Here is a 144,179-nt window from a genome sequence, read left to right on the forward strand (position 1 = left end):
CCAAATTTGTCTCAGATGACAAAATTGTGGCTGAAATCTCACAGTGTGAGCAGGGCTGTACCCAACACCGAATAAAGCTCAAAGATTTTATTGGTTTTATTGTTTTTTTATTGGAAATCATTGCACTCTCATACTTTTTTTAATTATAGCAAAGAAAATTGTTGTTAGCAGGTCTCAACCCAACTATAAGCAATCCTCTAAAAAAATTAACATACCATGCATGTTTTCTTATGCTGTGCCAAAACATGAAAGTAGGCATTTCAAACTCTCATCTGGCAACAAAATATAAAATGTAACACATTTCTGGCCTTGTGAAAAGCATAATGGGAAGTGGAAATGTTGTTGATTATGTTATTTTTTTTAAATATTCAGAGTAAAGTCAATGTTACCTGAAGCAATGCTTGAATAAGAAACCTAATACAATTTACGTGTAAAATAAAAGAGTATACTAATACAAGTGTGTGTGCGTGTGTGTGTGTGTGTGTTTGTGTGTGTGTGTGTGTTGTAATAAGAAAAATTAAAGGACAATTATATGATGATGAGAAAAATATGAGATGAAGTATCGATGAATGGAAAATGAAAGGGAAAATACTACTAAATAGAGGAACTTACAACTAAATTGCTAACTTTCTAATGCTGTGTTCACACCCTACGAGGCACGAGCGAGTACATTCCCTTTCCGTAAGAATCTGTCATTGTAAATTTATTCAGGACTGGTAAAAGTGTTTTGCCTATATAATTGTGTCTTATGATAGGTAAAAATTTTTCCAAAATGTAAATTTGTCTCGAGCTTCGTTGTTTTGCACTTCCCAGCCACTGTAGTAGAGTTATCTTTAAAATTGAACAATTAAAAAACAGAGACAATGTAGTTTGCTACCACTGAGTGAATTATTTGTAACTTTGTAAACCAAAAAGTAAATGTAATCCAAGTTTTTAACTTCTTTTAATGTATTGTAATCTAATTCCACATGCATTTTAGAATCTGATTATTTAATCTAAATAGCATGTAAATTATTTTCTGCCCAGCATTAGTTCGTTATCAAAAATAATGCTACAGTGAAACTTTGGACTGTGGCCAACTAACATGTTGGTAATATTTTAAAGTACTGTGCTACACTTAAAAATGCCAACTCTTGCTTAATGGTGCAGATCATTTTAGGCTTCCTTGTTTACTTGACACCACCTTTAACCCCAATAAACTAATGTTGTCCTGGTAAGCGAAAAACTTTCTCTGCGTGGAGAAATTGGGATATAGCAGCCAATCTGTTAAGCTTGGCATCTTGCTGTTGTGGGGTGAGCTTTTGTAATCTGTTGAGTGAAGCTTAATAAAATGCGTGAGTGGAGAGGGCTGCTAAAGCCGGGCCTGTTGTTGATGGTTTTGTATATCCCTCTAAAGCCACTCAAGCAGGGCTGAGGGTGGGCTCACTTTCAATATTTATGAAATTGGCTCTGTGTGAAATTGGTTTTGCCTAATGGATCCCTGCATGACTGCGCTCCTTAAAAGACACTGGAGTCACAAGAAAGGAGAGATGAAGACAGTTGAAGAGAGGGATAACGCAAGAAGAGTTGAGAAACAGTCAAACCCTCAACCCGGGCCTACTTTAATATTAATACATTACAAGAAAAAATGGGCAAGGAGTCATTCAATGACACTTCACATGAACCCACAACTTTCTATGTTTGCAGATTTGTCAGCTTTTGAAATTTCCCCTCAATGGCAAGTCGTGTGATGAAGTCACCCAGAACAGCGAACGCCATTTACACTGGGTTTTAAAGAGGAAGCCATTTTTACACAGAGCTCTTTACGCTGGTTTTATCATCCGGGACTCAACCAGCCGGCTAATGAGGATGACCGTGAGCTTGCCCACTGTAACAGTAATATGGATGCTGGGGAAACTGAAAATGTAAAGCTGCCCGGACAGAATGGCGCGTGCTATAATACTGTGGTACATTAAGCAATAATTGGAAGGACCTCCTGATTATAAAGTCGGCCCATTTGGCTGGAGTGCCACATCTCCTCTCTTTCACAGATGGTTAGCTTAGATTAAGTGGAGGAAAAGAATCAAATGTATGGTCTCTATCTCATCAGGGCAGAGCTGGAGCATCTTACTCAGCGGCCTTGGTAAATTATGAGGAGGACGGGGCTCCGTGGATGCCTCCGTTCCACCGTATGTCTGTCTGTGACATTTACCAGACTATCTGGATTAATTAGTTTTCATGCCCCATACGCACAGGGCATGTTCGCCGAGAATTCCCACAGCCATTTCAGATTCCAATTGAACCGAAGCATCAACCTGTCCCTTGGGTCTTTTATAGCCATTTATATATGAAGTGTGACCCGAGGAGGCCTGAAGAGGAAAGCTATACTCATTCATCTTAATGGTAGTTGAGGAAAATAGATTTGAAAAATTAATCTTTTACTACTTTGCATCATAGATATGAATACATAGATGTATGTTTGAACATTTTAGACATAAACCCATTTTCCATGTACTGTAATATGTTAATGTGTCATCACTTACAGTAATAATTGATTCATTTTCCAAGATGCCACAACAACGTGTAATTTTTGGTTGTAATTAGCTGATTCCAGCAGGAACTAATGTGTTAGTTTGTGCTGTTATTTATTTATAAAAGATCTGTGTATATTTGTATTATTTAAGCTTTATAAAAAGAGAATGGTACAGATAATGAGTAAACATTTCACTCAAGAAAATATATGTCTGATAACAGTTAAAAAGTTAAAACTAAATAGTTAAAAAAAAAAAAACAGTGAAGTACTAAACAGAACGATGATAAATCTGCCCAATATAAAAAGCAACGACAGTAAAAACTTTGCACAGTACAACACAAAATCCCTAAAAGAGATAAGCCACAGGTATTTTACACCATTTTAGGTTGAGGGCTGGGTCTGAAAAAATAATGTACCCTTGTGCAGGCCAAATTAACCTTAGTATGCTCACCATTACCTTGTTATTAACCATTATAACAAAACACTGAACATTGGAGGACTAAGCTTGTTCAGGTTTAGGGAGAAGCTGGAGACATTCTGATAATGAAAAGTGGTAACACTTTACATTAAGGTTGTATTAGTTAATGTACTTATTAACATGAACAAACAATCAATAATGCATTTATAACAGTATTTGTTAATGCATTTTAAAGAAAATGCAGTTGTTTATTGTTAATAAATGTTAATTCACAGTGCATGAACTAATGCCAACAAGCATGAATTTGGATTTTAATGATGGATTGATAAACGTTAACCTATATCATCTATAAATGCTGTACAAGTGTTATTCATTATTAGTTGATGCTATTAAGGATATTAACTAACATTAACTAATGAAAACTTATTATAAAGTGTGACCTGAAAAACAGATAATTAATGTATTTTTTGTGATGGCTTTTCTGGTTTAAAATGACATTAAACCTGCCTGACTCATTTGTTCAAACAATTTGTTCAAAACAATTGATTCTTTTCAAAATGAAGCAAGGGATTTAAGAATTTAAGATCTTTAAAATTAGATTATTGAATCATTGACTCACATGTTTAATGCCAAAACAGTGCAAAAACATAGAAGTGCTTTAAGTATCTCCTAAAATAAATTGTAAAAAAAAGTTGATAGTCAATAAATGTGCAAATAAAGGGCTCTATTTTAACAATCTAGGCACAAAGTCTAAAGTGCATGGCGTAAATGCATTAAGGGGTGTCCGCTTAATCAACTTTTGCTATTTTAAGAATGGAACAATACACTGCACCCTGGTGCATGGTCTAACAGGGTTGTGCTTATTGTCTTAATGAGTTTTAGGTGTTTTTGAGCATAACCTGCATTAAACCAATCAGAGTCTTATCTCCCATTCCCTTTAAGAGTCAGTTACGTCATGCCACGGGGCACTTTCTATTTACATGGCAAATTTTTCTATTTGAAATACTAAACGTTTCAACTAGCGAGAAAATAGACAAACAGATCATCTGCAGCGTGAGGATAAAGAATGAGCCTTCTCCATTCAACCTCTTTACTTTACTTTTACTCTGTACTCCATTACTTTTGTGGATAAAATAACAGTTTGTACCGACTCTACTGAATACATCCATTAGCCTACATATTTAATTTTATTTGTTGAACAAAGATTTGTTTCAAAACTATTTCTAAATTCAGTGCTAATTTCTAGCAAATGAATAAATGAACAAAAACAATGAAGTGTGGTCAAAAACTGAGTTATATCCAAACACACGTCCCATTCTTATGCCCCATATGGTGATACGTACATCTCAAAAACCCGACAGATGGACAAATTTAAACTTGTTTTTATTAAAACAAATATTAATATGCATATTATAAATAATACTGCTAATAATACCATCATACAAATGCAAATTGTCTTGAAAACAACTGAAAAAAGCAATCAGACAAGAAGGCATGGAGGCAGTGGTTTTTATATTTATGTAGCAAATAATATTTTTTTGTTTAATTGTTTTCATACACAAATATATGAGTGCATTGATGTACATCCTGTGGTATTAAGCAATGTGTGAGCGTTTTAGACTTGGACTAAGCTGGTCAAGGGCAGTATATTTCAGTTCCTCAAAATTGCAACATGCAACAATGTGCCTAAACACACCTCCTATTTAGACCAGCACACACGTGAGTCTACAAAGTGGCACAAATGGGTTTGCTATTTAAACAACGTGGTGCAAAACGTGAAAATTACTGCTGCTCTGGACTGAAAATAGCAATAAATTGCGTCAAATAAGCCTTGCGCCTTATTGGGCAGGGTGTATGATAGGGCCCCATTTTTCGGTTACATTTTTACCCAGCATCCAATTAGATTTGGGTGTACAAAGAGGCATGCAAGACTAGAATGTGCCATAGCACAGAAACATTTGCAGTGAAAGCACCATTCATCAGTGTTTCACCTTGCTTTTTCCAGTCTAGATCAGTGTAAAAAAGGCCTAGTGACAAATTAATTATAATGACATAATTGTGATTTTGAGATGAACTACAGTATTTGGGATGAACGGTTTAAGAGCAAGAGATTCTCCAATGCTCCCTCCATCTGACACAGAAAAAAATATACTTTAGTGCCCCGACAAACCAAAACCACTGCTTGAGTTAATGCTGACATGTTCACTTCAAACTGAGTAATGTGTTGATAGCACCACAGAAACACAGCGATTTGGAGGAATTACCCTTCTTCTTTACAGTCACCTGGCTGCCGATGAAATACAGTGTCCCAGTATGTGGTCCGTTGGAAAGCAGGAGTCTCTGGCCCACAGTACCTGCTCCAGTGCACTGTGTTAAACGGGAGGAACCGCAGGAGGAAGCTCTTCATTATACAAACGCTTAAAGGAGTGAAACGCCTCCAGAGAATGAAGGAGGAGAGCTGACAGACTCATCCCTCTCTGTCTCTCTCCTTCCATCCCGTGTGCCCATGACAGCTGTCAGCCAAGCAGAACGCCCACTGCCAGTCAGCTAATTCATATTCCCAACCTGCAGCCTGCCGGAGAGAGGGATGACTGGAAGACAGGATACTGGATGGAGGAAACTCAGGGATTTAAAAGGTGATGATACTTTAGTTTAAAGGTAAGGGGAGAAGTTTGAAGGAAGAATTGTGAAGAGGAAAGGCATGTAGTGTAACAAAAAAAAAAAAAAAAAAAAAACATAAGCATGGTCCAAATACAAACCACTGGTATAATATTTCTCTTCATTAAAAGGTCAATCCAATTCCATTCCCCTGAGACACATCTTCAGAACACAAATGAAGATATTTTATATGAAATCTGAGACCTCTTCCTCTGACCCTCTATTGACAGCAAGGGTCATAAGAAGTTCAAAGTCCAAAAAAGGAATCAAAAACACTGTCATAATACTCCATGTCACTTGAGCGGTTCATTCCTTCTGATGCTCCAGTTTACCCCACAGTCCTAAGACATGGATATACACTCACCAGCCACTTTATTAGGTACACCTATCCAACTGTTCATTAAGGTAAATTTCTATTCAGCCAAAAACACGGTCAAGATGATCTGCTGCAGTTCAAACCGAGCATCAGAAAGGGGAAGAAAGGTGATTTTGAACGTGGCATGGTTGTTAGTGCCAGATGGGATGGAGTATTTCAGATACTGCTGATCTACAGGGATTTGGAAAGAATTTGGATCAGGAAAAGAAGAAACTGTCCAGTGAGCGGCAGCTTTGAGGGCGCAAATGCCTTGTTGACGCCACAGGTCAAATTAACAAAATTGTAAACAAATTGGCTGTGGTGCATGATCATGTATAAATGCGAGTGTGAGTAACTGCAGTGGTTCAACTGTAATCATACTAAGCTCCGAAAAAAATTTAGTGCTCTAAAGAAAAACAACTTTTTCCAGCAATGTTTTCTTTTTCTTGTCAGATCATCAGGGTGCATGTTTAATGCAGGCAATATGATTTTTGGAATTTGCTATTATAAATAACAGTGCAACTATTGTATTGCCTGTAGTAAACATACAAACCTGATGCTAACCTGGGGCCTGTTTCAGAAAGGAGGTTAATTGAAAACTCAAAGTATTTTAACCCTGAAATGAGAGAAACTCTGGGTTTTCCGTTTCAAAAAGGCAGATTTGTTAAACTGGAGAAAGCAGGGTAAGTCAAGCCTATTTCTGAAAGAGAGGTAACTATGAGGTAACTTAGTCTGTGAACCTAACCTGGTCAGGAGCAGGTTTTATTCTCTAAACTCAGAGTTTCTGTCGGTCTCCTCCCCTTTTTTAAAGACGAAGCAGTATTTCTTGCCTTAGCCTTATGTTTCCACCCACCTATTTTAATGCTCATTTTAGATATGTGCATAAAAGCGATTAATGGAAGCGTCATGATGCACATAACTTTTAAAAATATGCATAAAAACACACACATAACTGAGTAGGATAAACTTTTACTCGATAGAAAATATGCACATAAACTACGATAGAAACACTTTTAATGAACAAATTACAGTATGTACGTTAAAAGGTCATCATATGATGATGAAAATGTATGTGAATGGACAAACCAGCAGGCGGAGCACACTGTAAGACGTCTTAAATGTTGTTTTAGTCATACCAAAATGCCTTAACTGTTTTTGTATTAGGAAATCAGGAAGTGACGATTTTGATCTCTTTGACTCGGATGGAAACCCTGCTTTATTCGCATCTTTAATGCAATATTCCAGTTTTGCACAAATTTATGTAATATATTTAGATGGAAACATAGATATTGCCATTGTACGAGAATGGCTTGTCCTTTTTAAATAAATAATTAGCTTAAATTCACTGACCTTCGACATGTACTGTTACTAGATTAATGAGATTATTTCTCTTTCTAAAAATTATTTTTAGTACTGCTTACATTTTAAATGTTATATCAACCTCTACCACTTAATCAATAAAAAACACACAAGTGCACTGTTAAATCTAACTGATAAACGTGTATAAAAGTTTACAAAAATTGTATGAACGTCACACATTACATTACTTATTTTATTATATATAAATATTTAAATAAAAAATGATGCATTAACTTGAGCAGCTGTTTTCCCAGGCTAACTGTCTCTGTTTCACTGATGGTGGCTTCTTTTTAAATATATACTCTCATAATTGCTATAACTTTGCATGATCACATCAAGTTCAGCTGGAGAAAGAAATGGTGATCTCTTTTTTTCAGATGTTTCCATAGTCACTTGTATTATCTGCGCTCCATTGATAATGCCTTTTTATAGTCACGGTGTGCGCGCTTAACTCTGAGTTAGTCTACTCAAAGCTAATTGACCCACATTAGATCAGCTATTCTGAAACCGAAAATTCAGAGTTTTTAATCTCTCAATAAATCAACTCAGAGTTCAAGTTTAAACTCTGAATTGTTTGAACCTCCTTACTGAAACAGGCCCTGGTGCTGTTAAATCAATCTGCAGCAGCTGAGGCTATTGCTGTGCTGATAATCTAATGTAAACACACCAAACCTATGAAAAAAAAAAATATATATATATATATATAATTTAATGGCTTAGGGCTTTTCATGTGCATGTTGTTGTTTTTTACCATTAAAAACTACTATTTTTATCTTCTGTGGGTTGTGGTAAAATATGGTAATTCTAAAATAGTTTGATTAAATAGGTTGAACATTTATTTGCCTTTTTTTTATCACCATGCGACCACCTGTTATTGTCCCGTGATCCCCAGGGAGTCCCGACTCCCACTTTGGGAACCACTAGATTAAATGTAATTATTTTTTTTTTTGTATGGATTGAACCTTTTTATGGATTAAACTGATCAAAAGTGCTGAAACAATAATATAGTCACGGAAGACTGACTCAGACTGAATTAGAGTTTTTGACTCCAGAACGAGTGACATATTTTGATCCAAAACAATGAGGAATAATTCAAGTTTATTATTTATTAAATGTTGTTTCAAGATTTTCTGAAAGGTTGCAAAATAATACAAAATATTATAATAATAATATGTAGTGAAGCAAAAATAAACAAATAAATGAAGTAATTAAATTGCTAAAAGTGACAATTCTCCCCCCAAAAATTAACACATTCCAGCATTCTTTGTTTGTGCTCCATTGGCTCCTTCGCATGTTTGGTGATTAAAGCTGAACATTTTTAGTTTTGTGTGAACTTTCTCTTCAATACATTGTGTTTACTGTCAATACTGAAAAATCAGTAAAGGTTTAATGTAATTTCCCTGGATATCCAGAGTGATTAGTCACAGTGCATAAGATTGGCTTAAAGCGACATGGCAGCAGAATGGAGTGCCCATGAGCAAAGATGACAGATTCTGCATAGAATCAATATTCATGACAGCAGTTTTCTCCAGGCATTATAACCTTCACTTGGAAAGTGCAGCAGGTCACCAGTACTAGAGGTACCAGTTTGACTGTCTGATTTGTCCTTTGAGGTTTAGGACAAATCCATAAACAACAAGCAGAGGAAAAAAAGCCCCCATGAGATCTAGTGAAAGAGAACGGCCTGCTCTGTCTTGCGTGACCAATAGTTGATACAATTGTACGTAATTCTCTGTAATGGGAAGGCAGGCTCAAGGCTGTTAGCAGTAATGAGAACACGGTACGTGCTCTAGGGCCACACTCTCTGATGTCCCCTTCCTTTCCCCAGACAAACTCCACTTTAAAACAAGCCTGAAAAATGGCTCTTACAGACACAAGTGCAGACTGCACCTGCCGTATCATTTATGTCACTCTGACAAAACCCAATTGCAAGAGCAATACTGCTCTTTATATTAAACGGGTGATTCATAAGCTACATTGTAGAATATGTCTGCAGCTTGAAAAACGTAGTTTTGTTGTATAAAGAAACAAAACAGAAGCATTCTCTCACTCAAGGCGAGCTAAAGCAGACCATTACAAATGGTGTCCTTTATTTGTCAAAGATTTAGCAGTTTTTTAGAGCAAGATGTGCAAGGTTGTGTTCATCATCAGAATGAATTGCTGAAAAGCAGGCCATCAGTGTTTTTTGTTTTGAATTTTTTTTTTGAACGTTTTAGGTTTATTCCCAATAGGAACATTCAATGCAGTTGAAATAAATTATTTTGTGGATCAAACTACATCAGCCAAGCTGTATGTTTGTGTGATGATCACCAGCGATCTCTGACCACCAGAGGTCGCTGGAAAACATTCACACTCGTTCAAACTACAAATCCGCAAGTTCATGAACATGCACTCTGTTCACACACGTTCCAGATCCTGACTGATTGCATACACACAGCTGAGGCTGCTCAAGTACTGATTACACACACATATTTACAGCTCACTTTAAAACCCTCATTGCTGAGTCTTGTTATCTGTTTTAAGTGACACTACAACGCGGTTTCCTTTATCTGTCTTTGCTGTGTTTTGATCCTTTGTCTCAATTATTTGTTTTCTCCTGTTTCTGCCTGCCCTGTGACCAACTGCCTGTTATTTTGACTTCGACTCTGGATTGCCCTCATACATCTGTTTGCCCCTGTATTGACCACTGCTTGCCTGACGATTCTAATTAACCTGCACGTGGATCCGCACCCCTGTTGTCTGTATCATACCCCTGGTTACAGATTGAATCACTAAAAAGAATCAACTAGTAAAGTTGATTTCAGATATCAAACTACAATGGTCACTGATACATTTGATTTACTAAGAACCAACTTATAAGAGCCATGATTGACTAAAAAGAACCAAATATGAGAAAAGTTGTAGAAATCCTGAAAAGAATATTGAAATTGTTTGATTCATGAAATTTTTCATATTTTAAGCATCGGAAGTAAAAACTCCACTCATTTACTCCATGTGAAAATAGATTTATATAGATTTATCAGTAACAAATAAAAGATAAGAGAACAGGTTTATAATTGATTGTTTTTAGGCTTCTCTGTCTGCACAAATTGAATGTGTCTTTAATACAATAATGTTTTATGGTCTTTTGGCGGCAAAAAAAAAAAAAAAAAAAGATTTACCCATGATGTTGTATACAAATCAGCCAATCTAAATCAAACTATTTGCACCAAAAATCTTTAGCATCACCAACTTTTTAACATGAATATTGCAATCTCTCTATGCTCAAAAACAATTGAATATTTGTATAAATGCATATTTGCAATAAACCTGGAATCCATTGTTTCTATTCAGACAACCTACAACTTTCAAGTTTTACATTTCACTGTTGTTTTTAGCTTTGCGCTGCTACATGAGATTTTAGTTGTTTCTTTCACTAAAGCTGTGTGGTCCTGAGGCTTGAACTTTTGTCATGTAGTCTGATGCATCATGCTTTGCTTCACATCAAATTTAGTAATGTTATGATGTGATTCGCCATGTAGAAGGTGGTTCATGGAGTCCACAGATTTTAAAAAAACGTAAAAAAAACAAACGGGTAAACTACTTCTATGATCAGAGCTAAAAGTGCGCATGCTGATGCAGGTAGAAAGCATCTTTTGCTAAACTTTTAAAGATATTATTCCACTGCAATGTCTTGCACATGTTTAAACACAAAACAGGTTCTCTATCTTGTCTGGTAATCAATTTAAATTGCTGCATACAGTAAAAAATATCCGTAAATTAGCATTTTCCATATTTTATGATTCATGTTTTTTATTTTTCCCCATTTATCATGCTTTTGAATTGCATTATGGGACATTAATCTTTCTTTCAACAACTTTTAACCTTGAAAAGTTTGAAAAAGTGATTTGTATTAAAATTTTTAGTAATTTAAAGTGGCATTGTCTGGGTTGGTGTTGTATGTTACGGTACAGAAAATTATGGTAGTAATAAACTGCCAGTACAATTTCAGTTGTTTTACAGACTTATTTCTTACTATGTTATTTCTTACACATTAAATTACTTCAAACTACTAAAATGTTAATAAAATCCACTTTGTTAAGCTGTAGAGTTAAATTTTTAACATCTAAAGTTGACAAGGCAGAGATCAACATCCCATAATGCAATTCACAACTGTAAATAAACAGAGCCAATGTAAATACACACACAGAGAGAGAAAGAGAGACTAGTCTGCTTTTAAGAAATATTCAAATGAAGACTTAACATTTATATTTTTACCTATTCCTAACAGCTCTCATCTTTGTCCTCCAGAGCTGCACCTTGTTCAAAGAAAGACAGGTTGGCATTGTCTGTGCTGCCTGCCATCCTCTGCCTGGCACATGTTCCTGGCACAGGTATGTGCAGTGAAGACCCCCTCCGGGCCGTCACATGTCACAAGCATGTTGCCAGTGCTGGGCTTCCGCACCCCTGCTGGGCACCGCGAGTGTGATCACATCACCCTTCTGCTTGAGTCGCACTAGTTCCTCACATACACCTGCAGTAGCGTCAATCTGTGAGAAGGACAGCCACCAAAACAAACACAATCACACACATTAGTCTAGCATGCATTCAGAAAAGCAAGAGCAACTGATATATGTGGTTTCCTCACAGCTTGGTTTAGCAATGATTACTTTTAAAGTTAGTTTTTGTAGTTTGTTGTGCTTGAATTGCTACATGGGAACAATACACTGTATTCTTTCCAAGTAGAGGATTGATGGATAATTTGATGGAATTACCAGGCACAACGGTTACAACAGCCGCATAGAAAGAGACTTTACGACAGCCAGATGCTTTATTGTTCTCTGGAAAATCACAGAACAGAATTTGCTCGGGGAGGTAGAGAAGGCTGATCCAGAAATTCCAGGCCAAACACTGACAGAATCTAGATTCTCCAAACTCCACCAAGAGGCACTTTACCTGCTTTCACAATTCAAATCATTTTTATTTCCATAGAGCTATTACAATACAAATTGTGTCAAAGCAGCTTAACATTTTAGTATGGAATTTCTTATATGGATGTCATTGTTTACTATTCAGCAAACAAAATTTGAATCTACTAAATAAAATCAACATTTTCAATTCAGTTAATCTTTATTTCTATAGCGCTTTTACAATGTAGATTGTGTCAAAACAGCTTAACATAGAAGTTCTAATAAATTTAAATCGTCATTCTAGTTTTCAGAGTTGAAGTTCAGTTCATTCATTCATTCATTCATTCATTCATTCATTCATTCATTCATTCATTCATTCATTTTCTTGTCGGCTTAGACCCTTTATTAATCCGGGGTCGCCACAGCGGAATGAACCACCAACTTATCCAGCATGTTTTTATGCAGCGGATGACCTTCCAGTTGCAACATCCAACCACACATTCACACACACACACTCATACTTTATGGACAATTTACCCTACCCAATTCACCTGTACCACATGTCTTTGGACTGTGGGGGAAACCGGAGCACCCGGAGGAAACCCACGTAAACGTGGAGAACATACAAACTCCACACAGAAACGCCAGCTGAGCCGAGGCTCGAATCAGCGACCTTCAGGAGACAGCACTATCTACTGCGCCACTGCGTCACCCAAGTTCAGTTCAGTGTTGATTAACTTTCACTGCTGAAATTCCAAACACTGAAAAGCAAATCCATTGATGCAGAGCTCCACAAGTCCCAAACCATGCAAGGCAGTGGCGGCAATGGCAAGGAACAAATTTCACCAATTGACAAAAGTAAAAGAAAAAAAAATAGACAGGTAAATTTGGTAAATGCTGTCAAAGTCATTTTTGTTTGGGGAACAGAGCTGCTTCTTTTCAATCTACCAAACATGTACGACGGCGCTGGTTTGATTAACCAAAAAGAAAGGACTCATAGAAGTAATTTGTTGCTAAAAGCTTTTTTGAATATTATATTCCATGCAGTGTGCAATGTTGCCGTTTGTAAAGGTAACATTAAAGTGCTCAACAAATAAAGAAGGAACAGATTATAAGGTGCTGTAATAAGTTCATCAACAATTCAATTTCATTTCCATAATTGATCAAAGTATAAAGTATATCTGCCTGACCTCCAATTGGGAGAAACTTGGATTAAGGATTGAAAGGTAACTGCTTCGGTTATTGACCAAGAGCTAATTAACATAGCATATTTTGTGCTGCCCAATCATTGATGTTATTTACCATTTTATTAATCATTTTTTACATTATCTTTTAGGGTTGATGCAGAACATGGAACACACATTAATTAACATACTACTATATTAATACCCATTAGGCTATTGTACTAGGGTTAATGTAGTAAAAATGTGTCACGTATGAGGCATTTATTAAATAAATGAAAAGCTCCAGAATATTTGTACAGTCCACTTGCACTCCCACCTCGAAGCATAAAAAAATTGTTATAATGTCACCCCTTAATAAAAGAAAAAATGTTATTCATCTGAAAGCTTCAATTGCAAATCATAACTTTAAACTAGATTGTGTATCTCTACAATGCATGCAAACTACCTGGATGTCAAAATGCATCAAATTGACATCTAAAATTGCCTTAAAAAACATGTAAAAACCATCGATTACACGACTGTCTTGTAATTGTTTTTCATGTCAGTGTTTTAGTGGATGTCAATTTGATGTTGCTTTGACATCAAGGTAGTAATTTGATTAGCATTTTGACATGTTTTGTGATGTCATTTTGATATCAAGGTGCACGCTGAGAGCATACCTTGGATAGCCATGTAACACTTGGTTTGTGTTGTCGATATACAGTAAGAATACAATTTCATAGAACTCCTGCCGTTTTTACTGAAGTTGCAAAATGACTCCTACACTATATCATATTCAGCCTTTGTTTACAAATTAAAGTTCACAAGAGCATAAAACTCACTGCACAATGCATTCAACAAGCATTTTCAGCAGTGACTAATCTAAACACATCCAATTGATCATTACAACTTTTTCATCATCGTGCAACGTTTAAAGATTAAGCAAACTCAGAAAGGCTTCTGGTTTTCGACTCATCCTGTAAGCTGTAGACCAGGTATCACCAAACTTGTTCCTGGAGGTCCGTTGTTCTGCAGATTTTAGCTCCAACCCTAATCAAACACACCTGAACAAGCTAATCTTACTAGGTGTACTTGAAACACCCAGGCAGGGCACCAGACCTCCAGGAATGAGATTGGTGACCCCTGCTGTAGACCAATCACAACTAAATCATCAGAACAATCAGAGCTCCAATTAGACCAAGTCATTTCCCTTAGAAAACAGAGATTTAGAAAAGAATCTTCAAACAAAACTAATTAATTCAGAACCTTACATATTTACTCTGAATCAAATTAACCTTATGACCCAATTGCAAATGTTAATCTGACTTAATTTTAAGTTATGCAAGTTGTTTTAAGTCAGATTAACAGAATTAACAGAAAATAATGAACTTAAGTTACAATGAACTAAAACATATGCTGTCATTACTAATTGTTCATATATATATATATATATATATATATATATATATATATATATATATATATATATATATATATATATATATATATATATATATATATATATATATATATATATATATAAAACATTATGAACGTATTACTTTCATATGATTTTCCCAATATACTGTACAACACCTTCTGTGTAGTCTTCAATTTGATGACTTCAAATACCAAAGCTCCAACATGCCACTCATTAAAGATTTCCTATGCCAGTAGCCTTTTTTTTCCTTTAAACTGTTACTATAATGCTTTTAAACAATTACTATCTTAAAAAAACACTGCATACATAAAACAAATCTATTCAATTGTGCTGAGTGTGCCAAATAAATTAATCAATAACTTATTTGTTTACTCTTGCAGGCTCTCAGTGGGGCTGTTTCTCCAGCAGAGAGCACTATTGCTGCTTCTAGGTCTGAAGGATTGTTTCTGACATCCCTGTCAACTTTCCTCAATCACCTATTTAAAAACATCCAGATGATATCATGTGAAAGTCACATAGGGTGCTTTAGTCATGCATCCTTTTGGCTCTCTTAAAACATTAAAGTGCAGCGGATAAAAACATAGCAAAATCTGAAAGCTTTACTGCGCAGACTTCAAGGCTTTGAACAGTTAATAAGAAATTTATGTCAACAAGGATTTAAAGCAAAACGATCTCTAGTTTATCTAGTTTTTTCCCCCCTTAAGAGCACTTGCATAAGCGCATGTATAAGTCTGTTGTCATGCCTGTTAACTAGTGGCAATCTGTGCCAAATGACACATTACTGTATGTGTAACAGTAAAGGGAATAGACAAAGCAGTTTTCTACTGCTATTAGATGATGTTGTATTGTGCACAAATGCTTTTCCTGCACATGATGCAAATATTATAATTCACATATATAATTGATTGCACTCGGAGACATAAACAGGTTTTCTAGAACAATGGTGACGAACCTCTTTTGCTTTAAAATGCCTTTGTGTATTAAACTGACAGTTCATGCAGAATGTTAATGGTGACTTCAGTTGTAAAAGCAGGAAAAGGTAAGGTTTCTATTAAATAAATAAAGACCTAAAATTACAAACAAGAAAATTTAAGCACATTTCATGAGGTAAATCTATTCTGAAGCACAGTATTAAAAACTATATTTGATATCTGAAAGACAGAACTGATCAAAATAACTCTCAGATCAGATTCTTCACAGTAATTACAGTAAATTTGCACCTGGTGGTAATTTCCTTAATTATCTGACAAATCCTATTTAACTGGCAGCTTGAAATTTCAGCTTTCACAAAATGGTGAGACATTCAATGATGTCAGAAACCTTCAAACAGAAAGTTGTTGAGAGAACCCAAGGGGCCATTTCAGCCATAGCCAAAGAAGTTGATTGTTCTAAATCAACAACATCACTAACTCATTTAAGTCCACCAGAAAGACTGGTCGTCCATAAAAGACAACTGCACAAGAGTACCGGATAACATGGAGATGAAGAATCTCAATGCACAATGGGTTTAACACTGAAGTTGAAATTGACCACTAAATCATCGTTGAACAGAGTAAAGATGTGTTTCACAGAATCAAAAAGAAATTAAAGCCCAGAGTGACCAAACATTCCTCTGCAGAAAGAATTTAAAGACAAAAGAAACTTTGCTAAGGAACATATAGTGTGGATTCAAACTTTGGTAACACTTTATTTTGATGGCCCATTTAAGTATTAGTAGACTGTCTGCTTAATATTTGTTGACACTGTTAACTGACTGTAAGAAACTTTGCAAGTACATGTCAACTTACAGTACACTAACCCCAACCCTAATCCCAACCTAACAGTCTACTAATAATCTAATGTAAATTAGTAGTATGTAGATGTAGATGCAATGTAACTTAAATTCAACAAACGGACCATTAAAATAAAGTGTGACCAATACTTTTACATTTACTTGATGTGGTTCTGAAAAACATCATCATCAAAATGTGGGAAAGACTGCACTCAAAGTGTGCAAAGCCAGTGAAATCTGTAGGAGGACTTGTCATGGATTGAGAGTTGCTTTGCAGCAGCAAGATTTGGGCCTCTACGTGGATTGAATGCAAATGATTATTCGAAGCTTGATTGTCAACATTCATCACCCAATCAGCCAACAATTTCAATGCAGGACAATTATCTCCTTCACATAAAGTTGAAATAATAAAATGGCCAGACCAGTCTCCTGATGTAAACTTGATTATTAACTCTGAAAAATCCTTGGTGTCAAAGTTATGCCTAAAAAAACTCACTACAGACAGTGAACTGTGGAAGAAACTTGACAAAGAGTGGTGCAAGATCACAGCAGAAAGAAATAGAACTGGCTTTTACACTGGTTTATAGGAAGTACAAAGTCATCTACAACTTAAATTTTTTAGAAAATTTTCCTCTTTCCTTTAAGTTGCAATGTTCACATGCATGTCTTTTTTTTTCACAGAAGAAAGTAACTCACCGTAAATCACCAGATCAATAGTATATATATATATATATATATATATATATATATATATATATATATATATATATATATATATATATATATATATATATATATATATATATATATATATATTTGTGTGTGTGTGTGTGTCATAATTTCTGCATGTATTTTCCTTTTATATAAACATGAATGCTAAAGCTCATTTGGAGAGGCGAAATGGAAATGGCATCTTTAGTACAGCAGCCATTGAGATTTTTCTCTCTTTCTTGCAGCTCATGGAGCCTGGTCTTTGAAATACTTCAAGGACTTCCTTGCCATTAGTGTACATATCATCATTTCATCTAAAACCTATACTGCACTCCGTCCAAATTAGGTGTATTATTAGCTCAGATACATTCATTATTGATCTACGACAGGAGGAGGTATGGCCAATTAGAGGCTCTTGGATCTGTGCTGAGGTGTTGGGAACATGCCAGTGTGTGTATAATAACAGATTTGTTCAGATGTGTTCATAATTACAGCACACATCATTCTCTTTGTGAATACTGAAGCCCTCATGTTTGGGTTTAATGGGCTAAAAACATGCTTGTTTGAGAAGTGAAAAAAAGATACAGTTACCTCAAGAACGCAATTAAAATGCACACCTGTCATTTCTCAATTATCATAGTTTAATATAATCGTAAATGTAGTTTATCCTTGAGATGTAAACTACCTTTCCAGCAACCATTATTATAGATTTCAGCGTGCAATTATATTTTCAGTAATATCTCATATATTCTGCTCAAGAAAGATTTTTTATTTTTTTTTTACATTTATTATTAGTGTGAGACTTGTGTTGATAAATATATTTTTAGGAAATCCTTAGATTTTTTCTGTATGCAAAGATGAATAAAACATTCAAAAGAGCAATGTTTATTTCAAAGCGCCTAATTATTTTTTTCAGTAATCATTTCGATTTTCTCTCAAGAAACATTTTTTTTTTTGCATTTATTATTAGTGTGACACACTTGTGCTAATTAATATATATATATATATTTTTAGGAAATCTTTAGCTTTTTCAGTATGTACAGATGAATCAAACATTCAACAGCACAGTATTTCTTTGAAAGCGCCCAACTGTTTTTTTTTTTTTTTTCAGAAATCATTCCGATTTTTTCTCAAGAAACATTTTTTTTTACATTTATTACTAGTGTGACTGAAAATTGTGTTGATTTAATATTTTTTGAGAAATCCTTTGCCTTTTTCAGTATGTACGGATGAATAAAACATTCAAAAGAGCAGTATTTATTTCAAAGCGCCCAATTAGTTTTTTCAGAAATCATTCAGATTTTCTCTCAAGAAACTTTTTATTTTAATTTTTTTTTTTTGCATTTATTATTAGTGTGACACACTTGTTCTAATGAATATATTTTTAGGAACTCTTTAGTTTTTCAGTATGTACAGATGAATCAAACATTCAACAGAACAGTATTTATTTGAAAGCGCCCAATTATTTTTCAGAAATCATTTACATTTTTTCTCAAGAAACATTTTTTACATTTATTACTAGTGTGACTGAAACTTTTTTGGGAAATCCTTTGAATAATAATGAATAATGCATAACAGTATTTATTTTTGATGGTTTTTGAATTCATTTAAGACTATAAAGCATTGTTTTATCAATTTAGTGCATTTTGTATAATTAGAATAATCATTTTAAATTGATAATATTAATATTTGGGGCGACACAGTGGCTCAGTGATTAGCACTGTCGCCTTAGAATAAGAAGGATCTAAATCTTATTTAGTGTGTGTGTGTGCGTGTGTGTGTCTGGGTGTTTCCAAATACTGGGTTGTGGCTGAAAGGGCGCCTGCTGTGTAAAACATATATAGTTGGTAGTTAGTTGGCAGTTCATTCCGCTGTGGTGACCTCTGAAATAGAAACTAGGCCGAAGGAAAATGAATATTTTTTTTTAATAGTTCCATACAAAGTTATTACTTTTCAAGAGTTATCTGTTATCATACTGGCCAAAATATCTGCTGTACCCCAACTTTATCTCCTACCAGTCGCGTGGCCTCATTTATAAAAGTAGGCACACTGCGTTCACAAACTTATGAATGTATACAATGCTGAAAATATCATAAGCTAGCAAAAAAAAGGACATTTATAAAACCATGTATACATACATCTGCATAATTTTTTTTTTATAAGTTACAGTCAACCTGAAAGTTTGCTTACACCTGCATATTTCGGATAAATGTGAAAGGCGTTGTGTATTGCATAGAGTTAATACAGGATAGCTCACCTGACTCGTGGTGGCAGCAGAAAAAAAAAAATCAAGGCTTACACAGGTAGCATCCCACATCTTGTGCTTTATTCTTCTGTCACGATATTTTACAGAAAATAACTTAATCCGAGTATCAGAGAAAAAGAAAAAAAAAAACTCCCGTGCATATGCGCTTGTTACAGAAAGTTCACACATTCACTCACACACACACATAGACGCAGACAACATTCACACACACACACACATAGACGCACACACAATGGCAAACACTCTTAAAGGAGCCGCACCCCATTTTCACTTGTTTTAGACACTTGTCAGATTTTATTTTAGAGAACAGGCAGGAGGTTAACTGATTGTTTGCACAGCAGAAAAGCGCATGCTTTTACGGGCGTGACATGGAGCCGATCCGCGAATAGCAGCACATTATGACGATGACCAATCAGAGTCACTTAAGGGCGGGCCTTTCTGAGGAACTAGGAAATTTGACAGTCGTTTTCATGTTAGCTGAGTAGCTGTGTTTAATCAAAGTGAGATTTATGAAAAAATTCACATGATTTCCTTCAAGTGAAACATTAGCACACACAGCTTTGCATCTTATAAACACAACCAAGAATTAAAATTACATTATGGACCACCCTTTTAAATGAGCCACAAATGAAATATCAAATGATTCTTCATGCTTAATGTAATTTATCAGAAACCAAAATCTAGGTTCTTGTGTTAAGAGGAAAAAAACTGTGTTTTGTGGCCACAGAAGTGGCATTTAAAACGAAAAGAAAATAAAGCATATGGGGAGTGGCAATATTTCATGCTGCAGTTAGTTTGGCTGACAGGGAAATAAAAAAGTGGTCCAATATCAATATAAAATACCTCATACATCTACAACTAAATCATATAATAGCCTAGACTTATTAAAAAATAAAGGAATGTGTGAGAACAGTCTAAAATATTGGTATAAAAAATGTATGCAATATGTATTTTAAAAGGTTATATATTTTACTGTCATGTTAATATAATAAATGTATTAGTCTACTTCATTTTTAAACTGGATCAGAAAACAATATTTCATTAGACCTCTGCATGTACATGCATTAGTTTTCATTTTTGTTACGTGTATGTTAAAACGCTAATGTTATTCATGTTAGCAGAATATTAATAAGTACATGACAAGTAACGATATCACTGTCCAAATGCTAGAAAGTAGCCTTAGGGCATACTCACACTATGCTCAGTTGCCTTGAACCGGGCCAAAGCACGCTTGTCCCTTCTCCCATCTCCCCCGCGGCACGCACTCACAATACAAACTTATGTCATCGATGCTGCGCTGTTCAGTTAGGGCTCCTGCTCAGCACAGTGGAAATTTCTCTAGTTATATCGCCTTAGGGATGCGGTGACATACAGTCAAATATTTTGCCGAACAGATCAGCCACTTTTGACGCTCATAAACAATCATAAAGTCCTCGTGCTGCAGGAATTACGTCTCGCTGATGCTGAGTTCAGACTGCACACAAGTAAACTTAAAGGGTCACGAAACACCAAAACACATTTTTTGAGCTGTTGACAGTCGTATTATATGTGTCCCACACTGCTAAAAACACTATTAGGACACCTATATTTCACTAAAAAGTGTAAATTGGTTGTTTTTGCGTTATTTCAAGCAAATTCGTACTTCCGGTTTGAAACGAATTTTTGAAGCTGCGTCACGGTCATGACATAATAGCGTGTATTCCAGCGTGCAGACTGGGCGTCTGTGCCAGAGTGTCTTATTACGTCTTACAGTGTGCTGCATTACTGCATGAGTAAGGCTTGGGTCAAACCAATCAGCGCGCTCTATTGTGCAACTTCATTAATATTCATTAATGTCACAGTGTTTAGACGGCAGAGACGCCACATTGTATTGGCAAAACAAGCGTGAAGTGTTGCTTCTATAGTTTGCTGCAGTTAAGTTTCGTTTTTATTTTCTCTCTGTGAGAGCTCAGAGTCACGTGTGGATTACAGTGTACGCGACGCTCGACAACAATAACCTACGTGTCTAAGGAGGAACATTATTTACCTGAGAGCTGTTCTCATCTGCAAACGCTAAGATCCGGATTCGCTTGTAGTCTTCTCTTCATAAAGACGCAGCTCTAGTTGCTGTTGATTGTCCTGTCTCTACAGATTTGGTAAGTGAGCGACCAGTGCTCTTTGTTTATTCAGTTTGTTCGTATCTAACAAACTATTGCACCGAGAGTAAACATGTTAGCACCACAACCAAACTTTAACCTAGTGTAGGGTTTTTACCGCATTTAGTGACTGGAATAACACACACGGCTTTCTGACGCTACCTGCCGTGTGCATCTAAGTTTCCAGGAAATGCTGAGTTTTTTTTTTCTCTCATTCGATGTGCGGTATCAAACATTGCATGAAAAATACACGCTTAGAGCAGTTCCTCGAATCAAATATCTCGTTTGTCGCGAGGGGCATGAATGAATTCCCTGAATGAAAGAGCCAAACTGTAGTTAAAGTCCACCATTTAATAATTTGGCAAATAATTCTACTACAGATGTCCATGTAGGTTAAACACCATCACTTTCTCCTGTGTGTGTGAATTTTGACTCTGAAACTCGCGCGTGCCCAAATAGACACTCCCACACCATCCCACTTTTCTTCCTCCGACTCCCCCCCCTAAACAGAGCTGGCCACGCCCACTTTTCTGACTTTTTCCAAAGTACAGGTGTGAAAACACCTTGCTGAAACGAGGGGGTTTCATGGCCCTTTAAAAGTCACGTCTCGCTTTCAGTGTTGGGCTGTGAACCGGATTCAGCGCACTCACACTTCTCAAACGATCCGGAAAACGGTCCTGGGCAAGGTACGGATAGCATAGTGTGCAGCATAGTGTGATTAAGCCCTTAAATGTAGAGTATAGCTCCCTATACGTTGAGTTTTTGATAAGATTTTGCCATCTGTTGTGAACATAAATGTTTCATTCTGCCACATTCATACATGCATGACCAAGCAGTTACATTGCTACTGAACAATATTACATGTGATGAAACTAGTTTTAACAATAAAAAAATAGACTCCTTATAAAATTAAAGGTTTTACTCATTGGTTTAACATTCCCTATTAATTTAGTTGTGACTGTTTGGTGTTTGTTAAAGGGATGGTTGACCCAAAACAAAAAAATTCTGTCATCATTTACCCACTCGTCCAAACTGTACTGTTGTAATTTATTTCTTCTCTCGAATACAAAAAAAAACTCTCTCTCTCTCTCTCTCTCTCTCTCTCTCTCTCTCTCTCTCTCTCTCTCTCTCTCTCTCTCTCTCTCTCTATCTATCTATCTATCTATCTATCTGTAGAAAGCTGGAAACAGGTAACTATTGGTATCCACAGTATTTGTTTTTCCTATATGAGAGTCAGTGGTCACAAGTTTTCAGCTTTCTAACAAATAATAAATATATATTCTTACCACTTGAGGTTGAGTACATTTTAATTTTTGGAGGAACTGTCCTTTAAAGAATAGATGACTATAGGTTGCAAAATTTCAGCTTATGCCATAATTAAGATAATTGCAGCACACATAATTAAGAAGATACACAAGAAGCAAGTCATTGCACATGGCATGTTAAACAAAAAAAAAAAATACATGTAAAGTATTTCCACGCATGTATTTTTATTTGATCCTTTATTGTTGCTGATGTGAGTTTAAACATGCTCCATGCAATCATTGCTTTGTAAACAATCCAAAATAATGAGTGCTCATGATAAAATAGTGGTTCGTATATGGTTAGGGGATCTACAAGCAGTTAAATGTTTGTAATTTATCTTCAAAATGTCTGTATCTATCAGAGTTGCCATAATTATTATTTTTTTTAATCTCCCAGCAAATTCAATCGTTTGTGTAAGAAGTGGTGCACACCTTTTTCAGAGCCTATATTGTGTGTACACAACATTAGGCCCCTTATCTCCAATACAGACAGCTACTACTCTCTGCATTGTTTTATTGTATACATCTGCATTCATATAAATTGCACAAACCTATTTAGCATTATTACTGCAGATCAAAAGATCAGACAAATCCATATTCCATAATCCATAAAAATAATAATAAAAAAATGCAGGAATGTGTGTACTTCATTGATCTGATTAACCAAAATACATCTTAACACCAGATGTAAACAGGGCCTGAAAAAAGCTCACTGCAGTGGCTTCCAGGATAGCCTTCTCTAATGCATGAATAGCTTTGGGATTTGCATCTTAGAAGGCAGCATGATGTTGATACCTACTTTTCGGGACAGTATTTAGGTATATAATGTCTTAAAACACTAGGCAATGGGTTCCAAACACACTCTACACTACCTGACAGAAGTCTTGTCGCCAAACCTTTATAAACAACAAATAATAACTTGATTACTGCATCCATACATCTCTGCAATGACTCAAAAAACTTATTAATTAGGGCTGTGCAATTACTCGAAATCCAATCGCAATCGCGATTTGAAACATTGCGATTAGCTAAATGCAAGAGGCTGCAATATGAATATAAAGTTGAATTTCTTTTTCTTTTTTAAATATTTCCCAAATAAGGTTTAACAGGGCAAGAACATTTTCACAGTACGTTTTATAATATTTTTCTTCAAGAGAAAATATTATTTGTTTAAATTTGGCTAGAATAAAAGCGATTATTAATTTTTTAAACATCATTTTAAGGACAAAATTATTAGCCAATTTAAGCAATTTTGTTTCCCGATAGTCTACAGAACAAACCATGGTTATACAATAACTTGCCTAATTACCCTAACCTGCCTAGTTATCCTAATTAACCTAGTTAAGAGTTTAAATGTCACTTTAAGCTGTATAGAAGTGTCTTAAAAAATATCTAGTAAAATATTATTTACTGTCATCATGGCAAAGATAAAATAAATCAGTTATTAGAGATGACTTATTAAAACTATTAGGTTTAGGAATGTGTTGAAAAAATCTTCTCTCCATTAAATGGAAATTAGAAAAAATATAAACAAACACAGGGTCTAATAATTCACAGGGGCTAATACTCCAGGGGGGGGCTAATAATTCTGACTTCAATTGTATAGTATTTCATTTCCCCCACCCAGAGCAAATGCATGACTGCCATCTATGTGAGACAGTCTTACTAGCCAATTGAGTAAGAATACTTTCGTTCTGCCCAATCAGAATATTGCAACAGAACTATGCGAAACTCACAAAATAAAAAAACAAACAAACAGGAAAGCGCTGACAAGTGACATAATGACGTCTGCTGCTTCAAAAGCATGAATAGAAGAATCACATCAGTAATATTTTGGTTTAAAATTCATAGACACCGAACAACAGGTCATGAGGAAACACAACAACCAGCACCTTCAAAAAAAAAAAACAAAACAAAAAAAAAAAACACCACACGTGGCTATTTGAGGAGTGTGATTGAGCTGAACCTTAACTAAAAAATGTAATCACAAATCAAATCGAAATTGCAATATCTGTCAAAAAATAAGTACATAAATAAATATATTCGCAATTAGATATTTTCCCCAAATCACACAGCTCCAATATTAATAAAGTCAACTGTAAAAGCAAAGAAAGCGTTCTTGCAGGACTGCCAGAGTCCATCAAGGTTATTTGGGTTGATCTTCAATGCCTTTTTCTCCATCTTACCCCAAACATGCTCAATAATCTGGTGACTGGGCTGGCCAATCCTGGAGCACCTTGACCTTCTTTGCTTTTAGGAATTTTGATGTGGAGGCTGAAGTATGAGAAGGAGCGCTATCCTGCTAAAGAATTTGCCCTCTCCTGTGGTTTGTAATGTAATGGGCAGCACAAAGTCCTTGATACCTTAGGCTGTTGATGTTGTCATCCACTGTGTAGATCTGTTGCGTACCCCAATACTGAATGTAACCCCAAACCATGACTTTTCCTTCACCAAACTTGACTGATTTCTGTGAAAATCTTGAGTTTATGCTGGTCCTAATAGCAGTAATTGTGATGATTGGGATGCAGTTCAACTGATGATTCATAAGAAAAATCTACCTTCTGCCACTTATCCAAATGATCAACAAGAAGTCAAGTTATTATTTGTTGCTCTTACAACTAGGATCAACGAAAAGGCTTTTGTCAGGCAGTGCAGATTTAGCAAAACCTTTTTTTTTTTTTGACAGAGGCATCTGAGGTGTTTAGAATATGTGGACAGAATTGCATATCTCTAACCAAGCCTGAATAAATCAAGTCATGCCAATGAAGAATAAAACAAAACAATAAAACATACAAACAAAAATGATATGTAGTTTTTAGAAATCAACACACATCCCATAATACTTATTTATCTAAAGTAACTGCAATACTTGCTGTTCTCCTCTATTTTTTTTCCCTAATAGCATGAACACATTGCTTGACAGAAACACCTGAGAGCTCTTTTTATCAGGTTACACTAAATGAGCAAACACAAGCACCGTGAGCTCAAATGAGGTTACACCGAAAGACGCCTGCCGCTGTCGTCTTCCTCCAATTAAGACTATTTATTCTGCAAGCAGCCTTTTTGGGAAATGATAAGGCACAGCACGTTCCTGGCTCTTGCTGTTCCTTCAAGCATTTCCGATTTATCCGTGTAGGAGCAAGGAGACAAGCGGCACGCATTCATAATTACAGACTGATTCAATCATCATTGTTGTCATTACCGTGACTGATACATGCTGGTGACGATAGCACAGCAACACAAAAGTGTGACACTCAAAAGACAATGCGTTCCTCATCTAGCGTACCTGTGCGTGTGGAAGAGAGGACGAGAGATCAGAGTGAAAGAGCCGTATTTAATAAAAGCCATTGTTCTGATTTATGAAGTGTGACCCTGGATGATTCGTCTGATCAGACGGTGGCATGTGAGGGACAGGCATGTCACAGGACTCGCCATCTGTGCCAACTTGGACTTGCAAGGTAATATAAAATTGAAAGTCATGTCATCCTAATGTCAACCTTCGTGTCATTACAAACCTGCATCAGTTTCTGTATGACAATAGACCATATGGCTTTTTTCCTGTTGTGGATCTCATCTAACCTTATAAGTGGGCATGTAGTAATGGGGTTTGAATATTATCATATGTATAGCTTATTTTATTTACTTGCAAAACAAATTAATAGATTATAGCAGGTATTTTAACTGATTAAACAATAAGTAATCATCACATTATCAAAATAATAGTATCAACAAGTGCTATATACACATACAGTGCTCAGCATAATTGAGTACACCCCATTTTGAAGATGAAAAATTGTCCATTGAAAAAAGTGTCCATTTCTCAGTGAATATAGGCAATGTATTTTGGTGCATTTGAACAAAACAGATTTATTAAATATTTATGAAAATAATATTTTAGTCAACAAATACCTTTAGAAATAGAAAGATAGATTTAAATTCATGCAATATATGTGGGGGGGTCTATTTCTATGGTTCTTTTCATAATGTAAATTGAATAAAAGCAGGTTGACATCTATGAAGAAAACAGAGTAAAAGTCATAATATGAAAGTAAAAGCCATACTAAACATGTTGTAACAATAAAATATTATTTATTAAATATTAACAATAAATATTATTAATAAATAAAACAATAATACTTATTAACAGCCAAAAGTAAATGTCAAAATCAATTCAACAGCCATTGGTCACACTTTACAATAAGGTTCATTAGTTAATGTTAATTAATGCATTTACTAACATGAGCAAACAATGAACAATACATTTACTACTGTATTTGTTTATGTTAGTTAACATTACTTAATGAAAATACAGTAGTTCATTGTTAGTTCATGTTGACTCATGGTGCATTAACTAATGTTAACAAATATGGACTTGGATGTTAATAAAGCATTAGTAAATGTTCAATTATGATTAATAAATGCTGTACATGTGTTGTTCATGATTAGTTCATGTTAGTAAATGCATCAACTAATGAACCTTATTGTAAAGTGTTACCCAGCCATTTTAATGGATTTCATGCCTTTATCCATTCCAAAGATGTCAGAAAGTGCATCCTGTTTGTTTTCTTTACAGTACAATGGCACAATGCTTAATTCTAATTGGATATAAAAGCAATTGTGAGTCCAGCAAGAAAAACTATGCACATGGAGAGGTAAAATATGAATATTCAGTTTAGATTGAATCACATAAAAAAGTCCTTATTTAGTCATTCAAATTCTCCAAATTTGTATTACTCCATCTTTTTAGGTCTTCATTTTTGTTTTTGGACATTAAAACTCTCATTAACAATATTTAATTGTGTATGGAAGATTAAAAGGTTAGTTTACCCAAAAATCAAAAGATACAGAATTATTACTTTTGTAATTTTTAACCCCTGAAACCTTTGTTCGGAGTTCAAATTAATACATTTATGTGAATTCTCATCCTCCATAAACAGCAAATTTCCAGACTGATTCAAGGTCCAGAAAGATAACCAAAAAGATAATAATAATAATCAAAACAGACCACATTTTCTTCAATAAAGCTATATGTATAAATCTGTATAAACAAAGAACAAAAAAAATATATAATTTTTTTCAACAGTTTCTTCCTCTCAGTGTCTGTACATTGTCCATATTCATAATGTTTAATTGTATGACAGAATGTCCATATATTCTTTCATTTTCTTGTCGGCTTAGTCCCTTAATTAATCCGGGGTCGCCACAGCAGAATGAACCGCCAACTCATCAAGCTAGTTTTTACGCAGCTGATGCCCTTCCAGCTCTGGGAAACATCCACACACACTTTCACACACACACCCGGAGGAAACCCACGCGAACGCAGGGAGAACAAGCAAACTCCACACAGAAACGCCAACTGAGCCGAGGCTCGAATCAGTGACCCAGCGATATTCTGGCTAGGAGGCGAAAGCACTACCTACTTGCGCCACTGCTTCGCCGACAGAATGTCCAACTTTGGGTAATTTTTTTTAAGCAAGTCAATAATTGCTAAAGTTTAATTCTAAGGGGCAATCCCAATTCTACCCCTTAGCCCTTCCTCTTACCCAAATGAAGGGCTGTCCCAATTCTCTTTAGCTTGAAGGCGTAGGGCTAAGAGGAAGGACTAGATGCAAATTGAAACTGAGATTTTTCAGGACCACTCTTGAAACCAAGGGTTAAGAAAATTTCCCAGAATACACCATCTACACCGACAATATAGCTGCACACGGAAGCAAGAAACAAATTTTTACAACAAACAAGCACATGTTTTGAGGAATTCATAACCACATTCATGTTATACTGTCATGACTTTAAATAAAAAAATAATGCTAAAATATATACCGCAAAATTTCGCTATCTATAATCTAAAACAATAACTCCTGTGTAGCAGTCCCACAACATTCTGTAACTCGATGACACTCTATGAATACCCTGTTAGAAAAAGTCTAGTGGCTCAGAATGACCCATTTACAGTGTCTTTTTTTCTTTTTTACAGTGGGTATAATGTATAGTTATTTTGTGTGTTTACATAGATTAATTCGGCCAGGGTGTAAATGCACAGTACAGTAACAAGCCACAATATATCATTATGATAACAATGTATGACTTCAGTAATTTCATAAGAGAAAAATACCAAAAAATAACGCAACTGTAATATCTACAGCAGTCATGATCGTCAATCTCATATGAAGCAAGAGATTGCAATGACGTATGATGAGGTGTGCAGGTGTTGTAGTGCTGTCCCATTTCTTAGCCTTCCTCTACACACTCAAGGGCCAAGGGGAAGGGGTAGGAGTACAAAAATAGAATAGGGATTGGGCCTTAAGGTTAGAAATTATAAAATCCCAGATCAGAATACTGGAGGAATACCAACACAATGCTGCCTTTAATCAGTTATTTGAGAGAGATTATAAAGTTTACCAATGCTACGGCCTCTTGCAGATTCATATTTAGCTTTGTTTCTTTTTAACATTCAATTACTTTTCAGATCAAACTCGCTTGTCTTTCTGGACACGTAGCGCAGGAGCAACATCTCACTCTGTTGCCTGGAGCGACACATTAAAAGCGCGCCACTCACAATAGATATTTACCCGCAGACAGCCAAAATGACTTTTATTCACCACAGTAGTTGCTGGCCGTGACTGCTCCAGAGGGGATTTAAGCTCGAGGAGTTGTGGTAAGCATGAAATCAGAGTGAAGCCATCTGTTGCTCTAACATCTGCAAGTAGAAAGGAAGAGGATTGTAAACTACAGCGACACGGAGCCCCACAAAACAACAAGAGTGCTCCATAACAACAATCATTTTGGTCCCTAGTCCGCATGACAGCAACAGAAATGCTCTATTTGAACCAAAGTTTTAGGGCTAAAATACCTGTCTAACAGCTGAACCGGATTCTTTGAAATTCCATTTGGTCAATGCATACACTCACCGGCCACTTTATTAGGTACAACTGTCCAACTGCTTGTTAAGTCAAATTTCTAATCAGCCAATCGCATGGCAGAAACTCAATGCATTTAGGCATGTAGACATGGTCAAGACAGTCTGCTACAGTTCTAACTGGTCATCAGAATGGGGAAGAAAGGTGATTTGCATGACTTTGAACGTGGCATGGTTGTTGGTGCCAGATTAGCTAGTCTGAGTATTTCAAGACCACAGAGGATCAGCTATGCCACACCGGATCCACAACATGAAAGCACGGATCCTTCCTGCTTTGTATCAACAATTCAGGCTGGTGGTGGTGGTATATTGGTCTGCATGGGGGATATTTTCTTGGCACAGCACAGCCTACCTGAGTAATGTTGTTGACCATGTCCATCCCTTTATGATCACAGTTTACCCATCTTATGATGGCTAAATCAAGCAGGATAACACGCCATGTCATAAAGTGCAAATCTCAAATTATTTTCTTGAATATGACAATGAGTTTACAGTACTTAAATGGCCTCCACAGTCACCAAATCTCAATCCGATAGAGCACATTTGGGATGTGTTGAAACAGGAGATTCACATCATGGATGTGCAGCTGACAAATCTGCAACAACTGCGTAATGCTATTATGTCAATAAGGATCAAAATCTCTGAGAAATATTTCCAGTATCTTGTTGAATATATCCCACAAAGAATTAAAGCAATTTTGAAAGCTAAAGGGGGTCAAACCTCTATTACTAAGACGGCTGGTGAGTGCACATTGGTGCTTTAAAGTAAAAGTTCAGCCTTTTTGACACATGACAGATTATAAGTAATAGTTTAGGCAGACTATAGGACTGAATATTAGTAAATCTAAGAAGTGCAATTAATTATTAGTAGGAATTACATAATTTACCCTTTCACAGACAAAATATGAAGACTTCATGTTAGCCTCTCACTCTTTTTTTTTGTGTTAGTTCACTCAAAAATGGAATTTCTGTTTTTGATTAATCACCCTTGTGTTGTTCCAAACCCCTGAGGCCTTTGTTTGTCTTTGGAACATTTCTTAGTGAACTAACACATCAACTGTACAGCTTTACTTTTAATTTTCTCATCTAAAATTTGGCAAGTTCTGAGATTTTTTGAGATATTCTGATAATTATGATTTGATAAACTACATTTTTGACTTGTGTCCGTTATTACATATTTAGACATTATTTTTTTTTGTGAAAATGTCTCTTAAAACGGCTACAAAATATTCCATTATATGCAATATAACCCTTAACTTGTTTAGTATTGACCTTATTCTGCAATGTGGAAGTGTGCTTGTTTTTGCAAATTAGAACTTCAGATTAAGTTGCCAATGGGAGAAATGACTAGGAATAAAATATACAGCAGAAAACTACTTGCTCTACAAACAGTTGTGTTCAAGATTATACATAAAAAGTAGATAAATATAATAAGAAAATATTAGTTTGCAACATCAAGCATCTTAAGCTGTTTTTAATGTCTAAAAATCAAAGGATGTGAATCTGGAAGTCTCAAGCCAAAAAGATTCCAATGGTTGCACCCGCTAGTACGTGAAGAATAACATCAATTGCATGAATATAAGCAAATTATTCTCCCCCCACACTCAATTACCAGATTTTTTTAATGTAAATGTTTGTAATATGAATGTGAACATTTTCAGTGATGGTCAATCTGATTCCCAGATGAGCCTGCATTATGTAGCAGTTGTTATCTTGAAATAACATACCTCGGACCAACAAACATCGCAAGTGTTACTGCTGGATTAGTTCAGCAACATATGTTAACTTTAAATCAGAAAGAGGCAATAAGAAGGATAACAAAATATGCAGGGTTGTTTATTAGTATATGTACCAGAATAATAACAATTTAAGTATTCCTCTCCACAACATAAAACTTAATAGCCTGACTTCACTATCAAACAGCTAATAAAATGTTGCTTATGTTACAAAATGTTCCTGTTCACCATCTCAGAAGATTGCTTTTTAAAAATCTGCATGTTTAAGTAGAAATGTTTTGAACATCCTAGAAAGTCAAACGAGATACTGATATGAAAAGCAACACCCTGGAAGGCTTTTTGAGACAACTGATACTTTTTGATCCCAGATTATACATCAAGGTCACAGAAAGGCCTAACCAGCCAAACGTTCAATTCCATTCAATCTTTGACTTTGGGCAACCAAAAGCACAGCAACTAAAACCTTCAATAATGTTAGCGAGGAGCCCCTTAAGCATGTTAATTGCAGCAAAGTAGGTTCTTAAAACACGTTTTTTTGCATTTTCATAACTTCAAAAGTCTTGGCCAATAATCTTTAATATTTAACTGTGCGAATGCTTTGAAGGAATTAGGAAAGGAAGTTCAAAGAAGCCATTTTTTTACAGGCACATTCATAGCACGTTCTCAGTCCAGTCTTTTCAATTTTGAACGAAAAAAAAAAAAATCCAACACATTCACATTCTCCCTCCATTTTGCTATAGGGTGATAAGAAACCTATATTTTCAGGTGTGATAACAGTAGAAGTGTGGATAACACATTCAAAAGTGTTTATAGACGTAACCAAAAACAGTAAAAAAAATAATGCACGACAGTCCAACTTTGTGACAATCTACAACAATGCCAGATAATCTCTTTAAAAAAAGTGTTATCTGGAACTTTGCAGCAATCATACCAAAAAAAAAAAAAAAAGACAAACTGTTTAGCCAACACCTGCTTGTGTCAAAGTTTTTCTGCCTCCTTCACCGTCCGTTAATATTCCATGGCTGCGCTTGTCTCTGAAGATTTGTAACCTGGTTTGAGCACATTAAAGCCACTCACATCTGAACAGCAGGCAGACGCCAGCGCTTTCATCTCCAATGCAAAACCGCTCATTTTTTACAGGAGAGGTTCAATGAGTTACACGGGTGACATCAGATGGTATATCTCAGAGATGGATATAGCAGGTTAGAGGAGGCTCCAAAAGCAAGTAAATACTATAATTTCTAGGGGAGTCAACAGGGAAGGAGAGGAATGAGCATTAGAGAAGTGCTTGATTTAGAATCTGCAGCTTTACTTCTCCAAGTGGAAGTTTAAAGGAACACTACACTTTTTTGGGGAAAAAAGGCTCATTTTACAAGTCCCCTATAGGAGTTTTACAATTTTTTAAACCATTCAGCCGATCTCCATGTCTGACAGGAGCACTTTTAGCTTAGCTTAGCGTAAATCTTTGAATAAAATTTGAATCGGATTAGCATCCTGCTCAAAATTCCCAAAATAATTAAGATAGTTTTCTTATTTAAGGCTTGACTATTCTGTGGTATGGCAAGGCAAGTTTATTTATTTAGCTAATTTCATACACAATGGTAATTCAACGTGCTTCACGGTAACAAGAACAAAAGAAACAAGGAAATAAAAATAACAAAGAATAAAAAATGATAAAAAACAGATTAAAATGTGTTAAAGCAAGTTTTAAAGGAGTTATAAAGGAAAGAAAGACACAATAGTGTGATCTGCCGGACGTAGCACAGTGCTCATTCAGTAAAGGCACAGCTAAACAGATGTGTTTTAAGTCTTGATTTGAATGTGCCTAATGTTGGAGCACATCTGATCATTTCTGAAAGGTGATTCCAGCAGCGAAGAGCATAGCAGCTGAAGGCAGATTCATTCTTCTTTGACTGGAATTTCTAATTGATTTGATCCTAAAGATCTAAGAGATCTGTTAGGTTTGTACTCAGTGAGCATATCTGTAATGTATTGAGGTCCTAGGTCATTTAAAGGTTTATAGACAAATTGTAATACTTTAAAATCTATTCTGAATGTAACTAGGAGCCAGTTAAAGACCTAGGGACAGGTGTGATGTGCTCTGATTTTCTGATTCTGGTCAGAATCCTGGAAGCAGTGTTCTAGACAAGTTAAAACTGTCCGAATGTCTTTTTGGAAAGATCAGAGAGGAGTCCATTACAGTAATCCATCCTGCTGGTGATAAAAGCATGAACAAGTACTCACTGGAAACTAAGCATCTAATTCTTGCAATGTTTTTGAGATGATAGTATGCTGATTTAGTCACTGCTTTGACATGACTACTGAAACTCAAATCTGACTCCAGAATAACACCAAGATTCTTTCCCTAATTTTTTGTTGTTTGACTGCTAGAACAAAGGTACGCATTAAAAATTGTGTACTTAGAACAATAGTAAATGAAAAGTTGGCATTTTTTGGTTGATATGTGGCCAGAACTATTTTTCTTTTTTGTGTAATAATTAAAGAGCTTTGCTGCCATAACATGGCTGCAGCAGGCACAATGATATCGCATGTCTAACTCTAAGGGGGACTAGAGCCTATTTAAAAAAAAAAAAAAAGTGGGCTGTTCCTTTAAAAGTATTGTTTAAAAATAAAGGGGAGCAAACAGAAGGAGAAGAGAAAGAATCATCCCTTATACCAAACATACAGATTTTACATAAGCCAGAGAAAAATACTTAAAGAATCTTCCATGTTGACTATGATTTTCCACAAATCTAATCTAAACAATTTAACAGTTATATGAGCGGGAAGACAGAATGCTTAACACCAATATGTTATTATGTTAATATGTTAGGGTTAAAGTACATCCAGGAAGATGATATCGCAGAATAAATTCTGACAAGCTTATTAGTAGTAGTAGTACAAGTAGGCCATACTTGTTGAGGCTGAAGGGCTTTATTCTGTGAAAAGAACCATACTGGATGTACTTTATCCAACTTATTACATGGCTACTTGCCACAAAATATACAAATTACACACATTTTTTTTCTTGGTCATACTAGTTTATTAAAGCTGACAGAAAGGAAACAGATTAAGTGAAGCTAATAAAGATTACTGGTGCCAAACAGTCAAAAATGCAAAGCTGACAGAAATGATGCTAGTTGAATGATACCAACCTATCAACGGATAATAATTCATTCACAAGACAGCCTCAAACAGTCGTAAAAAAAATGTTTTCAGTGACGATCAAGGTGGTTCCCAAGATGAGCATTATGAAGCAGTTGTTATCTCGAAATAACATACCTTGGAATGTCGCAACGGACCAATCGAAGAAGAAATAGAAGAAGAAAAAGAAGAAGAACAAGAATAAAAAGAAATACTAAAGAAGTATCCCCCTTTTGTCCAATAGTAGGTAGGTATACAAGCATCACGAGATTTTTGTCACAACATCTCTAATATATTTATTGTGTTTAAAATGAGGGGTAGACTAAACTGATGAGAAAGAATTATAAATTAATAACTTCATATTTAACCTTTTTAAATGTTAGCTTTTTTATATTTAAGATTGAAAGTCTGGGTTTGAACATCAAGATATATATGCAAAAAAAAAAAAAAAAGCTGAAAAATTATAAAAGTTAATAACTGTACTGTGTACATTAGAATTAAAGATAGCATGAATTTCTAAATCATGCTAAAATGATTATCTTTAATTCTAATGAACACATTACAGAAGACATCCAATAAAATATCCATAAAGTGTAACAAAATAAATAAATACATTTCTGTGAGCCATATTTTAAAGTAAGAATCTCTGATGACATTAAAATATTTATAGATCACCAGGACAGCCCCAAAGTGTTAATTAATTGTTACTTAAATAGTTTTGTCTGCAGCCACTAGGTTGTCTTAGTTCATAAAAAGTTGAAAACTCTGAAATTTAAAGAGATATAAAAGCACCAGTAATTGAGGAAAAAACCCATTTATGCATGAATTTAATGTATGGTAAATTAATTCAAACATATACATCTGACATTATTCATTAGTATCTTAATCTGTTGATTACAGCAAAAAAATCTCTTTAAAACGTTGCCCTAATGACCTCCACTGTGTATATAAATATGCAAATCGTGTGATAGAGACGTTTATTTTATCATGCAGCCTTTGAGTAGGTCATTGATAAACATGAGATTCCATGGTAGGAAGTCCAGCCAATAAGCCATTTCCCTGAAGAAGAGAGGGTCATGTGCTTGGCAGAAGGACAGAGGGGGTTTAATTCACTGCCTTCCAAAGAATTTGGACCAGTTCTTCAATCGCAAACCACAAAAGAAGACTCTGTATCCATCTGATCTAACCTCTGCCATGCTTTCAGAGTAAAATATTCCCTGGAGAAGCCCATTTGAAGAGCTTCCTAATTTCTGCATTCTAACTGTACAATAGGCCTTTGGAATAAAGTGTTTAGGAGGCTTCGCTGAAAGCTTCTGCTTTTCAATCTTTCTCTCAACTATCATGTATGAAGGCTTAAGTGCTTCTGATCTTTTTATTCGTTCCTATTTTATTCTATTTGTGTACATTTGCACTACTTGCTGAACCATTGGTTTTAGCTGGAAAGAGGCCTGGTTTGATATTGAGCCAAAGACAGAGATAATTAGCAAAAACCTCCCTCCCTGTACAAAGTGTATAAACAGAGATGGACCATTAGCTTCTCCTGAAGCTAATATTAACTCTCAGTGGATACACAATCCTGAAAATGAAGAGGTAATGTGTTGTCATGGCACTGTTTACAATGGATTTGCATTGGTGAGAGGTTTATAATTATGCTGTTTAGTTGGCATCGCTGATGTTAATATTAGTTGGAAATGCCTCTAACCTTTGCCTGAGGAATTCTCGTTCCACCTCCAAATAGTTTCATAGGTCTCAATATTAGGTTTTAATTTAATGTTGTCATGGCAATAAGGAAATACAGGCATAAAGTCCACTACGACGCATTTAAGTGCAATTTTATAATGAGACTAATGCTGCCAAAGTTGCTTTGTTGTTTTGGTTAATGACAGACAACAGCGTTCAAAGAAGCAAAAGTATATTTTCCAAGTTCAAGTGAGTCCCATAACCAGATTTAAGGGCTTTTAACAAGGCACAAGCCTTGATTGTCATAGTGAGTGTCAATGCAATTGATTATAGTGACTCTGCTTCAGCATAATGCTAGTCAAATAAGGAAACATTTTGCAACTCTAGATAAAGCAATTCGTTTGCTGCATCCCATGTATTTCCTATCTACATACACTACCTGACAAAAGTCTTGTTGCCTATCCAAAATTTCGAAGCAACAAATAATAACTTGACTTCTAGTTCATCATTTGCCATCAGAAGTGGCTAATTTGAAAGGCAAATGCCTCTAGATTACGCTTATTTTACTAAAGTACAATATGGAAAATGCTTTGAATTTTAATTATTTAATTAGGACAGTAAGGTCTGACTTTGCTTAGACAAAAGTCTTGTCACTTAACAGAAATAATGTACAGTACAGAATGTAAAGTCATGGGGCAGTGGAAAAATAATTAATATTGTGTATGACTCGAATGAGCTTGGAGGACTGCATCCATTTATCTCTGCAATGACTCAAATAACTTAGTAATAAAGTCATCTGGAATGGCAAAGAAAGCGTTCTTGCAGGACTCCCAGAGTTCATCAAGATTCTTTGAATTCATATTCAATGCCTCCAATAATGTTCATGTCTGGTGACTGGGCTGGCCAACTCTGGAGCACCTTTACCTTTGCTTTCAGGAACTTTGATGTGGAGGCTGAAGTATGAGAAGAAGCGCTATCTTGTTGAAAATTTGCCCCTTTTCTGTGTTTTGTAATGCAACAGGCAGCACAAATGTCTTCAACCCAAGCTCATTCTGAAAACGTAGTCCGGTGGACATTTCTGGAGACTGCAAAATAAGTCCAGGGAGGTACATATTTGTGCAGTTTTTGTTTTCACGAACCCGCGAGAGGTCGCTTTGTGTGCTTTTTTGCATCTCAAATGTTCTCGTGTAAGCCGCTGTCGTGTGACTGTCTGTCTGACTGACTGACTGACTGAATTATTGACTGGTCAATCGGCCGACCCCCTCTCCTCCTTCCCTAAACCCAACTGGTTTTTCTGATTGACCTGCTTGCTTCCATAAACCCAAGCAATGACTTACAAAAGCCGTCCAGAAAAAGAAAAGCCCTCATCGGCTTTTTACCACATTTTCAGATTTTACCTCATTTTCACCGTTATGAACTCATTCACTTTTTTTTTTTGTATTCTGTTTTTGTCTTACCTGATTTCTGGAACCGCTCTTCCCCGGACCCGAACCCGGTCGTCGCGGTCAGCTCCTCTCTCACACCGCCACGTAGAGTTTGCTTAAAAAATGAAATGCAGCCATACGTAATCTCCGGCTACATAAATCGCGGTCTCCAGAAACGTCTACTGGACTACGTTTTCAGGATGAGCCCGGGTTGAATGTCTTGATACCTCAGTCTGTTGATGTTGCCATCCACTATGCAGATCTCTCACACCGCCCATACTGAATGTAACTACAAACCATGATTTTTCCTTCAGCAAACTTGACTGATTTATGTGAGTATCTTGGGTCCATGCTGGTTTCAATAGGTTTTCTGCAGTATTTGTGATGATTGGGATGCAGTTCAACAGATGATTCATCAGAAAAATCTACCTTCTGCTACTTTTCCAAACAATCAACTAGAAGTCAGTTATTATTTGTTGCTTTTGCAACTGATGACAAGACTTTTGTCAGGTTGTGTACTCTAAAGTGCCTGAAGTAGTCTGAGCTTGAATTTGCAAATTGTTCATACAACTCTGACGTGAAGATGGAGGTGAACAAAGCAATTATTTTCAGAGAGACTTTAAGTATTTAGATGACCTTAGCTGTTGTCTGGAATTCCAAAGCCAACAAACATAAGCATTAAAATAATTCATAAAACTTTCCTTTCAGCACTTGGTTTAAAACCTCTCAATACCTTCAGGCATATAATCCACACAAAACAAAACAAACAAAACCTTTGAGACTGTTGCCAACTTTGCATACATTCGTTTTTAAAATTACTGTAATTAAATACGCTTTTAATGACTATAATGACTAATATTAACATCAATAATTTGGTTTATCAAAATTCGATGAAGCTTTCACCAACAATTAAAATAAATGGATTTTCTTACACATTTTATCATATATTAAAAAAACTAAATTCAGTCTGGAACCTCTCAAAAGTGAGCTGCCAAACTTTGCTCTGGCGTCAGAAACTGAAGTATAGCCCGCACTGCTGTTATACAAAACGACAGAGGATTACTTATACCAGCCGACTGCACACGAACAGCACCTCAGCAGCAAACTTGACTTCATTACCTACTTTAAGACTATGACAGTAAGTCTCGTCTGAACTTATGATGTCAGTATCTCCTGGGCAGAGTCAGGGCCGATGTTTTATTCATCTGATTGTAGCATTCAGCAGCGTTGTAGAAGAGTTCTCTAGTAAACACGGATTTAATGGGCCAGGCTCGTTTTTCGCTGTCTGGCAGGAGCAGCAGCGCTAGAGAAAACCATGTATAAGAAATGAGGAACAATGCTAGCCTGGGCTTGAAAACTAGAGACGGGGAACGAGAAGCGACTGCAGGAATGTGCTAAAAGAGGAGAGATATGCACCTGGCAGTGTAGCATAGCGTCTCATCTTTGCAGACAGAGCCATGCTGCTGCTTCTCAATGCAGTTTGAACATACTGCTACCAGGCACTGAATGGATGTAACATGACAAGAGTCTTTCTGCTGTATAAATAGAATGGTGCAGCTTTGCACAGATGATTTTGTTGAAGGACATTGAACTGGGTATACTAAATAGTCATTTTTCACAATGCTACAACAAATGGGAGCTCTTTTGTATCTACCTTGTTGAGAACTTTCTTGAACACAACCTTTAGACTGTTCTTTATTAATCATGATTTGTTTAACGAGTCAGTTATTTAATGACCAGGTGGCTTAGTGAATAGCACTTTCACCTCACAGCAAGAAGGTCGCTGGTTCGAGTCCCGGCTGGGTCAGTGGGCATTTCTGTGTGGAGTTTCACGTGGGTTTCTTCTGGGTGCTCTCGTTTCCCCTCACAATCCAATGCCATGTGGGGTATAGATTAATTGAATAAAGTAAACTGGTTGTAGTGTATAAGTGTGTGTGAATGTGAGAGTGTATGAGTCATTCCCAGTACTGGGTTGCAGCTGGAAGGGCATCTGTTGCGCAGTACATTTGCTGGGTAAGTTGGCAGTTAATTTCACTGTGGCGACCCCTAATAAATAAGGAACTATCAAGAAAATAAACAAATGATTCAGCGCCTTGCATAAATAAGGAGTAATTTGTTTTATTACTGTATAAACCAGGGAATTTTAACTAGAGCTGTCAATTTAAAATGTGCTCAAATTAGTTGAGCTTATTAAAATACAGTACACCAACCCATGAGATCTCTTTGCTCGACTCAATAAGGATCGACAAGGATCGACTCATGCTTGTAATGTCGAGCTGATAGAGTTTTTTCAGTAGCAGCTCTAAGACTTTGGAACGATCTTCCACTCTCCTTTAGAACATCGCCAACTTTTGGGCTTTTTCAGAGGCCACTGAAACAACACTTATTTTCTTTAGCTTTTAATCATGTGTTGTGAGTTTATGTACTTTGGTTCCTTGTACGTGCCGCTCAGGCATGTTTCCCGCTTTGTTTGACAAGTGTGAGTGCTCCGAATCAGGCTCAGGTGTGGTTTAGTTGGACGGCCTAGGCCCAGTTGGAAGAGTTTTGCAATTTGGTTGGGCTTTGGAGCTGTTTACTTGAAATGTGAGTGCAAAGCATGCCGGAGCCCGAAACTAAAGACGCATAGTCATTTTTAAGGGACCGTTTCATATGGATTCATTAATTATTCTAACTTTTTCAGTGAGGCGACAGTGCTAACCACTGAACCACCATAACGCCCAGTTTACTACAGGGATCATGCGCGTTTTTACTTCAAAAATTCCATGACTTAGTCGGCGCCAATAGCCTAGTGGTTCGTGCATCGACACCTAGCGGTTAGTGCATCGACACCTAGCACCGAGGTGCTCGCAGCGACCCGAGTTCGATTCCCGTCTCGAGGTCCTTTGCTGATCCTTCCCCTATCTCTGCTCCCCATACTTTCCTGTCTCTATATCTCCACTGTCCTATCAATAAAGGTAAAACCCCTAAAAAATAATTATAAAAAAAAAAATCCATGACTTTTCCTGGACTTTCAAGTAAATTTTCATGACCTAATGTTTCATGTAACGTCTACGTATACGTGGTAAAACATAAGAAATTAAAAAATGTATTACAGCATATCATAAAACATGCAATAGTTTCAATTTATTTTTATATCTATGTAAAATAGATGATGCTTACACAGCACTTTTAATGCAAGAGCATGTTTTGGCGAAGAAAAGAAAATAAGTAAAAACGACTAACCTCCATTCCAATATACAGACATTTGTCAAACTAATTTAAGATGATGTTAATAGTTTGTTAAACTAGTAATATCAGGTAAAACTACTTCTATTATAAAGCCATGATCAAGTTGTACTTTTCGGCCGATAGACTTCCATTCTTAAGCATGCGAATGCGGCAGACCAGAAACTCAAGCACATGCAACAAGCTTCACATTTAACTGCATTCGAAAATTCTTACCAGCAAAATTACATCAGGTGATTGCTTGAGACCAAAAGAAGATAATTTAAAATAAGATATTTAAAATATGGAGCAATAGCTCCCTTTTATTAATGTCTAATCATGTTGTTTACCCCACCCCTTTTCGCAGTGCCGTACGACAGATTTTTTGCAAGCACAAGCTCTAGTGTGACCACAGCTTAAGTTGCTTTGGACAAAAATGTCTGCTAATTGACTAAATGTAAATGTAATTTCCATGACTTTTCCAAAAGCTTGTGGGTTTAACCATTTTTCCTAAAACATTTCCCGACCTGGGAAAGGCCATGTCAAAATTCTATGACTTTTCTAGGTTATCCATGACAGTTTGGGCCCTGTTAATAATATTTATTTGATTTAAAAAAAATCACCAAGTCATCCCCGCCTTATTGCCATGCAACCCCCCAATTTGGTAAATATTGCTCTAATTTGCAATCTTGTCATGCACTTTAGGCTCATGCAATGACTTAGGTTACTCAAAATGTGATTTGTAGAAATGAATTTGTTTACATGGATACACAAAAACTTGATTTAGAAACTTTTTTGGTTTTACATACCACCCTAAGAGAAAAACAACTCGTGTTATCTTCTGAATTTTGAAGTGGCTAAAAAAATCCCTGCACAGAGTCATGAAACTGAGCAATCGTGAAGTCTGGCAAATAAATATTTGAGGATATGTGCTCAGGTGGTGAAATCTGAATAAATGGCACAAGCAAGCAGGAAAATGTTGATTACCCTGACAGATTCATATTCATAATGCAACGACCAGCTATTACTCTTGAAAAGTGATCTTAACACATTTCTCCATGGCTGCTCTCATCAGCACTTTTTCTATGCTGTGTATCAAATGCCACTGCTGTACTGTGCCCACTCGAGCCAGCAGCAGCCGTCAGACGTGAAACGCTACCGGGGCGAGCGGGCCTGAGGTTGAGCAGTGCATCACAGGGAGCAGGCGCCATACATCAGAGGACCGTAACCTGTCAAGGCGTGAATGGGTTTTGTCATGAATGAATAACTGCTGCAAATGTAGCGGCAAGGAGAAGAGCTTTACGCTACTAAGCCTTTTCATCTCCTCTGATCCAAGCTTTGGGCCAAACAGAAAATAAACAGAATCTTCTACAAACACAAAATCTTTGTCCCAAATGGAAATGCAATGGAGATTTTTTTTTCCTATTCTGAGACGAAGGACAAGTGGCACAGATAGCGTGTGAAAGTGTAAAGTCTATTTTAACTGACAGTACGGTTGTCTGCGCTGGGTTCCTGCATGGTGACAGCCGTCCCCTCTGGGCAAGTACAGCTCACTACAGTTGTGAACGTAACAGAAACATCCATTGGGTTTTTAAACCCACTGAATAGTTGGATTCCTGAGGCAACACTTTTTCAGCCAACTAAAGTAGATGCACACTGCATTCAGCAGTTCTACATTATACAGCAGGAGTCAGTGAATGAAATTAATTAGCAGTGTTGAGACCATCAGCGCTTCCCATACATAGATATTTGTGGTATACAAATATCTGCCCAAGTATATTTAGCGACACTTTTTTTAAATACTATTACTTACATCCTTTTACACTATTTGTATCCACCTTAACCAAACTTCTGCAATAACTTAAGTGGTGGAAAATCTTCTCTTCTTTACCTGTTTCGTTCTGTGCACGCGAGACCTGCACTCCTACAGACACTCTTAAGTGCTTGGAAGATCCACAGAGACATGCCTTTTTGGGACTTAAACAATTGGCCCGGGTTTTTAAATCTCCAAATATCTCCGTAATTCAACTTTCGCTTTCTAAAGCTGATATACGTTTTTGCATCACTCTTTTATTAAAGACTAATTTAGCTTGCTTCACAGCTGACAGTCTGCACAGCTGTGAGACCGATAGAAAGTAAACAATAGATTCTTTAATCTAAACAATTCAGAAAAACTTAACTACATATTTCAAGAGGACAAAATGACTGCTCTAAACTGGCTGCAAAATATTTGTACACCATTAGTAATGGTTAATCAACGCATTTGCCTTATTTAAATATTGTAGTTTTAATCTTTTGATCTTGTAATTATACATTTTATTCAACGATATTGTCTGTTTTTATTCATTTTTCTGTAATTTATTTCTCATTTGCTGGTTATTTTATGAATTTGATGATGTTAATATATTACATAGGCTAATTTATATATATATTTATATATATATATATATATATAAATATATATATATATATATATATATATATATATATATATATATATATATATATATATATATATATATATATATATATGAATACAGGGCTTGACATTCACTTTTTTGATCACAAGCCACTGTGGCTAGTAGATTTCCAACATTACTAGCCGCTCGCCATTTTCACTAGCCACAATTTTGTTGTTTAGAAAATATATTTTATTTGAATAAATGTGACTTTGACATGCTATAATGACTTGATTTAGATGTTGTGTTATGTCCACATGCCTCATTTATTTCACTGTTTGTGTGTGTTGTGTCTGAGCTTGCTCACTGTGCATGAGCAAATGGGTTGTGTCGCATTGCAGTTGATTTTTATTTCACATGACCTTTTTAGGGTTATAGATTAAGGATATCACATTTATCTCTGACCACACCAAAAAGAAATAATTATTTTTTAGCCACACATTTTAAATGTGTCAAAACAAGCAAATATATAGCTGTATACATGCACTTTTTATTCAACAAAACCTTTTTTAACTTGACATTTAAAAAGTTGCGCTACTCTACACACGTTGCTTTTGCTCAAGTAAACAGGAGCATGCATCACATAGCCTGTGTGCGCAAGTAATCATCCTCTCATAAGGTATTCACCTGCTTTTGCTCGCGCGAACAGTTGTGTTAGTCGTGCTGCTTCTTGAATCTAAGATCACATTTACATGCATATTGGGCCATCCTTATTGTCGAACCCTGCTTTAAGAGAACTAAAATGTAAAAATGATTTCCAACCTGCCAAAGTGGCTAGTGGGAGCGGCTGTCTAACCCTGCAAAGCTGAAAAATCTATTCGCATTTGGCAGGTTGGCGGGTGTTAATGTAAAGCCCTGTGTATATATATATATATATATATATATATATATATATATATATATATATATATATATATATATATATATATATATAAAATGCTCCGGCATTCAAGTTTACTTTGAACTTGAAAGAGAGAAGCAGATTTTACCCTGTCAGTGGGTGCACATGGCTCCTGAATAGCATAAAAGTAACAGAAATAGTGGATTTCTTTTTTTATTTCAACAATTTTTTTTACTTTAACCCATTAAAAAGAAGGTTTATAACAGTTTCATAATAAATAAAATTATTGCTAAAAATTTAAATTGTGTTTTTTTTTTGTGTCATATATACACTCTCAGAAACAAAGGTACAAAGACTGTCACTGGGGCAGTACTTTTCAAAAAGTACTTATTTGTACCTGAAGAGTCCATATTGTTAACTCAAATGTACATTTTAGGTGCATTTGGGTACTGATATGTACCTTTGAAGTACCATTTGGGACTCTTTAGGTACGAATATGTAACTTTTGAAAAAGTACTGCCCCAGTGACAGCTCTCGTACCTTTATTTCTGAGAGTGTAGTTAACTCTTCATGTGATGTGCGTAAATGGTGTGTTTCAATCTGGCTTCCACTGCAGGTATATTTCACACCTGTGGGAAGCACTGCACCATTTAGCAAATTATGAGTTAAACATGAATATTTTGACATTATACACACATATACACCCATACAATTAAAATTACATTATACCCCCAAAATAAATAGTAACTACTACTACTACTACTACTCTGGGTTTTTGTGCTCCTTTGAGGACAAAACTCCAGAGAGCAGTACACGTCAAACAGTTTATGAAGGATGTACCACTATAATTGTTAAACATGATATTTAATAAATTTTGACTCTATCTAATGACGTTTCTGTCTATCTATCAGGTAATGTGTCACAGCATCAGTACACTGCTTTAATCTTTCGCTTTCATGCTCCTACTTAGTAATTTTTGTAAAATCACAGATACTGTTGGCTGGTTCCTGTTGGCTGTGCACTTTTTTTAATAAACCAAATACGTTGAAGCCATTATAACCACACAGATCACGCTGCGTATTCAGGCCAAAGTCCTACAAAAAAAAAAAGTGATTGACAGGTGGTCATTTGTGTGCAACTTATCTTTATCTATGATTTAGTTATGGGTAAAACAAAGACCATTTGGGTCAGGTAGTTAAAACGGTAAGATACAAATAATTAATTCGTTATGAATTAATTCATTATTCATAAATAATTAATTCATCGCCACCTACAACGTCGATGCCATTGTCCATTGCATTGTTTCACATTAGACATTGTACGATGCCAAATTAGTCAACATCACCCAACCCTTGTTGCGACTAAGTAGTTAGTGAGGTTAACAGAGGTTGTCTAGTAAGAGAAGTGGAATGTCTTTACATATACAGTAGATTTAAGTCATTTTCCTCTGGTCATGTGATTTTGAAGTGCTTATTTGTAAGTTTCAGAGTTATATACTCAAACTTTTTGGCCTCGTAATTTCACAAATGTGACCACACACTTATCAAGATGAACAAAGACGAAAATACTACTTTGACTTTATATAATGCAATGTGGCAATATTTCCTATTTAAACTCTCACATTTGACCTATTCATTTGTTTTATCCATTTAAAATTCCAAGACTCTACTTTCCATATTAAAGCAAAAGATGTGCTTTACTAATGAATACAGCAGTGTTCCCCTTGCTGTGGCCAGGTAGGGAAGCAGTGGATTAAACAGCCCTTACTGTGAGCAGAGAAGAATGAGAGAAAGGAAGGACAGATTCCTCACCACATTGAATGTATTTTTCCTCACTCCCAAAATACCTCCTGCTGCTATCCCATCTGCCTTGGCACTCTTCAGCATGGCAGCTGGCATGCAATCCCCAATAATATCAAAAAGGCAACAATGGATTCACTACAAAAAATAGGAGGCAAACTATAACTGTTAAGATGGATTTTTACATATGGACTATTTCACGTCCGTCACAGATCCTCGTGCCAACCCACACAGGATAAGATGTGTGATTGCTTGATGCCAGCGATGGGGAAAGATAATAATAGCTTTGCTCTTGGAGGTAAGTCTAATACTTCAGTTTGTTTGCTGTTGAGAACAGAGAATCCCCAACATTGTCCACAAAGACAAGTTTTGGCAGTGGTTAATTTTTAAAGTAGGCCCACTCTCATTGATATTGATGTTGACTTGAAGCATCTTTTAGTGTGTACATGATCTAACTAGTGCTGGGCGATTGCAAAACTCAATTGATTGTTCGAAATCCCTCTCCGCTGTCGCCACTGCCTCGCATGGTTCAGGACTGGTAGAGCTACGCATCGATGAATTTGCTCTTCAGTGTTTGAACTCTCAGTAATGATTAAATCACACTGAACTGAGCTAAACTGAACTGAACTGAACTTAAACACTAAAACCTGAACCACACTGTTCCAGTTACTGAACCACACTGTTCCAGTTACTATGACCATTTATGTGAAGCTGCTTTGACACAATCTACATTGTAAAAGCGCTATACAAATAAAGCTGAATTGAATTGAATTGAATTGAAATACAATTGAAGTCCATTTTTAGTGACCGTTTTACCAACCTGCAATTCAGGATGGTGTTCTAGCCACCCACTTAAGAGCCCCAGTGTCCCAGTTAAAGGCCTTGTAAACAAATAGCAGTGCTCTTGTCTGTTTCTTAACTAGATGTTCAATTATTCCTTCATAAAGCTCATATGTTCCCAAGTAAAATTTTATAGGAACCATACTTCATGTACCGACAAACCCTTCCATCGCCACAGGCAGAAGTTAAGCCAGCGTCAGAAGGGATCCATAAAAGTGTTTTGGGTTTGTGTGATTTCTGCTGGTACAAATGTAAGTTTCATTGGATTTATGGAGCCATTTCCCTGGAGTGTTCATTTCAGCCTTTACATAAATCTCCTGGGTGACCAGCTTCCGAGGACTGGGCGGCTGTTATGGACTGATGCAAACGTATGACAATATGACAACATACTGTAACATTATTATGGTGGGTGTATTTATCGGTGAAAGACTCGAACTGCATTACGTCAGCGACGCCTATAGATGAGCAGAATACAAGTCTGCAGATCATTGTTATGCTGTCTGTGTTTATGTGCGCCACTATTTCAGGTTCGCAATCAGACACTCACATCCACATGCATGCACACACCTCACCTCTCGTTTCCCATCTCGGTAATTAGTTCATTAATCACATTAATGGAAACGACCCAAATAAAAAAAAAAAACCTTCTCCAATAATGCCCCTTTATGCACAGAAGAGGGCGGCACTCTTCAGCTCAGTGGAGGGGAGGTGGGACACGCAATCTATCAATTACCTTATCAAGTATGCTTGCCCCGCGCCAGTGCTGCACCAGGACATTTCCCTCAGGACACGTTTTGTGAAAGTATTTCATTAAACGGCAATCAGACAGCACTCTCTGACAAGGAAATGAAAATAAATTGCCAATCCTAAGAAATATCTGATTTGTTAGAAGATATTCAAAATGTATTTGGCCATTTAGGGTGGGAAACGTTTTAGGTAATAATAATTAAAATTTAAAAGCTTTGTTTTTATCCTGGTCGCAGAGTTTAAAGCAGCTGTATAAAATGGCAAGTTTAAAGGAACAGTTTACCCCTATATGAATGCTGGTACTTGCTGTCTGAATTTACTCACCCTCAGGCTATACAAAACATTGGCAACTTTTGTTTTTCTTCAGAACATTTTTTTTGGAGGGAGCTGAAATCGTGGTTCCTAATACTAATGTTCTTATGTCGCATTTTTACAAAATTCTTTGTTATTTCTAATAAAGGAAGTGTGTTTTAAAGGAACACCATTTTAAATGAACAACGGTTAAAAAGAGTTTTATAAGCTTTGAATTCACTGAGCCGATCTCTGTGTCTGGTGAGAGCACTTTTAGCTTATCTTAGCATAGATCATAAAATCAGATTAGACCAGAAGCATCTTGCTAATAAATTACCAGAGTTTGCTCATTTTTTTTTTATTTAAAACTTATTTCTTCTGTACACAGTGTGCTATAACCCAACATTTTCTATGGTGATATGTCTGATGTTCTCATATCAGAATAATAATCAATGAACTTCGCTGCCATACCATGGTTGCAGCAGATGCAATGGTATTATGCAGCGCCTGAAAATTGTTTGAAAAAACTTTTGTACTCCTGTTCAAATAGATATGGTTTAGGATCTGCAACAAAGAAAATATGTTCTGAATAACCTAAAACACATGTCTTCATGGCAGCCAGGAACATTCTATATGCAAGCAGGTTATATTGACGTTAGCGTATATTTAGGGGCTGGATAATATCATTGTACCTGTTGCAGCTATGGTAAGGCAGCAAAGTTGCTTGATTATTACGCTAGAAAGAGATTATAACTCCAAGCCATATTGGCCTAGAAAATAGCAACTTTTCATTTTCTGTCAGTCTTAGTACACAACTACGAGTCAAGCTTTAAATAGGAACAGCAAGTTTAGAGGGACAGTTTACCCAGATGTGAATGCTGGTACTTGCTGTCTGAATTTACCCACCCTCAGTCTATACAAGACATAGGCATTTTCTTTCTTCAGAAGACTTTGAGGGTAGCTAAAATCGTGGATCCTAATACTAATGTCCTTATGTCACTTTGAATTAAATATAATAAAATCTATGTTATTTGTAATGAATGAAACGTGTTTTGAAGGAACAACAGTTAAAAAGAGTTTTATAATCTTTGAATCCACTAAGCCGATCTCTGTGTCTGGCGAGAGCACTTTTAGCTTATCTTTGCATAGCTTATTAAATCAGATTAGACCAGAAGCATCTTGCTCATAAATGATTAGAGTTTTGTTAATTTTCCTATTTAAAACTCGATTTGCCTTTAAACAGTGAGCTACAACCAACTAAAATTTCTAGACTGATATGTATAGGACCTATATTCTCATTCCAGAATAATAGTCAAGGAACTTTGCTGCCGTACCATGGACCATGGTTGCAGCATATGCAATGGTATTATACAGTGCCTGAAAATTGTCTAACTTGTGTACCCCTGTTCAAATAAATATGGTTCAGGATCTGCACATAAGAAAATATGTTCTGAACCATCTAAAACAAATGTCTTCATGGTCGCAAGGCACAATGCATATGCAAGCAGTTTATATTAACAGAAGTTTCTGGATAAAATCATTGCGCCTGCTGCAGCCATGGTAAGGCAGCAAAGTTGCTTGATTATTACGCTAGAATGAGAGTATAGTTTCTAGCCATATGGGCCTAGAAAATAGCATCTTCATTTTCTGTCTCTGTCTTAGTATACAATTTAAACATGGGTCAAGCTTTAAAGGGCACCTAGTTCACCTAGTTTTTTAAGATTTAATATTAATATTATGGTTCTTCTGAGTGTGCCAGTTTGGGTTCAGTTCAAAACACAATTCAGATTTTATTATAATGTTTTAAAAAGCCGTAAAACGATACCAAGTCTATACACTATACCTACACAAATGTCTGTCCAAACAGCTTAAAAAATTGATTTTTCACCATAGGTGTCCTTTAAATAGTAAAATTAGCAAATCTGGTACAGCCACGCATATTTAACCACAGTGGGAGCTAGCTCTTTTAGCTCTGCAGAACCCTGGGAATGAAATTCTATTCTTCTGACATAAGGAACAGTAATATCCTCATTTTTAATTCTTAAGACCCATCTTTTTACTTAAGCCTGAACATATGACTATAATTTATGTCATATTATTATAGGTTTTTGTAGTATTTATGATGTTTGTACTTTGATGTGTTTATTTTTTTTATATTTGCCCTGATTTTAGTTTTTTTTATTAATTGTTACTGTTTTTAACATGTATTTTGCAAATTATTATCATCCCTAGATTCATTATTGTAGTTAATAGCAACAACTTTTGAAGGTTTAAAATTATTGACACACATGAATATCTAGGTGTCATCTTGACATTTTAGAAAACATGTTGTCGTTTTGGAAATCCTAGTGGCAGGACAAACATAATTAGAAATTCATTTATATTGGTGGCCATTATCATTAAATGAGTCCAGCGGGGAGGGAGATCTAAAAAAGGATGTATGGTATGTTTTGTGGTAATAATTTGGTAATGTGTACATGGAACCTTGCTGCAATTTTAGATTCCCTAAATGGGATAATAAAGTTAAGTTTGAATAGGGCTGGGCAATAAAATCGATATCAGTATTTATTGACGGAACACCATTGTCAATATCGATAATGAAAAGAGTTCGGTATGAAATTTCAGTATGAAGGCTATAGTTTTACTAAAAAAGTGGCTGCTAAGTGAGCGCCTTGGAAGCAATGCCAATTAGCTTAGGGTGTTAGTTTGTCATTTCCAATGGAGACACGCACATGGGAGTGACGTGCACAGTGTGGCTTTTTGGTTTCTTTTCTTGTGCACCCCAGGCACTAGCTTCCCATCTGAAAGATTTTTTTTAGCATAGGGGTAATGTAATCATTCAACTTCAGAATTTGTAACGTTGCAGTATGTATTGAATAATGATGGTTAGTTCTTTTACTTGAAAGCTCAGATTTAATAATCATAATTAGTCTTGTTTACAGAGTTTGAGGTGTAGTGTATTATTATTGACACTTTACAGATGTTGATCTACCTTTACCATTGCACACACTTTGTAACATTTCATTTATCAAGTTTAAGAGTCTCTTTAACACTTATGGTTATTTTATTATACAGGGATGGTAGTTTAAAGGGCACATAGGTTACCCCTTTTTTAACATTTAATATAAGTCTTTTGTGTCCCCAGAATGTGTCTGTAAAGATTCAGCTCAAAACACCCATCAGAGTATTTATTATAACTGTTTGAAATGTCTGTATTATAGCTGGGAAAAGGTTGTTGCTATTTTTTTGCACTGGGCCTTTAAGGCGAGTCATCCCCGCCCACCGATCCCAGCCACATGCCTCAACATGCCCTCGGCTGCCTCAGGAAGCAGATCTCACGTAACGTTTGTGAGAAATACTACAGTAAGAACTTTACCATTAGTATTTGATGCATTTTTTGTGGAGTTGCAACAATAAGTTCATTCACACACAGCGCAGACACGCAGGCACACACGCACATACATAGCGTAGAGACGCAAGCAGACACACACACACATAGCGCAGACAAGTAGGCTAGCGCAGACACACACGCACATACATCGTGTAGAGACGCAGGCAGACACACACACATATAGCACAGACAAGTAGCGTAGACACAAACGCACATACATAGCGTAGAGATGCAGGCAGACACACACAGATAGACAGTGAGAGAGACACGAGGCTGTGCTGATGAAGTGAATCTGAAGTGAATCGCTGTACTACATTACACACGTGCACACGTTTTAAAACATTTAAAAACTTGTAAAACTCACTCTTGATCACGTCTGATGATGATTGATGATCCTAGCAACCTGAACAGACCTTTTATTCCCGGTTGCTTTGCGCGCGTCCTGTTTTGTCGATATGAGTATATGCATTACTATGGAGACATGTTAATGCGCGCAGCTGTCAATCAATATTGGTGGGCGGGGGGACCGCACTCCTACGTAAAGTTGGGGTCGATCTGAAAACCACTCCAATTGGTCCACCATATGTTGTTAAATTTAAAAAAAAAAAAGGACTGGGTGTGTTTATATCACCCCATATGACAGTATATACACTATACGTACAAACATGTACTGTATGTCCAAACAGCTTGAAAAGTAGATTTTTCACCATAGGTGCCCTTTAAATATATATTTTTTTGACTATTAAAACTATTTTCCTTAGTAATGTTGGTAAATTAAAATAAGGTGGTTAAATAAATGAAAAATCGCAATATTCCTTATTGCATAGTTACAAATATTGAACAATATCAAATGATATGAAACATGATATCGTGATAACTTGTTGTGCAATATCGCCCAGCCCTTGTTCTGAGTCTAGTTTGTAATACCATTGGTTTGACTAACTTTTCAAATAGTGCATAGGAAACGCTCTCAATCCTAGCAGCAGACATTTGCATTAGTTTCCGCCAGAGGTAATGCCCATTCAAATGGAGCTTTTTTAGGGGGAGTGAAATTGAGGATGGTAAATGTTAGTTTTTACAAATACTTTTCTGAAGCAAAATTATATGTATACACATTTTAAACAATGCTGAGTAGCAATTCATTATTAAAAGTACATTTGATGACCTCTTTAAGAGGAGTCACAATCAATTCATCACATAAGCATAAAACCATGCTCACAGCAACTAAAAATTGTCATTATTTTAAGCAAAAAGTTAATTTGCATATGCAGGATGTGAGTAAGAACATCAGAGCAGAACCGATCAATGGGTGGGCATCTCTTTCCACCTCATTTCCCTTCTCCAGCATGCTTGGTGTATGTGCACGCAGAAAGAATCGACCCAAAAGAATCTTCAATCTGGAGATGATCTGAGCCCTTACAGGCGAGTTCTTAAACAAGCAGGCTGACAAGTGAAAGCAACTCCGCCACAGGAGACGCACATAAAAATTGACATCACACCCAGAACGGTTGTCTTCCCTTTGCGTGTGTATGTGTTTCTTGCTTGTAGTCTCGGCACGTATGGAAATGCAGACAAACACACTTCATCCCTCTTGTCAGTGCGCACTGAATTTGAAGTGCACGCTGATTCTCGCAGGTCGTTGGCATTCGTTTGCAGGTTTGAGGTTCTCTGCTCCATGTCCATCACCTGTAAACCGCACAAAGAACTGTAATTGCTTGTCTAGGCTGTCAGCTTAGATTTTGGTGTATCTACACTTGCCGACATCAAGCAGATATTTACACATGAAATGAAATTACTCTTTTCTTAGTGCACCGCTCCGGAGAGATGTTCCTCACAGACTTGTCAGTGTGTTTGTGGCAAATTGTTTATTTAATAACATACAGTAGTCAGCGTAAAGTGTTAAGAATGGATTTTCTTCTCACGCATGAAGAGTCTTCACTTGTTTGCATTTCTTGTGACAGCAAAGAAATCCCAAACGGTGATCGGTGTTATTTGTTCAGCCTATCAGTTTTCTGTCATGAACTGCACAAACTGCGGTGTACAGTCAGAATCTTAGAATTGCAGTGTCATATGAAATGGTATAATGATGAGGTTACTTTCAGACTGTGGTTATTTACTGCTAAAACAGGTTTCACATACAGTGAGGAATATATTTTTATTTTCATAGTGCAGATGGCATGGCAAAACTAAAAGCATTCTAGAGCTACTGTAGGCTTCATCCTGAAAACAAATTGTAATACTTTGCATAAAGAAAACTAATGTTATTTTGAGTCAGTTTAGTGCTTTGTTTCACTGTGACATTTCCATTATTTTAAATATTATTTGGACTGAAATACTACTAAGGGTGCTTTCACATCTGCAGTTTGGTTCATTTGGTCCAGACCAAGGGCAATAAATGATACATTGTATCAAATTTCCGCCTTTTTTATCCTTTTCACACCACAACCAGTTGAAAATAACCAAAATGCAGTCATGTGAAAAAATCCACATCACTTATTGGCCAGCTGTTATTGAATGCATTTCATAAACTGCTTTTCAATTGGTTAGAATTAACATGCGGGAAAATGGCAATTTAAATCCCACAAGTAAACAAACTGGCAGACACAAAATGTTGCTTTTTACTATGGAAGGTCGACTGCGCTAGCTGATTGTATCGCTGGTCATAGTATACTATATAGCTTGTATACATCACTTTAGACAAACTATACATTTCGTGAATGAAGCGCTACTGCGGCTGGAAAACAATGTTTCAAAGCATTGCAAATGGTAAAGGCACATCTCGAGTCACATCAGGAGGAGGGGTGAATTAAAACTGCGACATGGTCATATTCCAGAAATATTACCAATGATAGATCAGGTAATGATTTTCCCTCACTCTCTCTCTGTTTAAAATTGTTGGTAAAGCACTGTCAACAAATATTTTTCCTCCACATTCCATAATGAGCAACGCACTGGATTAGTCCAAAAGGGCACAGCTGGATTAGTCCAAAAGGGCACAGTACTTTTTGCAGTTGGGTCTGTTTAAGTTCGGATCATATTCTCACCACAAACAAACCGCTCCAGGGTTTGTTTGAAAATATAATGAGACCACATTTTCAAGGTCTTGGTATGCTTATTTTGGTCGCTTTTGGTGTGCACCCAAGTGCGATTACTATGTTGACACCTGCCCAAACGAACCACACCAAGAGAAAAAGAAACGAACTAGTTAGGTAGTACGATTTAACCGAACTAAATAAGGCAGGTGAGAAAACATCCTAAAATACTTATTCTTCCCCAAAATGTTTCTCTGAAAATAAAAATAAATGGTTTAAAAAAATACAAAAAGATACTTATGATGCATACATGATGCATTATGTAACCCCGCCAGTCCTACGCCACCCAACCCGCTCCGAGCTGGTATCGAACCAGCAACCTTCCGCATGGCAGTCGGTTGCTCTTACAAGGAGGCTAAAGACCATGGTTTCTAGTATTTGTCGCTAGAGCACCTTTAGACGTCAGAGGAGTGAGGTTTACCTGCACAGCACTTACTAGCTGGCCTCCGTTACAATTACGTATTTATTAATCGTTTGGTCTGGACTATAATAAAAAAAAATATATTTTTTTTACTTTAGCTTTTTAGGTTTTGATGGCGTATGCCAGGGGTCACAATCTCGGTCCCGAAGGGCCGGTGTCTCTCCAGGGTTTAGCTCCAACTTGCCTCAACACACCTGCCTGGTTGTTTCAAGTATATCTAGGAAGACCTTAATTAGCTAGTTCAGGTGTGTTTGATTAGGGTTGGAGGTAAAATCTGCAGGACACTGGCCCTCCAGGAACAAGTTTGATGACCCCTGCCGTTTGCCATTTATTGACTTTAACAGTATCCAAAGTTTTGATTTAACAATGTGCGACCTGGCAAACAAAACATATTTTTTATTCCAAAAACATGCATTCACAATTTCATCCAATTCACCCATAGCGCATGTCTTTGAACTGTGGGGAAAACCGGAGCACTCGGCAGCGACTAAAATCAATAAAAACAGTGTTAAATAAAATAAAATAAAATCTACAGTAGGAAGTTTTTTAGTTTAGGTTTTAAATATAGGAACAATCAATTGTCTGCAATTTATTATTAATAAATTAATTCATTCATTTTCTTTTCGGCTCAGTCCCTTTATTAATCTGGGGTTGCCAAAGCGGAGTAAACAGTCATCTTATCCAGCATATGTTTTACGTAGCCTATGCCCTTCCAGCTGCAACCCATTACTGGGAAACACCCATACACTCCCATTCACACACATATATACTATGGACAATTTAGCCTACACAATTCACATATAGCGCATGTCTTTAGACTTGTGGGGGAAACCCGGGAGAGCACCCGGAGGAAACCCATGCGAACAAGGGGAGAACAGGCAAACTTCACACAGAAATGCAAGCTGACCCAGACTCGAACCAGCGACTTTCTTGTTGTGAGGCAACAGTGCTAACAACTGAGCCACCATGCCACTATTCCAAAAACATTCTCCATTAAAAAAATGTGTGTATTTGTATTTAAATAGGTTTAGAATTACAGTGTAAGTTGTAAAACAAACAAACAAAAAAAAATCATTGTCAATAACTGAATCAATCTAAATACCACAACTGAGAGAATTTTTTGTTGTTCACATCACAGCCACGGGGATTAGAAAACAATGGCTGCATCTTAATTTTAGATGACAAGGCCTTCTCTTCCAAATATATGAAGATATTGTCTTCTTTAAGGTGATCGTTTCAGATGATCTCTGAAAATGTAAAAATAGCAGCCAATATTCGCAATGCTCTATTTACTGACAAACAGCAATATTGAAGTCAATTTCACCGCCACCTCAGGCATATACGCCTGTCATAGCAAGCATAACTTTTACAGGCCAATTTTCAAATGGCACCTCCCCTGGAGAAATCCACGAGGCTATGAAACTGCTTTTATTTTTAGACAGATCTCAGGTATAAGCGACATTATCATTCAGCAGTCCAGATACGTCAGTCAAACAGTCCAATACACCAGGTCCAACACTGTACAAGCATATCAAGTAGGAAGGCTGGAGTAAGTTCATAGAGTTTAATCAAATTACAAGTAGTCATTTGTTTTACTGAATTGTACACAGACAAAAACGAGGCAGTATAGATGTACAATACTTGCAAATATGTTAAATAAAATTTGTTTTAAGGATTGTGCAGAACTTTTGTCATATCATTCTGCTGATAACAATACTAGATATTCTGAAAGATTTTGGAAAGCATCAGCTATTGACTTGAATAGTAGGAACAAAAATACTATGGAATCAGTGGCTGCTGTTTTCCGACATTCGTCAAAATATCTTATCTTGGTTACACATTTTTTTTTTTGATGGTCCTTTTGAGTATTAGTAGATTCTCTGCTTAATATCTGTTGATACTGCTCCTTCAACAGATATTTAACTGACTATAAGAGACTTTACAAGTACATGTCAACTTACACTAACCCTAAACCCAACCTAACTGTACCTTCACACCAAAAGTGGTGAGAGCGTCAAAGTAGCTGGAACTGATTCATTTTCAATGGGAGCTGGCCGCGATATGTGAGGACGTCGAGGAGAGTTGAGATCAAGTCAACTTGATAGTAATAAGCTATGACGCGGTTTGGCGGCAAGCAATCAGAATGAAGAAGTCCACCGCTTGAGAGAACACAGCCACTGTAAATTTTGGTTTAGACCTCAGTTGTTTACAAGGGTTTGATTATTGCGGTCGCCGGATTTCCAATTGACCCTTTGCTAAGCCACACCCGAAAACCGCCACATACCAATCGTGGCTTAGCAACTATAGCTCTGCGCAGGAGGTCTGTCAAGCTTTGTGCATATCGATTGTGCAAATCTGATACCCTGTATCCTAAAAGTTTGTAAGGAGTGGTGTAATTGTTTCCCTTTTCAAAACCTAAAACCCAAGGTTTCCTAAAAAATAGAAAGCAGGTTATGTTTCCAAGCTGTCTTTTTTTTTTCTTTTTCCACTCAATATTATGAGCCCTGCTCCATTTAAGCCCTCGCTATAGTCATACATGACGCTCTCGCCGTCAGAGCTGAAGGCAGACAGCATTCTCGCCAGGGTTGCCAGAGCGAGCTTTGACACTCTCACTTCCTTCGGTGTTAACGCACAGCAAGTCTACTTTTAATCTAAATTAAACAAACAGGCCATCAAAATTAAGTGTAACCCTTATTTTGCGTATAACAGAAGAAATAAACTGGTGCATTTTCCAAAACCTTTGCTGGCCAGCTAAGATTGCAAGTTTGTCAATACATAGTTTGGAAATTCAATGTTTCCCAAATATATCATTTGAATGAACACTCGAAAAAGAGCATCACAAACTTGTGTGGTTGGAGCTACACATCTAGAACTGTAGTTAGAAGCAAATTTACTGGCTCATCCTCCCTATGCCCTATTCCTTTTCAACACTTCACCATTCACTTGAAATCCTTTTGAAAGCTTAAAGCCCACATTTTATGTAATTTGTTTTTCTCAAAGTTATTTTTAATACGGTTCAGTTTGAACAATCATCCGACTGACAATTCTGCTCCCTTCTTAGTGCACTACAAATACATTTATTCCATTTTGAATGCAGCTCGTGAAGAAAGCTGCTTTTATGTTATACAAGATCAACATTTTCAGAGCTTTGGGAAAACAAATATATGTTATGGGTTTAGATTTACATTTAGAATGTGAGCCTTTGTCTACTGTAAAATATCTGCAACATGTCTGCAGTGTTTTGAGTAAACTGTAATTCAATAAAAAATACAAATAATGACATATGATAGGTAATTTAATTATAAATATATTTGGGTGGCACGGTGGCTCAGTGGTTAGTACTGGCATTTCTGTGAGAAGTTTGCATGTTCTCCCTGTGTTCATGTGGGTTTCCTCTGAGTGCTCCGGTTTCTCCCACAGTCCAAAGATGTGGTACAGGAGAATTTTATAAACTAAATTGGACATAGTGTATGACACTACAACAAAAAATAAGGTCAAGAATATTGGTGTGACTCTTGAGTCAGATCTGAGTTTTAAAAGTCATGTCAAAGCAGTCAGTAAATCAGCATACTATCATCTCAAAAACATAGCAAGAATCAGATGCTTTGTAGTGAAGACTTAGAGAAAGTTGTTCATGCTTTTATCAGCAGCAGGGTGGATTACTGTAATGGATTCCTCACTGGTCTTCCTAAAAAGACAGTCAGACAGTTGCAGCTCATCCAGAACGCTGCAGACAGAATTCTAACCAGAACCAGAAAATCAGAGCACATCACACCGGTCCTCAGGTCTTTACACTGGCTGCCAGTTACATTCAGAATAGATTTTAAAGTATTATTACTGGTCTATAAATCACTAAATGGCCTAGGACCTAAATACATCACAGATATGCTCACTGAATAAAAACCTAACAGATCACTCAGATCATTAGGATCATATTAACTAGAAGTTCCAAGAGTTCAGTCAAAGCAGGGTGAATCTGCCTTCAGCCACTATGCCCCCCGCTGCTGGAATCAGCTTCCAGAAATGATCAGATGTGCTCCAACATTAGGCACATTCAAATCAAGACTGAAAACACATCTGTTTAGCTGTGCCTTTACTGAATGAGCACTGTGCTGCGTCCGACAGATTGCACTATCATGTTTTTCTCTTCTTCTTCATTCTTTTATATCACATTTTACCTGTTTTTATGTTTTGTTTTGTTTTTACGCATTTTTATTATTTGTTTTTATTTTTATTTTACTTGTTTCTTTTATTCCTGTTTATGTAAAGCACTTTGAATTGCCATTGTGTATGAAATGTGCTATATAAATAAACTTGCCTTGCCTTGCCTTGCCTATGAGTGTGAATGTGAGTGTGTATGGGTGATTCTCATCACTGGGTTGCAGCTAGAAGGGCATCCACTGCATAAAACATGCTGGATAAGTTGGAGGTTCATTAAGCTGTGGCAGCCACAAATAAATAAAGGGACTAAGCCTAAGTAAAATTAATAAATTAATAAAAATATTTTATTTTTGTAACATTTAATTTCTGAAAACAAAAGTAATGTCATAGATAAATATATGAAACTAGTTTTTTGCTTCATTGGATATAAGATTAGACTACATGTCATTGTAAGTGGTTTTACGTTTAGTTTACTATAGTAATAGAAATATATAAAATAGAAAAGAAATATGGAATAATCTCAATGATATTTAAAAGAGAACGAAAATGTCAAGTTTTAATTAAGTATGGAGAAAAACTAAAATAAAGCAAGCCAAGAAAACAATAATTGTAAAATATAATGACATGAAAAATAATTACATGAAACATTATTATATAAAAAACATCTGTTTCAGATTTTACCTACAAAAAGTTGTTGCTTCACCCCCTTCAGGAGCATTATTATGGAAGTTTAAATCTTTAAATAATATGTTTCAAACAAGGGATCTCCAGCAGCGATTAAGAAACACTAATAGTTTATTTCCTGATGCACCAAAAATTATATTACATCATTTTTATTTTGTAACATAGGCCACTCAACTGAGACTGCCCTGCTTTCGGTTGTGGAGGATCTCAGACTGGCTAAAGCAGACTCTAAATCATCAGTCCTCATCTTGCTGGATATGTCAGCTGCTTTTGACACTGTAAACCACCAGATCCTGCTATCTACACTTGAGTCACTGGGCGTTGCAGGCACTGTTATTCAGTGGTTCAGATCTTACCTTTCTGGCAGGTCATTCAGGGTATCTTGGAGGGGAGAGGTGTCCATCCTACAGCATCTAAACACTGGGGTACCACAGGGCTCTGTTCTTGGGCCACTTCTCTTCTCCATCTACACGACATCTTTAGGATCAGTCATCCAGAAACATGGATTGTCCTACCACTGCTATGCTGATGATACCCAGCTATACCTCTCTTTTCACCCTGATGATCCCTTGGTTCCAACTCGCATCTCATCCTGCCTGTCAGACATTTCACACTGGATGAAAGATCATCATCTTTAGCTTAAACTCATGAAAATGGAAATGCTTGAAGTTTCTGCCAACCCGACTCTACACCATAACTTTTCAATCCAGATGGATGGGGCAACCATTACTGCATCCAAAACGGTGAAAAGCCTTAGAGTAACGAATGATGACCAACTAAACTTCTCTGACCACATTTCTAGAACTGCTCGATCTTGCAGATTTGCACTCTGTAACATCAGAAAGGTCTAACCCTTCCTATCTGAACATGCAGCTAAACTCCTTGTTCAAGCTCTTGTTCTCTCCAGACTGGACTATTGCAACTGTTTGCTTCTTACACTTTACATACCTGAAACTTGCCTACAGCACTTATCCATTGCTCTTATAGTTGTGTAAATTGCTTCCTTGTCCTCATTTGTAAGTCGCTTTGGATAAAAGCGTCTGCTAAAGGACTAAATGTAAATGTAAATTTTGTGAATCACACCAGGTTTGGAAAAAGTGAAGGGTAAATAATCATAAATTATAATATGGATGAAGAATTCCTTTAATCAAGGTAGACATAATATTTCACTGTTGTTTGCAAATGAAAACAAGGCAATGTGGAATAGATATTCCTTAATGTCCAGACCCCACACAGCTTCTTATTATCTAAAACCTCTTAATTGCTTCCTTATCTATTATCATTCAGCTCAATGCGGTAACTGTTATCTTTACATACAGTCCATGTCCACATGAATAAATACTCATCTTTCTTTATTTCTCCAGGGTTTAACAGTGGATGGAGCTCAAAGGAGACCCTCATATTAAATTGAAAGAAGTTAGAGATCAACAAGACATCAGCATGGACCAAATACACCCAACAAATAGCAATGCAGCCTGCTTTTGTTCATTTCAGGATGGATGTGCGCGTTAATGCAGGGGCCATTAGATAAGACAGGAAGAAGATGAGGGGATCCTATGTTTCACATTGCACTCATAAGCTGCAAGCATTAAGGTTATATTGAAATATTTACAGCCATTTCAGGTATCGACACTGACTGTTTTCTTTAATAGCAGCCATAACACATTTGTCTGACGCCTCGCACAAGTTCGTAACAGGATGTTTCTGAAGCATATTGTCAATAGAAAATGTTTTTTGGACTAGAGGGAAAGTTACAGTATGTTTTAATATATATCCAGCTCTTTTATCTCGAAAGATCAAGCACATAAATGTCTCATGATATAATTCATTTAAATGTTGGAGTGCGGTAGAAGAAAATGTAGGTCAGTGGTTTTCAGACTTTTAAATCCGCAGAGCAGACCAGAGATAAAATAAAACTAAATTCAGTATAAGCAGCAACTAAATACATTTGTAAAATATGTAAAACTTTACATAATATTACATTATGTATTATAATCTATTATTTTATTATAATTGTCATTTATTTATATAACAGTTCTGTCTGGTTCTCAAATCTGCAATTTACAGTGCAATATTCTGCAATATCAGAACTCCTAAGGCCTTCTCACTTTTCTGTAATACTCCGCCCACATAGAGCGACAGCAGATCCATAAACTCTCTACAGTTTGACAAATATTACAGCTGTTGGACAACACAAGTTGTTTAGATTGCAATTATTCAGCGCCATCTACAAGATGGTGATAGAGACCGCAAAATAAGCCCTTATGCTGTGTTCATACCAGACGCAGAAGTGACCAGCGAGAGTGATTTATATGTTAAGTCAATGCAAATGCACGAACAGACATCCTGCAGCGCGATACGCGCGAATGAGGCAGCACAAATGACACGATTCACGTGAATGAAACTGGGCGAGTTGAGTGTTTTGCACGATTGAGGCAATTGATGTGTTTCCCTCAAGTTGGAAAATATATAGTTCAGCGAACATTCGCGCTATGTAAACGAATCAGAAGCTTTTTCTTGTAGTGCCGTGGTTATGATGTAGCGCCTGTTGTTGGTGTCCTGGGGGAAATCTTCCATCATCCATGTTACGTTTCAGAAGGAGTTTATAAGCTCACAGAGCTGGGTGCACTTCTGAAAGGATCTAGTGGACTCAGAAACTGCTCCAAACGTATCTACGCTGTTTTTCAGCCTTCATAAAGCACATATACACAGCTATTCTCTCAATAAAATCCATGTTAGTCATTTAGCCACAAAGCTACAGTCACCAAGCAGAAATAAGCCTTGCTAATTTTTGTCATCACTTTAGACATTACGCTAGAGAAACATTCAAATACTAGTTCTAAAGTGACGTTTGTGAAGTAGAAACGGTTTCTGCTGTTCTGATGTCAGCTTCAAAAGTGAATGAATGGTGGAAGCAAGTAGCTCCTGATTCAAAAGGGATTTTAGACTGTCCGTGTTTGGTTTTCTTTTTATTCATGGTTATGCTGTTGAACTGTTGTATAAAAGCAATTTAACACTCGTAGCAGTGAGCGCGATGTGGCTGTATATTGTCACTGGTGGTACAACGCACACCTCCCACCAGTGCTGATATACAGCCACATTGCAATGCTACTCGTATGATATTGCTCATACACACACACACACACACACACACACACACACACACACACACACACACACACACACACACACACACATATATATATATAAATATATATATATATATATATATATATATATATATATATATATATATATATATATAAATATATATATATATATATATATATATATATATATATATATATATATATATATATATATATATATATATATATATATATATACACATACACACCATACATAGACACACTCCCTGCTTTGATATGGGTTTTCCTTTGGGACTAATATAGTCTAAAACATATCATTAAAATATTATTTTATTTATATTTTATAATGTTTTATATATTTATTTTATATAGAATAATTTTAGAACCATTTATTACACGATATATACACTGTAAACAACTTTATCAAATGAATGCGTGTAGTTAACTCAAAATTGGCTAAAAGTTAATTCTACTCATTTGTGAAGATTTTTGAACTCAGTGTTGAAGATGAGTTCATTAAATACATCATTACCGTGACTTAAATGGAATAAGTTCACAGTACTCATGTAGACTAGTTTAACTCAAATGGTTTGAGTTGCCTTAACTTATTAGGTTTTACAGTACTCAGTTGGTTTGAGTTCTCTTCATTTATGGGGTTTTACAGTGCTCAAATTGCTTCATTTACTCAAATGGATTAAGTTCACAGTGCTAATTTGTATTAGTTTTTGAACTTAAATTCTTTGTTGCAATCGGTTTCCTCAAATGGTTTGAGTTACCTTAACTTTTTGGGTTTTACAGTGTATCAAACAGTACTCAACATTACAAATAACATTCAGAAAATATGATAAATTAAGATAATAATCATGTAGCACTATAGCATATATAAATACTACAATGATAAATAAGTGTTATAATAAGTGTTATCTGACAAATATATAAAATACAAATTCCTGTTAAGACAATGAAACTCTTCAGCATTATAGTAAAAACTGTGAACATGGCAGAAACTAATTAAACAAATATATAAATTAGAATTATGTAGATTTTATTAGATTTTTTACCATGAAAATTGATTATTTTATTGGTTTAATAACTATGTTTGCTTATATCTTTTTTCTTCTTCTCCAATTTTTCCTACTAGACAGGGATGGGAAAACTTGATCCCCAAGGGCCGGTGTCCCTGCAGAGTTTTGTTCCAACACTAGTCAAACACACCTGAATATGCTAATCAGTGTCTTTAAGATCACAAGAAATCTATAAGCAGGTGTGTTTGATTAGGGTTGGAGCTAAACTGTGCAGGACACCGGCCCTCCAGGACCGAGTTTGCCCACCCCTGTACTAGACCCTAGTCAGAAAGCCCTGATACAGGCAAACATGTTGCGGTACTTTTCTCATCCTCAAGGTGGTGTTGAGTCTGTCTGCAGCCCTGTATCTGACAGATATAACTGAAGCCTCAGTCTGACTACCAGCTTACAAGAGCCACGTAACCATGGTAACTCCTTCAGAAGCCTGGGCAAACATTTATAGGGCATTGGATTTGATTGAGAAATGCTAAAAAGAGCAATGCCAAAGAGAACAGTCAGAGAAAAGCTTGTTTGTCCATTTGCAGGCCAGCAAGAAAGAAAAAAAAAACAAAAACAATGAAGAGCTTCGATCAGGCGATTTGCTTATTTATGAGTTAATATGAACACGTGTTTTGCTCCTGACTTTCTATCCATTCCTATTTTTTCAAAGCTTTGTTGTTTGCTTTGTTGTCAGCCTCCTACTTCCATAATTACAATATTATGACGGATTTGCGAGTTCTCTGAGCGCAGCTTGGGTTTCTGTGTGGTGCTGAGTAGTGGCAGTAATTTAGCATCAGTGAAGCCTGCAGCACCATAGCCCTCTCTCAGAGGAGCACAGGTGAGACCAGGAGGAGAGCTGCCATTACAGCAGCAACAAAGACACTCCTTATTGCTGTCTATTTGAAGCCTGAGAGAGAGAACTGTCTAAGCTTATTAGGACATACAGCCGTGTGATAATAAACATCATTAGACCCAAAAGTTACAACAGCGGGAAAATTTTTCTGTTGGAAAACCCAGCGCAAGGCGATGGTTTTGTCATTTACTGTCACCAACATTCCAAAAGTAGCTTGACCATCTGGAGTTGCTATGATTAAGTAGTTTGCTGCTGGTAGGGATGTAAATTATCAGGAGAGAATTGCTGTTTAAATTAATAATCAATTAATACCCCAATGGCAAGTTGTCAATGGCATGACAAGATGTGTATAGCACTGAAAACGCAAGCAAAGCAAAACCAAAACGAAAATGTTTTTGATCACTGATCATTTAGAACAGAAAAAAGAACAATAGAACATTTAATAAAATAATGACTAAATGCAATTACTAATATACATCTCCAATATACATTAACTGGTGCATGCTTTTAGGCCAATGGTTTATGTAGCCACTTTAAAAAAATTTGTCCCACGTATATACATAAAATATTGTGCCTATTAGGTAAAAAATGAAAATTTGAAAAGGCCAACATTTACACATGAATGTCCACGATGTGCTAAAAGCTTATTCCATTTAGTTATTAGGCCACTTCATAACATGCAGAACATTTTAAGATTTATATTACCTGTTTATGAGCTAAGTCTACCAGCTACCAGTGTAATCCTTTTAAAGGGCACCTATGATGAAAATTAACTTTTGTAAGCTGTTTGGACAGAACTGTGTGTAGGTATAGTGTAAAATAATAAAACGTAGTAAAAAGATTTACTGACGTTAAAGGTTCAAGAAACCCTGGAGTACTTTTTTGAGATGTTAACAGATTGTGTGTGTTGAGCATCAGTTTACACAATGTTAGCACCAGTTAGCTTTAAGTGTGGGAAAAACTGGATAATTTAGATTATTTGTCAGCTAGTTTCTTTTTGGGTTTAAACAATTTTCGGGCGGGATCAAAATTTCTCATTATTATTCATAGTGGAGTTTTCTTTTCCTGTGAGAAGAGCCTGCTTCTTAATTATTCTGAAGGTAAAGCAGACCTGTCAAGCCGGGAGACCGAACAGGGGTAATGGTTGGAACAGACATGGCAAGAGACTGCATTGCTATCCAGTGTGTCAGCATTCAGACCTGGGGATTGAAGAGGAGAGAAGTCCTCCTTATTTATAGTGTTTATATAAACACGATTATCTTTATAATGATAGAACAATTTGTAGTTTTGTGTATATTTAAAATAATAAAAAATTACAAATGACAAATTTAACAAGGCATTACATTACTTACTGTTGATTTCTTTACTTTTTAACTTTGTAAACTATAAAATCAGTATCTCAGAGTCTCATTTTGTGAGCTAACTGACATTCCACTCGAATTGCTTCACTCTTTTCCCCCTGCACTGTCGAACACACCCCCTCAACCCACTGCTTCATGCCCATCTCGTAGCATTTTTTGAAAAATTCCTGAGGTAGACATGAACTGAAAAAGAGGGGTTTCTGGGCCCTTTAAAATAGGATCCAAATCCCAGTTTAAAGTGTTTTTCAAACAGAGCATGTTTGTAATGGAGTACAATCGGCATGTCATTTTTAACCACTATAATCACCAAGGGCGCATGGTATCAGTAAACGCGCATTTGTGTTTGTGTATGTGTACATCTATAAGCATTTGTGTGAGACTCATCATTTCAGAAAAGCTTGAATAAACTCCACCACAAATACATCTAATAAACTTACTTGATATTTTGACTAGCGATTTCAGCTTCATCCGTGTCTGTCTCCATCACTGACGGCTGTTTATCTGAGGTAACGCATAAGAAGCATACATGCACGTCGAGGTGGTGGACGGGGAAATTCAGCTCATATGGATTTAGAGCCACAGGCTACGAAAACAGCCACACTATACCAAAATGGGCAGAATTTACATCATATAATAAATAATCTGATGGGTATTTTGAGCTAAAACTTTACAGACACATTCTGGAGACACCAAAGTCTTACATCTTGTAAACAAGGTGAATTAACAATCTGTTCCACTTAACAACAACAACCCCAGATAGTAAACTGAAAATCTTGTTCTGTTTTTCAAAGCATTGTAAACCATTACATGACTTTACATGATGGTTTGTTTCTTTAAAACTGAAACAGAAGAACTCACTCTTTAAATTTTAAATATGTGTGTATTACGGTTGAAAATGCGAGGCTTTAACCAATTTGTATAAAATTTAGTTGTTAAAGAAAGCTTATCAGATTACATCTGACATATCCCATCCTCTTTTTGATTCTTTTCAATCCCTTCCCTCAGTATCTTGATGTAGGGTCCCTTTGTCAAGAACCAGTAGATTAAAAAATTCATTTGTTTCCTGTGCTATTGATTTGCTAAATTTCAATGAGAAGTTGTTTTTAGTACTATTAATGTTGTATGATGTTTATCCTATCTGTGTTGTGTGGCATTTAAATCTATTATTAGGCTGCAGAACAAATAGTCAAAAAAGGGAAAATAAAGTTTACAGTACATTACCGGTTTATGGGCTAAAAGCATAGTTGTGTAGATGATATGCTATGATTTAATCTAATAATGGTCTCTACAATGAATACAGTATTATGCAATATAAAGGAACGCAACATGCAACACAACAACCCTGTTGGCAAACCAATGCCTCATTCTGTTCCTCCATCTTGTGCAATCTTGCTTAATTTTTCAATAATGTTGTAAGATTAAAAATATGTTCAGATAGATGGTAGTTAAAGTGTGGAATCTGCGTTACTGTTCGAAATGTTAGATTTACTTGGATCTTCATCTTTGTACATTCTGATTGGCTGAATGCCAGGTTGGTTGTTACATTTGTAAGCGCTGACTGGTGAAAGAAGTAAAGACAGGTGACGTTTCACAAGCCGTCTCCGGTGATTTATTTTATTTACTTTGAGAGTGAGTCACGCAAAATACTCTAAGCCTATATTACAATGTTTTATTCACGCATTTCAATTGTATGCACATAAATGACATCAATGCTTAATATACCAACAATAGGGTGTACCAATTTAAAGAACTTCTTACAATCAGTCATCAAAAAACAAATAAATAATTGGTACCTCTGGCTGAGAGTACAATAGTCTTTCACATTCACTTAGAGGGCGTTTGAGAGAGAGCAAATTTAAGAGAGATTAGTCCATGCCATGTCCCGCTAGAACAGCCATCAGTACTGAGAAGACAAGAGACACCTTACATCAGTAAAACGTTCCTGCACATCAGCGCTACTTCTGCTAATGAGCAACCTAATTCATGACTGTATCACACACACTGACTAATGAGTCTAATTGCTGGTAAAGAAAGACAAACAAAAGCAGAGCAAAAGGTTTCACAGGAACCTTCAATTGATCGTTGTAGAAAACAATACCGATGGTTATTAAAGCCGATAGCGTTTGGCTTTATCGAAAGGTTATGTTGCAATAAAAACACATGACTTTGTTTTCTACAATAATTAAGTGATCTGTATCAATTTCTTTTGCATTTATCCCAAAAATATATTTTCAATAAAACATCTGAGTTTAATGCAACTTGCACTGTACACATTTTAATGAGAGGGATTCTGCAGGTTTCATCAAGTAAAATTTAATTTTGATAACTTGATGAATGAAAAGTTAGACTCATACTGGGCTAAACACTAATGGTTGTTTCTAATGATCCGGTTGGCCCAATAGAAAAAAGAAAAGTAGCTATTCCTTAGCAACATACTTGAATGCATCAAAACAAGAACTCTTTTTTTATTTTATTTAAATGCCAAGTTAAACATTGTTAAAAGTATATTGATAGTGGAGACAATTACTTAAAAATATTTATTTGTTGGCTTTTGGTCCAAATTGATTGAGTATAACTTCTATTCAACCTATTGCATTTCTGTTATAAAACCTTAAGTTTCATGCCTATAAATATTACATCTACTCCCCCTTACTTTTGTAAATAGTTTTTGTATGAATGGAAGATAAATTTAAGATTTATTGCTCTGTTGTTATCATGAGGAATTGTGTAAACGTTTTTAGTGTTCTTTCCCTGATTTTATTAAGATGGATTGGCTTGATGTCAGCTCGATTGGGTATCTTTACTTAGACAGAGAAAAAGACCTGTTTAAAATTATTTAAGACACACAACACAATATTTCAGTGAATTTAAGACTTTTTAAGGCCTAAAATTTAGTTTTTGGAATTTAAGACATTAAGACTTTAAGACCCAGAGGACACCCTGTAATCAGTTTATACAAATAAGAATCAAACCAATGACCTTTGTATTGGATGGGATACCGTTTAAAAATAGCAGAGGAAAAATTTCTGACACTGATATATCCAAACCTGGAAGCCATTAATTGTGGCAGATTTTAAAGTCTGTGATCTGTAGTACTTTAAGGCACAGTTCACGCAAAAACGGAAATTCTGTTATCATTAAAGGGACTTTTTTGTTAACTCACCCTCAGGCGTTCTAAGATGTAGATTGACTAAAGTTAAACATTATAGACCATTCTTAGCTGAAACTGTGGTCCTTGGTGAGATAAATGAGGAAGTTGAGGAAAATACATATACCAGTCAAAAATGACCATTTACTAGCCAAAGTCAAAAATAAACACTGTAAATCTATACATGCAAGACTAACTAACCATAAAATTAATTCAATAAATGAAGCAAAAAAAAAAAAAAAAAAAAACAATCTGGAATCCTGACAATGGTCTGTGCATTGAATAGTCTTGATAATTTTATGATCATATATGTCTAGTCAAAAATTGACAGCTTTATAATTAAAACATGTTTCTACTAGGTATTGGACAGTTTCAAGGTTTACTTTTTCCACGCACAAGTTCATTATTTCTAATGAAGACATGCGGAAATTGGGAGCGGTGCGCTGTAGTTATAAGAGTTGTGTGTGGCTTTCAGTGCATTGTAAGCAAAAGTTAGGTTAGATCAATTATTTCAAGTTATTCAAATTATTATGTATGTGTGAACGCATGTGATAACAACAGTTCATTTAAATTCTTAGCTAAGATATAGCTTAAATAACATTAGACAATCACTGTTTTTATTTATTCTTATTTTTATTTATTTATTCATTCATTTATTTTCATTGTAAATTATCACTCAAGTTAAAATCAAAAAAGTTTAAAAAGAGAAATGGACTATTGTTTGTTTTTTATTATTTTATTAGCAGCAATAAACAACACAAAAATATAAGCAGTTTTCTTGACTAAATTTTCTAAACTTTTTCAATTTTCTAAACTAGTAGTGTTTTGAATTTAATAAATGCATAATAATTAAGATAACTGCAAAACCATGATTATTCTTCAGACTATAATCGTAAAACCAAAATCTATAATCGTTGCATCTCTATTTGCTATGCAGTTGAAAACATGAATGTGTCTGAATGTAGAAGCCTACTTAAGCAATGCACTGCTTTTGTGCTTTGAAATACAACATTTGAATATGTGAATATGAAAGCCGCATAGTACAAGCGATGTTATGTAGATTCAAAATATAATATATTCACATTTAAATGTAGGAAAATACAATGTGTGTCTTAAGGAGCAAAAATACAGCATTTGGGCAATTATATTGTCACTTTTATTGCAAGTCATTTCTCTTGAACAGGCCCCCATGACAAACTAACTGAATAGCCCGGGTCTATAGGTTCGCTTGGCTTCTGCTACATGTCCGAAAAACAAACTATATATATTTATCTCATAATGTAGAGTTGAGTTGTGCTATCGTTTATTGCGTCAATGCAAAAAAATAAAATGCAGCATCTCTCTAAATGGCTGTTTTGAAGAATATGATTGAATATTACAGCGCTTTCAAGGACAAAACCTAGCACACACTCTTCCTCTCAGAGTTTGTCCGTAATGAAGCACGCGGGGGTAAATGATTGATGTCAGGATAAATTAAAGTGCAATAGAAGGACGTAACGCACTGTTCAGACTGACATCCATCAATTTAACCCTAAAAACTTTTAAATGGCAACTAGATATTAAAGTTTGAGGACAAACTTTATGGTGGCTTGAAAAGCCGAATCTGAAAGTTTGAAGTGGTTGAATTAGCATGTTACTAGCATGATTCTAGCATGAATTAGCATGCTACTAGGATAATTCTAGCATGAATTAGCATGTTAGTAGCATGATTCTTACATGAATTAGCATGTTGTTAGCATGATTCTAGCATGAATTAGCATGTTACTAGCATGATTCTAGCATGAATTAGCATGTTGTTAGCATAAATCTAGCATAAATTAGCATGTTACTAGCATGATTCTAGCATGAATTAGCATGTTGTTAGCATGATTCTAGCATGAATTAGCATTTTACTAGGCGGTTGCTAGGGTGTTTTAAGTGGTTGCTAGGTGGTTGCTAAGGTGGTGCAAGGCAGTTGCTAAGGTGGTCTGACTAGTTGCTAGGTGGTTGCTAGGGTGTTGCTAGACGGTTGCTAGGGTGTTTTGAGTGGTTGCTAAGTGGTTGCTAAGGTGGTGCTAGGCAGTTGCTAAGGTGTTCTGACTAGTTGCTAAGTGGTTACTAAGGTGTTGCAAGGTGGTCGCTAGGGTATTCTGAGTGGTTGCTAGGTGGTTGCTAAGGTGTTGCTAGGCGGTTGCTAGGGTGTTCTGAGTGGTTGCTAAGGTGTTGCTAGATGGTTGCTAAGGTGTCCTAAGTGGTTGCTAGGTGGTTGCTAGGGTATTCTGAGTGGTTGCTAAGGCGTTGCTAGGTGGTTGCTAGGGTGTCCTGAGTGGTTGCTAGGTGGTTGCTAAGGTGTTGCTAGGTGGTTGCTAGGGTGTCCTGAGTGGTTGCTAAGGTGTTGCTAGGCGGTTGCTAGGGTGTTCTGAGTGGTTGCTAGGTGGTTGCTAAGGTGTTGCTAGGTGGTTGCTAAGGTGTCCTGAGTGGTTGCTAGGTGGTTGCTAAGGTGTTGCTAGGTGGTTGCTAAGGTGTTGCTAGGCGGTTGCTAGGGTGTCCTAAGTGGTTGCTAGGTGGTTGCTAAGGTGTTGCTAGGCGGTTGCTAGGGTGTCCTAAGTGGTTGCTAGGTAGTTGCTAAGGTGTTGCTAGGCGGTTGCTAGGGTGTTCTGAGTGGTTGCTAGGTGGTTGCTAAGGTGTTGCTAGGTGGTTGCTAAGGTGTCCTAAGTGGTTGCTAGATGGTTGCTAGGGTGTTCTGAGTGGTTACTAAGGCGTTGCTAGGTGGTTGCTAGGGTGTCTTGAGTGGTTGCTAGGTGGTTGCTAAGGTGTTGCTAGGTGGTTGCTAGGGTGTCCTGAGTGGTTGCTAGGTGGTTGCTAAGGCGTTGCTAGGCAGTTGCTAGGGTGTTCTGAGTGGTTGCTAGGTGGTTGCTAAGGTGTTGCTAGGCGGTTGCTAAGGTGTCCCAAGTGGTTGCTAGGTGGTTGCTAAGGTGTTGCTAGGTGGTTGCTAAGGTATTCTGAGTGGTTGCTAAGGCGTTGCTAGGCGGTTGCTAGGGTGTCCTGAGTGGTCGCTAGGCCCTTACTAAGGCATTACTAGGCCGTTGCTAGGTGGTTGCTAGGCGGTTGCTAGGGTAATTTGGGTGGTTGCTAGGCAGTTGCTAGGGTACCCTGGTTGGTTACTAGGCAAGCCTCACATACATGATTGATAAAACATTTATACTTAGTAAGCATTTCTAGCAAGTTACAGTACTGGGCTAGTCAATATTAGCATGTAGCTAGTCACTGCTAGCATGTGTAGCATATAGGAAGTTCCGTTTGCTAGCATGAGTCAAACGAGCCAATCTCCAAGTCTCTACGATGTTCTAATGCTGAGATATAGCTGTTGATGAATGGTTGCTAGGGTACTCTGTTTTGTTGCTATGGGCGAGGTTACAGAGTGAACTTGAATGTGGTTGGTTGTCTTAGTCGAATGAACCAACCCCCATGTCTCTATGACACTGCTATGCAAAGATATGCATCTTGGCCTATTTTAATGGAAGTCTATGGAATCAATTTGGGGGCGTGGCTTGTGAGCTTCATTATCATATTGAGATGCTCATTGGTTGTCTGAGTCAGATGAGCCATCCCCCAAGTCAATAGGACACTGCTATGCAAAGATATGCATGTAGGCCAGTTATTAACATGAGTCTAGTTTGAATTAGCATGTTACTAGCATGATTCTAGTACAAATTAGCATGTCATTAGCATGTTTCCAGTATGAGTTAGCATGTCATTAGCATGATTAGCATATGAGTAGCATGTTGCTAGCATGATTGGCATGTCATTAGCATGTTAGAATTATAAGCATTTGATAGCACAGCTAATTACATTCTATAGGACAGTTGCTAGGGTGCAGTATGTGGTAGTTAGGGGTGTGGCTAGAAAGTTAAAAGGCCATCAGTGATTGGCTGCTGGCTAGACTGAGTTAAATGAGCTCAGCCATTAGTCTCTATGACAGTCTGATGCAGAGTTATGAGCTCACAAAGTTTGATCCCATGTTAAGTCAATGAGAGTCTTTTGTAATGGAAGTCTACGGGACAGTTGCTAGGGTGCCATAAGTGGTTGCTAGGGAGTGGCTAGTAAGTCTAAAGGTCATCAGTGATTGGCTGCTGACTAGACTGAGTTGAATGGGGCCTGACTCTAGTCTGTAGGACAGTCTGATGCAGAGTTATGAGCTCACAAAGGTTGACTCAATGTTAAGTCAATGGCAGTCTTTTACAATGGAAGTCTATGGGACAGTTGCTAGGGTGCCAAAAGTGGTTGCTAGGGAGTGGCTAGTAAGTTTAAAGGTCATCAGTTATTGGCTGCTGGCTAGACTGAGTTAAATGAGCCCAGTTAGAAGTCTGTAGGACAGTCTGATGCAGAGTTATGAGGTCACAAAGTTTGACCCAATGTTAAGTCAATGGGAATTTTGGGAATTTTCCGGGTCGTTTTTCGGAAAACCGAAAGTCGGATCAGTCGGAAAAGATATAGCAACCCGAGTCAGACCAGTTTGAAGGTTTGACGAAAGTTTGAGGTATGAAGCTTGAAAGGGTTAGGAGGAGATAGACTTTAAAATTAGTCTCAGAAGAATAAGAAGAAGAAGAAGAAGAAGAAGAAGAACTAGACAATAAAGTTCGTCGAGACAAACTTTGAGGCTGGCTTGACAAAGCCTGTTGGTAATAGTTTATTTAGTTTAAAAACAGTTTGAAAAAGTATAAGTAGCATGTTATTAGCATGATTCTAGCATGAATTAACTTGATTCTAGTATAAATTAGCATGTTATTAGCATGATTCTAGCATGAATTAGCATGTTACTAGCATGATTCTAGAATAAATTAGCATGTCACTAGCATGATTCAAGTATGAATTAGCATGCTACTAGCATGATTATAGTATGAATTAGCATGTTACTAGCATGATTCTAGCATGAATTAGCATGTTACTAGTATGATTCTAGCATGAATTAGCATGTTACTAATATGATTCTAGCATGCATTAGCATGTTACTAGCATGATTCCAGCATGAATTAGCATGTTATTAGCATGATTCTAGTATGAATTAGCATGTTACTAGCATGATTCTAGCATGAATTAGCATGTTATTAGCAAGATTCTAGTGTAAATTAGCATGTTATTAGCATGACTGTAGTATGAATTAGCATGTTACTAGCATGATTCTAGTATGAATAAGCATGTCACATAGCATGCTTCGGTGGTTGCTAGGGTCTTCTGAGTGGTTGCTAAGTCGTTGCTAGGTAGTCTGTAGGGTGTCCTAAGTGGTTGCTAGGTGGTTGCTAAGATGTTGCTAGGCGGTTGCTGAGGTGTCCCAAGTGGTTGCTAGGTGGTTGCTAAGGTGTTGCTAGGTGGTTGCTAAGGAGTCCTAAGTGGTTGCTAGGCGGTTGCTAAGTGTTGCTAGGTGGTTGCTAGGGTATTCTGAGTGGTTGCTAAGGCGTTGCTAGGCGGTTGCTAGGGTGTCCTGAGTGGTTGCTAGGTGGTTGCTAAGGTGTTGCTAGGTGGTTGCTAGGGTGTCCTGAGTGGTTGCTAAGGCATTGCTAGGCGGTTGCTAGGGTGTTCTGACTGGTTGCTATGTGGTTGCTAAGGTGTTGTTAGGCGGTTGCTAAGGTATCCCAATTGGTTGCTAGGTGGTTGCTAAGGTGTTGCTAGGTGGTTGCTAGGGTGTCCTGAGTGGTTGCTAGGTGGTTGCTAAGGCGTTGCTAGGCAGTTGCTAGGGTGTTCTGAGTGGTTGCTAAGGTGTTGCTAGGCGGTTGCTAAGGTGTCCCTAGTGGTTGCTAGGTGGTTGCTAAGGTGTTGCTAGGTGGTTGCTAGGGTATTCTGAGTGGTTGCTGAGGCGTTGCTAGGCGGTTGCTAGGGTGTCCAGAGTGGTCGCTAGGCCCTTACTAAGGCATTACTAGGCCGTTGCTAGGTGGTTGCTAGGCGGTTGCTAGGGTAATTTGGGTGGTTGCTAGGCAGTTGCTAGGGTACCCTGGGTGGTTACTAGGCAAGCCCCACATACATGCTTGATAAAACATTTATACTTAGTAAGCATTTCTAGCAAGTTACAGTACTTGGCTAGTCAATATTAGCATGTAGCTAATCACTGCTAGCATGTGTAGCATATAGGAAGTTCCGTTTGCTAGCATGAGTCAAACGAGCCAATCTCCAAGTCTCTACGATGTTCCGATGCTGGGATATAGCTGTTGATGAATGGTTGTTAGGGTACTCTGTTTTGTTGCTATGGGCGAGGTTACAGAGTGAACTTGAATGTGGTTGGCTGTCTAAGTCAAATGAACCAACTCCCATGTCTCTATGACACTGCTATGCAAAGATATGCATCTTGACCTATTTTAATGGAAGTCTATGGAATCAATTTGGGGGCGTGGCTTGTGAGCTTCATTATCATATTGAGATGCTCATTGGTTGTGTGAGTCAGATGAGCCATCCCCCAAGTCAATAGGACACTGCTAAGCAAAGATATGCATGTAGGCCAGTTATTAACGTGAGTCTAGTATGAATTAGCATGTTACTAGCATGATTCTAATACAAATTAGCATGTCATTAGCATGTTTCCAGTATGAGTTAGCATGTCATTAGCATGATTAGCATATGAGTAGCATGTTGCTAGCATGATTGGCATGTCATTAGCATGTTAGAATTATAAGCATTTGATAGCACAGCTAATTACATTAGATAGGACAGTTGCTAGGGTGCAGTATGTGGTAGTTAGGGGTGTGGCTAGAAAGTTAAAAGGCCATCAGTTATTGGCTGCTGGCTAGACTGAGTTAAATGAGCTCAGCCATTAGTCTCTATGATAGTCTGATGCAGAGTTATGAGCTCACAAAGTTTGATCCCATGTTAAGTCAATGAGAGTCTTTTGTAATGGAAGTCTACGGGACAGTTGCTAGGGTGCAGTATGTGGTAGTTAGGGGTGTGGCTAGAAAGTTAAAAGCTCATCAGTTATTGGCAGTTTGGTAGTCTGAGTTAAATGAGCTCAGCCATTAGTCTGTAGGACAGTCTGATGCAGAGTTATGAACTCATAAAGTTTGATCCCATGTTAAGTCAATGAGAGTCTTTTGAATAGAAGTCTATGGGACAGTTACTAGGGTCAAAAAGTGGTTGCTAGGGCGTGGCTAGAAAGTTTAAAGGTGATCAGTCATTGGCAGTTTGATAGTCTGAGTTAAATGAGCCCAGTTAGAAGTATGTGTGACAGTCTGACGCAGAGTTATGAGCTCACAAAGTTTGATCCAATGTTAAGCCTATGGGATTTTTCCGACAGTCCCGGGACGTTTTTCGGAAAACCGAAAGTCGGATCAGTCTGAGGAGATATAGCAACACGAGTCAGAATAGTTTGAAGGTCTGGAGCGAGTTTGGTGGTAATAGCTCAAAAGCTCTAGGAGGAGATAGAGTCAGAAATTTAGTCTCAGAAGAATAATAAAAAATATAATAATAAGTTTAAATAGCATTTCAGTAGTCTGGCTTTGACAAGCCAGCCTAATAATAATAAGTTTACGTGAGATAACAGTATGTTGGCTTTTCAAGCCACCATAATTACAGGACCGTGGAACGGAGCAGAAGAGCGGTTGGAACATGCAGCAACCATTTGTCAGGAAGACAAGTCATCAGTCTATCGGCCCGGATTAACATGTCATCACCTTTGATTTATCTGCAGATACGAAAAGCAATAACATTTCATAGCCCTCATTTGTGTGGGATAGCACTGTGTTTCTTTGACATTTTAAAATATCCAGCATTGTCATAACAATATGCTTGACAATAACGAATGAAGCTTGCTGATATCATGTGATAATTTCACTTCAAGAACAAGAGATAGTATGAAGCCCGGGGGAGCTTACCTTTGGATGGATTGGCATTTCTGCGAGTGTCAGAAACACTTGTTGGCTCTGAAAGTTTGTCATTTCAGACAGCAATCCTCCAAGGATGCAGCCACTCTAACAAAAGGGTGACTTTCACATCATTTTCTTCTCCTCAGCTCCGCATGGCACCTAAAAGAAAAATATGGTATACTGAAACTCATCCAATTATCTTGCATCTTTGACAACACAAAAATGGATAAAAAGCATCTGTCAAATGCAAAGATGTAAATGACAAAGTACTCATAATTGAATAACAATCAAATAATCAAATTGATAACACCGTGTGTGCATGCTAGGGATGACCAGATCAGATCACGTGATGGGAAATCGAGCCTCCCTTTTGATTTTTTTTCTTTCTTAAATTCTAAATGACTAAATGTAAATATTTCTTAAACTGTTTAACAGAGCAAGGGAATTTTCACAGTATGTCTGATAATATTTTTTCTTCTGGAGAAAGTCTTATTTGCTTTATTGTGGCTAGAATAAAATCAGTTTTACAATTTTTAAACACAATTTTAGACAAAATTATTAGCCAACAGATCAAACTATCAATAAACGATAACTTACCCAATTACCCTAACTTGCATAGTTAACCTAATTAACCTAGTTAAGCCTTTAAATCTAACTTTTAGCTGTATAGAAGTGTCTTGAAAATATAGCTAGTAAAATATTATTTACTGTCATCGTGGCAAAGATAAAATAAATCAGTTATTAGAAATTAGTTATTAATGAAATTAAATGTGTTAAAAAGGTCTTCTCGAGGGTAAACAGATTTAAGGGAAAAAATAAACGGTGGGGCTAATAACTCAGAGGGGCTAATAATTCTGACTTTAACTGTATATATTGTTTTTAACACATCTATAGTTATGCAGTTGCACAGAGTTAGATTTCTTTCTTTACCACACAGAAACAGCAACATGTGTGGCATGACATCACTTTGTTGCAGAGATGCTATTGGTTAAATGTCGGCAAAGTAGAACATGGAAGCAGCTTGAAGCGGAACTCGCGAGTATGTCTGCAGTATGGAGGTATTATGAACTTGATAACGCAACATTGCCATAGCCAAACACCAAACAGACAAAATACAGCGAGTTTACCCAGGCAACCCAACTAAAGACGAGTCACGGTGCAGGAGAGTTTGAAGAGGAAAGAAAAAAATGCCCTGTGACAACGCACAGGCACAGGACATCACTGCTAAGAGAGCACAAATTATCACGATTAGTGATCTGCCATTCACCTTTGTACCACATAGAACCATTTTTTTATTATTATTATTATTTTAAATGTAATTATAGATGTATTCGATTGGTTTTCGCTAACGGTAGATACTCAAAAATCAACTGACTCAGTCTCGAGTGCAAAAAAATAAAAAATAAAAAAAAAATCCTGATAAGGACATCCCTAGTGCATACAATAAAAAGAATCTGCTAGGAGTGTGATGAGACAATTACTACACAAGACACTAAATTGTGTTCACAAGACAAGACAATATTTTTACAAGATAAAATAGATGAATGAAAAATAGTCTTTAATTCAACACAAAAAAATTAATAAAAAATGCTAAATTATTTAGGTGCTTTTTTAAATTAACTTTTTCTTGATTAAAATTTTTCTGTCACAAAATACGGCCAAAAGTCCAACACAACAGTAATAGTTAGATCACTGCATTTTTACATGTCTGTACTGCACTTTAATTATGCGACCAAAATATCAATACTCCATGTCTTAATTCCTTTTGCTTAAGACTATTATGACTTTAAGCACATCTAAAATGCTATTCCATCGCGTGGTAATGTCCTTGGTTAATTTGTGTAGGTGCAGTTGTAGCAGCCTTTGCTTTTGTACGAGGCAACCTTTGAACTCCAGTGAAAAAAGCAGTTACGCCACACCCCCCCCCAACCAAACGAGTAACACCTGAGTTGCCAGGTGTGTGCAAAGCACTTGATAAGCAGTTCAAATCCCATCCTGGCTCCAATATTCAGTGCTAAATTAACCCTTATGCTCCATCATAACATCACAACTCACAACACAACTTTTGACCTTGATGAGAAATCTTGTCGAGATATAGATTCGCAAGATTTCGTAGCCCAAGATCTTGTCGCATCCCTAGGATCTGCAATATTGACTTAGTAGACCATCAGGCACAATCATTTAGAACATGTGATTTTTGGAGGTATTGCAAGGTTTATCCATAGCAGATTCATGAATTTCAAGCGAATTTAAAGCATTTGGGCACAATCAATTGCAGTCTTTGGGGCTTTATTAATTAAATTGCTTTTTTTTTTTATTACTTAAATGATGAAGAGTATAGTGTTATCTTACGTTTGATTATTATTTTATTTTGCACCTGAATACTGTTAGACTCTCCAGAAAACCATAAAGCACTGTTTATTTCTTATTCATTGATATCGTAACACATTATATTTTATTTACATTGATACGACCCCCTCGTTCGAGTCACAACATAAAAGAGTTCGGACAACAAAAGAATGTATAGGCAACTTACACATGCAAAATGCACAACATTTCTCTACAAAATCATCCCAATCAATCTAAATTGATTTCTTTTCAAATAGAGTAATCTGTAGGAATTGTATTTATATAAAAATTTATATAGCAAAATAAATAAATAAATAAACAAATAAATATTACAACGGTAGTTTTTTTCTTCCCAATATCAGTAACTAGGGCTGCACAATATTGTGTTTCAGCATCAATATCGTAATGTGAACATTTGCAATAGTCACATTGCAGGATATGCAACTTTAATCTGAATTATAATTCATCATTTGCATGCATTTTTTAGGCCTGTGACTGTATGAGGATTTTAAAAGCATTCAGATATAAGAAATGTTACCAACTGTAACCTTAATAATGATTCATCTTATTGAATTATTCATACAACAAAGACTATGCAGTATTATTTTACATTTGATTATTCAATTACTGTCTGAATACTGTTAGACTCCTCTGAAAACCAATAACAGTTTATTTCTTTTGTTTTTCTTCATTGCACTTTTATATGCTTGTAGAGATTGCTTAATAAGTTTTATGCAGATGAACTTACAGAATTATCTCAATCAATCAACTAAAACGACAAATTCTCTAATCAAGTCAATTTTATTAGAATTAATTAAGTCATCTGGTGAAATTCTTATCACAATATATATTGCAGAATAACAAAATATTACAATGTTAGATTTTTCCAATATCATGCAGCCCTAGGTACAAAGTAATACATGTAAAAGGAAACAGGGAGAGTTATATGAATAAATAGGCAGACTTTTACTCCTACACAAAGTCATGCTGGACAGTGATGTGAGTATACAGAGAGGGAGATTGATGCTGTCATTTGGCATTGGACGGGTGGAGGACAAAGCCTGTATAATGAATTGTGACACTTCAATTAGCCCCTCCAAGATAAACAATACTAAAATAACCCTCTTGTCTTTTTAGTTTTATGGTTATCATATTGTTGCCATACAAAGTGCACGAGGGCAGCATTTACAAGAATTTGGTCCTGATTATTAGAAAGAATTGTGTAAAATTTGAGTAGATCACTTTTAAAGGACAGATATCTGTAGGCTTCACGAGAGTTTGCGAACTGCAAGTTCTTCATTAAAAAGGATTTATCTCTGAGACAGCTCTCAGCGGGACTGTCTGATGCCTGTGGACTTTTTAAGTGAGAACACAGAGCCACGTGGGAAGTGTTCTAAATATTTGTTGGAAGTTTAAAATCAACCTTTAATGCAAAGATTCAGAATGAGAAATAGTTCCATGAGCTAAAAAGATATAGTGTTAAATGAAGTGAAAGCAGTTTTTCTTAAGTAGAAAATCAAAACTCTCAAATGAATGATTCAGTTAAACACATTTTTAAAAGTTGCTCGTTGCCATCTATTGGCATAATAATGCAATTGATACAACCTTTATGTAAAGCAGTGGTTCTCCCGGAGGACCACCAGCACCACACGTTTTCCATGTTTCCTTTGTCACACCCTTTTTAGTGTCTTTCAGTCTCTGCTAATGAGCTTATGATCTGAACTGGGTGTATTTGCTTAAAGAGACATTGAAAATGTACAGTGTGGGTGGTCCCCCAGGAACGTGGTTGAGAAAAACTGATATAAAGTATTACTTTCAAAACTTTAAACTGTCTTTTTGGGTCATGACAAGGAGTAATTAGCTCTACCGATTCATTTTGCGACAAATAGCACACTCTGAGAAATAAAGGTACATGAGCTGTCACTGGGGTGGAACCTTTTCAAAGAGTATACATTTGTACCTAAAAGGTCCATATTAATACCTCAAGGGAACATATTAGTTCCTAAAAAGTACAAAAGTGTTTCTCTTAAAATTTAAGGTGCTAATATATACTGTTGAGGTACAAATATGGACCCTTCAATGTTGTCTTTTGAAAAGGTACCAATCCAGTGACTGCTCGCGTACCTTTATTTCTGGGAGTGTATAAGCATTTCTACACTCTGGCGCAATAAATCCTTTCATAAATGTAAATTATTTTAACATGAGAGTATGGCAGTTTGAATACAACTTAGATACAGTAGACGGACATCTTTTGACCACAAGCTTTTGTCTACAGTAAGTTCTTATTTAAAAATGATTATTATTTTACATGAATATCTAAGCAGGAGTGACTGATTTACTTCATAAAGGAGACTAGAACGCAAAGCTTGAATTTTGAAGTTCAACATACAAATACAAGGATTCCCTATCAGAGACAGTTAATAAATCTGTCGTTGGGCTGTTGATTTCATAATTCTTCACACAAATATTTTGAATAAGTTCTCACAATATATTTGCTGATAAATAAAAGACAGTATTTCTTTTATTTTTATTTTTATTTATTTTTTTACTACCAAGTGTGACACTTATTGTGATATCTAAATACAGGCATTTACAGAGCTCTCAATAACTTTACATTTAATAAAAAATAACATCCCGATGTCTGTTCAGAAGTCAGAGGACACAATTTAGCAATTGTTGTGTTTCTAATTAAATGATTAAAATAAGTTGTAAACGGGATACAAAATGCATGTTTATATTTATACAGATAAATTGCACAAGATATACTTAATGTAACAAACATTCTCAATTGCAGCACCGTGCAAGATATAAAACATGGACCTCAATATTGCCAAGATATTGCTCGCAGATAGGACTCAAAATCACTTGTTACAAACAGAAACCCATTTTAATCAGGTGTCTTGAAGCAACCAATGACATCATTTGATGGGCGCAGCTAGCACGTACGCTACAAAATGAGTTTCCGAAACTATTTAGGCTACTAGTTCACTGATTCGATCACTAAACCCTACATAGTGCATGACAAGTGAGCAAACTATACTAAACTAACAAATTATGCAAAGAGCAAATGAAATTGAGCGTGCAAATCAAGTGTGCCACACGCCTGCTATTGAGTGACGCTCCTGGCTGTTAGATTGCTCCCTAGGGGCTGGCTGCGATACAAGTCAAAAACCCTGCCTCCTATGTGTTAATGAACAAGACTTGAGCCCAAAAATAAATAAATAAATAAATAAATAAATACATACAAAAAAAAGAAAAAAAAAAGAATAAAATATCCTGAAGGATGATTTAAGTCAATAGAGGCACTGGCTATCATGCTGACATAGGTTCAGATCAGGTTCAGATGGCCATTTTTGTATGTTAGCCAGTAATTTAATGATATAGAAATGGGACTTGTCATAATTGACAGCTTCTCTAAGCAGACCGTCGGAGCTTCGGGAGATTGAAGTAACAAAGTTTGATAATTGTATGATCGTTTTTATTTTTGCTACGATCTTTTGCTGTCCTGCATTGGATTTTGGTTAAATTATACTTAAGCAAGCATAAATAAAAATTAGGTAATACATGTTTTAAGTGGTGAATAAATGTAGGGAATGACACTCACTTAGTATTTGAACATCAGCCTACTAGAAAATGGCTAATGCTCGAAGTACACTACATAGCAGATAGGGAGCGGTTTGACACATTTTCATGTTAATAATAACAGATTTTATTGTTATATTTTTGTCACGTCTGTAAAGGACGCAGCATGATGTTTTTGTCCATTTGTCTGAAAATGTATTATTTATTAGCACGCCAGTATGCAGCAGTTCTTTATGCTATGGATGAGTAAACAAAACTCTGTGGTAAATTGTACAAAGTGTGGAGCTAAGCATGTCTTCAAAAGCGCTAATGATCCACAGGACTCCAGCTCGCACTGAGATGCATGATTGTGTGTTTATGCTGTCTGTAGGCATATTTATGTAATACCGCCGTATGTGTGCACACCACCATTAGTGCTATGGGCTTGTCTGCAGCAGGGGTAATTGGAGGTACAGTTATGTGATGAGAATAAATACGTCTGTTTACTGGAGTCTGCCTGTAGATTAGACCAGAGGAAGAGAAACAATGTGAACGTAAGGAGAACAGAAACTATCAGATTGACTCATAAATATTAATAACAATTCACACAAAAAAGACTTTTGCTGCTTTTTCAAAGTGCTGATTTAAATGAGCTGAATCAACAATTCTTGAGTTTTTTTGGGATAACTTAATTGTTTTATGTTCAGTGTATGAAAACAATGAAGTTAACTTAATTGATTTGTGTTGGGACAACATGACAGAATTGTGTGGAATCCAGCATTTTTTACAGTATACCCTCTGCAAAAGCATTACAAAAGTTTGCTTTCTTACTGGTTCAGTTAGACTTACTGTAAAGTATAACCGAGTTTATAAAGATACTCCGCAACGATGGATATTTTGATAACTGCTTGCGTAGGCTATTTGATTTGTTTGCACACTGTCTCGGTTATACTGTGTGACAGAAGAATTTTGCAGGCATGCACCGGGGTGAGTCTGAAACAATGCTTCAGTTATGAGTCCATTTAGTATAATTCCTCCTATCCCAGCTTCTGTTACTCTCTATAATTATTTGATATATAGCTATTTGATACATAATAAACTTAAAAAATGCAAAAAAGCTAATGAAATATTTCCCATTATTATTTTATTTATTTAACTTAAAATTATTATATAAAAAAATTTAAAAAGCCTACAAATATTAATAAAAAAATAGAACAGAAGCACACAACAAATAACAAATTTGCTAAAGGTTTGGAATTAAAAACTAATTTTAAACTATTAATAATAATGTTAAAAGAAAAAAAAGATTTATAAATTATAAATAAAAAATAGTAATTAATACAATTATAAAAATTAAGTGATAAATGATAAATAACTATACTCTGAGGTAAATGATTGGTAATTTGACTTTATCCCTCAAGCTTGATTTATAAAATATATCAAATCAAAACACCTGTTTAGATTAATTGGTGTGTACTAAAACTGAAATTAAGAGTACATAAAAATCAAAATATGGAAAAAATATACACAAAATTAAAACAGTTAAGTGCTTAAATATTTGGACATAGACACAATTCTAACATTTTTGGCTCTATACACCAACACAATGGATTTGAAATGAAACAAACAAGATGTGCTTTAACTGCAGACTGTCACCTTTAATTTGAGGGTATTAACATACCGTATTTACAACAGTGAAGATATTACAACAGTATGCATATGTGCCTCCCACTTGTTAAGGGATCAAAAAGTAATGGACAGAATAATACTCATAAATCAAACTTTCACTTTTCACAGCCTGAATTCTGGAACGAAAATACATCACCAGACACCAGGTTTCATTTCTGGTGGTTCTCTGCCCAGCCTTTTCAGTTCCTGCTTGTTCTTGGGGCATTTTCCCTTCAGTTTTGTCTTCAGCAAGGGAAATACATGCTCAATCAAATTCAGCTCAGGTGATTGACTTGGCCATTGCATAACATAACACTTCTTTCTCTTTAAAAACTCTTTTGTTGCTTTTGGCTTTACAGTATGTCCAATGAGTTCAGTAGTATTTGGCTCAATGTGAGCAGAAGATATTGCCTAAAACACTTCAGAATTTGTCCTGCTGCTTTTGTCAGCAGTCACAACATCAATAAACACAAGAAAACCATTTCTATTGACACAAACACGCACGTACACACACTAGTTTGAAAATAATACTAAAATAACACTGGTTTACTCTGACTAAGGTGGTCCTGATCACAATGCATATGCCTTTATTATTAACACAGTTCTAATTTCCAAAATATTAGCAACAAAGGTGACACAAAACCCCTCTGTTTCCTGATTAAAGCAAAGTTTCATGATGATAAGTAGGGAACTTAATTAACTGATGTCATGGTTGATTTAATTTTTCAGATTTTTGGGCTAATTTGTCACAGAATGGCTGGCAGGGCTTACAGAGCCTTGAACAGAATGGAAATGAATTAGTCTCTGACATCACACATCCAATGCCGTCACTTTATTAGAGCAAAGACACAAACATGCAGTCAACACAGTGGTCGGAGAGCTGTTTATGAGCAGCGAGACATGCTAATGACGTGCATTAGCGCTCGCTCTGGCTTTAGGCCTAGTCATAATGGCTCCAATCCTACAATTACTGGACATAAGCTTTCGCTCTGAAATTACTGAAGCCACTTTGTTTTAGCAAAAGGCCACAGGCAGAGAAATGTTGACTTGAGACTGCAGCACTGAAGCGGTTATTATGGTGTTAAAAGTGCAATAACGCTGTCACAGGACATTCACATTCATCCTGCAGGGATATTACTGCTTTGAGGAAACTCCCAAGAGTTTGCTTCAGGCTGATGCTCATTTTCTAAAGGTAAACTAGACCAATAAGGCACAAAAAGAGTGGGCGGCCTTTCCTCAGCTCCAGGAGAAAATCTTCCATCTCTGACATCTTCCATTTCTACTGTCCCTATGGATAGGGTCATATAGATCTAAAGGAAGATTGTGTTTATCTGTTTTAGAGGAGCTACAACAACTCGTATAATCTATAGTGGAATAACAGTTAAGCTTTTGTTAATTTTTTAATCATAGTTAGCTACACTACCCCACATACTGTAATGAGCTACTTAAAGGAGTGGTCCACAATGTATTTTTAAGGATGGGTTGTGTTTATAAGATGCAAAGCAATGTGTGCTCATGCTTCATTTGTAGAATGATTGATGCTATTTTTTCATATATCTTACTTTGATTATATGTAGCTTCTCAGTTAACATGAAAAAGTCAGATATTCTGCTTTGAAAATGTGTTTTCCATGCCGGAACGCTGTCTTTGTTTTGTTTATTTTAACCCGCCCAATGCCAGTTTAGCCAATTAAATTTCAGCACCCTGGGTTGCCTTGCTGGAAAACCACATATTTGATTCATTCAAGTCATGAAGGCTCTCATGGTATGTGTCTGTGACCGAAATTCGACCTCAGGTGGAGAGTAGCAAACTCTGAAATGAGAGGCAGATTCAGAGTTCCACATGAGGTGGTTATTACTTAGCAAATAATATGAATATTACAAAGGTAAACATTAGGTGAGCAGGTTACATAGTAACCCTGTGTCCTAAAAACACGCTATGTGACGAGACGCACGTAAGCAATTGGTCTGTTTGCACAAGAGGAAACAACACATACATTTAAATACAGCCATTCAGAAGCACAGAACACACACTTACCCACTTACTCACTTACGAAATGGCAAGGTTTATAATCTAATTGATACATATTAAACTTATTTAACATTATTAAATGTAGATGCTGAATCACTGATATCTGAGTCACATTTCTAAAGTTCAATTTCAAATGGTTATTTTAGTTTCTAGATCTGAGGTAAACTATCTACCACTGCTTTCAGTACTATGGCAATACATGTCAGGTAAAATGCCATACACACTCACAATAACAGCATTCAACACTGAATAAAACACATGAGGTGTACCTGAGGTGATCACAGTTCATCCTGCTGTTCACCTGTGAGAAATAGAAGCTATTTCAGGTGTTGGTTAGGACGTAAACTCCTTTTAGTATGAAAAAAAATATTTCTTCTATAGCGTGCTGTTGCTTTTTGTTAGAAAACATTTGCATGTTTAGATCTAGGGCTCAGGAGCACCCCCATCCCCACTCTTCACTTTCGTCTGAGGCCAGTTGTACTCATGCTGTATAGACCTACACAGACCTGCATTTGTAGCAGGTCGCTACCCAGAGTGACAGGCAGCAAAAAAAGACGCTGCTAGTGTTAAAGAGGCATAACTTTGACAGAAGAATGCAACTCCAATAATCATTTTTAGGTGAGCTATCACTTTAATAAATACACATATATTTAAAAATATATTCAGTTGAAATCTATTAAATAATTTATAACACTGAATCACAAGCATAGCGCTACACAGCTAACCCAGACAAATAAGTGAAACATAATTTAAGAAAGTTTATTCAAACAAGATCATGCAAATGATTTTAATATTTAAGGGTAAAAGAGAGAAATTATTGATTCAGCTCTTTCCTTTGTAAAAGTGTGTGCCAGTGTGTATGGGAGTTTCCCAGTGAAGTGTTGCAGCTGGAAGGGTATCCGCCACATAAAACATATGCCAGAGTAATGGGCTATTTGCACACTGACATTTAATTTTTAGCCAGTCTTTCCATAACAAAATTATCTTGATTAAGTTCTGATTTCTTTAAAACTCGATGATCTTCACTGGCTATTAGATATACGATAAACGAAGTTGGTCTCAGATTGGACAAGAAGCACTGCATTAAATTCCATTTCCCCCCGCCATGTCTTTAAAATATAAACATTTATTTTACCCCAGTATTTTCAATGGAATTTCTGTTGTTACTAAGGGCACTAGTGGTTAAAATGGTCTTTCATCTAATTTTACGCTTAAACAACTAAAAAGATGCTTAAGTTTATTAAACTGAATGTATTGTGATTACAGTGCAACATCCATGCTGTAAAAACAACCTTGTGGAATTGAAAAGTCACCTCATACTTTCACCGGAAGTTTTACATTGGCTATAAAACTCTAGCTGTGCATAGAGCCCATTGGTAGTTCATTCAATATAGTTAAATTGTGTAAAGCAAAAATCGGCTGTAGTATGTGTGTGCGTTTCCCAGCGGAAGGGGATCTGCCACGTAAAACATATTGCAGAGTAATTGTTGTTTCATTTCACTGTGGTGATCGCTGATAAATCAGGGACTAAGTCAAAGAATAGTGAGTGAGCCTAGTGTGTACATCATACAAATACATCAATGTTTTATCACACATCTTTTTTTTTTTTTTTTTTTTTTTTGCTAACAGCTACTCTATTTTCAAAGCCCAGTTAGAGTGATAGTAGTATCACTACTTTTTGTTGTTTACTCCACAACGAAGGTACTTATAACATGTGAGACAGAAAAAGAAGGTGTTTGGTTTCCTCTGAGGTTTGTTTTGGTTTCAGCATGTGCCATTTTGGCTTCTCTATTTTTTGTATGGATATTTATCTGGAGCCGTGAAGGCATTATTAGTGGAGTTCATGACTGAATATAGTTCCCCATGCCTTGCATTTTTCATTGTATAAATTTCCATTCATTGCTTGTTCTCGTGGGATTATTCTAAAGACAGAAACATTCTCTGGACTGACAACTATATTCAAAAAGTTCTTGGAGGCAAGCGGCTGATCTCCAGTGGCAGTATGGAGAGGTGATGAAGTGGAAGAGGTAGATAATGCTGACCCAGAATGGCTGAAGGACCTCTGGGCTTCTTAACACTTGCAAGTCTCTCTCAGGTGTCTGTGTAGAGATGTGTCTCCTCACCTGCAGGCGTGAGCTCAGAGAGCTGTTTGTGGCACTATAGTGCTCATGGAAACCCTGGATTTTTTTGCTTGCAAGGCACTAAGGAAGATTCTTGGATTTATTGTATGTTGTATATTATATAATGTACGTATTTTGTTTAACAATTTCAAGAAGGTGGAGCGGCAAACTTTTTTTTAATTACAGCTATCAATTTTGTTGGGAAGAACTGAATTGATGCTTTTAAAGGGTCATGAACCCCCCCCCCCCCTTTCAGTTCAAGTCTACCTCAGAATTTTTTCAAAAAAAAAAAAAAACTTTTTTTGGAAATGAAAATCAGGTTGACGTCAGAACTCAACGTCAGGCCAATATCAATGTCCAACGGCCAACCTAAAACCAACCAAGTATCAATGTCTAATGATGTTACAGCTTAAAGTTGTGTGGACGTTACCACTATGACATCTATTAGACGTTGGATTTTGATTGCCATACCTGATGAATAAATGGTTTAAAATTTTTGCTCGACATTGGATTTTGGACACTTTCTAAAAACCTAAAATTGACCAAATATCAATGACATTTGACATCGTTATTGGACATCAAAATAATGTTGTCCTTAGACGTTGGTTAAACATTGATTTTTGGTCACCTGACATCACAATCTAATTCTAGCCTAATATTGACATCTTATGACATTGTGTGCCTGCTGGGCAATAACTCAATGCACTACAGAATGTTTTGTTTACACACATATTGATACTTTTACTCTACTTGCACTACATTTTCAGGCAAGTGATGACACTTATAATTGAATATGTTTTTTCAGTACTCTTTTCACAACTGCTTCCTCAAAATAAATAATCCGATATAAAATGTGAGGAGATGTATAATTTCATAGTTTACAAGGTTAAAATGCAAAGAAAACAGTAAGTAATTTAATTGAATCGACAATAGCCTATTCATAGTTTCATGTAATATATAACCACATTTTTATGTCATTATAAAGACAATCATGATTCATACAACCCAGGCTCATTCTGAAAATGTAGTCCCGCGAACGTTTCTGGAGACCGCGGAATACGTCCCGGGAGGTATGTACGGCTGCAGTTTTTGTTTTTGCGAATCCGCGAGAGGCCGGTGTGTGTGCTTTTTCACATATCAAATGCCTCTCGCGAGTGCAGTTCGCGCCCGAGCTGTTCTCGCGTGAACCCACCAGAGGCCGCTGTCCGACTGACCGGATGATTGACTGCGTGACCGGCCAATTAGCTGACCCGCCCTCCTCCTTACCTAAACCCCACCAATTTTACTGATCGACCCACCCGCCCACTCGCTTCCCTAAACCCGAGCAACAGTTTACAAAAGCCGTCCAAAAAAAGAAAAGCCTGATTTATTTATTTTTTTGCAGCGTTTTTCGGATTTCACCACGTTCTCACCCCGTTATGAAACTCGTTCACTTAATTTTTGGGATTCTGTTTTTGTCTTACCTGATTTCTGGAACTGCTCTTCCCCGGACTCGAAACCGATCGCCGTGGTCAACTCCTCTCTGCATCTCAAGTCTGCCGACGTACACGCTGAGCTGAGTGGACAAACGGGTTGCAGCGGGAAAGCCCTCCACAAGGAGGTAAGTGGTCGGCCGGCCGGCAAGCGCAAAAAGGAACAGCGTCACACTGCCTCGTAGCATTCGCTTGAAAAAAATAAATGCAGCCGTACATACCTCCCGGTACGTATTCAGCTGTCTCCAGAAACGTCCGCGGGACTACGTTTTCAGAATGAGCTTGGGTTGGATTCATATAAACAATCTAAATGAGGAGGACTTCTCTTCTCCTGAATGCCCGGGTCTAAATGCAGACACAGACACAGTGTGTAGCAGTTAGAGCAGGTCTCTTTCTCCATCTATTCCGACCATTAGCTCTAGCGGTTATCCACAGTATTTTTAACATAGGCGAACACGGCAGCACAGATAGGGGATGTGTATGAATAGTAACAAGCTCAACTGATAAAAGACAAAGTACGCTATTCTCCAATTCCTGTACAGCTCTACCAACAAAAATGCTTGCTGCACACAAACAGGTTGGCTGTAACGGTGGTCCTGACAGCATTGTGGAGAAAGCCATGCAACAAACTCTATGGATCATGAAAACAAACACATACAAGTCTTCATGAACAGATACTGCGTTGTGTGGGGCCACAGACTCACAGCTTGGCAGGTTTGTCGTCTGTCCAAATTAGTCTGTCATCAGAATGCACGTGTAGTCATGTATAATTAAGAAGCAGGGTCTTCTCATAGGGTAAGAAAACTTAGCTATGAATAATGATGAGAAACAGACATGTCGCAGATACGCGATACATCACTAATTTTGGTCCTGCCCCAAAAATTTTTTTAAACCCGAAGGATGAAATTAGCTGACAAAAGCTCAAAATTATCCAGTTTTTCACACAATTAAAGCTGATAGGTGCTAATGTACCTGATGCTCAACACACACAAATCTCTTAAAATCTCCAAAAAGTACTGAAGGGTGTCTTAAACCTTTAATCACTGATATATTAAATTGAATATACTATAAATTTAATGGGGCGGCACAGTGGGTATTGAGTATTAAGCACTGTCACCTCACAGCAAGAAGCACACTAGTTTGCACATTCTTGCCGTGTTCGCACAGGTTTCCTCTGGGTGCTCCGGTTTTCCCCACAGTCCAAAGTTATACCCTTATGTGAATTGGATGAATTAAATTGGCCATAGTGTATGAGTGTGTATGTGAATGCAAGAGTGTATGGGTGTTTGCCAGTATTGGGTATTCGCTGTTTAAAATAGATGCTGGAATAGTTGACAAATCATTCCGCTTTGGCTAACCCTGATAATCAGGGAATAAGTCAAAAGAAAATGAATGAATCAATGAATAAATTAAAATTTACACCTCATACCAATATTAATACACATTTTATTTGAGGGTTTAAAAACAAAATGTAATAAACATTCACAGAATATTTTTAATCAAATAATATTTATGGAATATTTTAAATCAATTCAAGATTCATTTTTTTAATGTTAAAAGGTTTTCAACTTTCCTCAAAAAATCTTCTTTGTGTTAAAGGGCCATAAACCCCCTCCTCTCTCAGCAGGGTGTTTTCACAGCTCTAGTTAAAAAAAAAGCCAGGTGAGTGGGTGAATCCAGCTCTGTTCAGGTGGGAGTGTTGAATGGCAAAAGAGGGAATGGTTTATATAAAAATGGGAGTTTCGGCTTGAGCATGCACTGATTTTCGCAGAGGCAAAACAACACACAGACGCAGGGGAGAAAGACAGTGACTGTTTACATAGACTTCAATAATCAAATTATTTGTTAAATTATTAATTTTGGTGACCTTAACTGCAGTTTGGCATTTTCGCCTTCAGTCAGGAACATTTCATGCATGCCATTATGACAAACAATATATTGGATGCGAGAAACTATTGGAAGAGTGTAGTTATAATGGAATTTGATACTGCATGTTGAACGGAAAAAAAAACAAAAAACAAAAAAAAAAATCTGCATTTCTTGGTAAATTAGATGCACTCGGTAGGTAGCATCAGAAAGCTGTGTGTGTATAGACTATCCTGTCACAAAATGCGGAAAAAAATCTACCCGACAGTAATAGTTAAATTAAGGTGTTTACAAGTTTACATTTGGAGAGCAGCATTTACTGTAGAGTCAATCAAATTAAAATTGATTAAAACTGTACTAACTGTAGAGTCAATCAACACCAATTGGAACCGCGTCTTTTGATTTAAAAAGAAGACTAATGGTAAATCTGGATTTCACCCGTTTTTGCTATCAGAACTGCCTTAATCCTTTGTGGCATAGAAAATCTCTCAGGTAAAAAAGTGTTCCTTACAAACGTGTTTTTGTCACATGTTAGCAGACCACTGTAATCCACACGTGAATCCAGCTGTGCTCTTATAGCGGGGAATTGAAAACAAAACCTTAATTGCAGCTCATTTATAACGAACACTGACGATGTCATGTCTCCAAACAATTCTTCTTCTTCCACTTGTTTTAATTATGGTTTGCAACATAATGTGGCGTCTCTCTGTCGACTGAAAACTGAAACATGTAAAAACAGTCTTCGAAGCCATCATGCATATTAATGAAGTTGCACCTCATACACAATGGAGCGCCCTGATTGGTTCAAACCAAGTCTTTCTCATGATTTAATGCTGAAAGCTCAAAGACATCATGTTGTACCAGCCTGTACAGACATCTGGTCTACACGCTGGAGTCCACAAGGATTTAATCGCTGTGACAAAGCTTCAAAATTTCTTTTTCAAACCAGAAGAACGAATTTGCTTGAAATAACGCAAAAACAGCATATTTTCACGTTTTAGTAAATACATGTGTCCTAATCCTGTTTTTAGCAACATGGAACATTTTATATATATATATATATATATATATATATATATATATATATATATATATATATATATGTGTGTGTGTGTGTTCCATGTTGCTAAAAACAGGATTAGGACACATGTATTTACTAAAATGTGAAAATATGCTGTTTTTGCGTTATTTTGAGCACATTCGTTCTTCTGGTTTGAACATATATAAGTTTCTCTTTTCAACTTAAATGGTCACAAAACTCCAAAACACATTTTTTTAGATGTTGACAGTCACTTTTGGTTTTCACTTTTGGTGAATTATTACTTTAAGTCACATTGGTGCAGTCACATTTACATTACACTGAACTAAAGTAAACTGGACTGAAGCAGTTTCAATTTATTAGACCTTCATATACGTTAATCTGCTTAGAAACAATCACCATTTAGCTCTAGAAATAAAGTTGAATCTACGAAACAATCTTTCCTCAACTTGTGCTGTTTCCTGCTCCCAGTTATGACTGTACAACCACTGCTTGTATCTGAATAAAACTGTAAGTGTGTTCGAGAAAATACAAATACACAACGTGCGTCATCTACAGCCCTTTACCCCAACCAAACAAACTAAACACTGACGTCAAACACACTTGAGTCTGCACACAAGCGTTCTTGGAAGAAAGAAATTGATAGGCCTCAAAATCCCAATCAAACGCTTCTGAGAGAATCTCATCTCATTTACAAAGTGAGCTTCTTGGAAAAAGCCACGGAACAATTACACAGAGAAAGAAGGACGAGGCAGCAAACGTCTGCAGATCAGATCACTTCAGATTGCCTCAGCAGAGACAGCTTTTGCCGCAATTACCAAGACAAACATGCGAACGCACGTCTTGCCACAGCGTAGCATGACGGCTGTTTCCTGATTGCTAATTGTGATTAAAAGCAGCACCTGAGGATGAAACTGACCTGCAGAATGATCTTGTTGTGGGAGAGAAATAATTGGGGTAATTTTCTTCGCTTTAGTCGTTCCGCTTAAGCAAGGCTGCACATTTTCTTTTTTAAAGAGCAAAACAAGAACATTTCTAACGATGTTTCCTTCATAAAAAGGATAATCGAGAGAAACAAGTATGTGTGAGAAGAAAACAAAAACAAAAAAACAGGCAGTTTAAAATGACAAGACCATACTATATAACCACAGTATAGTTGTTGCGTCTTTCCAGGTGTGATGAACAAAATGAGACTGACATCATTCCATTTTCAGACTAATGAGACATTGTGTTCCTTCCTCTCCACTGAAAACCCTCTTATATTTAAAAGGCTTAGTGAGTACATTATGTGGAAAGGCTAATCAATGGTACAAAGGTAGCCTAATATTAAATATTCAATATACCAAATATCTGCTGAATGTTTAATTTGTGCAGCATGTTTATTACAGCAAATATCTTACTTGACCTTTCGTTTTCACCTTTTTGCATTATGTACATTTTGCATAAATAATGCTTATTACTGTAAGCATTATTTGTTAATTTAATCTCAAATTGCATATTTTAGAAAAAAAAAATCATCATGATCCACAACATAATACACAACTTACTTGACAATATTTGACTATCCTAAGCTCTGTTGTCAGAGGAAAACAAAAAGCTTTTTATGATTTGAAGAGCTCTGAGAAGGCTTTTCAAAGTTTTGATCTAAATATTTCCAGTATATTTTGATATATAAATATATAAAATATAAACCAATATCTGCAGAAAGATGATTTTTTTTTTTATAGCAGTGTACGTCAAGGGTTTTCATAAGACTATAATGAGACCTTTACAATCATGATAACCTTTATTTTATTTTATTTATTTTTTTTTTTTGCATGCTCATGACAATTGTCATCAAGTATCATTTACTCAGTTCAAGAGTTCTCACTTAGCTGATGATTTTTAACAAGGCATCTTTGGCAAGCTGTCCTGGGAGAGACCCCTGAGCTCAAAAGATTCTTGAGCCGGTTTTGTAGGGCGAGAGGGGAGTCTAAGCTCAGGTAATTCCTGAGATCCCATACACCCGAATTAGATCTTTGGGCCTATTAATAATGACTGAAAGTTGCCATGGTGTTATAAACCACTGAAAAGCCTACAGTATGCTGGAAGCCTAGAACTAAATGCTCTATATACTGCGCCAATTTGGTTTATTCAATTAACTTACACTGCATGTATTTGGACTATGGGAGGAAACCGGAGCATCTGGAGGAAATCCACGCGAGCATGGGAGAACATGTAATCTCAGCACAGAAATACCGACTGGCTAACCAGGACTTGAACCAGTGACCTTCTTACTGTGAGGCAACAGTGCTTACCACTGAACCACCTTTGCCCTATACTGGATTCATCTAGGAAAAAGCGGGTGGAGTAGGAGTGAATGGCAGGGATTAATTAAGATGAAGATAACTAAGGTAAGAAAATCTGGTTACTTATTGTGCGTTTGGATTCATAAATTAATTAATTAATTATTCATTCATATTGGCTTAGTCCCTTTTTAATCAGAGGTTGCCACAGCGGAATGAACCACCAACTTACCCAGCACATGTTTTATGCAGCGGATGCCCTTCCAGCCATAAAACATCCCTGGGAAACATCCATACACACTCATTCACACACATCCAGTACACTACGGAAAATTTAGACTACCCAATTCACCTAGCGCAGGTCTTTTTATCTGTGGGGGAAACCGGAGCACCCAGAGGAAACCCACACCAACACAGGGAGAACATGTAAATTCTACACAAAAACACCACCTGACCTAGCCGAGGCTCGAACCAGCGACCTTCTTGCTGTGAGGTGATCGTGCTACCCACTGCACCAACGTGATGCTCAAGCTTAGATTTATATGATTGGTAAATCATGTGATAGCTAATATGGGACCAGCCATAGTCAATCATAAGTACACGATCCTCGTGAAATTAGTTGATATAAGTTAAGTTTATTTATAATTTTAATTTAAAGTTGATATTGTTTGAGATGTCTTTATGATGACTTGACAGGCAAATAAAGCATAACTTGTCTGTGTTTGTCATCACAACTTGACATGACCAAGGCAACACTACTTGACATAATTCTGTCACAAACATAAAATTGTTTCCGCTTATTTACAGTTATAGTAAATATAGTGTAGTATAAAAATAATATATAGAGAAATAAGTCAAAAAGTACTGTGATACACAACAATCATAAAATGTTACAAAATATAAAAAAATGTTGATTAATGTCACTTTTTCGAAGTTTTCAAAGTTTAAAGTGGTTGGAAGAAAGAACAAGGTCCCATAATGCAAATCTAAAGCATAAATAAATTTGGGGAAGTGAATCAAAGCAGCTTTACAAAGGTAAAACAGGCAAAAAGATAGAATCAGTTACTAATAAAAGCATAAAATTAGTATAAAATGCCCAAACCATGCCCCTCCATGTGTCAGATCCCATAAGCAATATCTCAAGCAGAGTATGGTAGAAGGTCATGGGTTCCATTCACAGGCAATACATGAACAGATCTTCGATCATGCATCTTCCAAATGTTTACTGTAAAAGACTATGTAAAGCATAGTAATCAGTTGCATTCTAATCCTAATACTAAAGGTTTATTGCAAAATGGGTAAACTGATTTGCCCAGACATTCAGACTGACAGCAGTATGTCTGGGAACCATGGCTACTTCAAATGTCCTCAACAGGCATGCCAATAAAATGCTCCTGGTAAATATCTGTTTGGAGCATGTCTCTCCACATTTTTACCACATATGTTACTGCCATTATCTTTGTTTAGGCATTTCACTGTTTAAGTATAAGAGGGCAAACAACTTTCTTTAGAGAACCCCTTCAAACTCTGACAATCATCCAGATAGTTTTGGAAAATAAGACTCTTTCCATTTCCAGTCGGCAAAGTTTTAATATCCACTAGAGTTTCCACTATGTGCCTCAAACAAAACTCTTGGACTTATTTTGAATAGTTTATTTTAGTGATGAGTTTTAAGAATCTAATGTTTAGTCAAATGTAAAAAAATGTTCTTTGTCAGCAGATTTTTCAGAAAGCTTGATGTTGTTTCCAAACGGGGTATTGCATTAATAAAGAAATGCAAAATTCTACCAATAAGAAAATGACTAATTGAAGTGTTTCTAGTTGAGTTTGTCATATGTATTTGACATTCAGCCAATGTTCTGTAGGTTTGACATCTAAGAATATAACTAGGGGAAGAGCAAATTGCCATTTTGGAAGAACATTAAAGTAAAACAAGAATAATTTTCACTCAATTTCTTATGGATTTTACAAGAGTCTATAAGTGTGGATCTGGTTCTCTGTTGGTCTCTGAATCTCTAAATCTCTTTTACTTGTAAAGGAAACTGAAGTGAGTCAACTCTCAGGTGGTGCAAAAGCATTCCATTCTATTGATTGAGTTGGACGGCCAGCTAAACTCTTCTATAGACTTCAACAGGAAACTTGTTTTAACATCCAAAGCATCAGTGGATCCAAGAGGTGCGAGTTTGAATTTTACATGGTTGCAGACTTGCTCGTCTGTGTGTTTCAGAAACTACTGTAGTTGCTACTGAGCTATGCATAAAAAATGTTATGTTGTGCTCTGAATGTTCATCACACATCTGACCTTGAAGCAGATGAGCTACAGCAGCAGAAAAAGAGTGCAATGGTGTCATTGCTGTCAGCTAAGAATTTGAAACAGAGGCTACAATTCACACAGGCTCACAAAAGTCAGATAAAAGATGATCAGACAAAGATTGTATGGTATAATGAGTTTAAGTTTTGCTGCTGAGTTAGTTGAGTCACAGGTTGTTATAAACAACATAAAAAATGTATCTGTCCTGCCTTGTATTAACAATTTAGTTTGATTTTGGTGTAATGGTGTTTGGGATATTTTCTTAACACACTTTGGACCCTCACTAACATCAATATTAACACAGCATCATTAACATTAACAAGGATTGGCTGATGATTTGTTTATGGAAACATTGTAAGCACAACAGTATGTGTTGCCATGTTCAATTAAATATTTACAAGTAAAATTGTTCCCATGTTTGAATAAAGATTTTAAATTGCAGACAAAGAGAAAATTAACATAATTTGTTGGAAAATAATTAAGCAAATTTATTTTTTTCAAATTGTATTAAGCTTTTTTTTTTAAATATATATTTAGAGAAATATGTAGAAATGGTCAAATTTGCATTACAGAACTTTTTTTTATTAAATACATAGATACAGTCATTTTGAGATGGTTTGTTGTTTGGTTTTAGTGATTCTAAAGTTCCATCACTACACATGCTGTAACAAGGCCTGTTCACACCAAGCTTTATAACCATAAAGATGATGGTAAAGACCTAATTCTAAAAATAGTTCTAAATGTGAAAGAATAGTAGCTTTCAGACCACGATAAAATCCTATTATACGATAAAATAAAGATGTAGAGAAACAATATCGTTGGGATCACTTTCAGAATGTTTTTTCCCCAGCTGATAAATGGCAAAACACTGACAGTCAGAATGCACTGAAATATGAAGAGCTCTAGCAATTTAAAGTTATAGACAACATTGTTCAGAAGCACACTGCTAGATGTTAAGACCCTTTTTTTTTTTTTAAAGATTATTAAAGGTAATGACTATCTAAAAAATTGGTAAGACCAATATTCAGAGCTAGTTTTGGTGTCTTTGTGTTGCCTTGAAAATGCTGGGGAACATAGTAAATGAGTGCAATTGCCAAATGTTTAATTAGAATACACAAGCTGGATTCACTGGTCAAATGAGAAAGTAGCACAATGAGGACATCCTCTGGTTACAAAAGGGTAATGCAGAATAAACAACGAATAAATAGAAACAAAATCTAAACAGATTAGTCTCATTCGTCAGTGTGGAAGTTATAATTATTGTTACAATTATATTTATAGTTATTGTGCTTGGTTTGAACAGGCCTTTAGAGTAATTTAGGACTGTTATTTTAAACATTTTCTCGTAAATTGGCAAATTTGGAGCTACTTTCAGCTGTAGAATTCTTGGTGAGAACAGGCCCAGGATTTCTAAACCATGGGTCCACGATACAAAATAACCTTCACAGCCACTAGATCTCAATCCAACAGTGCAACTTTTGGATGTGGTGGATAGAGAAAATCATAAACCTGCACCAGCTGTGTGATGCTATCATGTACATGTTCAGTATAAGCTTGTAATGAATGCAGTTTTGTAACACTTTTACAGATTAGCAGACTGCAGCGTTGCTCAAAACCACAGCAGCGGGGAAAATATCTCAAATGAAATGCTAAAGTGTTTGGTGGCAATCATTCTGTTAGGTTCAGAAATTATATTTTGTAATGGGATTCAGTCAATGAGATTGCTCTGGAGATTGGCCCATAGGTTACCTGTAGGCCGAGGCATATCGATGAGCGCGTTGAGGGAAAATGAAAGACTCTTGCTTGGTGGCTTTTGCGCCTCATCTCTCCACTGCAGGGAATGTAATATGCGTCCCATAATGAAAGCTCTCAGGGGAACTCTTCCTCTGCTTAGTGGTCTATACCGGGCCCACTCAATCACGAACGCTGTGCGTGCTGATGTACCGACAGGGCTTTCAGTAACACTAGGCTGCCGAGTCTGGAAAATGCCTTCTATTGCCTTTAGCGCCGTACACTTTTCTTGCCAGATGACGAAGCACAACATTTATCTCTACATTTATGGAAACTAAGAAATGAAACAGCAGAATAGCATTGCTCTGTTGTGAGAGAGAACATCATTGCCCTTTCCTTTGGTTTGTGAGGTTCATTTAAAGCAGAATATTATTAGGGTAAATGCCAGTACAACAATAATTGTATATTGTTCTACAGTATATGGTCTAAACAAAAGGGATGAACAGCTGGAGGCAAAAGTATTACCCCTTTTGAGAAATTTGTTTTATTTTTAAATTGTTTTTCAAATAAATTATTATTTTTTATTAATAATAATTATTCATAATTTCTAAATATTTCTATTTCTGAAGCTGTTAACATGGGATTTAAACAGGTTTTGGTAAAAATTAACATAAAGGCAAAACAACAACAAAAAAATCTACTGATCTGTATTTAATATTCTATATAAGAGACTTTTTCATAAAGATGCCTCTCATATGGAGAAGAAAAAAGTTGCATGCACTGCTGAGGTTTTTTTTTTTTTTTTTTCTCAGTCGAAAAATCTACTAAATCTTGATGGTTCTGGAGTCTCCTCAATCAGATCTTATTTTGTATTTTCTATTGATTTCAAGCCAGGTGATTGGATGGGCCATTCTACAGCTTGATTTTATTTCTCTGAAAGCATTTGAGAGTTTTCTTGGCTGTGTTCAGGATCATTGTCTTGCTGAAATGACCACTCTAGTTTCATCTTTATCATCCTGGTATTGCAGTTGCTTGACTAAAGCAGCTAAATATTAATTTACAATGACAACGGGTTGCTGAATAACTTCTGAGAGATTTCAGCTGCTATCTGGGCTTTCAATTTCTTCATGTGTTCAGTACTTTTCCCCTGTGAAGTTTCGTTTGATTACACATTTCATAACATAATTAGTTTATATATCCAGTATATACATAAATACATATGTATTTATACACACACACGCATGCGCGCACGCACACACACACACACACACACACACACACACACACACACACACACACACACACACACACACACACACACACACACACACACACACACACACACACACACACACACACACAAAGTCAGAATTATTAGCCTCCTTTGAATTTTTTCTTTTTCAAAGGATGAACAATATTTTTCAAAGGATGTTGAATAGAGCAAAGGAATTTTCACAGTTTGTCTGATAATATTTTTTCTTCTGGAAAAAGTTATATCTGTTTTATTTCAGCTAGAATAAAAAGCAGTTTAAAATTTTTTAAACACCATTTTTAGTACAAAACTATTGACCCCTTTAAGCTATATATTTTTTTGATCGTCTACTGAACAAACCATCGTTATACAATAACTTGCCTAATTACCCTAACCTGCCTAGTTAACCTAGTTAAGCCTTTGAATGCCACTTTAAGATGTATAGAAGTGTCTTGAAAAATATCTAGTAAAATATTATGTACTGCCATCATGGCAAAGATAAATTAAATAAGTTATTAGAAATGAGTTATGAAAAAAAAACATACACTGGTATAAAGGATAGGAAGGATACAATGATGTAATTTTGCATTAACTAATGCTTTAATAACAGGAATTAATTTCCCAGCATATTTCAGGGCTTGTTCACACAAGCAATGTGACTTTAAATAATTTGTTTATTTGAGAGCAGATTAGTGAGGATTCAGAAAAAAAAAAAATAAAATTACAAAAAAAAAAAAAAAACAGGTACACAAAACAGAAAGAGTCCTTCCTCTTAGTTGGAGAGATCAGATCATATTTATATCAGATCATTTCTCTTGAAGGGAAAATCTATACAGAATGTCACAGGTAAAGGGGGGAGGGCTGGAAAATGATGGATTGCATCTATCACGCTCAATTATGTGCTTGAGAAAAGTGATTTGACTCAGTATGAGAGGAAAAAAAAGAGACAATACTGATCACAGCCTCTTACAATATTGGATTTCCAGTGACAATACCATAAAATGTCACTGCAGGGAAAAAAAGAGCAGAATCTGTCATGCACATGCACACAACAAATAATCATGCTTTATCACCTTGTGTTGTGATTATCAGAGATATTAAGTTTTAAAGTGATTGCAAAGCAATTCGGGTAAGGGTGCAAGAACTTGCATCATATTGCAGTCTAAAGCACTATACAGACAGTAATCATTTTGCATGGTGGAGTATATAACAGAACATTTCCTTGGCTCTTTTATGCTAAAATTTGAAGCCTATAGATGTCAAATAACTCAAGGAAGAACTATAGGGGAGTTTAAACAACAATGGTTTTAACTAAAAACAAAAACAGCATATGCATTTTAGCGTAACAGCATTTTGGGAGCCTGAAAATGCAACAACAGATTTCAACTGCAAACAATATTGTCTCTATGTAAACTACAAAAACAGGATTTGTAAAAATGGTTGTGTCATGCATATCCTATTGGCATCCAAACAATGCCTAACTACCAGACCATACAGTGCTAAACAGTATTGCATTGCATGGCACATACACTCAAAAAAAAAAAAAAAAAAAAAAAATATATATATATATATATATATATATATATATATATATATATATATATATATATATATATATATATATATATATAAAATAATAATACCAATAACAATAATAATAATAATAAAATAAATTGAATAAAATAATAATAATAAATAAAAAAATTGGCTATTATTTCAAACTACTTATTTAAAATGAGCTGCAATAACACAATTGTTGAATTTTTCTTGGAACAACAATTTTTTTTTGTTCAATTGACTTACATTTGTTGAAAATTAATGAGTTAAATTCATTTTATGTTGTCCTAACAAAAACGGATTTCATGGAACTGACCACCTTTTACAGTGTACTGTTTTTTTCCCCTTCACAATATGACATCGTTTTTAGGATCTTCATTATTTAGTTGTGTTCATTCATCATTTCCAGATTCACAATGCTTAAATGTGTAATGTTTAAAAAAATAGAAACGTACAAGCTTTCCCCAAAATCCCACTACTCTTCAAATAATCCTCTCCAAGCCCATTTAGTAATATTCACAAGTTCATGTCAGTATTTACAAGGTTATGTCAAGATACTTTTCTCATGTTCTTCTAGATTCTGCTAAAAATGAGTCAGCAGTAAATGATGTGCAGCTAAACAAATTGTTTGTGCTCCATTCAAACCCCATTTACAAGAGTTCCCTGAAAGTGAAAATGTTTCCAAAAAAATGCAAGTCATCACCCTTACATTTCGAGGATCCTTCTCACTGTTTTGGTCAAGTTGTTCTTCACTGGATGAGTTCAGTAGATCTTTAACAGCGTGTTGTACTGTCTATAAACACTGGTTTCAGCATCTGAGAGGGATAAAGTAAAAAAAAAAAGGCTAAATTAAAAACTAACTGTGACAAGTATCTTAATATCCTTGTATGACAATTTCATCCTAAAACAAAGAAGCAAACAAAAAACTTGATAGTTGGCAATACAACTCTAGAGACTAGAATACAGGTCATTAACTGCATTCACCCAATCAGTGAACCGAACACTGCAAATAAGAGTTAAGGAATGACAAGTGAAATGTCAGTAGGATTAATTGTTAACCCTAAGGTTAATTATGAGCAGTGTGAAACTAGAAACAATTGGTAAATCTTTATTTTGATGATCCCTATTGCACATTTTGACTAAAAGTTGCATTAAAACTACACGCCAATTACTTCTCATTTGAGTATTAAAAGATTGTCTGATAACTACCTGCTGATACTGCCCCTTTAACATTTAACTGACTACAACTTTGCAAGTACATGTCAACATACGAACCCCAACACAACAGTCTACTTGTAATCTATTGAGAATTAGTTGCCATGTAGATGCAATGTAACTTAAATTCAACAAAATGCGTTAAAGGGACCATCAAAATAAACAATTAACTACTGTGTGTGTATCAGTTGGCGGGGCTAAACAGATAGTAATGCAGAAGCGAATGTTCAGTATAATCTTACTTAAAACCAATGAGAGTTTTTGAGTTCTGATAGTATAATGGCCTCTTTTTTGCAAGCATTGCTAAATGAAACTTTGATTTCTCAGTTTAGTTTAACTTCCTAGAGGGGAATAGAATCGACTGCTACGTCGGCAAACAATTAAGTATACACTGATCTGTGTAGTGCTGTCAGTGTTTTATGCATGTGTGTTTGTTTATTGTGAAAAAGTAAGTTTTGTCTTCTGTCTAAGGTTATCGTTGTGTTTCAATTGATTTAATTTAGTTCAAACAGAAAAAAAAAAATCGTACACAAAACAATTATTTAAACAAAATATTTTAACATGGCCGAAATGGAGTAAGATGAAGCACAAGCTTACCATTTCCATAAAGAAAATCCAATGCAAACATTATACCACATCATCTTTCCATTCACACTGAAATAAGCACCAACACATGTTCCTTTTAACACCATTTATTAAAAACCAAAGCATAGAAAGGTTACAAACACTCACCAGTATCCACTCTTTAGAATCAAACCAGTTCAGGCTGCAACCGAGGACATTTATACAATATTTTCCCACCATCCAGTCAGAGCGGCCATTTTGTGGTGACATCATCAGGGTCATGCCCTCATGGCTGGTGATAAAACTTATTTTTCTGTTGTTTATATTCATATTGGTTGTGTGTTGTGTTGTATTTTGAGTTATGTATGCATACTTATTCACTTATACAATTTATATAGTTCTAATATCGTTTATGTGTATATTTGTCTACATATTACTATGCCAAACAATAAAATGGTATAGTCCATGGGCGGGGCCAATGATATAAAATGGCTCCCAAACGCACTCAGGGTGGGTAGTTGTAGGAGTGTGGAGATATTGAATTATTGGATTTTGGTTAGCTCTTTTTGATTTAGCTGAACAAGCCAATACATTGTAAATAGTAGATTTTGTTTTATTGTTATTTTGTAGTGATAGTGAAAGAAAGCTTTCTGAACCAGTGAAGCGCTCGAATCAATTGTATCGGAAAAAGGTTTGTTACTCGAAGCGTTCTAAATCTAAGCTTGATGAGGACCTCTTCTGGTTAAAGTATGGGAAAGCACTGTGTTGCAATAATGTTATGTTCACAACTGATTCATGTAGTAATACAACAACAGTAATATAAACAAATTACTCAAGGTATGTTACGCTACACCACTGATGACTGTAGTAAAATCCATATACAAAAGAATTTACATTTATTGTATTTCAACTAGTCCTTCACCCACCCACTCATTCCAAGCGGGGATCGCATCGGCGACTCCTGCATGGGAGGTAATGCTCTAAGGAGGAAGCTATGAGTGTGATGCTTTTGGGGTGCACTCGCCAGCTGGCCTCCGTTAAACACTATACTACGATATGCAGTGGTTTTCTTTAAAGATTGTCGTAAAACATACGCTGATACACTTTAGCATCGTTCAAAACCTTTTTACTATAAATTACTATTGTATTTTAGTTTAATTACTGGTGTGTGAGACCGGTGCAGTGCTTTGGAACAGTAGAAATGTATGTAATCGTTGCCTAAACTCTCGCTATACACTTTACTAACCCCTGAGAGTGTTTAAACCTTTGAATCAAAATTCAAAGCAGTCACGTGAATGAAGCTCTGGATGTCACTGATCACGTGATTATGGCAAAACAAATCAAGCTTCGGTACACTGGTTTACTGCGAGATGTATCATTTTTTTGATGCATGTTTCGAAGCCTCGGTGCACAATGTCACATCACTATTATTTTGTCACTTTCAGCTTTTTGCTGGATTTTTTTTCACATTTGTGCCAAATAAATCACCCTTCACTTTCATCAGCAGCTTTCATCACTTTTCATCACTTTCATCTTAACATAACAGTTTAAGTCTCATTTACTTTAATTGATTTTTAATAAAAAAAAATAGATTTTTTTTGTTTAAACATATGCTGATTGATGTTGAAACTGTTATTTTCTTTATATATCATTTTTTTTAGTCATAAATCCACTTGTTTGTAGAGCAAATTGTTGACTTTTCTGACGTTTGTTGTTTCAATTCATTTTAACACATTTATATTTGTTTTTTTCCAACTCAAGTTTCAAAACAATTGAAGAGAGGAGCCCACTTCTGCAGTGAAGACTAAGGTGAATAATGACCCTGGGTTAATGTTTTTAAGCCCTATAGTGATGGTGAAATGAAGCTTTCTGAACCAGTGAACATTTCTACTCAATTATATCAGAAAAAAGTTTGTTACTCGAAGCTTTCCAAAACAGAGCTTTAGCTAAAGTCAAACATTTACAACTGACCAAGTTATTGCTGTAGTAATGCAACAATAGTAAGATAAACAAAGGAAATAATGACTGTAGTTTTTTAAATTTTTAAATTTTTTTTTTACATATAAGGTATGTTACATTAATCCACCGATGACTTTAGTTAAATCCAAGGTATTCAAAAAATAGTTACTTTTACCGTATCTCAACCGGTCCTACACCCACCCCCTCGTTCCGAGCGGGGATTAAACCAGCAGGTCTAAGTTACATACTATACTGTAGCTTTTATTAAAAAAAATAGTTGTAAATGTTGATGCCAATAGCTTTTGTGGTAAGTGTACGGACATATAGCACCATGGTGCTCACAGTGACCTGAATTTGATTGGCTTGAGGTCCTATGCCGATTATTTCCTTCTTTTTGCTCCCGTTGCTTCCAGTCTGTCTTCCACTATCCTATCCCAATGAAAGGTGAAAAACCCCTAAAAAATTTAAATAGTTGTAAATAGTAAACTAATATACTTTAGTATGTTTCAAAAGCTTTTTACTATAAATTACTACTGCATTTTAGTTGAATGACTGGTGCGTGGGACTGGGGCAGTGTTTTGAAACAGTAGAAATGTAATAATCTCTCTCTATACATTTTACTAACCCACAAGGGTGTTTAAACTTTTGAATCAAAATTCAAAGCAGTAACGTGGATATAGGTGAAAATAAAGCTTCGGATGTCACTGATCACGTGATAATGGCAAAACAAATCCATGAACGCTAACAACTTCATGAAACACAAACAATTGAAGCAAATGTATCAAAGCTTCAAAACATTATCGAAACCTGCCTCTATAGTGAAACCTAGTGGTAATGAATTACTTTGGAACAGCTTCAGCAAAGAAACAGTTACACAAATTTTGGAATAATAAAATTTTGATTTAGTGGAGCGGTGAGAGTTCCTGACTAGCATGCAAAAATAATGGATGGGTTCAAATCCAGGTTGATGCAGCGATAGATATTAGCTTTTAAATGCTTTGTTCTTGTAGCGCGTTTTGTTTTAACATTGGTCTGACATCCAAATGAACACTTTGTGAATAAATATGTCTTGTTTGATCAAAAAAAGTAACTGTTAAAATACATCGTCACAATTTTTGAGCATTTTTGCAAGTCAGGATTCAAACTCATGACATTAGCATCACAGTTACTCTGTGCACACGCACGGTACAATAGGCTTCATGGCATTTTCCTGACCCTGAATCAAACGCAGATTCACCAGGTCTCAAATGTTTCTGACAGGCTTTGAATTGATTTAGTGGTCTGGGTGCTTCAAATAATTTTAGTCACGTGACCTGGGTGTTTTAGATCATGCTTCAGTGCAGTGTTTTGAAATACTTGTGCTTTGGGATCTTGACGCTGTCAAAACGTCAGTTTCGCGTCAGCCATCCCCACATTTTATATCATTTTTATGTAGTAATAAACACTTGTTTGTAGAGCAAATTGTTTGACCTTTTTCTGAAGTTTGTTATTCTAAATCACGGTGGTGCAGTTGGTAGCAATATCAACTCACAGCAAGAAAGTCGCTGGTTCAAGCCCCGGCTGGGTCAGTTAGCAATTCTGTGTGGAGTTTGCATGTTCTCCCCATGTTCACATAAGTTTCCTCCACGTGCTCCGGTTTCCCCCAAAAGTCCAAAGACATTGGGCTATAGGTGAGTTGGGTAACCTAAATTGTCCGTAGTGTATGTGTGTGTCCTGATCCTTCAGATTTGGGGGTTGAGCGCTGGGCTAATGACCCACCTCGTAAAAATTAGATGTTACGAAACACAACATGGGCAACGCAGTGGTGCAGTAGGTAGTGTAGTTGCCTCACAGCAAGGTCACTAGGTTGCTGGTTCGAGCCTCGGCTGGGTCAGTTGGCATTCTTTGTGGAGTTGTGCATGTTCTCCCTGCAGGTTTCCTCTGGTACTCTGGTTTTCCTCACAGCCCAAAAACATGCGGTACAGGTGAATTGGGTAGGCTAAATTGTCCGTAGTGTATGAGTGTGGGTGTGAATGAACGTGTGTGGATGTTTCCCAGAGATGAGCTGCGGCTTGAAAGGCATCCGCTGTGTAAAAATGTGCTGGATAAGTTGGCGGTTCATTTCGCTGTGGCAACCCCGAATTAATAAAGGGACTAAGCTGAAAAGAAAATGAATGAAGCACAACATGGTTCAGCTAAATATCAACTTCGATATAATGGCTCTGGGAGAAAGCGAGTAAGTATTTCAAAAAGTTTCAAAACAGTTGCAGAAAAGAGCCCACTTCTGTATTATAGAATAAGGTGGATTATGACCCTGGTTTAATTTTTTAAAGTCCTACTGTAGTGAGTTTGGGTTAATTATTCTGCCCAGGCCTCCCATGATCCATAATAAAGTCTTTTTTTTCAGAGACATACATTTCTTATTGTTATATAATAAAATAACTGCATTCACACCTGTACTTGTTGGAACTACCTTACATGCCAATTTTAAACCATTACCATCAGCACGGCTTGAATTAAACAAAACCAAAGCCAGAGTTGGTCAGAATGTCTTCAAGTGGTTCACTGTGACATTTTGATGTTCTACCCCAGCTTTTTTTTTTTCGATGCTTTAAAAGGTTGTAGTATGTGATTTCAAAAATCTAAAAGCATTCGCAAGTGGTATATCTTTTAAGAGAGTGAAATTCTGAACCATCGCCTTGAAACCTCTGCAGACTCCCACAATCCATCAAGACATTCAAAATGCTGGGAAAAATGTCAGATTTTGACATTCAAAAGAAAAAATCTCTGAGCCATCTTAATGTCATGTGTAAAGACTGTGAGATGGATTCCCTTTCGGAGGAATAATGATAAGAAAAAACACACGCATATACGAGTATATCAGGTGTTGTATTTATTTATTTATATTAAATTAAAAATATAGATTCAGGTAACAAAACTGTGAAACAGTATTTAAATGCTCTAGCTTCGGGGAATGGGAAAGCTGTGGTGGAGCAATTTACTTGTGACCAGTGCAGAAGATGGGCATCTCAGCTCTCCCTGTAGGCCTGGATCAAATATGACAACACTTGACTTTAGTTTTGACGAGCCGTCACTCAATAGCAACGTGGCCAAATGAACACTCCAGGCAATTAGTCCACTTGACAGCGTGAATAATACACACTGACTTCGGAATCCCACCATGGCGGATGTATTTGAGATGTCTGAGCTCAGGGACTCTGGGTGGTTTTTCACCTCGCAGCCCTCGGCTAAGCCTGAGCTCACGGTTCGCTTGGCTGCAGATGCGAAAGGAGATTGTGCATGAATATGAATTACATACTGAGAAAGAACTAGACGTTATACCGATGTGACCAGGACTAAAGCCTAAGTGAAGTTCAGAGAGATACAAATGCTATCGTCACACAGCCGCAGATTCCCCACGCTGGATTTCTGTACAAAAAGAGAGAATCATGGGGGTGGTAGGAAGGCTATACCTGACGAAAGAAAACATCTTTTACCTCTTGAGCATGAGGTTAAAGAATATACACACATACAAAAAAATTAAATAAAATGTCGGGCTACATAGTCACGAAAAAACACACCGAAGTACTAAAGGAACCTGCAAGATCTACAAAATCAAATATGTGCTGTTCAAATTACAGATATATACAGCCATCAAATAAGAATAACCGATCACACACAATAGAAGTGAACGAAACGTAATGAGAAAAACAAAAGGTCAGTCCAAAAAACCAAAAGAAGAGCATACGTTTCCCAGCTATTTACAAATACATCTGGCCAATTCGACTGTCTATAAAAATACTATTCACATTTTCTCATTGACGTACAGTAGTAAAATCATGAGGAACAACCATTCCAAATGTCACTGTTGCAGGAAGATGTTTTTCTTCCCATTTATTTGTGATATAAAATGACTTGTTTTATTATTTTTTTAATCTGTGCTTAGTCTACCAATGCTTTCCGACTACCTTGTCACATGCAAAAATCTGATCCAGTGAGCATATCAAAGGAAAATACAATGAGGAAAGGGGGTCAAATAAACGTGCTCATTTCCATCTATGATATGCAAATACATGATTAGATCAGATACTCAATAACACTGCTAATTTATTTAATCGCTGGCGTCAAACAATAAGTGTTGAAACACCATAAACACCCTAACAGTACTGTGATTATAATCTGAAACACACTGCATTTCATAAAGCTTATTGCCTCTCTATACTGTAAAACATATGATAGCAGGGTCAGTATAAAAACCCTAGCGAGGTGTAGGGTCTATTTAAACATGAAGGGGATTTTATGGGCTTAAATCATGTATATATTACAACTAGTTGAAAAAATGAGAGAGGAAATTATCAAAGGGTGAATTCACTAAACATTTGCACCACTTTTGCATGCAGATTTCTGAATTCAAAAGCTGATGCTCTTACAAATCAACCACATTCCAGTTCATAAAGGTAAAATAATTAAATGAATGCATTGTCATTGTTGTGTGCTTGTTTTTCTAATGTTACCGAGTGTTTTCTTTCTTGTTAGGAATATCTGAAGGATGTACAACACTGGAGAGGAAAAAAAAGCACTTATTGCTGTTATTTAGGCTGGACATCCAATCACAGGGAAGTGTAAAAAGGGAAGGCCAACTTCTATACTATAGATAGCCAGCCAGGTAAAAGAGATAGTCTCTATTTTTCATTTGCATTTCATTCATTCATTATTATTTTTTTCAACTTAGTTCTGTATTTATCAGGGGTTTCCACAGTGGAATGAACTTCCAAATATTCTGGCATGTGTTTTACGTATGCCCTTCATGCTGCAACCCAGTACTGGGAAACACCTAACCCAGAGGGAAACCCACACAAATATGGGAGGAACATGCAAACTCCACATAGAAATGCCAACTGGCCCACCCGAGGCTTAAACCAGTGCTAATCACAGAGCCACCATGCCGCCCTTTGCATTTATTCCCCTTATTTTGTATTTTATTTTGAGACTTAACTGAGCACTTAAGTGACATTGTATTTATTAATTTGTGCTGGATTAGCTTGTTGGCTGGTATCATAAATGTCGGCGCTTCTTCATGCACCAAAAATATTACTCATCATCTTTGTCAAATTGCATACCGTACTATAGTATATAATATAGTCATAGTATTTACACATTCGTATTTAAACAGTGTTTTATATTTCAGTTGTATACATAATGTTACAATGTTAGTGTTTTAAATGTCAGATTTGAATAAATAAAGAATAGAAGTAGATATTTAGGTAGGTGAAAATACTTTTTAGACCATCTATCATAAGACAAACACAAATATTTTAGATATCTGTTAAAACTTGTTTAAAATCAAAAACTGTTTTGTCATTTATTAGGCAAATATCAAACTGGGGTGCGTTTCCGGAAACCATCGTTAGCCAACTAAGTTCGTAAATTCAGTTGTTACAAAAACTGCATTGCAATCTTGTAAGTTTCCAACTACACCTCTAGAGCTTTAGTTAGAAGCAGAGTTCCTGGCTGTGTGCTATTCCCAGTTATCCCCCCTATGCCCTATTCCTTTTGAATGGTCTAATGTTTAAACTTGGAATGTTTTATGTCATTTTGAACGCAGCCGTGGCTCATGATGAAAGCTTTAGGTGACCTATTATTTAAAAGCTGAATTCACATCTCCAAAGCTTGTGAAAACAAAAATATGTAGCATACGTTAATGCTTTAAAAATAGGTTATTATTAAGAAATGTATCTGTACTGTATATTACATGGGCCTGTTGGTTAGATTTCTGAAGTGGTTTAAATGTGGGAAATAAAAATAAATAAATAAATAAATAAATATATATATATATATATATATATATATATATATATATATATATATATATATATATATATATATATAAATAAAAATATCCCACTTAAAAATAATAATAATAATAATAATAATTAATAATTTGTATTAATAATTTTTATTAATAATTTTTTCTCTAAAGAAGTTGTTACTCCACCCCGTTTAGAAAGTCATTATGGACTTTTTACATTATAACTAATGTGGGTCAAACTATGGATCTGCAATAAAGAAAGTATGGTTTTAAGAAACACTTGTCACTGCATCGTACTATGATATTTTAGTTGCGAGAAAAATAAATCTGTCCATCTAAACAATATGATACATAATAATATTAATAATATTGAGGTGTTTCACGATTTTCCAGCCTCTCTTATAAAAAAGACATCTAAAAATTCAGGGATGATTATATTTTTGTATAATAAATGCTGCTTTTGGTGCTTGACACATTTTTATTGGCCATTTTGAGTTTCAATTTTAGGTCAAATGTTAAGAATACACTATACACTATAATGACAAAGCAGGCAATATAGAATGCTCATGTAAGAGACAAACAACTGACAAATTCTGCATTTTGGTATTGGGATGATGGTCAAATCACCTAAACCCCTCAGGCCTGATCAAACACTGCATCCCAATAAACCAAGCTCTCAAGCTCCCACAGCTATGCTTTTTTAGATGAGCACAGAAAAGGTGCTCTCAGTTGGCTAAAAATCACATGGATGATTGACTTGATAAATTCAAATGCTGATTGTATGACAAACAGAAGTGTCTGAACTGCAGTGCTGGAGTTTAAACTTTTCTCCATTTTCCAAAACCAAGATCTGTAAGATTTGGATGTAAACACTGAATTTAGCACATTTTGTGGCCACGTATTGTTACCTTTTCTACATAATGGTTTTGATGAATCAGCCTTGTGTGCAAATAAACAACACTATCAGCAGCAGCAATTCATTCTTAGTGAACTCACCCTCAGATTTTTAATGCAACGTAAAAAAAAGCCTTCAACAGTATCTCACCACCATTCACATAATCTCCTTGCCCCTTCAGGAATATTTACTCAAGTTCATGTCAAGACGTCTGTCTCGTGTTCTTCTAGATTCTGCTAAAAGTGAGTCAGCAGTGAACAATGTGCGGCGAGACAGAATGTTTGTGCTCCATTCAAACCCCATTTCCCAGAGTTCCTACAACATGAAAATGTTTCCAAAGTCCCATTTGCTAACAGTCTCTGATGGCGAACGCCTTCGCAAATCATCTTCCTTTTATTTGAGGATCCTTTTCCCGGCGTTTTAGTCAAGTTGTTCCTCACTTTACCAGATCTTTACCCACCCTGTATTCACAGCAGCTGCTACATATCTGGATATTCAGACACCCTGATCTACGATGACGTTATCAGTAGCATATGCACATATATGTCTTTTATCTTGATTCAGAGAAAGATTATTCATCCCACAATAGTTCATCGAAAGCTTCAACCCTCTTGATAAGAGTATACACGAGGGTTTTTATGAAGGTTTCACTTCTTTGGGCTTTCATAACCTCAACTAAACCTAACCTAAAAACTATTTAAAAAGCCTTTCTCCTTGTTGGGTTTGTCATAAATACAAAACTGAGTGAATATAAATGAATAAAAATATAATTTGGCCATATTTCAATACTCTTTACGTACTTTAGAACTATTTTCCAAACACTATAGGAGCTAAAACAAAGCATCAGCTTTATTCTATAAAGGTGTCTAATATTATTGTTATAGGTAATCATTTACTGCACCTAAAATGCTGCTGCTCTAATTGCTTTCTTTTTAAAGTTAGAGATAAATACTTCAATTAGTAAACATCTGTGTTTGGCAAAATTGCTGCGCTTCACTAACATTCCCTGATTTTGCTTCCAATGGTGAGCCAAAAATGTCATCTGTCTAATCTGTTATCACATGGGAACAGCAGTACCCTCAATGAAAAGAGCTGCGCTCAATCTTTGTACGTTCGTTAATTAAAGTGCTCCACGTAACCGTAAACTTTCATATTCATAAGCACAAAATAAACAAAAAAATAAGTCATACAAAGGAAAAAAAACTGTGGGTGGGTGATGTTTGCTATGGTCATGTGAGCTATAATAGATGAGAATTCAGTCATTGCCGTTGGTGCGGCTGTGCCAGGCTGTTAAGTGCTATAAAACAATTTAACATTTCCAAACCAGCAACACAACATTATTATTATTATTATTAATATTCTCTCACCAGAAAAGCATAGTGACTGGCAGTGTTCAAAACTATACACAAATCTGGCCTTAGAAAGCGGGATGTAAGATGTAGCAAAGATGGTTTCCACCATTTGAGGAATATTCTGCATTATTATCCTAAACTTGTATCTTCATGAGATGCTTCTTACAGAAAAGTCATTATGGGAGACGGCTCAACTTGAGATGACAGATTTGAGTTTCATTTCTGACCTCAGGGCAAATATTCCAGTCATTTGTTCCTCACGATATTGTTTGATGGTACCACCATCATCTTGACTTCCAAATATCCCCCACTGTTGCAGTTTGAACCCAGCTAGAAAAAGCTGCAAACAAACATCTCCAATCGCACGTGTATAAAGTTTATATTATAACAGTTTTCCGGCCATTTCAGATGATGATCCAGACGTTGTCTGCTGTTAAGTCTTTCGTGCAAACCTGGGCCTCAGTAGCTGTGTAAATATCCATTCTCTGCCATACATCCACCTGCGCTTTCAGTCGCTAGTATTGATTTTAGCTTTGAAAGTTCAAGGTAGACCCGATCTGGGTTTTTCGTTCCACACATTAAATGACAAACTGAGGAAGGCTACCTTAAGGTGACAACTCCATGAGCGTACGGATCAATGCTGGCTGGATCGACAATAAAAATGTTATTACAGTAGACTGTTGCAGATCAGCTTTTATGAAGTTATTGATTTTTTGTGGCAAGCTGTTGTACCGTCTCGTTCATATGCGAGCTGATACTGTTCTCATCATGGAGTGTTTCTCTTCATCACGTGTTGGTATACAGTAGAGCAGTCGGAAAGTGTTCCAGTCTTACAAAACAGAATGAGGAAAGAGCGGCTCGATAGAAGTAATACATGGTGTCTTGTTTGAGCAAATAAAAACAAATGAATGGAGATACACTCTTTTGAAGACCTGCCATACGTGAAGGTCGCAGTTGACATCACATTACAATGAACACAATTTGTTGTATATAATAGCATACAGACAGGTCTGCCTCAATTAATAGCGACCCTTTAGGCTCTCTTGTCCCAGAATTATACTTCCAGGCTTTGCATCTGTCTCATGAAGTGCTAAACTACGCTAACTAAAGTCATAAATTACAACAGATCATATTATAGCTCGAAAATCAAATAACCAAAACAAAATCAATGGAATTGCACAAAAAGTGTTCCTCGGTCAGTACTTGCTTTCAATAAGATGAGCGTAACGTCTACCGTACGTCAGGAAGAGTTTCGTTGTTTCCAAAAGTTGGGAGGTCAAAGGTTTTAATGTTGAGAAGAGACAAGCAGGAAGAGGAGGTTTGACTGACGTGGCCATCTGTGACCGTTGCCTCTGGAGGAGAAGTTCACTCAAGCGGATCAGTTCCAGGTTGTAGGAGGTTGGGTGTTAAATCCAGTTTAGAGATTGGGATGCTGGTGTGAGAGCCAGAGTGACTCTCTCTTTACCTCCTTCTTTCCTTCGTTGTCTTGGCCGTTGTTGCTACACAACAGTGTTCCTCTGGCGGTATGGAGGCGGTGGCAACACAGTACCCGGTTTTAGCGCATAATCAGACAGATACTCCTGGTTCTCGGCCACCGCAGGTCGGATTCGACCATTTTGCCGGTAGAAAAAGCGTGTGCTGCAGTCCTGCAGATACTCCGGGTTGTGAAGAGTAGCCTTAGGGGGAAGACTGTGCTGCCAGTACTCAGGACTGTCAAATGTCTTTTTGGCCTTTAAGTCGGCCTTGATGGTTCCGGTGTGAGCAGGATGGAGAGTGTGCGTTGGGTGAAGAGCGTGTCCAGGATGGGCGGAGTGAAGAGTGTGGCCAGAGAGGGTGGAGATGCTTGGTTTGCCTTGGTAGAGGGGCTGTGTTGTGATGTGGGCACTGGATGCAGCTGGCTGCATGGTTTGGGAAAGGGTATGGTTGTTGGCTGTGATGGTATTCGCTGCTGCTACTGTTGCTGCTGCTGCCGCAGCTGTGTGCACCACAGGGACTCCGTTCTTCCTTAAAGCATCATGACTCTTCTCCCCAGTGTTATGAAAGGTGTTGAGGTACAGCGGGTCGTTAACGTACTCATCCTCCAACTTGGGCTGCCCATTGGAGGTGCTGTGGTAGCCTCGCTCCAAAGTGTGGACCTCTCCATTTCTGCGATGGGTGACGAAGGGGTTTTCCTCCACAGGATTGAGAAAATCTGTTATAGAAAAGAAAGAGCAGGAAGATAAGAAGAGGTGAGCAGACTGAGAACATTGTGTTCTAAGGTAAGGCTGACTACCATTGATCTTAGTTTTTCCTCTGCATATAACTCTCTGAAGTCCTAAAGATTGTTAATTCAGGTTCTGTCTGCAAAGATAATTGCTGAAGTATTTGTTAAAGGATTAGCTCACCCAAAAGTGAAAATGTACACACTATTTACTCAGCCTTATGTGGATCCAAACATTTAAGAGTTTCCTTATTCTGTTGAACACTAAACAAGAGATTTTGAAGAAAGATATAAACCTGTAGGAAATTGACTTCTATATGTAACAGAGGCCAGCTAGTAAGTGCTGCTCAGGTAAACCTCACTCCTCTGACCTCTAAAGGTGCTCTAGCGACAAACACTAGAGGCCATGGTCTTTAGCCTCCTTAGTAGAGCAACCGACTCCCATGTGGAAGGTTGGCGGTTCAATACCAGCTTGGAGCGGGTTGGGTGGTGTAGGACCGGCGGGGTTACACGAAGTAAGGAAAACAAATACTATGGAAGTCAATGGTTGTAGGCTTCAAAATATCTTATTTTGTGTTCGGCATAAGAATGAAAGTCAAACAGGTTTGCAACATGTAAAGGGTGAGTAAATGGTGTCAGCTTTGATATTTTTGTATGAAGTATCTCTTTTAACAAAGGCGTAGAATTGGCATGGACGAAGGGGACTACCAATATCCACTAATTACTAAAATGTCCAAACCAATAATTTAATCGACTTCAAAATAAAATAATTCTCTGTCAACCCTTACACGTGCACAAAGTCAAGTTCGCTATGAGTTCACTCTAATACTATTAACCAAGACTGTGCAATTAATTGAAATTCGGTTAAGGTTTTGGCCTACATGATTATGAAAAACAATAATAACAGTTAAATTGTGTCCCACACCTCTCCAAATTTATTTGCATTCATACCTCCCCAAAGGCCAACTGCAGTAAAATCACGTAAATTGACTTTTGCAGCATGGGAATTGATTGCTATTTGCATTATTAAGTGTTTATTTTATATTATTAAGTACTAAATTCCTGTTTTTAAAAGCAAAAAACTAAATTCGTGCTCTTCAATGTATGTGCTTTAGGGATGTATGTCCCCACCAATGTCAAGAACTAATCTACGTCCTTTTCTTTAAGTCTAAAGTATACTCGTTTTTTTATGTAAATGCTAGAGTCCATGTACAGTGCAAGCTAATAACTCTAATAATTTGAACTTTTAGATTAGAGAAGTAGTAATTATTATTTAAGGCACAAATTTACTTGTGAGCCTGTGCAAAGATTAATGCAAAATAGCCAAGCTTTAGTGTTTTTTTTTCATTCAATCTTAAAAACTTAGTTAAGACAAGATGCTGTAAAATGGTAATCATATTAATTAACTAATAGATGTCATTTTGAATAATCACCTCTGTTGATTAATGAGTACATAAAGACAATCATTTTGTCTAGCATGTTTTCTGAAATGTTGTTTAAACATGCAAACGAGAAATTATCTAATTACATTTGAACTAATTAGCATATTTTCCACAGCAAAAATATATTTTTTCAGTGGATACTTTTTTTTATTCACTTCATAAATCAAAATCATATCATCTATAGCCTAAAAATGATATTCATATTTGTAGGTAGAAAATGTTTCATGAATCCGGTGACTGGTATATTAACAAACCTCTAAAAAAATTAAAACTTAAAAATATAGATATGGATATAACTGAAAAAAGTTTGTGAATTTAAGTGAAGAAAAGATTTCTGCCTCAGTGCATGAAAAAAGAGCAACCTTTAAGAGTGACATTTTAAAACTGCGCCTAAAAAAATGTCTACCGTTGCTTTAGAGGTAAATAACCTTGGTTTGGTGTGCTGTAGCTACAGTAAACAGTGTGAAAAAATATAATGATTAGTTGTTTAGCATGGTTCGTAGAGTTAAACTAATAGGCTTTCCTCCCAGTTCTTACAATAGATTAAGTTACATTGCACAAAGAGTGTATTATTTCTGCATTGGTGTATTAACAAAACTGGCTTGAAACTTTTCTCATTAAATATGCATGAACCATAACAATTACAGAAACTTTTACAAGCACTATAAAGAGGAAAATCTGTAAGCATTTTAATTTAGTAATTCAATTACTATACACTACCTGACCAATGTCTTGTCGCCTATCCAAGCTTTAGGAACAACAAATAATAACTTGACCTCTAGTTGATCATTTGGTATCAGAAGTGGCTTATATGAAAAGCAAAGGCCTCTTAATTACACTTGTTTGATCAAAATACATGCAGTTTGCTGGAGAACTACAAATCCACCACATTATGGACTACAAATCCAGTCATGCACCACACACACACCTGGCCTAGATCCCCATGATTGCTGACAGACACAACTGAAGCTACAGGACACGTGACTGCATCCACACATCTCTGCAATGACTCAAATTACTTATTAATAAAGTCATCTGGAATGGCAAAGAAAGCATTCTTACAGGACGATTATATATATATATATATATATATATATATATATATATATATATATATATATATATATATATATATATATATATATATATAATGTTCATGTCTGGTGACTGGGCTGGCCAATCCTGGAGCACCTTGACCTTCTTTGATTTCAAGAGCTTTGATGTGGAGGTTGAAGTATGAGAAGGAGCGCTATCCTGCTGAAGAATTTGCCATCTCCTGTGGTTTGTAATGTAATAGGCAGCAAAAATGTCTTGGTACCTCAGGCTGCTGATGTTGCCATCCACTCTGCAGATCTCTCTCATGCCCCCTTACTAAATGTAACCCTAAACCATGACTTTTCCTTCACCAAACTTGACTGATTTCTGTTAGAATCTTGAGTCCATACAGGTTCCATTAGGTCTTATGCAGTATTTGTGATGACTGGGATGCAGTTCAACAGATGATTCATTGGAAATATTTACCTTCTGCCACTTTTCCAAATGATCAACTACAAGTCAAGCTTTTATTAGTTGCTCTTACAATTGGGATGCATATTATTTTATGTAATATTTTAATACAAAAAATGTTTATAACCAATTCCTCAATGCATCATCAATTTATCAATTTATCAAAATGTAAAATACGATTTGGGAAACAAACAATCAAAGTAATGGCATACATAGCCACGCTTTCTTTTTTCCTTTGAAAATACTATTTCATAAGACTTAAAGAGATCAAACAAAAGTGCAAACTAAATATTTACATCATTTAAATAAAGTCATTGTTTAATGTATGACGACCTTTGATAATTTGTGAAACAAACTAATTTGAGAAAATATCACAAACTATTTTTAAAATGCTTCAGTTTTTTTTTTTCATACAACTGAAGCAATGATAAAAAAAAATAATTATTGGTTTGGTTTGCAGCAAACCTAAAAGCAAACGTTTTTTTTCTAAAAACATGTTATTTTGTGTTCCACAAAGGAAAGTAAGTCTCACAGCTTTGGAAAAAACATTAAGATATGCCACAGATGACAGCATATTCATTTTTGGTGAACTATGCCTTTAAAACAGTAACGAGTAAAATGAACACAGATGGACAAGCTGTTATTAAAACTGGCTTGATAAATTTGTTCATCCAATATTATTAACCCTGTAAATATGCAGGGTTTACAAGCAAAAGCTCAAAACAAATCTGCACAGTATTAATCATAACCAAGCAAATAAAAGCACAAACAGCGTGAATCATTGAACAAAGACAACCCAGCGTTGCTAACACTAGATAAATAATATCAAGTGTAAAAAAAAGCATAACAGATCTCTATGTGAGCTCTCTTAGATCAATGATTCCTGCTTGCTCCAGTTTTATTCTTCAACTACCTGAGGGCTTTTTGTCCTGCATGGCGCTCATGTATCCATCCTGGTCGGTTTCGGCTCTTGCTCCATGCTCACACAGTATCACCGTGGGATCTGCACTGTAGCGTTGGCCGCTGCTGTCGTCCCCAGTGCTCGCCCTGGGTGAAGCCTTCTTCCTGAGAGTGCCATTACAGCGGCTGTCTTCAAACGCCTCAGAGGAGCCTGAGGCCCCCTGTTGGCCCTTCGATTGCTTCTGAGTGGAGCAGCCTGGACTGACTGCAGACACAGCCACAACCCGCGGGATAGTGGCCATCATGTCCTCCATGCCAAAGCTGCCGTCCTGATAGGCGAACTGGTTCTGCAGAAACACAGGCAAGCCTTTTAGAATCTCCGGAGTGATCTAGCCCTGTTTGCTTCACAATTAAACACTTCAATAGAGGCAAATATTTTATGCTATCGAGACTCCAGATATTAATACAGTTTATGAGATTTAATGAAAACTTGGCAACAGCGAATCAACAGATGAGGGTGTAGGAACACAATTCTCTTGGTGCAATTAGAAATCTCATCACAATTAAAATATTTGTTTTTCTTCTTCCTAATCCTCAGACTCTTTCCTTCTGCCTGTCTTTGTGAACTTCTTTGTAATGAAGTAGTATGGTAGCAGGGTTGCTGCAGAACTTTACATTGGTTTTTTTTTGGTAACACTTAAGAATAAAAATGGTTCATTTGTTAATTTTAGTTCATGTATTTAATAACATTAAGAATGAGTAATCTTGTAAAGCATTTATTCCATCTGCTATGGGGGTTCATGTATGGGATTTTGCAGTATCACTGTGTTATTTATGGCATGTCCATAAATATACTGGGAGTAACAAGTTCCAGAACTTGCTCTGCACTAATAATCAAAGCAGTAGCAGCAGCAGCAGCAGCAGCTCTATGCCGCCAAGACCAAACACATAAACATTGCCATATACATAAAAAGTATTGCACTAAACCTCTTAGAGAGATGTCATGGCAGAATGGCAGTAAGTTAGCCGGTGTTCTGTCTGCTCAGAGAAACGCTACAGCCTGATTTTAATGTCTGTTTCCTCACTTTTCTTTACCGCTGACATTTTTGACATCACCTCTACCTTTCCACTAAGCACAAAACCCCGTCTCATTTCTTTTTCTCTTTCTCCATCCTGTCTTCCCCAGCAATGCTCTTTGCGCAGTCTGGAGCTCATTGCTGTGATGGAAGGTGCAGCCGGACAGATTATTAGTTTATAGAAGAGGAGAGAGGTGTGGGCAGTATCCTTAAAATGCCATGTCACTGAAAAGATTTTATGTCACTGTAACTGTAGAAACCATAACTGTATCACAGCAATTTTTTTTCATTCTTTCTGGAATTTAAGTGATGTAGTTTACACACTTTATTAGCGTTTCTTGAACATTGAGTTCAGTTTACTCAAATGGCCTCTAGAGTCATTGGATCACAATGTAAAAGAGCATCATTGGGATGTGGTGGTGATGGAGATTCACATCATTCAATCATTGTCCTTCGGCTTAGTCCCTTTATTAGTGATGGGTATTGTTAAAGTTTTAAAGATATTACTACTTTTATCAATACCACTTATTGGTTTGGTACTTTAACAGTTCTCTAATAGGTACTTTTTGTAGTAGTTTTTTTAATAATAATTAAAAAAAACATTGACATTGACAGAATTAACAACACTTAATTTGATTATTACATTTTTTTATGTAAAATAAAACAAAACTAATAATTGTAAAACAAATAAATCTTTTTTTCAGTAAAAGCATGTAGAATGGTTTGAAGGAAAATAACTCTCAGTTTTTAACCATTCTTCTGGAGAAAAATCAACATGTTTGACTTTTCTCGCAGAAGTCAGGATCTTTCTTGGTTTATAGTGTACCCTGCAGTTAAAAATACCCTCTTTGAGTTGCAAAATGCAGTTAAATAATCAGATAGTGTTTAAGATTTTTCATTTACACTATCATATATATGAGTTTTTGGGAGTTATCAATGTAAAAATATAATGAACATATAATTTCTTAATAAGCGTAGTGTATTATAAGATTATTTACTGGCTAAATTTGCATTATAAATGCTGCATTATAAATACAGTAATGTAAAAGGCATTTTTAATGTTTAAGATTTATTTGGACAACTGCAGAAGGAAATATGTTTTTAATGTAACCAAATGTGTGTGTTTATTAAACTATTAAAATTATACTAATTTAGAGGGACCTTATGTGATTGACTGCTAGCATAACAATGCGGATGATGTACCTTTAGCTAGGCAGTCAAAAACTTTTTATTTGTCTTTCTGCAGTTAATGCACTTTTGATAGATGCTTAGCCAGATTACTTTTGTTTGCGCTTATACAAGAAAACAACTTGTTGCAACGGGCATTGCTGGTGTCCACTCAAGAAATACAACCTATTTGGTTCTCTCCATCACTTCGCAAGCTTACGAGTTGTGTGTGCTCTTAGCGCGAGTCTCAACTGAGTGCACACGCACAGCCAAAAACTGTGAAGGCTTCTATACTTGACGCATTGCCATTGTACTATTGGGTAAAAACACGAGCATTTCTCAAGTAAGATTGCCAACTGAGCAGGCGAATATCAAATATCACGAATAAGAAAAGGTTGCTCAGTTAAATTATGCTACTGCAAGTCATGTTTATTTAGCAATAATTATGCAGTACCGATAGCAGAACCGTTAACGTCAGTGCTTATCAATACTTCGGTCTTTTATAATTTAGCCCCGGTACCAATAAAGTACCAAGTTTTGGTACCCACCCCTACCCTTTATTCATCAAGGGTCGCCATAGCAAAATGAACTGCCAACTTATCCAGCATATGTTTTACACAGTGGATGTCTTTCCAGCTGCAACCCAGTACTGGGAAACATCCATACACACTCATTCATACACATACACTTAGGCCAATTTAGTTTATCCAGTTCACCTGTAGCGCATGTCTTTAGACTCTAGGGGAAACTGGAGCACCCGGAGGAAACCCACACCAACATGGGGACAACATGCAAACTCCACACAGAAATGCCAACTGACCCAGGCGGGAATCAAATCAGCAACCTTTTTTTCTGTGAGGCAACAGTGCTTACCACTGAGCCAGTACAGTTTCAAGTACTGGGTGGTTTACATTTTAAAAAGTTGTTAATGTTGATACCAAACCTGAAAAATAAATTTCCCACCCAATTTCCCTTTTAAATTTCCAATTCAGAAACCAAGGCAGATCTGATACCCAAACGCGCCAAAGATTTGCTTTTTCATTATGCTCAAACTTCAAAACCTTTTCAGTTGTGATGAATTTGAGTTAATTTCGCAATCCGCTGTTTGAGTTATTTGGCAGAGTTTTGTTTTCCCAAAGCTCAGTTTATACGGCAAACTGCAGGCAAAAGATTTCTGTAATGTTCCAAAGAGGCTCTGAAGGATTGATGTCCCTCATTGATATTCATACCACTCAGTCTCTTTTCACTCCCAGTTAGACGAAAACAAAACGCAAGTTAGAATGCAAAATGGCACACATGCTTAGCAAACACGGTCCAGGCGGAAAGAGGAAACATTTCATCACACCCGCCCCTCCCACACGCTCACACCCTCACTAAATCCATTCCAAGTCTCTGGCAAAGACTGATTGAACCCTAAGATTTTGTCTTTCTAAGTTACAGTTAAGAGCTGTTCAAGCTGCATCCCAATTGCTTTTTCTTTCCCACTGCCAGCGCACACACCAACAGTTAATAACATGCTCATGGCTGACTAACACAGAGCAAATACCCACTCTGGACTTCCTGTCTATGGGCAAATATCATCTTCGCTTTAGTGAGGACCCAGTTATTTACACTGGCATGCCTCTGTAATGAAAGCCCAGGCATGGAGCCCATTATAGGCACACATATTTGAGGGTGACTTCATTTTCCACCTTACTCCAAAGGGAAACCTTGATTCATATCACAAAAATGCCACTGCATTGGAAATTTCAAAAGAAGAAAAAGCCAGATTAGCATCTGTACATAATAATTATATATTATATATATATATATTTTTTTTTTTCTGAATTTCCATACACTTCATCAACAAGGGGGCATTATTTGCTTCATGAATGAGACCGGTGTCCTGTTTTGTTATCATTGCATTTATGATTTCCTATTGGACATGATTCATTCTGGAAATTTGTAGAAAAGGTCCAACGTCTACCAATCACTGCAGATTGGTGCACAAGTGTAATATTTATTTAGACAGCTATCATCAGCATAACAATAGGGTATATGCAGACAGACTTTTTAATTTTAGCCAGCTTCTACCAGCACTACCGCTGAACTCTTTCATTTATAAAATTGCCATCTTTAAGGTCTGATTTCTTAAAAAAAATCAGTGATCTTCACTGCCTGAAAGGTATATAATATAAAGTGGGTCTCCGACCGGACAAGAAGCACTGCATTAAATTCCATTTCCCCGAACCAGGTCTTTAAAATATGACAATTTATTTAACCCCAGTATTTTCAATGGAGTTTCTGCGCTCTACTCATCTTGACGATGCTTGCGTTTAAATGGGCTTTCATCTCATTTTATGCTTGAACAACTAAACGAATGCTTAAGTCTATTTAACTGAGCGTATTGTAATTACATCACAACATTGTTGCTGTAAAAAGAAACCTTATAAAATTAATAAGTCACATTAAGCTTTCACTGGAAGTTTATCATTGGCTGAAAAACACTAGGGGCCCTATCATACACCCGGTGCAATGTGGCGCAAGGCGTGGCGCAATACTTGTTTGCTAGTTTCTGCTTGGCGCAAGAGTCTTTTTTCGCTCTTTAAATAGCAAATGCATTTGCGCACATATGTGCGCCCATAGGCGTGCTGGTCTAAAAAAGCAGGCGTGTTTTGGCGCGTTGCTATTTTGAGAAACTGTAATAATCTTTTCTTTAGACCAGAACAAACCCGGTCTAAAGTCCGGCGCAGAGTGCACCTGGCTTACACGCTGCTTAATACACATAAGATGTAGAGCAATACGCAAATATCTTTACATATGAAAAAAATTAAAATATTTAGGATATATATATGATATGATAAGGACATATAGGATATAAATATAAAGAATTAAAATATTACAAAACATATTATTTTCTAGCTTACATGAATTTAAAAACCACTACCTTGAATCCTTCATCTCGGGAGGCTTTTTCAGTTTATTCAATTTGCTTTTGTAAAATTGCTATCATTATTAGCAGTATTATTTATTATATCCATATTTATATTTGTTTTATTAAAAACAAGCTTAGATTTATCCACCTGTCAGATTTTATACAATATGGGGCATAGCAGGTGTATTTGGAAATAACTCAGTATTTTGAGCACACTTCGTTATTATTGTTCATTTATTCGTTTGGTGGAAATTAGAACTGAATATTAGAAATAGTTTTGAAACAAATCTTTGCGCTTAACAAACGAAATTAATTATTTATAGGCTAATTGATGTCTGTGCGTAAAGGTTTCCCTATTTACGAGAGCAAAAGCGGAAGTGAACTTACTTTACGTCATGTAAATAGCAAATGTGCTTATGGCGCGACGCAGCTGGCTCTTAAAGGGAATGGGAGATGAGACTCTGATTGGTTTATTCTCAGAACACACCTATAACTCATTAATAAAATAAACTCGACTCTTTTAGACCATGTACCACAGCGCAATGAGGATTTTTCCATCCTTAAATTATGAAATATGGATTATGACACACCCTGAATGCGTTTGCGCCCTGCGCTTTCCGTTTTGCGCATGGACTGTCAAAATAGAGCCCTAGCTGTGCATAGCTGAGTCCATTAAAAAAAAAAATAAATAAATAAATAAATTAAAAAAAAAAAAAAAATATATATATATATATATATATATATATATATATATATATATATATATATATATATATATATATATATATATAATATTTTAAAAAAATGGCAAAAATGCAAAAGAAAAACCAAAAGAAATCAGAAGAGGCCCCTAAAACTAAACTCCGAGGTACGCCACTAGCAATGGGATGTACGGAGCCGAATGGGATTTTAGGGACACGTATTTGAGGGTGGTTTCATTTTTCTCCCTCACTTCACATTCTTAATTCACATAACAAAAGCCACGCTGCATTGGACGTTTCCAAGTCAATTTAGCACATGTAAATAATGAAATGACAAATATATCTATTTCAGATTTCATTACGCTTTATCAACAGCAGGAACGTTATTAGCGACATGATTGAGGCTTCTAATTTTATCATCGTATTTATGATTTACTATTTCTACAGCAGGTTTCATTCTGGAAATATGTAACATCTGACAGTGGAAAACATCTACTAAACTCTTCTTTTAATAATTAGTTGGTAACACTTTATTTTGATTGTCCATTTGAGTATTAGTAGACTGTCTGCTTAATATATGTTAATACTGTTCTTCAACAGACATTTAATTGACTATAAGAAACCTTGCAAGTACATGTCAACTTACACTGACCCCAACCTAACACTCTACTTATAATCTAATAAAAATGACTGTAGATGCAATGTAAATTAAATTCAACAAACCATTGAATAAAGTGTGACCAATTATTTTTCATACATCCATGAATCCTTGTGTTAAATCAGACTTTGTAGACAGATTATTTGTATAATAATCGACATTTAGAAATATTTTTTTGTAAAATGTGGCCAAAATACAAAATTGAAATAATAAACAGACAAGACCCAAAAACTGAATTGCAATGGGATGCATGAAGCCCATTATAGGCACACATATTTGAGGCTGACTTAATTTATCCCTCTCACTTAACAGGTAAACATATATATATATATATATATATATATATATATATATATATATATATATATATATATATATATATATATATATATATATATATATATATACATATATATATATATATATATACATATACATATATATATATATACATATACATATATATATATATATATACATATATATATATATATATATACATATATACATATATATATATATATATACATATATATATATATATATATATACATATATATATATATATATATATATATATATACATATATATATATACATATATATATACATATATATATATACATATATATATATATATATATATATATATATATATATATATATATATACATATATATATATATATATATATATATATATATATATATATATATATATATATATATATATATATATATATATATATATATATATATATGTATATATATATATACGTATATATATATATATATATATATATATATATATATATATATATATATATATACATATATATACATATATATATATATATATATATATATATATATACATATATATATATATATATATATATATATATATATATATATATATACATATATATATATATATATATATATATATATACATATATATATATACATATATATATATATATATATATATATATATATATATATATATATACATATATATATATATATATATATATATATATATATATACATATATATATATATATATATATATATACATATATATATATACATATATATATACATATATATATATATATATATATATATATATATATATATATATATATATATATATATATATATATATATATATATATCACAAAAACACTGCTGCTTAGAAAATTTCTAAGTCAAATTAGGACCTGTAAATAAAAAAAAGATGGATTTCTGAATTTCATTACACTACAACATCAACAGGGACATTATTTTTGCTATAAATGAGACTGGTTTGCAGTTTTGTTGTCATTGCATTTAGGATTTCATATAGCAGACAGGTTTCAGTCTGGGAATCTGTAGCATCTGCAGGAAAATGGAGCCCATTTTTTGAGATGCGTGCATGGGTAGCACTTAAATGCGCATGGGAGCATCCATCCACCCCAAGGTCAACGTCACTTAGACGATAGACTTGTCTGAAAACTCAATTCAGCCTCAGACAAGCAATAAATAGAGATTCATAGAGTGAGAACTAAAAGTGCATTAAAATGTAAAAGGTATCCTAAAATATGTAAATATGTGCAAAATACCCAAAACTTGAAGGTGTGCATGCATGATGTATGTGTCAATGCATCAACGACCTCTTGTCCTTTGCCTACTAAAGATATATTTCAATTTATGACAAGGCTCATCTGATATCCTTGTCTGGAATTGATTCTTCCACAAACTTTTTATCCAAACAAAAATCTAGGGCATAAGGGGGAAGAGTTTTGCTACCTTTCACTCCAATGACTTCCACTTATTATGAATGTAAATTTGTACAGAAGTTTCCCATATGGCTGAAAGCTTGGTGAACTCCGTCCACTGAGGTCATATTATGTAAAAATGTGTTAAGACTGTTATGTCATGGTATGACCTCTGAGCTGAATAAAAAGAAAGCATACATTTAAATGTGAAGGATTGCCCCATTACAATGAAATAAAGTGGTTTCATGTACATACAGGGTGCAAATTACAAAGGGGTTGGGGGTTGGGGGGGGGGGGGGGATGTTACCCCTCTAATTAACGCTGGACCTCAAAACAAAGACCTCAAAAAAATGGAAGTGTGTGTGTGTGTGTGTTTGTCAGCTCTTTATTAGTGAGAAAATATTTCACTCTGATCTGTATTTTGAATAATACTGTTAAGAATTATAATAACAGATCAGATAATATAAATATACATTTGACCACCTCTATAATAGTTAATCCCACTGTGAATCCATAATCGAGCCAATCGGCTTATGCGAGAAAAAAAAATCAGTCTTAAACCGGCAGATCTAGATACAAATCATAAGTGTTTACCAGACATCTTTAGGTAAATTGGTGTTGGTATCAATACAAAAAAATAGCCTAAAATACTGTACAAATAGATGCATAGTTTGCACAGTTTGACCTACAGTAACCTCTGAAATAACTAATCAGATGATACTGTAGGTCAGACACTAAATATCCCTCAAACACTGAACACTTAAATACATATATAAATTAGATGTAATTTAAATAAATACATCAATGACTGAAGCTTGTATTACTCAAACTACAGTAACATTACCGAAAAAGTTGACCCCCCTGATTGTCAGTGTATAATTTGCACACTGCTTATATATGTTGTTATACATTAAATTGTTACTGTAAAAAAGACTGTAGAGTGTGATGTCCTGTAACAACCACTGCAGCATCCATAGATATTATGTGCACAGAAAGTTTTGTGAAAGCAGCTTCACTTTTATTTATATTAATTATAAGCTTGTATAAAGTTTATTAGTATTGAAATAAAGAACTTTTAAGTTAAAGTAATTGTAATCTAATGGTCTTGAAAGACTACTTAACAATGACAAATGCTAAAGTCTCTTTTGAGCCAAGTCAGTTAATTGAAAAGTCATACAAGTATATATTGTTCATTGGGGGAATTTCAAAAATTGCTTATACATTTAGTTTTATTGCTTACATGTTTGGGTTTTATATGCAATATTTTTGCAAGAACATCCAGTAAAGGCATTTGCAGTCATGTTTGATTAATTAAATACATAAATTCTCAATAAACTTTTTTTTAAAAGTAATTCACAATAAAAATAAGTAAAGCCAGCAAAACTTTGTTGGAATGTTGTAAATAAATAATATACTAATAGCTTATTCAGGATATTTTAAGTCTGGTCAATCTAAATAAAGTTTTGCAAAACTAGTCAAGAAGTGTTATAAAGACCAAGCATGCCAATTAGTTCTTTATTTGGAAGATGGGACTTCTACAAGAGCCGCCTCATTTAAACATTTCAATTTCCCTCATTTCATTGATCAATGAGTGTCCCATCTCCTCTATAAACGGTCTCAGTCAGAGCGTGCTATATAAAATTACTGAAACTAAAGACATTGTATTGGAGTGTGTGATCTGGCACTGGCACTCACTCTGTTAGGATCCATGCGGGATCTAGTTGTGTATGCCAATGGAGGAATACTGTAAGCTTGTGGCACTAAATACTCCTCGGCATCCATCAGATCCTCCAGTTCCTCTTCATCTAGCAGGCTCTGGAAGAACTTACTGTCGTTGGGACTCGGCAGCTTCATACGGTCATCCCCCTGGCACAGAGAGCATCAGCATAATGAGTAATAACTTTTATGAAACTTATGTTTTATTTATCCTTTGCATTTGTATATATTTTATTGTTGTACAGAACACCAGTGAACAACGTGCTTTATAAATAGCATTGAGAATCTTACCTGGATGACTAGGTAACGTTGTGGGTCTCTTGCCATCCGGCTGAACTCTGCTGCAAGCTCCTTAAATCTGGGTCTGCTGTCTGCATCTATCATCCAGCCTGGAGCGGCACACACAGCACAACTTCAGTCAGCAAAGTAGAGCACGATGGATAAACAATGCAGGGAGCTTTCTGTTATTTAACAAACGGTTCTGAGTCCAACATTTCCCAAACACAACTGATTGGCACAAAAATGTAATTATTTTTCCTCCATCCCTGAATCCCCGTGTTGAATTAGGCTTTGAAGACAGGTATCCTTAGCATAACAATGGAGGTTTAAAAATATTTGTTTATTTATAAAAAATATCTATATATTTACAACAAAAATATATTTTATATAAATTAAATATTTATAGATTCATTATTTTTTATAAGAAAAAATGTGTAAAATGAAAATAAGAAATAATAAATGGAAGAGGACCTAATACTGAACTAATACTAAGGCACTCCACTAATGAGAGGTTTGTGATGTAATCTGACTTACCGGCCACTTTATTAGGCACACCTGTCCAACTGTTAACGCAAATTTCAAATCAGCGAATTGGACAATAGAAGATTGAAAAAACGTTGCCTGTTCTGATGAGTCTAGATTCATGCTGTGATATTTGGATGGTAGGGTCAGAATTTGGCATGAACATGAAAGCATGGATCCATCCTGCCTTTTAACAATAGTTTAAGCTGCTGGTGGTGTGATGGTGTGGGGGATATTTTTTTTGGCAGAGCCCATTAGTACAATTGAGCATCATGTAAACACCACAGCCTACCCGAGTATTGTTGCTGACAATGTCCATCCCTTTATGACCACAGTATACCCATCTTTTGATGGCTACTTCCAGCAGGAACTTGCCATGCCATTAAGGGCGAATCATTGTACTCAAATGGTCTCTACAATCACCAAATCTCAATCCAATAGAGCACCTTTGGGATGTGGTGGGGAGATTTGCATCGTGGATGTGCAGCTGACAAATCTGCAGCAACTGCTGTCATGTCAATATGGGCCAAACCCTCTGAGGAATTTTCCAGTACCTTGTTGAATCTATGCCATGAAGGATTAAGGCAGTTCTGAAGGCAAAAGCAGGTCCAACCAGGTACTAGTAAGGTGTACCTAAGAAAGTGGCTGTTGAGTGTATATATAATAATGCACATACTTATGTGTCTTTAATGCAAAATTATTTTGCACAGAATTATTAAATATGTTCTTTAACAATCCTTTTGAATCAGGTAAAATTGCTTTTCACGTAGACTTGGGAAGCCTGACAATTGCTGATAAGTGCTTTATTTTGCTTTCAAGTATAAGTATTTTATTTTATTTTTCAGTTTCAAGTAGGAATACTACTGTACCTCTACAGCCATTTATGAGAACTATTTATTTATAGCTTTAAAAACTCACTGTTTACACCATTTTCCCTGGAACCAATTTTTAACATTTCAGAAAAAGAGGAATCAGTATATAGCCAGCTAAAATTATTGCAAAAGAGAAATAGGTAAGAACGCTTTTTTTAAACTGAAGTACAATATTGATGTACAGTATGTCACCATCATTGGCATTTTTTTTAACTGTTATTTTTGTATTGTAATACAATGCCATAATAATTATTATTTCATTTTTAGCAATTTTGTTAATATTCTGAACTAGCTTTAATTTATTCTCCTTTTTAAAATATAGTTTTATTTATATGTACGCATCAACTTTTATTTTTATTCAAACATTTATTTGGATCAGTAACATACATTTTTTTTCGTATAATTTTTATATTTTAATTCAAGTTTACCAACAATATTTCCAATAAGTGACACCATACTTATTAGCTAGAGACTGCATCAGTTGTTAGTTTTCCCATATGTGGAATATTCAATTAGCTGGATTTGATTGTTGACGATTTGACATGATTCAGGATCGTTTCGTTCTTTAACACTTATCCGAGAGCTGTTGCATAGCAACAGATCTGGCTCAAACCTGCTTGGGAGCAAGCTTATTTTATATAAACAGGATTAGACCAGGAACTATGTACTGAATGCTGATACATTCTTACTGTAGTAGTTATATACACTTGGGAAAATAATAGTGAAATAGCTTAAAAATATCTACCTATCCCCCTTGGAATTTGCTGGGGATTTAATGCTTTGATAAAGTTGCAGACAACTTTACAAATATCAATATTTGTAATTTTGATAAAATTAACTTTTTTAATGCTAAATTAATTTTAAAGTATTTTTTTTTTAAATACAAAATTCATTTAAGCTGCCATTTATTAAGAAACTTAATTAGGCCTTCTAACGAAAATCCACACTAAATGTAAAACTAAATAAATTGCAAATACTCTTGACATGTAAAAGTGTGTTTTTTCCATTTACTACATAATTGATATAATTTTACCTGCATTAATTATTGCATACTAATCAGATGATGTCATTACGCTGTCGTGCCGTCAGCAAATTGTTGCACTGCTGATCTTGATTTTAAGAATTGATAGATCTGTCCTTCACAATACACACAGCAATCTCAGATCAGATCATGGGTGTCCAAACTCAGTCCTGGAAGGCCGGTGTCCTGCATAGTTTAGCTCCAACTTCCTTCATCAAACCTCCCTGGAAGTTTCTAGTATACCTAGGAAGAGCTTGGTTAGCTGGTTCAGGTGTGTTTAATTAGGGTTGGAGGTAAAAGATTCAGGACACTGGCCCTCCAAGACCGAGTTTGGACACACCTGATCTAGACATTTTATGATTGAAGAACCAAATTATCCAGAGATCTGTTATCAAGATCAAGAACCAAATTATCCAGAGATCAGTTATCAAGATCAAAAGATCCAGGATCTGTCGAATCAACTTAGATCATTTAATTGAGGTTTGAAGAATGAACACTTGGTTGAGAGAACCACAGTGAAAACAAAACATTGTTTTGTAACTTCTATATCAGAATACCACACAAATTCGAAAATATATAATCATATGACATATAACTCTCCCTTACACTTGACCATGACCATGTAGACGTCAATAGTGCAGATGGGAGGCTGAGGAAGCCTCTCTCCTTTCTCCAGCAGGTCTGGGATCTCTCGGGTAGGAATTCCATCATACGGCTTTCCTCCAAATGTCATCAGCTCCCATATAGTGACTCCTGGAAGAAAAGCAAGTATATATATATATATATATATATATATATATATATATATATATATATATATATATATATATATATATTTTTTTTTTTTTTTAAACCTGTAGACATTCTGTCAGGTTGGTGCTTAAGAATGAAGTGTGTGAATGACCAAACTGCATTAAAAAAATACTTATGTACTTAAATACGTATACTTAAATATGATTACATTTGAATGCAATGAAGAGTCTTCTTACCGTAACTCCATACGTCACTCTGGTGGGTGAATTTCCTATAGTGGATGCACTCCAAGGCCATCCATTTAATAGGCATCTGACAAAGTAAGAGGCAATACTTCAGCAGCTTGTGTTAAATAAAAAAAAAAAAACACAATGGTACAGTACATGAAAACGTAATAAAGTGAACACAAAAAAACTGCATTCATCAAGTGAGCGGAGTGAGCACTGCATTATTGTTTATTTACACAACATGACAAAGTTTCTTCAAAGCTTACACGCTAAAACCAAACCTTATCACGGTGCCATGCATTATGTATTAAGTCTGGCAAGTTAATATTTCAAAAATGGAATAATCAGTGGTATCGGATTCTTTTCATCTTTTCCTTCAGAGGGGGAAAATAAGAAGCAGGTTGGGCAACATGTGCATGCAATGCTGCCGGGTATCAAACCACACTAAAGCTTCAGAGTTTCTCCTGTGTGAGAGAACAAACATGGCTGATTTAAAATGGTAGATGGTTGGCACTGAATGGATTCCCAAGACACTCTGTTCTTGTATGGAAACAAGAGGGAGATTCAGATGAATAAGATCAAATCAATGTGTTCATAGAGTAAAGGAAAATGACAGCAGCAGCAGCAGGGGTGGAAGGTTTGTTGAAGTGAAAATGTGTAAAGATGACGGAAGACTGACGTTTGCTTGTGTAAAACTCACTTTACACAATCTTGAGATGCTGTGAGTTGTTAACTTGTTGTTATTCTGTTGTTTGGTTTGGTTTGGTTTAGTGTGATGCTTTTGGGTTGTTAGTTGGGTTGTTTAACAATCAAATGCAGATTTTGTATAGGTATTATTTCGTATGCATTACAGTGAAGACTTGTTAACTGATATCTGTAAGCTTCTTTCCATATATAGTTAGAAATGTCTTAATTTAACCTTGCACATAATTTTACTGTAAAATACAGTCAAAATTGAGGCCTGTGTAAGAAATGTAGGACGCTACAAGAAGTGTATATCAAAAATTATATTCTTATAAATAGCTTTGTTTCTTATTTAATGTACATTAGATGTATTGTTTAACATTCTATGCTGTTTATATGGCCTTTATTCATTTATCATTTCATATTTCAAACAAAATCATGTTTTAATTTGTTTGAAACTACTGTTGATCTGTTTTGATCTGCAAATTAACTCATCCTATTTATACTTTTGTCACTATAATGCTGGATTAGGGCTGCACGATTCTGGCTAAAATGATAATCACATTTTTTTAATTTTTAATAATTTTTTTAATTTAATTATTTAATTATTTTTTTGCTTAAAATCAAGATCCCAATTTTCTCACGATTCTGCAGATGTAAAATAAAACTTAACATGAGCAGGCGTTATTAGTTTTATTCCTTAAACATATGGTAAAACAACAACAACAATATTAGGTATATGTGTAAGACTACTATCTGTTCAAATGCTACAATTTGTAAAGACTTCAACTTGAACAGATCGTCATTAATGCACGGTAAAGTGATTACATCATAATACAACTATTCATAATTCTGAAGTTGAATTATTATGTTTGAGACATATGCTTGCAATCTGTCATTGACAACATTATTAGAACATTTTTCTCACTGCTAAAATGAAACATGTCATTATCAGATTTACTTTTGGATTATAACATTATATAGACTAGAGTAGTCATACTGACACAGTTTAACATTTATTTTCATCACAACACATATGAAGTGCTTCTCATAATCTTAACTCTAAAATGCAATATGATCATTTGAATGATGTGCGCTTTTGGTTTCACTTTCACTGCTGAGTGCGGTTCATGTCATGGTTGCCGTCACTGAGAAAATAAAACATACATGCAAATCATATTTCCCGCGCCGCTCTTAATCGATCGTTCTGTGCAACAAACTGAACATTATTTACAACTTTATTACCTGTTATTGACAGCCTATGCAGGTTCTGTTCACAAATCATTCAAAACAAACTGTGCGTAAGCTCACATGTCATTCGCAGCCGCAATAACGTCAATACATAAAGACAGAATTTACATTTCTAGGTGAATTATACCATATATATATATATATATATATATATATATATATATATATATATATATATATATATATATATATATATATATATATATATATATATTAGCTCCCCTTTGAATTTTATTCTTTTTTAAATATTTTCCAAATGATGTCTAACAGAGCAAGGAAATTACAGTATGTCTGAAAATATTTTTTCGTCTGGAGGAAGTCTTATTTGTTTTATTTCGACTAGAAGATTATCTAGTAAAATGTTATTTAATGTTATCAGGGCAAAGATCAAATAAAACAGTTATTAGAGATATGTTATTAAAACTATTATGTTTAGAAATGTGTTAAAAAAACTGCTTTCTGTTAAACAGAAAATGGCAAAAAAATAATAATAAACAGGGCGGTTAATAATTCTGACTTCAAATGTGTATATATTTATGTATATATATATATATAGCGACGTAGTGGCGCAGTAGGTAGTGCTGTCGCCTCACAGCAAGAAGGTCGCTGGTTCGAACCTCGGCTCAGATGGCATTTCTGTGAGGAGTTTGTAATCTCACTGTAATCTTGGAATTAATCTAGATTAAAATGGCTCACTTTATTTCTGCTGAAGGCATTCAGAATATGTGTGCTACCCCAAAAAATAAGTCTTTGAGAACGGGTTTCTCAAGCTATCTTTTTACGATTAATCGTGCAGCCCTGTGCTGTATTCAGTCTAATTTTTTTTCTTGCGTTACATTAAACAATGTATTATCATAAGGTTTTTAACTACTTAATTACTGTGCTACTGCACTACAGACACCAACAAAAAACTAATTGTGTACTATACGTCACCTCATGACCCATCATTACTTTACAAATGTGTAGGTGGAAGCTTCTGTCTTCCTATTGGTCATACATTTGCACTGACTAAAATAAAACTTAATAATGCTAGTCTTTGGACGTCCCAGATTTGATGTTGGTGGCTGTCCACTATTAAACATTATACACAGTGTACTGAATGTATAGTCTGGCATAAATCTGATCACTCAGTAAAAGAAAAGCACACATTTCTTCCTGACATGCTGAGAATAGTGCCAAGTACAACAATAAATTCTGAAATAGAATGAAATTGACCTTTCATAAGATGTGGGCAGTGTCCCGATTAGTCTGTAAGTCATGTATGTTCGCACCAACAGGGTCATTAAGAACCTGTGAACCTTTAAATACTTGCGAATAAAATCCATATTCTGGTAGTGTGTGTGTGTTTGGCCATAGCAAATGCTGTTAATTAGCCCACCAAAAGACACAAACTGCAACATATGTCTTAATTATTCCAAGCAGTGTTCAAATTAATAATAACTGATGTTATGCTAAAGGGTAAGTGTGTGCCCTTTGTCTTGTCAGGGTCATGCTGTACTGACCTTGCCTCCGTCTGCATTGTATTCCTTCTCGTTTGCATCCAGAAGGCGAGCCAGACCGAAGTCAGTGATCTTGATGTGGTTAGGTGACTTTACTAGGACGTTTCGAGCAGCCAGGTCCCTGTGCACGAGTCTACGCTCCTCCAAGTACATCATACCCTGCATCAACACACACATTAAGAAACATTTAAGTCTTGATAGATATTACACACAGATATGATGATTCCATCATTATCTCTTCTGGGAAAATATGCAAGTCTGAGTGTGCTTGACACAGGTGAGTGGACTTGACAATCCACCTAGGAGACACTCTATTTTCCTCTTCATATGCACCAGACACTGTCATATAAAGACTTGATGTTCTTGAAAAAACATTGTATGATTATGAGTGTGCCTCTCACAGGTGAATGGGTTGACAAGCCTTGCAATGATACTTTTTTTTCTCTTCCTTTCTATACGCATCAGACAAAAATCAAACAAACAAACAAACAAACAAACAAACAAACAAACAAACAAACAAACAAACAAACAAACAAACAATAAACTTAGACTTATGATGGCTTTAGATAGAATGCCATTATATACAGTGTAGTGCTTATTAAGGGGTCATGAACTGAGAAACCAACATTACCTTGATCGCTCAACATAAGAGGTCACAGTACTATGAGCACTTCCTATAAGTTTCAGAGCTCCAAACTTTCTTCCTCTAAAAGCAGCTTATATTGAAGGCAGTCTGACAAAATTAAAAGTTTTGTAATGTTCTACTGTATGATGTAATAAGGGGGAAGCTTCACCTCCTCAGATCAATGTCTGATTTTAATTCACTGTTTAACCTTGTTTATATCCCGAATACAATATCCCGAACCCTGTTGTCCTGCCTCTTTATTTTGTTCACCTTATTATGTTTCCTGTGCCACAACCAGTGTATATTCTTACCCTTGTTTGTTGCAATGGTGTTTGATTGTCACCTCCCCTTTAAAATTGTTATAGCCTAGTGCATTTGATCCCTCTGTTTTAGTTTTTCTTTGTTGCTTGGAGCATTTACGTGGATGTATTTCTTGCACCCTGGCTTGTCTTTCCTGCTTTTGGATTTCTTTATTAACATTTGCCTTGCATGTGATCATAAAAACATAACTGTAAAAAACAACAAACAAACAAACAAACAAACTTAGACTTGTCATGGCTTTGGATACAATTATGGGCCAATTGAATAATTCTAAATTGAAATATTTAAATTAATAAAACACTTAAACATTTTAACATTTTAAAGTGAAGAATGACATTGAGTAAAGTACATCTGGTGTTTATTATGGGGTCATAAACTGAGAAACCAACATTCTTTTGATCACTTGAGATATAAAAGGTCACAGTACTATGAGCACAACCTGTAAGTTTCAGAGCTCAAAACTTTGTTGTTCCTCTAAAAGCAGCTGAATTGAAGGCAGTCTGGCAAAATGACAAGTTTTGTAATGTTCTACTCTATGATGTAAGACGACATAAGCTCCACCTCCGTAGATCAACATTTGCTTCTACTGCACTGTCAATTTAGCCGGGTTAATATGCAAAACTATTAGCCAATCACAACAGCGGGTGTTTACTTCTGCGTCTACAATCAGCCACGCCCCTTCAAACAGAGTGTTCTTATGAGGTGTTGTTAAAACAGGACAGAAAAAAGTTGGTTGCTTTTAAATTATGATGCATTGTAAAAGTCTTGATTAGTTGACCTAAAATTGAGGTAGTTCATGATCTCTAAGCAGATTACAGGTTATACCTTTTTATTATCTTACACGTTTATTTTTTATTTTTTACCTTTTTTTCCACTATATTTTTCTATTTTTATAACTTATTTTCAGTTATTAGTTATTTACCACATAGATATTATTATTTGTTTTTCTTTTAAGTTCACTTTTTCCAAATATTTATTTTGATTACAGCATTTTGTATTATTAAAAAAAATACAATTAGACAATTTTAATAAAAAAATATGATTAGAAATGTCAAAATACAAATAATTCTGCAGCTAACATTAAAATAACCCTTTGACTGTCCCTCTACCAAATGACCATGTTTTTACTGTTTTAAATAATGACTGTTAAAGTCATTCAAAGAATGACTATTCTAAATAATGGCTTACACACACAGCATTGTTGGTTTCAAAAATAAATAAATAAATAAATAAATATATATATATATATATATATATATATATATATATATATATATATATATATATATATATATATATATATATATATATATATATATATAATGTATAAATCAAACAAACATCCTGTTGCACTACTAAACTTGATTTTGGTTTTTTTATAAAAAAAAAAAAAAGAAAGAAAGTTAAATGAGGTTCTAAAATATGTTATGCCATACTTCAAAATTTTGTATTAAAAAGTTTTATTTAGCATATTTAAAAATAAAATAATGGGTACAATTCTGATTGGCCACATATTTTCAGACTTTTCATAGTATGTATATTAAGTCTGGTACTTCTACCATAAACCGACATATCAACCGTTTAGTAGAGGCTGATATTTTAGAAATTTTGGGATGTATTGAAAAAAAAATGCATTGACTGTCATTACGAAGCGACATTAGGAGTTAAGAAATGCAATCCAAACATTTTTGTTTTCTTGGTGGAGTAGTTAAAGGATTAAAGAATACTGTATACAGTAGTAAGTTGAACTGTACGATTTATTTTTTCTTTATTATTATTTTTTCTATATTATTATATTATTATTATGTACTAAATAAGGTTTACAAGACAACATCCCAATCCCTGTTGTCCTGCCTCTTTGCTTTGTTCACCTCATTATGTTTCCAATGCCACAACCAGCTCATGTCCTAACCTTTGTTTGTTGCTATGGTGTTTGATTATCACCGCCCCCTTCAAAAATTGTTAGCCGTGTGCATTTAATCCCTCTGTTTTAGTCTTTCTTTGTCGCTTGCTTCATGTATAGGATGTATTTCTCACATCTTTTCTCACAATTCACCTATACGGCAAGTCTTTGGACTGTGGGGGAAACCGGAGCACCCATAGGAAACCCACACGAACATGGGGAGAACATATGATTAAATAAAGATTCATCATCTGAAATAGTTTGTAAATGGTGAGAAAGAAGGCATTGGCATTAAAATCAACTTTGCTTGTTTTTGGCATCACTTTCAATGACATTTTATGGAGGGATTACGCTAGGGAAAAAAAAGCCACAGCATTATTAATGGAGATTGTGCACATTGATAAGCGATGAGTCTCTTCTCAGGCGTGGCTGTGTATCGCAAAACATTGAAAACTCCAGACATCAATTTTCTGGAGGAGCGAACAATGCATGTAATCGATTTAAGTCCAAAAGCGTAGCATGGAGGCCTTTCGTGGGACCGCTCTCCATTCGCAAGAAAACAGCTTCTCCTCTTCCCTTTCAAGTGCCCTTGAGCCGGTGGCTGGATGAAATTTAAATCTTAATGTGATTGGTGGAAAGAGGTAAGGACAGCTTGTGGCAAAATGGTTTTACTAGAAGAGCGAGATTGTAAAAGTAGGGAAATACAATTTGAGAGGTCCAGCGTAGCCCATCACAGGTGCTCTCTGAGATGAGACGAGCAAGTCTGTCATCGCTAAAAGAGTCTGGTTTCAAGAGCTTTTAAATATCAAATAACTGGGAATACATGCATAGGAGGAAGAGTATTACATCATGTGTAAAGCACCATGTTGCTCTTGGTAGATAAAGAATCAACAATGCATGCTATATACAGAGGGAAAACCTTGCTTAGGGATTTATTTAACAGGAAATTGAAGAGAGATATAAACACTTTTGGCTATCTCTAAAACAAACAAACTTTTTCTTTTTTTTTTACTTTTTAAAAGCAAAACTACAATATTTTATTGTGAAACAATTTATTACTGTTGTGTGTTTGCAGTAAACTACTTCATACAATTCTGCACTCTAAAATAATATCTGTAAATCTGTATTTATCTTTGAATTTGTTATGCTTTTATATTGCCTTTTATTGATCTTTCCTCCAAAAACTTTTGATGTCAAGCAGTTTAATAGTGATGTGTTGTAAATGTAAGGTGTACAAATATCTTAAATAATTATATCTTCTTCTTTGGCCTTAGTCCCGTATGGTTGCGGGGTCGGCTCTTTGCAACAAGTCCTCTATTTAGACTTGTCCATATGATAACGACTTTTTTACACATTCTGGACAGCCTGTCACCCTTATACACTCATACACTACGGACAATTTAGCCTACCCAATTCACCTGCAGCATGTGTTTGGACTGTGGGGGAAACCCAGAGGAAACCCACGCGAATGCAGGGAGAACATGCAAACTCCTCACAGAAATGCAAACTGAGCCGAGGTTCGAACCAGCGAACTTCTTGCTGTGAGGCATCAGCACTACCTACTGCGCCACTGCTTCACCCACATCTTATATAACTCTATGTTTAAATCTAACAATAAGCATGTATTAGTATTTACAAAAAGGATGTATTAGTCAGTGTTCTTTGTTGTCTTTGTTGATGTTAGTTCATGTAAATAAAGTTCATTGTTAGTTCATGTTAACTCACAATGCATTAATTATTGTCAACAAGATTTTAATAATGCATTAATAAATGTTGAGCTATGATCAACAAATTAATAAATACATTTACAACCATCAACTAATGAAACCAACCCAGGTTCATTATTGATAGATACCCCTGCATACATTTTTGGACAGCGTGAAATATGTCCCAGGAGGAAGTTTTTTTGCAGTTTTGGTTTTCGGGAATCCACCAGAGGCCGCTGTTGACTGACTGACTGATAAACTAACTGACTTTTCAAAATCACAGATTGACCCTCCCACCAACTTCCCTAAACCCAACTGACAGTTTTTTCAAAGGCAATGTAGAAAAAGAAAAGCCCTCGTGGATGCCTGATTTTTACAACATTTTCAGATCTTACCACGTTCTCACCCTGTTATATACTTGTTAATTTAATTTTTGCCTTTTGTTTTACCTGCTTTATGGAACTATTCTTTTGCTGTCTCGAACCCCTGTCTTCGCAGTAAACTCCTCTCTGTGTCTTATGTCCGACAACATGCACAGCGAGCCACTGGGCAAACTGGTAACAGCGGAAAAGACGTTCACATAGAGGTAAGTGGTCAGCTGGTAGCGCAAAAGGAAACAGAAGACGTCGGGATGCCATAACGCCCTATAGCATTCTTTTTAGAGACAAAATTTAGCCATACATAATTCTGGCTACATAAGTTGCGCTCTCCAGAAATGTATATGGGGGTAGGTTTTCACGATGAACCCGTGTTGAGTGAAACCTTATTGTATAGTGTGACCTTATTTTTTATACGATATATATAAAAAAAAAAAAAAAAACTATTAATTAATGCATATTTCTAATACAGTGTTGCTAATTTAGTTGCATTTAAGAACATTTATGATTTTTTTGTGTGTAACTTCTACATTTAATATTTATATATTCTTTCTTTTCTACTTTATGTCCTTTAACAAAATGTATTTTTTATTATTAACATTAAAACTAAACTAGGCTTAACTATGGGAATTTCAAAATTGTACTTTTTATACTAGTATATACTAAAATACATCCCGTGGAAGACAAAAACAAAGATGGTGGAATCAAGGAAAGGTTGAAATGGAGAGGATTTGGGCTACTGAAGAAGATGTGGAGAACTGATCATACTGGATGGGATTTGTTGGTGCGGGTAAATATCAACTTCAATATAAATGGCCTTGGGAGTAAATAAGAGTAAGTAAATACTAAAGAATAACACAGGTTCCATAAGATTTCTACTATATACTGTATAGTATCAGTTGAGGAAACGAATGACCTTATTCACTTTGAACTTTCTGCAATACTATAAACTTTTAAAATGAACATTTAGATTTGTGATTCCACATGCCTGTCTAATCATCTTATCGCTGAACTGCTTGTATCTTTTTAACTTTGGGATGAACTTTATTTTAAATGAATTATATTTAAATGGCTGGGGGAAATATCAGATTGTTTTGCTTTTATGTGAAGTGCAAAACAACACATAAAAGAAGTACTTTTCATCATAAAAATTCCATTGAATATTCCTCTCATTTTCTATTCTTTCCCAAGAAAAGGTATCTATGCTAATATGGTTTTATGTCAAACTTGAGTGAAAGCTCAATTCTAATTGCGAACAAAACAATGGCACATAAATTGTATAATGAATAACTAAAGAGGCTTTTTTTTTAGCATGTCAACGGTCTATGATCTGCAGCAGAGCCAGATCTGTGAGTAGTTTTTAACAAGCGGAAGCAGCTCTGAAAGAGAAATCCCCCAATTTAAGATAAATCGAGAACACACCAGTGCAGCGGCTAAAACAGTCTGAGAATGAGGTTTATTTCAGCTGTATATAAATGAGTTTGGGTTAAACTGGGAAAGCGAATGAGGCTTTGGGTTCAAACATGTGGCTAAGACTTTTCTTTTGTTATGAAAAAATCTTGGCCATCTTAAATGCTATAAAGGCTTATTGTCAGGATTCTGCCACTTTTTGTTTTAGTCGCAGAGTCCAGACACTAGTCCTATCATGTCTTGTATTGTCTTGGCCACGTTCGGGCTGTGTGTGCTCGAGATGCATGCGCTCGTCCTGGTGTGTTTTGTTAGTGGTCTGGTGTTTTCAATCTCAGAGCTCCAGTCTAGTTGGTTTCAAATTCGGTTAGCGCTGGGATCAGAAACATGCATGTTGCATGATTAGTGTTTTATTTATCATTTACTGTTTCATCTTGGTGTTGTGTAGAGCACTTGGCTCCATGATCACATGTTAGTCACATGTTTAAGTGCTGTGTTTCAT

The 144,179-nt window shown here is 35.9% G+C and overlaps 1 protein-coding gene and 2 long non-coding RNA genes across 16 annotated transcripts in view; 1 reads left to right on the forward strand and 2 right to left on the reverse strand.

Moving 5' to 3' along the window:
• Positions 1-11,076: 11,076 nt before the first annotated feature.
• On the reverse strand, positions 11,077-104,428 carry LOC141376180 (uncharacterized). Of its 7 annotated transcripts, none has more exons than XR_015499756.1 (5): positions 104,363-104,428; positions 103,125-103,230; positions 77,183-77,332; positions 67,993-68,102; positions 11,077-11,831 (listed from the first exon to the last, which is right to left on the reverse strand). It is a non-coding gene; the product is annotated as an uncharacterized LOC141376180 (long non-coding RNA). The 7 variants fall into 7 exon arrangements; XR_015499755.1 differs by lacking the exon at positions 11,077-11,831 and adding an exon at positions 53,003-53,139; XR_015499753.1 differs by lacking the exon at positions 67,993-68,102.
• Positions 71,632-76,753, forward strand: LOC147842423 (uncharacterized). The gene is made up of 3 exons (XR_015499774.1): positions 71,632-71,870; positions 71,967-72,170; positions 74,674-76,753. It is a non-coding gene; the product is annotated as an uncharacterized LOC147842423 (long non-coding RNA).
• An 8,489-nt stretch (positions 104,429-112,917) lies between the features above and the next one.
• The window catches only part of erbb4b (erb-b2 receptor tyrosine kinase 4b), a 655,930-nt gene continuing 624,668 nt past the window's right edge, over positions 112,918-144,179 (reverse strand). For all 8 annotated transcript variants that reach the window (XM_087268193.1, XM_087268191.1, XM_087268190.1 and 5 more), the window contains 7 exons: positions 137,342-137,497; positions 133,914-133,989; positions 133,531-133,677; positions 130,522-130,619; positions 130,210-130,380; positions 120,250-120,583; positions 112,918-116,379 (listed from right to left, as the gene is read on the reverse strand). In XM_087268193.1, the coding sequence (XP_087124319.1) occupies positions 115,688-116,379; positions 120,250-120,583; positions 130,210-130,380; positions 130,522-130,619; positions 133,531-133,677; positions 133,914-133,989; positions 137,342-137,497 (1,674 nt within the window). In that variant the 3' untranslated portion in view covers positions 112,918-115,687. The remainder of the gene's footprint in view (positions 116,380-120,249; positions 120,584-130,209; positions 130,381-130,521; positions 130,620-133,530; positions 133,678-133,913; positions 133,990-137,341; positions 137,498-144,179) is intronic.

The sequence above is a fragment of the Danio rerio genome, chromosome 9 (assembly GCF_052040795.2).
Source record: "Danio rerio strain M-AB ecotype USA chromosome 9, GRCz13ab, whole genome shotgun sequence".
In the NCBI taxonomy this organism is placed as follows: domain Eukaryota; kingdom Metazoa; phylum Chordata; class Actinopteri; order Cypriniformes; family Danionidae; genus Danio; species Danio rerio.